Source organism: Pelophylax lessonae (assembly GCF_965119305.1).
Source record: "Pelophylax lessonae genome assembly, chromosome: 9".
NCBI lineage: Eukaryota > Metazoa > Chordata > Amphibia > Anura > Ranidae > Pelophylax > Pelophylax lessonae.
In genome coordinates this window covers 240517044-240647635 of record NC_138776.1, presented here as the reverse complement: position 1 = coordinate 240647635, position 130592 = coordinate 240517044, and the positions used below count along the sequence as shown (strand labels likewise).

General features: G+C 45.1%; 1 protein-coding gene across 1 annotated transcript; it reads right to left on the bottom strand.

Annotated features, from left to right (window-relative positions):
- Positions 1–38934: 38934 nt before the first annotated feature.
- Positions 38935–123903, bottom strand: SSH3 (slingshot protein phosphatase 3). The gene is made up of 15 exons (XM_082266765.1): positions 123817–123903; positions 92048–92085; positions 91652–91817; positions 85004–85122; positions 80394–80465; positions 80242–80307; positions 76919–77107; positions 72712–72793; positions 70565–70693; positions 64908–64954; positions 58003–58149; positions 49673–49873; positions 43098–43557; positions 39030–39867; positions 38935–38985 (listed from the first exon to the last, which is right to left on the bottom strand). The coding sequence occupies exons 1-14, from the start codon at positions 123877–123879 to the stop codon at positions 39616–39618; spliced, it is 2031 nt and encodes a 676-aa protein (XP_082122891.1). The 5' UTR covers positions 123880–123903; the 3' UTR covers positions 38935–38985; positions 39030–39615.
- Positions 123904–130592: the final 6689 nt, after the last annotated feature.

Here is a 130592-nt window from a genome sequence, read left to right as displayed (position 1 = left end):
TCATTTTTGGTGTTTTTTTTTTTTTTTTTTAACGAGTAATGGCGGCGAGCTGTGATTTTTTTTTTTTTTTCTTTTGCGGGACTGCGACATTGCGGCGGACAGATCGGACCCTTGACTGACATTTTTGACACTTTTGGGGGTACCAGTGACATTACTACAGTAATCAGTGCTATAAATATGCACTGTTACTGTAAAATGACACTGGCAGGGAAGGGGTTAATTTTATTGGAGAGGGAGGGGTTAATGTATGCCTGGTGCTTACTAACGTGTGGGGGGGGAGGTGACTGAGTGACACAGGGACAGATCGGATGTTCAGCTATGCTGAACCCTGCAATCTGTCACTCCCTGTCACTTAGGAGATCCGCCCGCTCTGTTTACACAAGCGGGCGGATCTCCAAACTCGATTCCCCGACGATCGGGGAAGAGCAGTGGCGATCGCCGCCGCTCCTCCCCTGGCCCGACTCCCGCTGTGACTGAATACAGCGGGAGCGAGTCTCGCGCGCCGCCCCACAAGGGGAGGAGTCCAGCGACGTAGGTCTACGTCGCTGGATGATAACTAACCGCTTTGCTGCAGTAGAGCTCGAGTGAGCGGTCGGCAAGTGGTTAAACTGGGTTCACGTATCTGCGAATTGGATGCGTTTTACAACGCATCCAATTCGTATAACATATAAGTGTGACTGGCTTTCAATGGAACCGGTTCACACATGTCTGCAGTGCGAATTTGAAAAGGGTCCTGTGCATTTTTGAGTCCAGTCCAGGTGCGAATTCGGGGAAATATTTGCACCTGAATCGCACCTGAACCGGTGAATACAAAGACACAGGACACTGGACTGCGAACCGCAGTCAGACCCTACACTTAAGCAGTCACGTCCACAGTAGAAAATTGTTTTTACGGCCAGTCTGCTGCAGGCAAGGGCCCATGCTCTGTGTGTAGAAGCAGCTGTCTCTCTGCCCACATCTGGCACACCTCCTGCTCCTTCTCCCTGCTGATTGCTGAGCTCTAGCTCTGACTCAGCAGGAGGTGTGTTGGACCTCTTCTTGGAGACCACTGCTTCCACAGGGAGAACATGGGTTCTTTTCTGCAGCATGCTGGCAGATGACAGGCTTTTCTACTCAGACTGTTGCTGCTTTCCAAAGAAAAAAAAGAATGGTAAGACTTTGCACACCTTTTTTGTTTTGATGCATCAGGGATATGTGTAGAAGATTTAAACGAAAAGTTCATTTGGGCTTTGAAAAAGGAGCTTCACTGAAATATGGCCCCTATCTGGCTGGAGTGCTGCGGTGTTTAATATCCTTGCCAGATCTTCATGGCTATCTCTATACCTCTGCATGGTTGTGACAAGCCAGACTGCTTTAGATTTTGCTGGGATGCTGCTCACATGCCTTTCTGAGTTCCTTTATAAACATTCGAAGGTGAAGGACAGATTTTCTGCATTCTTTGCCCTTTAGTGGGATGTAATAAATGCTTACTTTGGCTGGTGACAGCAGAAGCTTGGCTGAAAGTCAGTTAGCCTGTTATAGCAAGTGTGGAAGGAGTTCTTCTCAGTGTGGGTTTGAACCCTGCCCATATAGCAAGTGTGGAAGGAGTTCTCAGTGTGGGTTTGAACCCTGCCCATATAGCAAGTGTGGAAGGAGTTCTCAGTGTGGGTTCGAACCCTGCCCATATAGCAAGTGTGGAAGGAGTTCTCAGTGTGGGTTTGAACCCTGCCCATATAGCAAGTGTGGAAGGAGTTCTCAGTGTGGGTTCGAACCCTGCCCATATAGCAAGTGTGGAAGGAGTTCTTCTCAATGTGGGTTTGAACCCTGCCCATATAGCAAGTGTGGAAGGAGTTCCTCTCAGTGTGGGTTTGAACCCTGCCCATATAGCAAGTGTGGAAGGAGTTCTCAGTGTGGGTTCGAACCCTGCCCATATAGCAAGTGTGGAAGGAGTTCTCAGTGTGGGTTTGAACCCTGCCCATATAGCAAGTGTGGAAGGAGTTCTCAGTGTGGGTTCGAACCCTGCCCATATAGCAAGTGTGGAAGGAGTTCTCAGTGTGGGTTTGAACCCTGCCCATATAGCAAGTGTGGAAGGAGTTCTTCTCAGTGTGGGTTTGAACCCTGCCCATATAGCAAGTGTGGAAGGAGTTCTTCTCCGTGTGGGTTTGAACCCTGCCCATATAGCAAGTGTAGAAGGAGTTCTTCTCAGCGTGGGTTTGAACCCTACCCATTTAGCAAGTGTGGAAGGAGTTCTTCTCAGTGTGGGTTTGAACCCTGCCCATATAGCAAGTGTGGAAGGAGTTCTTCTCAGTGTGGGTTTGAACCCGACCCATATAGCAAGTGTGGAAGGAGTTCTTCTCAGTGTGGGTTTGAACCTTGCCCATATAGCAAGTGTGGAAGGAGTTCTTCTCAGTGTGGGTTTGAACCTTGCCCATATAGCAAGTGTGGAAGGAGTTCTTCTCAGTGTGGGTTTGAACCCGACCCATATAGCAAGTGTGGAAGGAGTTCTTCTCAGTGTGGGTTTGAACCTTGCCCATATAGCAAGTGTGGAAGGAGTTCTTCTCAGTGTGGGTTTGAACCCGACCCATATAGCAAGTGTGGAAGGAGTTCTTCTCAGTGTGGGTTTGAACCCGACCCATATAGCAAGTGTGGAAGGAGTTCTTCTCAGTGTGGTTTTGAACCTTGCCCATATAGCAAGTGTGGAAGGAGTTCTTCTCAGTGTGGGTTTGAACCTTGCCCATATAGCAAGTGTGGAAGGAGTTCTTCTCAGTGTGGGTTTGAACCCTGCCCACTCCACCAAAATAGATGTTTTTTCTTTAAAGTGGGCCTTGCATTAGGAGTTAGGTCTACGTTTTCCTATCAGGGCCCCCTCCATCATACTAAATCGCCACATTAAAGTGGAAAAAAGACTGTATATGCCATCATTCCAGCTTCGGCACTGATGAGAGGGATCAGGGGAACACTGAGTATAGCAAACAACAAACAAACACAGGGACGCACGGGCCTAGTGCATTATCCTTTGATTGGTTTATTTAAAAGAAGAAAGATTAAAAATACTCACAAACAAGTTCTTGGTTAAAAGCATATCACATAAGGAACGCAGTCCTCAGTCGTGTGATCCGAGGGTAAGTTGTCCCTTGAATTCGTAATGGCTAACGCGTTTCGAGGCTTAGCCTCTTCCTCAGAGCCTCACACTGAGTATAGTAAAGCTCTCAAAAAGAAACCCCAGCACAGTGCAGTAGTGTTTTCTCGTGAGATTCGGTATTCTTATTATTCCCAGAATCTCACTTGAAGAATTCTGATGTCTCCCTTGCCAGTGCCGATGTCTGTACGTATATTTGTACGTTTTTTGCCCTTGCAGATTTTTTTTTTTTTTCTTAACACTTTTAATGTGACAATTTAGTCTAGAGGAGGGAACCCTAATGTATTAAGCAAACTTAGCTTTTTAGTGCAAGGTCCGCTTTAAGGTTTTATTAAATCAACCTGTCACTAAAATGGAGAATTCAAACTGAGCTTATGATTAAAACAAAAGGCATGAGCAGAGATCCTGATCTGTGAAAAGCACACTTCAAAACAATAAGTAGATCCAGAGATATTGGCTGCTTTCTATAGCCTGGCCTTCCACCTCCCCTATTGGTTACTGACTGTCCATAACTATTGTGTGTAAAGGAAGTCTTGAGAGGCAGGAAAGGACCAGGCCAAGCTATGCTTTTGATGAAGAGATTTGTTAGAACCTTAACTGTGTCTATACTTTGGGTTTACATGCTAATCATTTTGAATTGTGGTTTTCACTTAAATGTTGCTTGTGCATTTTTTCTGTCTTAGAATCGGTTCACACTAGCGCGACTTGTCAGCCTGACAAGTCGCGCTCCCTCGCGGTCCATTGACCGCTACAGGACCCGTTCTAATAGGAGCGACACAAGTTGCTCCGACTTAGAAAAAGGGTCCTGTACTACTTCGGGGCGACCTCGGAGCGACTTGCATAGAGTTCCATTATGTGAAGTCCCTGCAAGTCGCTCCGAAGTCGTGGTGCATGGGAATGCACAAGTCGCCCCCGAAGTAGTAGTAAGGAGTCGTGTCGCCTCAGTGTGAATCGGCTCTTATGCTCATTTACTGTAACAATTAGGTTTTAGAAGTGAAGTTCATGGTTCTTGAAAGTGCACCTGTTTTGTAGTAAACTGCATACTGTGAAGGCAGATATGGTGGATTGGAAGGCCTTTTTTTCATAGATGTACCCCACAGTATTGCTTTTTCAGTACAAGATGTCCTCAGTCTTTGGGATTAATGACATTCAGCATCATTTAACCTGGATGACTGAGGACATGCTATGCATACTGGGTGTCATTGCCTTGCTCCCTAAGTGGATGTCCCCATAGTGCGCCCTTCATTTATAGTGTATTTGCGGAGAGACCATCGGTGACATCAATGCCACTCTCTGTATCTTAATGGTTTGCCCAAGGCTGGAGAAAATCAGGGGCAAAAAAAGGTTTTGGGGAGTCATGTGATGTGCCTGGAAAAAAAAAAAGGGTACCCAAAGGCTTTGAGTTGGGCTTTAAACCTCGGAAATTGACCACCTGCAACAGGCCTCATCAGAGTTAAGGTGGCACTGTAGCCATTTGTTTGGCTTGTACCTACAAAGTGTAACACTCTAAAATGCACTAAAACTTTGTCATTTTATTTACCCTTTCAGACTGCTTTCATGGTATGTTGTGTGCTGCCAAACAGGTGCACTTCAGAATAAAGCCGTTAGAGGACATACGTCATATGGCAGGCATCCTTGTAAGTTTGAATCTTCAGTATGTATATACATAGACTGCTCTTAGATTTTGTAGATCAGTGCACATTCATTTGTTAAGGCAAGAGGATCTTTTTTAAATGATCCCTTTACTCGCTGATAAAAGAACAATACAGCACTCGGAATTCTGCTAGGCCCAATTGATTTTGAAGGACCCATTAATGTTTTGGGTTTGAGTATTAGGTGCTTGGAGGAGTTCTCTTGAGCAATCAGTCAGATTTTTGCTGTTATTTTTGTAGTCCAGGTTAACGAAAGAAATGAGATACCTTATTAGTTGCTTTAGGCAACCGCTTTTTTTTTTTTTTAACTTCATTTTGGTTTTCAATCAATCCCGTTGTTTTAAGGTGAAAGTCATTTATAACGTGTCTAGAAGTAATGACTTTACCTGATTTAAAGAAATGCTATCTTAGATCTTAGCTGATCAATGGCTTGCATATTAACTGTTTGTAACTCGAACAGCCCATTCACACTGCATGCGACAGAATTTTGTGGGGCGACCTTGGCGCGACTTGCACGGACTTCATATAATTTAAGTCAATGCAAATCGCCTCCTGGTCGCCCCAAAGTAGTACAGGACCCTTTTTCTAAGTCGGAGCGACTTGTGTCGCTCCTATTAGAACGGGTCCTGTACTATTCAATGGCGAGCGACCTTCCGCAACTTGTCAGGCGACCAAGTCGCCTGACAAGTTGCGCTAGTGTGAATGGACCCTGAAAGCCAATAGATAATGGCTTGCATATTGAATACCTGGGACTGTAGATACTATTGTATGAGGGCTATAGAGGCCATGTTTGCAGTTCCTGACATGGCTTATCGGCATGTGTGTGCTGAAAGTGGATGACTAAATCTCTTGCAGATTTGGCCATGCAACTGCATCAGATGTGCTTTGGGGCTCCAGTTCCTGCATTTGAGCAGCTTCAAGCCCACCTAAGCTTTCAATTTTAGATTGCCTGAATACATCCCAGCTTCATTACAACAAAGTCTGTGCAAAGCCTCACAATTTTTCTTTAAATACAGCCACAGCACGTCTGGAAAAGTCCTTTGCCAGCATTCTGTAGAAAATGCCATTCACACTCTGTATGGAAGCAGTGGTCTCTTTACAGAGGTCCAACATGCCCCTTCATGAGGCTCTCCAAACAGCAAAGCTTATGCTGATCGGAGGGCTAGCTCTGACTCAGCAGGTGGGGTGTCAGACCTTAGACCTGAGAAAGCAGGGGTCCCACTTTGCAGCATGCTGACAAGGGACAGACTATTCTACTCCAGTTGTGGCTGCTTTAAAAAAAAACCTTATGGGTCCATTCACACGGCGCACCGTCTGACGAGGTACGTTCTACTCAGCGGGGGATCGATCCCCGCTCTGTGTGCGGAGACGGAGGTGTCAGATCCCTGCTGTCCTCTATGGGAGATCGGATTAGAAGGGACCGCCTGTCCATTCTCATCCGATCCTCCAGACGGATAGAAAATAGGGTTTCCATCCGTCCGGATTTCACGGACAGGATCGGAAGCGGATAGCAGCGGGTGTCAATGGAGATGTCTCCGCTGACATCCGCTACCCCATAGGGATGTATGGAGCATCCAATCGGGTCGGCCTGAAAAACTGACAAGCGGATCAGATCGCCCATGTGAAAGGACCCTAACACAATTCATACCTTTTGATGCACTTGGAATGTGTTTAGACTTTTATACCAAGTGTATAGTTTTCTACTCTTGAATGTTGGCTTCTTTTGAATAAATCTCATCTGTGTAGCCAGCATAGAAATAGTAAAAGGCTTAATTTTGATAAAGCAGACTTGTTTTCTTCCAGACACCGTTATAAATGACTTCTTGCCTGTTCTCTTAAGAAAAAGTGCAAAAAAGCAAAGCCGCATTCAATCAAATTTTAGTTTTCTGTGGTCAATTTTCTGATTGGTTGGTACTGGTTTCTAAACTTTACAAACGGTGATTGCTGTTTGCATTGTTTTATTCGCTAAGCATGTTTGTTAGCAAAAGGTTCAGGTTAGGTTGATTTTGAAGAAAGAAGTGTATATATTTTTATTACCCTCATGTAGCAGAGAACGTAGTCGAACGACAGTCATTTTTTGTATGGTCAATGCTAATGATTTGCTATTACGAAGGGTTGGGGAAAGGTAATATGTTAGCGTTAGGGCAGAAAAGTAGTCAAGGACTTTGTGAAATCATGAGATTGAATGCACCAGCGAGGCCTCTCATGTCGCACCTCCCATTATCCATAGGATGAAAGTTCTCACATTTCCTGTGACTGGCCTGCAGCAGAGGCGCAATATTCACATTGCTAGTCATTTTCTAGGTCTAGGCGCACCGCATCACTGCTTGTTGATTCCTCGTCTGTTTATGTTAGCAGTGCAGATTTGTCTTGCAGAGAGCCAAGTGTGTGCTACCAATGCTGGTAACAGCGGAGGAAACCTGCCAGCGTGCCGAGCAGCACGACCATTTATATGATCACTGACTCGTAATAAAGATCAATGTTGGGGACAATATGTGTGTGTGTTTTTCTTCTTTTTTTTTTTATAAATATACCTTTTATATAGGTAAATATGAAAGGAAGCTTAAAGTAGAACTAAAGGTTTGAATCAAATAAAATAAAGATTTAAAATGTCTTTCCCCTGCCTATATACATGCTGCATAATGTTACTAAAAATAAGGCCCTCCCCTGCTGACAACTGGGGAGTAATGGAACCATGTGGTTACATAACAACTATGGAATTCACCCTGTCTCTGAGCTGGAGCTAGAGCTGTGCGATTGTGTCACCAGTACAGATGAAAAGAAAAAAAATAATTTCGTTTATTGACGGATACAGGTCCTGGTATTCATAACTATTGGGTTACTGCCCCCTACAGGAGTAGGACACTAGGCAGAAAAAAATTCTGGCTACACCCATTGGCAGTCCCAGGGGGTATACTCCCTCTCTCTGCTATAGCCACTTAGTTTTTTTTTTTCTGTCTAGTCAGGAGTAAGGACCTAATTTGGTCCTGGCAAAAATTTTTCCTCCTGGATTTTTCCTGTGAGATCTACAATCAACTGCCGGGATGGGCAATGGGCTGGATAACTAGATCCAGTGGTCACACCAGTCTGGTCAGCTCTGCGCTAGTTTGGCCGTGACATAGTCCCACTGGACGGGGGCTCAGCCTGCCAAATTAAACGTCTTGCAAGGTCGCATACGACCGGGTCTCGGCCTGAGTCGCAGTGTTCCTTCTGGCTGACAGTCCCCCGTTTTGATGGAGGGGGGTTCTGTCTGGAGCGGTTCCCGCCTGGTTCCTGGTATGGTGAGTAGCTATTCCCCCAACCCCCCCAGAGGGTTTTGGGGTGGACGTTGGCCCCTCCTTGGGACGGTCTGACCTCCAGGTTCTCCTCCTTCCTGCAGGCACCCCCCTTGCCGAGTCCCTCATCCTCTTTCCACATAGGATAGAGATATCAAAGGTAACTGTGCTAACCTTAGACAAAATTAATGGGATTGTGTGTATATAGAATTATAAATCAATAAATGCAATATCTCAAGTTAAAAAAATGTGCATATAAATAAATGTGCATATAAAAAGGTATCAAATACATAATATATATTCCAATGAAATCAGTGACAATCAAGTGCTTCAATAAATCAGTCCATATTGGTGCGGACTAGGAGAAAGGTGCAATAGTGCTGTAAAGTCCTCTAGGTGCAAATAATATTGATGTGGTGATAATACGACCCTCCACTTCACCTCAAAGTGCTGGATGGTAAGGTAGCTCACTTACCAGATGGCGTGGATTCCTGTGGCATACGCCACCAAGAATCAATCTGCGCTTGTACACCACTTCGGCTTTGGCTCATAGATGAATAGGATCCTTAGGATGCTGGTGTTGGTCAAAGTAAAAGGAAAAAGAAGCTCCTCATCGTGTAGAAGGTTAACAACTTTTATTGAACTCTTCACACGAACATCAAATAGTATAAAAACTTTGGTGATAAAAAACTTGTCACTCCAAGACACTGCAGATAAAAGTCACAAATCGTGTGCCCAAACGGCAAAAAAGTGCAAAATTGCAATGGCTGAGTCTTCGCTCCAGCCCCCTCTGAGCTACTTTCAGCCTTGCAGCTGCTATTCGGGACGCTGCAATGTGAACAATCGCGCGTGCGCCGTACCCAGAAGTGGGAACTCGGCGTGCGGTTCAGCAGTCTGCTCAGAACGAGGCAACGTGCGTACCAACTTGACGCGTTTCGTCAGAGATATGACGTCTTTGGAAGTGTACGTACGTTGCGTAGGTGAGTTTTTATGGGGAAGACGGAAGCCATATCCGCCTTTCAACCAGCCCTCTGTTTAACAATTTCTTGATCAACCGGAAATGCCTCATGATATCTGTCATCCCAAGCTATTGTAACCTAATAATAGGTTATAACATACCAATTATTTTCCTCTTAACCCTATGTGTATATATAAAAACAGAATTATACACCCTAAGTAAATTTGATTAATTACGCTAGGTTCCGAATATCGCTATTAGGATACCTAGAAGACACCGAAAGTGGGGACCATAATTGTTCTATTGATTATTAAGTGAGAAAAAATGTGATTATCCCCTATATAGTTATCTTAGTGATATAAATAATAATGGTAGGATTTTACCCCCGTGATAAATAAATTATTAAATTAATTTAATTATATTAAATAAATTTGTGCGAATATGTTAATAAATTAAATTAGATGCCTAAATTAATTAGAATATGTGCAAATATATATATATATATATATATTAAGATGTTCCCCTATTCTTATACTTAATTTCCATGTAGTGCGACCTACATACTGTAGGCCGCATGGACAAGTCAGCAAATATGTAACATGGGTACTGAAGCATGTAATCAATTTTTTAATCTGATATTCTTTGGAAGTTTTATGAGATGTAAATGTTACTTGTTTTCTTGTTCTATGTTTGACTGTTTTGCATTTCCCACAAGAATAGAAGCCCTGAAAATCCAAGAAGGAAATCATCTTTTTAGGGGGGTCAGGGATGTTGTGTGCCAATCTGTCTCTTAGATTAGGTACTCACCGATAGACAAATTGTGGCCTTGGCGGTAGTATTATTTTGAGAGTGGTGTCTCTCATTAGTATGTGCCAATGTTTTATTATTTTTTCAAATTGTCTATGGTATTGCGTAATAAATGCAGCATTGGAGTAATTACTATTTTTATTCTTATTTTTTATCTTATCCTCCAATAAGATTTTTCTATCCATATTACCAATAGTATCTCGGAGTGTTACCAATTGGTGTTGGTCATATCCCTTGTCTCCAAACCTTTTTATTAGTATATTTGTTTGTTGGTTGTAATCGGTGTTGTCTTTGCAGTTTCTCCGCATTCTCAACAGTTGTCCCTTGGGGATTCCCTTAATCCACCATGGATGGTGACAACTGTGGGTGGGAATATACCCAATCCGATCTGTTGCTTTAAAAAATGTTTTTGTATAAAATTTTCCATGTTTATAATGAATAGTCAAATCTAAAAAGTTAACCTCTCCTTTATCCTAAATACCAGTAAAATTTATCTTATAATTATTAATATTCATATTATGCATAAAATCTTTTAATGCCTCCTCTGTGCCCGCCCAGACAATAAAAATGTCATCAATATATCTTTTATAAACTAAAAGGTCCTGATTTTCTTTCCCAAAAATGTCCTCCTGCTCCCATTTACTGAGAAAGATATTAGCAACACTAGGGGCGTATTTAGCCTCCATGGCTACGCCCCTGTGTTGCCTATAGTATTGGCCTTTGTGCCAGAAATAATTGCTCCCCATTGCTAGGTCAAGAATTTCACCAATTAAGACTTGTTGCTCATGTTTAATGTCGGTTTTCTCTTTTAAGGCCCACATGACCGCCCTCAGAGCGTCATCTTGGTCTATAATGATGTACAGTGACTCTACGTCAACTGTTGCCATTATTATGTTTGGGGCGCTCTCTACCTCCTCCAAAATATTAATAAACTGTTTGCTGTCCCTGAGGTATGCCGGGTAGGATTGTGCCAATGGTTGCAGGTAGTAGTCTAAATACTCGCCCATTCTCGAGAAGATGGAATTAATTCCGCTTATAATAGGTCTTCCCGGCGGGTCTGTTGGGTTTTTATGCACTTTTGGGACTTGGTATATGATAGGAAGTCTGGGATGGTCAGGGATGAGGTACCTGTATTCCTTTTTATTTAATATACCTCTTTTGTGTGCTTTTTTTAAAAAGTAATTTGCATTTACTTCTATATTTACTGGTGGGGTTACTTTTTAGTTTTTCATATGTGGATATGTCTTGCACCAATCTATTTAATTCCAAAAATCCCCCCACTTTGTCCGCTGGGCGGATAACTATATTTTTAATTTGTTCTATTTTCTTAATACCTTCCCATATATCTCTTATTTCTTCCCTTGGTTTTTGTAATACCCTTAAGGTCTTGAGTGACCATAGATTTAAAAGTTTCCGTAAAATAGATATTAGGGGGTTTCGGATTAAAAGTTGATTTGTTTTTAAAATTACTATGTTGAAATTCTGTAATATTATCGAAGACCAAATTGTTATCTAAAACCGTGTTGTCATCCTTAAGATGGTAGTGTTTTTTTATATTAATTTTCCTTACAAATTTTTGGAGGTCTATAAAGGTTTGGAACTCATTGAACTTTTTGTCAGGGGCATATTTGAGTCCTTGGTCTAGTACCATAAGTTCTTCCTTGGTAAAGGTTTCATTGGTTAAATTGTATATTCCCTGACCTAATGTTCTCGTTTCCTTTTTGAGGCGGCCCCCTCTGCACCCTCTCCGTCTCTTTCCCCTCTTCCATACTCTGGTTGTGGGGGTGGCGGTGGCGGTGGTGGGGGTGGATGATAAGGGTAGGGTTGGTACCAAGGTTTGCCCCTCCCTCCCTTGCCTCGATTGGGTTGGTTCCACCCCCTGTGCCCCCTGGGGTAGTATGGGGGTCCTGGTGGGTGACCATATTCCCTGTTGTGAAAATCTCTTTTGTAGGGCTGATTAGGATAGTTAGGTTGGTAATATTCACCCTGTTCATATTCCCTATGATAAGGGCTATAGTGGCTCGGTCTAGGTGGGTGTCTGGGTGTTATTGTAGAATGGGGGCCTGCTGGAGTATTAGTATTTTTATTTTGTGTGTTAGGCTGCGTAGGTCTCAAAGGGGTTTGATTAGATTGCCCTTCTTGGTGTGGAGGGCAATCCTGAATTTCTCAGGCTGGGGATGAATTTCTAGACGTAATGTCAGGCTCTTCCTGTAATTCCTGCCATTTATAGACTAATTTACTTTGGTAGTCCTTGATGTCCCTCTGATATTTTTTAACTTTTTTATTTTGTGTATCCCTATCTAATTTATCCAAAAATTCTTTCAAATGTTTATATCTTTCTTTATATTCTGTAGATTCCACATAGGGTTCTAATTGACTTTTAATAGTTTAATGTTATCCTTAATGGTTCCAAGTTTTTCTTTCATCTGGATACTATTAGTTCGAGGAGTCTTTTGTCACTATTTTTAAAAATGTTATATAGTTAATTTGAAAACTTGCAGCTTACCTTACCAAACATCATAACCTTGGCACGAGTGGAACTCCCACATATATTCTTTCCACATACGTTGGGGCTGTTTGGGTGGTCTGGTCACTTTCCAGGGGTAAGGGCAGGGCGCTGACTGACGATGGGGCCGGGGGGGGGTGGGGGTGTGCGCCGCCGGCAGCCTGGTGATCGGCTGTGCGGGGGGCTTGAACCTGGCGGGGACTCCTGCCAGGGCCCCACGGCCTGCCTGGATCTGTTCTTGAGGCCTGGTCTCCCAATCCTGGGTCCCTGTATGTCTTGTGGTGCCGCCATTTTTTTATAGCCTGTGTGTTCTATACACGGTGGCCATGATTGTGTAGTCTGGTGGCCATCTTGCTGTGTTCTCGATTGAAAATAGCGGCGGCTATGACAGTGGAACCCTCTGGGTGACAATTTTGGTCGGTGGGAGTCCCTCCTCATCCCCTGGTTTTGACTCCTGGATTATTTTACCTCCTGATCGCTGCACGTGTAGGGCAGCTTATCTTGGTGGCTGCAGGTGCTTGTCTCTGTGGGTGGTGAGTCTGGTGGGGTCCTCTCCCTCTCTGCTGAGGATTGCTTTGAGCCTGGCGACCAGGTGTTGCTGCCAGCGTGGTGGTGGTGTTTATCCCTTAGCAATGTTTTACACTTTTTTGTGGGGTCCCCCTGGTGACTCCTGTAGTCTTTGGAGCACATTTCCCCACCTGATCCCCTCTCTGAGGCTGCGGGGCCCTCTGGGTCCCAACCATCCATCCATGCACTGACAGTGATCCTGGAGTCCCTTGTGTCCTGGGTGGCTTGTGGGCGATGGGCTAGCAAAAAGCGCCCCCTGCCTCATCAGATCCTGAATCTGATTTCGGCCACCACGGCTGTGGGTCACCCTGCTGTGTCTGCAACCATGCGTCTGGAATCCTGATAGGATGATTTCTCCACGTCTGCGACCGCGCACGAATAGGCGCAGGTGGATGCACTGATTTTATCTGTGCGTGAGACCCTGAAAATGGAGGAGGCACAGGTACCCTTTGGCACTCACAAGCCATCCAGAGCAGTAAAGGTGTTTCCTTTCCCTGTCTATTTTGACAGAATTGTCGCTTTACTAGGGGTTACCCCGATGGGGAGTCCCTTCTTAAGTGGACTGTGCCACTGGTGGTGGACCCTCTGGTTTCCAGATTAAACAAGGCAACCGTGATTCCTGTTGAAGAGTCCCCAGCCTTTAAGGATCCGGCTGACTGGAAGGCGGAGGCTGTGGCCCGCCATATGTACACTCTGGCTGGTTCGGCAATGAGGCCAGTATTCACCATTGCCCTAGTGTCGCAAAGTCTGACAGAGTGCACTAAGCTCCTATGCTGGGACCTGGAGGGGGAACAGTTCCCCCCTGCCTTTGCCAAACTGGCGAACTGGCTGGTCCAGGGGCTGCAGTTTCTGTGATGCCTCCTTTGGATTCGGTTCCCCTAATGGCTCACCTCTCTGTTTTGGTGGTGGTCCTTCAGCGTGTCTTTTGGTTCAAGTGCTGGTCTGCAGATCAGACTTTAAAAAAGGCTTTGACTGATCTTCCTTTCCAAGGAGATCGCCTGTTTGGAGCTACCCTGGCTGACATCATTAAAGGTCTTACGGGGGGGGGGGGGGAGAGTATTTTTCTTCTGCAGGCTACTAAGGGCAAGGAACCTCGTCATAGACGTGGGCCCTCCTTCTCAGCTCATAAGAAGTATTTTGGTCCCTCAGGGTTGACTGACAAGGACTCCAAGCCTTTCAGGGCCTCTTCAGGAGGATCCAAATGAACCTGGTCTGGCAAGCCAAGCTTGGGCTTCTCCAGACCTGTGGACAAGGCTCCTTCAGCATGAAGGTGATGAAGGTGCACCCACACCCGTATTGGGGGTGGGGGGGGGTGTCTTTGCTGGTTTTTGGACCCGTGGACTTCCCTTATGCAAGACAATTGGGTCCACAAACCCATTCGGTCCGGCTACAAGATCAAGTTTCGCTCTTGTCCCCCAGCAAGGTTTTTTCCTTCCAACTTGCGCCTATCCCCAGACTGCTTATGGGGCCTGTTTGGGGCGGTACAAGACCTGTTTCTTCAAGGAGTGATTGTCCTGGTTCCGACTTGGGAATGTTTTCAGGGTTTTTACTCAAACCTGTTTCCAGGAAGGAAGGCAAAGTGCGTCCAATCCTGGACCTCAAGGCGCTAAACTGCTTTGTGCGGGTACAGAAGTTCATAATGGAGTCCATTCAAACGGTGATGGCATCCTTGCGTCTGGGATTTCCTCACTAATATCAAGGATGCCTACCGTCACGTTCCATTATGTGCCAGTCACCAGCGTTTTCTCAGCTTTGCTGTAGGAGCATTATCAGTATGTGGTGTTACCCTTTGGTCTCGCCTCTGCTCCTCGGGTCTTCACAAAAGTGTTAGCCCTGGTTCTAGCCTTGCTACGCCAATGGGGGATCGGGGTACTGGGTTACTTGGACGATCTCCTTCTGCGAGCCTAGTCTCCCTCTGCTCTGGTGGACAACCTGAAGATCACAATACAAGCTCTGTGGGTGGCTGGATTCTGAACCTTCAGAAGTCTGCTCTGGTTCCATCCCCAAAGCTGGACTATCTGGGCCTGACTCTGGACTCGGCCTTGACAAATTCCAAAAATTGCAGGCTGCAATTCGCCTCCTGCTGTCTAACAGATGGTTGTTGTCCCCTGGACTTGCATGCAGGTGCTGGGCCTGATAGTGTCTACCTTTGATACGGTTCAGTTTGCACAGTTCCATACGAGGTCCCTGCAAAGGGAGATTCTGACCAAATAAGAGAAGACTCCCCAGTCTCTGGATAATCAGATCCGGGTGGGTCGGGGAATGGGGGAGTCTTTGATATGGTGGCTTTGTTCTCCCGCGCTTTGGCTGGGAAAATCCTTCCTCCCCTTGTAATGGACAGTGGTCACCACGCATGCCAGCCTGTCCCGGCTGGGGTGGCATCCTTTGCAGGCATTCTGCTCAGGGGATCTGGACGCTGGAAGAATCCAGACTACCGATAAATGTCTTGGAACTCTGAGCAATCAGACTGTCTGGATTATTGGATGGATCGTCTTCAGGGTTGCCCAGTGCGCATTCAATCAAACAATGCCGTGGCTTATGTCCATCATCAAGGAGGCACAAGAAGTTTCCTGGCGGCTTTGGAGGTAGCTAGCATTCTAAGGTAGGCAGAACGGTTCATTCCAGCCTGCTCTGCCGTACACATTCCTGGGGAGAGAAAATTGGCAGGCGGATTATCTCAGTCAGCAGGCGCTGGACCAAGGGGCATGGTCAATTCATCCGGAGGGGTTTCATCAGTTTTCTCTGGTGGGGCACCCCCAAGGTGGATCTGTTGGCATCTCAGCTCAACAGAAAGCTGCAGAGGTTTTGTGGCTCAGTCAAGGGATTCTCTGGCAGACTCCACAGAGGCGCTGGTGGCTTTGGGGGGGTCAGTATTGGCAGATTTACGCCTTCCCTCCTCTCAAGCTTCTGCCCAGACTTCTACGTGGGATAGTGGCTGAAGGGGTTTCTGTCATGTTAGTGACTCTGGACTGGCCTCGCTGGGCTTGGTACGCCGATCTGGTGTGGCTGGTCGCCGACGTTCCTTGGAAGCTTCCTCTCAGGATTTTCTGTCCAAAGGACTGATCTTCCATCCTGCTTTACAGTCGCTGGCTTTGATGGCTTGGCTGTTGAACGCTAGGTGCTGAAGGATAGGGGTTTATCTGAGTCAGTGATTCCTACCCTGTTGAAAGCTAGGAAATCTACTTCTAGGAACATCTACCATGGTACACGGAAGACGTACATTGCGTGGTGTGAGTCTCTTTGGGTTCCTCCTCAGTGGCTTAAATCTTGACCTTCCTTTAACAGCACACTGCCTGGTTCGTACCTTTCTTCACAGTGTCCGATATTTTGGTTCCTCCAGTGCGGGCTCCGTTGCCTCCTTGGGATCTTAATTTGGTGCTTTCAGTGCTGAAGAAGCCTCCTTTCGAAAATATTCGGGTGATTCCCCTGCTTACATTGTCTCAGAAGGTGGCCTTTTTAGTGGCTATCACTTCTAAGTGCAGGGTGTTGGAACTGGTGGTGTTATCATGTCATTCACCTTACCTGGTGATTCACAGGGATAAGGTGGTTCTTTGCCCCTGTCTGTTGTTCCTTCCAAAGGTTGTCTTATTTTCATTTGAATGAAGACATTGTGTTGCTCTCTGTGTCCCAGACCTAAACATCCAAAGGAAATTGCCTTGCGTGCCTTGGATGTGGTCTGGGCAATTAGGGTGTACCTGGCAGCTATGGCATCTTTCAGGAAGTCAGACTCTATTTGTGCTCAAAGATGGACCTTGAAAAGGGTTGTCTGCTTCCTCTGCGACCAATTCCAGATGGATCAGATGGTGGTTCAGGCCTATTCCATTGGGGTCGGGTTCTTCCTTTCCCTGTGAAGACGCACTCTCCTCGGGAACTTAGTGCTTCCTGAGCCTTCCATCATCAGGCGTCAATGACGCAGGTTTGCAAGGCGGTCACCTGGTTGTTGGTGCACACTTTTACAAAGTTTTTTAAAATGGATGTGTTGACATCTGTAGATGCTTCCTTTGGCTGTAAGGTTTTGCAAGCTGTTGCATAAGAGGACCTGATCCTCTTTGTGGGTGTATTTTTTATTTTTTTTTCAGGTGGGCTCCGGGTGTTCGGTTGAGCTCCTGTTGCCTGGTTGGCTAATGGTTAGCTTTGTGGAATTTTTTTTATTGTTCCCACCCCACATGTTTAACACTGCTTTGGGACGTCCCAATCGTTATGAAGATCAGGAGCTGTCCATCAATGAACGAAAGAGCAAATGGGATTTTTTACTTACCGTAAAATTCATTTCTCTGATGTTCATTGTCGGACACAGCACCCATCCCTCTGTGGAGTTGTTATTCTCCTGACACTGTTCATTACAAAACTAAGTGGCTATAGCAGAGAGGGTGTATACCCCCTAGGACTGCCCATGGGTGTAGCAAGAATTTTTTTCTGCCTAGTGTCCTACTGCTGTAGGGGGCAGTATAACCTAATGGTTATAAATACTAGGAGCTGTGTCTGTCAATGAACCTCAGAGAAATGGATTTTGCGGTAAGTCAAAAATCCACTTTTTATACACTGATTTCTTACAAACAGCTGCAGCATGTATATAAACAGGGGAGAGGCAACATTTTAAACCATGGTAATTTTAGCGGTTTCTTCTAACCTCGAGAGGAGATATCACCATAATGCTTCAGTTTTATGGAATCCCTCATGAGACCAAGTCCATGGTTCACTTGTCCCTGTGCTGATTTGTAAACAAATTGTGCAGTAAAAGGACATCTTTGTGCTGGTTGCCAGCTGCACCCTGGACAGAAGCCCAATTTGTGGTCTTTCCAAGGGGGGGGATATACAGCACAGTACTGTATCCAAAACTCCTCTTTTCATTCTCATTAAAGTGATTGTAAAGTCTTGTGTTTTTTATTTTTTCAAAACAATAACAAATATGTTATACTTACAAGAGTGGCCCGGATCCTCTTTTTCTCGGGTCCCTCTTGGCTGCTTTTGGCTCCTCACCTGTTGAGTGCCCTCATAGCAAGCAGCTTGCTATGGGGGCACCTTAGCCGAGCTGCAGCTTCGTGTGTTCATTCAGACATGGAGCTACGGTTTGGCCTGCCCCTTTCTCACCTGATTTGCTAACTGGCTTTGATTGACAGCTGTGGGCACCATTGGCGCTGCTGCTGTGTCTCAGCCAATCAGAAGGGAGAGTTCCGGACGGCTGAGGGACTCGTGGACATCGCTTGACAGAGATGGACCTCAGGTAAGTATTAGGGGGTACTGAGGAGGCTGCTACACACAGAAGGTTTTTTTATCCTAATGCATAGAATGCGTTAAGCAAAAAAAAAAAATCCTTCTGACTTCTACAAGATCCAGGAATTGCCTGGAGTTGTAATTGAATAAAACCTCTTCCTCCAACCCTGCCCAGCGGCAGCCTGTACATTGTATGTTGACCCTCTTGAACCTGCAGCATAGCATCCCCTATTCTCAAACAGAGCCTGCTTCCTGGCCGGTATCTCTTCTAGCATTAGGTGAAGCTTTTGCCGTCTTTCAGCCCTTGGCCATTGAAGGACAAGCTACTAAGCAAAGACCTGTCTGCGATGCAGGGGAGACACTAGAGTAAGAGTTGATGTTATATGGCGCCCTCTCCTCTGTGTGAGATAGCTTATCCAGGGGAAGGCAAGATAACCTCCTATAAAGCATTCTCCAATTTGCCCCAATTATATTCTTATTCTCCCTCCCCCTCAAGCCTAAAAAAAGTTTAATTACGCCTCCAGCATTCTTTAAAACCTCTCCCTAGCACAGCAGACCCTCTTCTGTTTAGGTGCAAAATATCTTTGGCATATAGATTGTACAATCACACCACTGTTTTACAATTTAATTGTCAGCATGGGTAGCTGTATACTTTTACTATCATCATTGATCCAATGATATACCCTGTCTGCTAATGATCTTACCTCTATGCTGGCTTCAGTACACAGCAACCCCCGGCTGGCTCACTTCTCACTGATCTCTTTATTATCAAAAAGCATGCATGAGCAACGGAGAACCCCACTATTGGTCAAGTAGTGGAACAGACTTTTATAGTAAACCCCATGTTACTCTGGTCACTTACATTCCACCAAGCATTTACCCCCAGTGGGAAGGGTACCTCTTAGCTCTAGTCCCCACACCTTTTTGAGCATAGGCATGCAGTGTACAGGTGTGTTAAAAATAATAGCAGTGTATTTTCAAGATTCTTAAAAAAAGGAATATTGCGCTTTTCCAAAAAATAGCAGTGTCTGCATTTTTCTTTACAAACTCAAACATTTATTGTGTAAACTAAAAAAAATCTAGAATTTTTAGCTTTCCTGTGAATCGCTGAACTAATATTTAGTTCATAACCACGGTTTCTGAGAAATGCGTCACATCTGTGTTGCATGGAGTAGACTAACTTCTGGCATCTGTGAACAGGTATTTCAGCCCAGGACGATTGCACTACATTCCACAATTCTTCTACATTTCTTGGTTTTACCTCAGAAACCGCTTTTTTTATGTAACCTGCAAGTTTTCTGTTGAATTAGGGCCAGATATTGGACTGGCCACTCTAACGTTAATCTTGTTGGTCTGGAACCAAGATGCTGCCTGCTTACTGGTGTGTTTGGGGTTGTCCTTTTCAAAAAAACATTTCAACGGCATTTCCTCTTTGGCAAAAGGCAACATGACCTCTTCAAGTATTTTGATGCAGTCAAACGGATCCATGATCCCTGGTATGTGTAAACATCCCCATATCATGATTTTTGCGCCACTATGCTATACTGTCTTCACAGTGTACTGTGGCTTGAATTCAGTGTTTTGGTGTTTTTCGGAAGAAAAACTGTGGCCTCTAGACCCTAAAAGAACAATCTTGCTTTCCTTATTCCATCCAGTCAATGTGTTCTTTGGCAAATTGTAACCTCTGTCATTGGGACTTTGCAGGGGGCTTCTTGCCAATAGCTTGGCTTCACATAGGCGTCTTCTAATTGTTACAGTACTCACAGGTACTTTTATACCTTCTTTGTTCACCCTGAGGCTGGTTGTTGGTCTTTGCCATGTTGGCTATTCTTCAATCTATTAAATTGAATTTTTCTGTCCTCTTCCATGACTTTCTGGTTTTGGTTGCCATTTTAATGCATTTGAGATCATTTTAGCTGAGCAGCCTAAAGTTTCTGCACTTCTTTGTTTTCCCTTCTCCAATCAAAGTACTCTGTTCTTCTGATCAATGTCTGGAATGACCCATGTTATTCTGATTTTCAGAGGGAAATGCACTATACCTATACATAGCATGTACAACATTTGCTGCCTTCGTCATTAAATAAGAGCCACCTGTTTGATGCCTGTTTTTTCACAGACTATATGACCTTACTAATTGAACTCCATCCACACTGCTATTATTTTGAACACTTCTCTTTCAATTAATGATTCAATTACACAGAATCAGCAGCATGCGTGTCATCACAGTTGGGTCTGTTGGTTTTCTATTACTCTACTACACATACTAGTAAATTATTTGCCATGTAGAAATATAATTTATACCAAAAACAGTGATTGATCTGGTTAGTGATGTAGCCCCTCCCACTGTTAGGTACAACCTGGCCGTGACCACCATTTACCACTGCATGACATGCTCACTGCAGAACTTGTTTATCTGCTCTATCCCAGGGTCAGGTTTTTCATAATCCTAGTCATGCTCACATTTTGTCAAGCTGTTTGTGTTTCATTGTTAAAGCAGATTACATGTTATCTGTATTATTAATGTTTACACATCATTTACACTTTCTGAATATCAATTCTCATCTAATGGGAGTTTCTATAATATTTCAGGTTCTAATTAAAAAAATGCACTCTGCCAGTAAATTTTAAGTTTTTTTCATTAAAAAGAAAAAAATTTTTGTGGAGTTGGCAACCATGACTAAAAAGACTTTCTTATAACTGCCTCGAAAACCACCCACAATGGTACTGGGGCTGTCTAGAAGATAGTGCATTCAAGATCAACTGAGGTTGTACAAAAATGTGCTACACAAACCTAGGAAACCTAATAACCCAAACTTACTTTGAAGGTTTTTTTTTTTTTTAACAAAAGCTCGTTAGAGTTTATAATCTAGAAGGGAGGGTCAAGTGAAAGAAAAGGCAATAACCGTGGGGGATGGGTTGATGGAGAAAATGGAGGTACATTTATTAGGGGCTGGTAGGATAGGCTTCTTTGAAAAGAAGGGTTTTCAGAGATCGCCTTAAAGCTAATAGATTGGGAGATAATGGCACAGATAAGGGGGCAAGGAGTTCCATAGGATTGGAGAGGCTCTGGAAAAGTCCTGGAGGCGAGCACGGGAGGAGGTGACGAGGGGGCTAGAGAGCAGGAGGTTTGTAGAGGAATGAAGAGAGCGATTAGGTAGGTTATTTTGAGACGAGGCTAGTGATGTAACTGGGGCTAAGCTGTGGATTGTTTTGTAAGATGTTGTAATTATTTTGAATTTAATTCATTGGGTGAGCGGAAGCCAGTGGAGAGCTTGACAGAGAGGAGCAGTGGACACTGAGCGATTGGTAAGGTGGATGAGTCTGGCGGCAGCATTCATGATGGATTGAAGGGGGGATAGCCTGTGTAGAGGTAAGCCAATGAGAAGGGAATTGCAGTAGTTGAGTTGCGAGATGACCAGGGAGTGAACTAGGAGCTTTGTTGTGTCTTTGGTTAGAAAGGGGCGTATTTAGGAGATGTTGCAGAGGCTGAGGAGGTAAGATTTGGACAGCGATTGGATGTGGGGTTTGAAGGAGAGTTCAGAGTCCAGGACAACACCTAAGACCTTGGCATGTGGGGATGGGCTGATAGTAATGCCATCGATATTGACAGGGAAATCAGGGGAAGGGGCATGTGGTGAAGGGAAAATTTATAAGCTCGGTTTTGGATGGATTGAGTTTGAGGAAGTGATGAGACATTTAGACCGATATATCTGATAGTAAATTAGTGATATGTGAGGAGACTGAGGGAGAGAGCTGAGGGGTAGATAGATAGATTTGGGTATCCTTGTATAGAGATGGTATTGGAAGCCGTGGGAGGCTATCAACTGACCCAGAGAGGAGGTGTAGATTGAAAATAGGAGGGGTCCAAGAACAGAGCTTTGGGGGACCTCAACAGAGAAGGGGAGAGGAGGAAGTAGAATTGTATGCAATGCTAAAGGTGCGGTTGGATAAGTAGAATGGTCTCTGTAACTGTACTCTTCTTCACTGGTTATCTAAGGTATGGAGTTTTTTGATGAGGAGGAGGAGGAGGGGATGGTCAACTGTATCAAAGGCAGCAGAAAGGTCCAGAAGTAGGAGTACAGAATAGTGTGCATTGCTTTTGGCTGTTATTAGATGATAGTTTGTTAGTTTTAGCAGAGCAGTTTTGGTGAAGTGTTTGAGGCTGAAATCTAGACTGAAGGGGATCAAGGAGGCTATTCTTGGCAAGGTGGTCGCACAGTTGGTTGTAGACTAGACGTTTGAGGAGTTTGGGTGAAAAGGGGAGCAAGGAAATAGGACGTAGGTTATTTAGATCGGTTGGGTCCAGTGAGGGCTTTTTAAGTATGTGGCTGACTGGTGCATGTTTTAGAGAGTTGGGGAAGATGTCAGAAGAGACGGAGAGATTGAAGAGGTGGGTTAGAGAGCATAGAATAGGGCTAGAAGGTGAATGTAGCATTTGTGAGGGAACAGGATCCAGAGGGCAGGTGGTTAAGTGGATGTTAGCAAGTAGTTTAGCAACCTCATCTGTAGTGGTGGGGTTGAATGAGGAAGTAATGATTGCACCTGTGGGTATGAAGCATAAGGCATTGAAGGTATTTTAACAGCAATGATCTCCTAAAGAATAGTATCAATCTTCTGTTTGAAGTGATAGGCAATCTCCTGGGCAGTGAGTGAGTCAGTGGGAGAGGGTAGTGGAGGACAGAGTAGAGAGTTAAAGGTATTGAAGAGTTGCTGGGGGTGTGATGACAGGCTGTTAATTAGAGCGATAAAATAGGTCTGTTTGGCAGTGTGGAGACTGGAATTGTGTTTTTGGAGGGCAGATTTATATAGGTTGAAATTCTTCTGAGACCGAGTCTTATGTTATAGGCGCTCAAGAGCACGGCTATGCTTTTTCAGACTTACTTCTAGTGTTATCTGTGTGCTAAGGTTGAAGGGGTTGGGGTCTGATTTGGTGTGTTGAGGGGGGCCATTGTGTCCAGGGAGGCCAAGAGTGAAGCGTTGTTAGGGTTGCCACCTCATCCCTTTAAAACAGAACACATATTAATTACACAGGTATTTGCATATGAAGGGACATGCCCCAGTGTACAGGAGAATTTGTGTGTGGATTTAGAAATAGCTGAAGTTGGTGAGTGTAGTAATAAGGTGAGGGTGATATATCCAAGCTGTGGGGGGAAGTAGAGAGAGTTTAAGGATAGAGGACAGGTTTGTTAGAAAAAGTGGTAGAGAGTGCATTTTGGAAGGAGAGAGAGCTGAATGGGCTTAAAACAGGTCACCTGTTTTGTATGTTTTTTATTTCAGCCTTTCCTGTGTTCATTGTCTTTGTGCATTTTGTGAAGTGCAGATTTAGAAGTGCTTCCCACTTAGAGAAATCGCCCCCACTTTGAGAAGAGAGCCCCCTGAAAGACAACGTGCCCCCCTGCACACGTGCTTTCCCCCAAGTGATGGTCTACATTTATACTCTTAGACCTGGGGTTGGGCCTGATTCAATTAGTAATCAGGAATTGAAAAATTTGGGCTGGACAGACACAGCAGTTTCACTTCACAAAGATTTACTGAGAACTGGGATATACCTCTAAAGGTTCAAGGCTACAATGGTTAGAAATTAAAGGTAAGAAAACATAGGAAGGATAGTCTAATGTGGTATGGTTATTTGTTTATCCATCTGTAAACACAGTATAAAAATGCAGGGTAAAGGAGTTTTGGGTTTAAGCAGTCATAGGCCTCTCTCCTCCCCAGACCCCCCCCCCCCCCAAAACCTACCCGCTCCTTTTCAGAGCCCCCCAGACTGATTTGCAATTTACAAAATAACTAGCAAGACCACCACTATAAAAAGTAAGGACACTATGAAGAAAATGTAATAAGCCCAAGGTTGCTAAGGCAAACAAAACCCCCCTTTTGTTTTGTGAGGGTGGAGGACAATCCCAGTATGTTCATGGGAGAGTTGGGTAGACTAAGCTCCATATCATTGCCAGTTGAAGGAAAATAATGCCCATTTTTGATATCAAAAGTAGTAAAACAAAAAAAAAACAACAAACTCTCTTGTGTTGGCATGGTAAAATATGTAGTGTCATTGGTGGGAGGATAATAAGCCCCATATTCCTGATTTCAGTGGGTAGAAAATCAGCCCCATTGTCAATAGTATACAGCTTCAATGATCCTACTCATATCAGTGGGAATAAAACAGCCCCATTAAAAGTATGATTGGTAGGAAAATTAAACACACCTCATATTATTGGTACAAGTGAGAGTCAATAAGCACCATTGTTGATATCAGTGAGAGCAAATTTAGCAAAATCGTGTCGGTGTCATTGGGCCATAAATTATCCCAAATTTGTCAGTGATTGCGATTTAACCCCATCATTGGTGTCAGTGAGATAAAATAAGGCACACATTGTTGGTTTAAATAAAGGAAAATAAGTCCAATTTTCATAGTTTCAATAAAAAAAAAAAAAGAAAGCTCCATCATTGATGTCAGTAGGAGGAAAATGAACCCCATATCACAGGTGTCATATTTACATGTCAGGTTGGAAAAGACAAGTTCATCTAGTTCAAAGAATAGAAAACTTCCATATACAGAATTCGTAATCCACAGTTAATCAAGAGGAAGGCAACCAAAAAAAAACCCCTATGAAATATGGTCCAGTTTGCTCCAGTGAAGGAAAAAAAAATATTCCCTGATCCCCCAAGGAGGCAATTGGATACTCCCTGAACCAACAGTCTCTGGTGTTATCAATAAGTATTGATATCCACGTATTATATTTTGTACATTGAGGAAAACATACAGCTCATTTTTAAAACAAATATACTGAGCTGGTCAGAGCTAGTTCTTGAGGGAGTCTATTCCACATCTCTTACTGTGAAGAGTCTTTCTGTCAAGAGTAAAACTGAATTTTTGTAAAATCTTATCATAAAATCACTTTCTCTGAGTCCTCCAACAGTCCTCTAAGCCATCACTATTGGGTATTGACTTCCGCTCTGCAGGAGTAGCTAGGCATAAGACTTAGTCAAAAGAACAAAGCATTTAGCATAGACACACCCATGGGGGCTGTCCCACTGGTCAATACCCCCTGCAGTGATCCCTCCCAACTCAGTTTGGTAGCATAGCAGTAGGTAATAAGAAAACAACCCCAAAAGAGGAGCAGGGGCTGCAACTGTCGGAGGACTCAGAGAAAGGAATTTTACAGGTAAGATTTTACAAAAATTCTGTTTTCTCTTACATCCTCCAACAGTCGCCACCTCCTCTAAGTCATCACTATTGGGATGTCCCAAAGCAGTGTAGACATGAGGGGTGGGAGACGCAACCGTAGAAAAGGCAACACAGTACCCACATCAGAGAAAGGAACCTTACATGCACAGTAAGAGAACCTTCTGGGCAATAGAAAAGGTTCAACAGGAGCAACAACCCAGGAAAACAAATATCCAGGGGATAAACACCAACAGCCAGGGACCCACAAAAAAACAAGGGTCTCCTATGGCACTGCCACACTGAGAACTTTGCGGCCAAAGGAGGCATCTGCTGATGCCAGAAAATCCACCTTATAGAATTTGGAAAAGGTGTGCACCAATGACCAAGTCGCAGCCTTCCACACCTGGGCCACTGAGGCTCAATGCCAGTAGACCCAGGACGTACTCAAAGATCTGGTAGAGTGCACCTTAACAGAGAAGGGTGGAACCCATTCCTTCAAAGCATAGGCCTGTTTAAAAGTCTGTCTGATCCATTTGGCAATGGTCACTGCTGACGCAGCCATGCCCTTCCGAGGTCCCTCAGGAAAGACAAAGAGGGAATCCAATTTCCAAACAAACAGATTCAGTGGCCGACAGGTAAACCCTGATCACCCAGACATCCAAGGAATGCAATGCAACCTCCTTAGGATGCTTCGGCTTCGCACAGAGCGAAGGCAAAACAATGTCCTCATTAAGGTGGAACTCAGAGACCACCTTAGGGAGAAAAGAGGAATGAGGTCACAAGACCACCTTATCCTTGTGAATCACCAAGGAGAGCGGCAAGACAACACCACCAACTTCAACACCCTGCAAGCCAAAGTGATCAACACTAAAAAAACATCTGGGCGATATCGTTGCCTCTGCTGTCTAAGAAAGTTGTTTTCAAAGGGAGAACGCTGTAACGCGGACAGAACTAAGTTCAAGTCCCATGGAGGTAAAGACTCCCTCCGGTAGGGGCCAAATGTCGCACACCTTGAATAAAGGTGCGAATCAAGGAATGAGACGCCACAGGGCGTTGGAAAGAATAGCCAGTGCAGATACCTGGCCCTTAATCGTGGCCAGCACCAGGCGCTGGTCCACACCAGTCTGGAGAAAAGCCAACACTCTCGACACCGAGTACAAGCGAGGGGAAAACCCCCTGGACTCACACCAGGTGAAATAAGCTTTCCAGGTACAGTAATAGATTTTACCAGAAGAGGTTTTCCTAGCCTTGATTAGAGTAGGAATGACCTCTGGAGAAAGACCCCTGTCTCCCAGGACCTGGATCTCAACAGCCAGGCCGTTAAAGCCAGCGACTGTAAAGCAGGATGGAAGATCGGTCCCTGAGACAGTAGATCTTCCCGCATTGGCAGCCGCCAAGGAGGGGCCACTGCCAGGTGAACAACGTCGGCGTACCAGGACCGGCGCAGCCAGTCCGTTGCTACCAGAATCACCAAGTGCGGTTCCGAGGCTAACCTGCGAAGGAACCTGGACAACAACTGAATCGGAGGAAAGGCATACATCAGGCGATAATGATGCCAAGGGGCCACCAACGCATCTGAGGCGTCTGCCAGAGGATCGCGCGTTCTTGCCACGAACCTTTCCACCTTGTGGTTTAGCCAAGACGCAAACAGATCCACGTCCAGCGATCCCCACTTCACACACAGCATTTGGAAGATCTACAGGTGCAGGTACCATTCCCCCTGGTCCAGGGTCTGGCGGCTCAGATAGTCAGCCTGCCAATTCTCCACACCCGGAATGTGAACTGCTGAAATCGCCAGGACATGAGTCTCGGCCCAACACAGAATGTCGGTCACCTCCCGGGCCGCCCGGGCACTCCTGGTGCCCCCTTGGTGGTTGATGTAAGCCACCGCGGTAGCATTATCCGTCTGTACCCAAACAGGACAGCCCCAAAGTCAGTCCGACCACTGGAAGAGACAGAGTTTGATCGCTCTCAATTCCAAAATGTTGATCGGAAGGGAGGATTCCTCCTCCGACCAAGTGCCCTGGGCAGACAGGTTGCCCAGGACTCCACCCCAGCCCGACAGGCTGGCATCCGTGGTAATCACTGTCCACAGTAACAGACGGAAGGATTTGCATTCTGACACTGCCGAGGACTAGAGCCACCACAGAAGATCCATTCTGGTCTGGCGACTCAAAGAGACACTCAGATCCAAGGACTGAGGTAGTCTGTCGCACCTGGCCAGGATCTCCGCTGGAAGAGACCTTGTGTGAAACTGAGCGAAGGGTATCGTCTCAAAGGCCAATACCATCAACCCTAGGGACCGCATGCAGGTCCTGAGTGACGAGGATGGTTTGTCCCTGAGGGACCTGATCTCGTCCTGTAAGGTCCGGAGCTTGTCCTCCGGCAAGAACACCTTTGCCTGAGCAGAGTCCAGGATCATTCCCAGATAGGGAAGACGAACCGAAGGAGACAAGGACGACTTCTGTACATTGATGGTCCATCCAAAATCCTGGAGCGTCTGTACCGTGGTGGACAGATCGCGCAGTAGGTTCTGGCTGACACTCGATCTTAAGAGGAGATCATCCAGATAACCCAAGACCACAATGCCCTGTGCCCTTAGCAGGCCCAGAACAGGCGCCAGCACTTTGGTAAAGACCCTTGGAGCCGAAGCGAGACCGAAAAGTAACGCCACAAACTGATAGTGGTCCTCCACGATAGCAAACCGAATGTACCTCTGATGACCCTCGAAAATGGGGATGTGTAGGTATGCATCCTTCAGGTCTATAGAGGCCAGGAAATCCCCTGGGCTCAGGGAGGCCACCACCGAGCGGAGAGATTCCATACGGAACTTCCGAACACGCACTAAGCGGTTCAGCGCTTTCAGGTCCAGAATAGGACATACCTTGCCCTCCTTTCTGGGCACAGTGAACAGATTGGAATAAAACCCCCGAAACCTGTCCCGATGAGGCACCAGGATAATCACTCCCTGGGCAAGGAGGTCCTGTACCGCTTGATGCAGGTCCTGCAGGCGCCCTGGGGTCAAATGAAGATTTGAGGGAAAAAATCTGTCCGCCGGCCGGGAAAGGAATTCAATCTTGTACCCTGATCAAATGATTTCCTGAACCCACCTGTCCCAAATTCGGAGCAGCCAAGGTTGGAGGAAACCGCGCAAACGTCCCCCCACCCCAGAAATGGGTGAGGGCATCCCTTCAGGCAGAGACAGATTGACCCGCCGCACCGGCATTGCCAAACTTCTGCTTGCCCGCCCAGGGCTTCTTCTGGCTACCTTGGCCCTTGAAGGGCTTGCCCTTGGTTTGATTCCTAAAGGCACAAAAGGACCCTTGATTGGGTTGAGAGCCAGAACCCCGCTTGCCACAAAAGGACTTGTTCTTCAGGTTCTGGGGCAGCATCGTGCTCTTGCCCCCCGTGACGCCTTTTACTAAGGTATCCAACGCCTCGCCAAAAAGGCGAGAACCTGCATAGAGAAAATCTGCAACTGTCTTCGGTGATGTCTGGTCAGCCGACCAGCTCTTCAGCCAGATCAGTCGACTGTTAAGCACCGCGACAGTCGACAGGTGTGGGGCCAGAGGGGCCTCATTCAAGGCCCCATCCCACAAATACATGACTCCTTGGTGAATTTGATCCACCATAGCCAGCGTGGCAGGTGGGGCAGAATCGGACACGAGGTTGCGTCTAAGCACCTTAGTCCAATCCGCCACCGCCTGAGCCACCAGGACGGACGTGAAAATAGGTTTGAGCAAGGAACCCGCCACCGTGTAGGAATGGCGGGCAAGAGACTCCAACCTCCTGTCCGTGGGATCCCAGAATACCGGGTAATCAAGGTAGCCTTGTTTAAGACAGCCACAGTGTGATCCACCTGTGGAGGCACACACAAGCGCGTGTCCGTAGCCGGCGCAAAGGGATAAAGCAGCTTAAACCGACTAGGAACCGTGAATGGACGTTTTAAAAATTGCGCCACAGTTCATTCACAGTGTAATGAAATTCAGCAGGGCAGGGAAAAACCTGCGCCGACTCGCGGATCCTATGTGTACCAAACAATGACACAATGCCCGGAGGAGTGGGCTCATCCTCCAAATGTAGTGTCTCTTTCACAGAAGAGATCAACTCATCCATAGTTGCACGTTCTTCAGGCGACCCCGGGGGAGAATAATCAACCACCTCAGACCCCAGTGGGTCCAGGGATGAGCGAGACCCTGAAAAGGGCCCGCCCGCCACAGCAGCCACATCACCATCTGAATCAGAGGAGATAGATAATCTAGGCCTTTTCCAAGCAGCTCGTTCAGCTATCAGCACCTCCATTTTGGACACTAAAGATGCCACTAAGGCAGCCAAATCAGGTATAACTGGGGGTACAGCAGGACTGGGGTCCCCCACCAGGGCTGGAGGGAATTTGCTGTCCTGAGATTCCATTGCCCAAGTTACAGTCTGCAGAGCCCCCACAGAGTGTTACCACATCGATCGCCGCTTCAGAGGAAAAGGAAGTGAGGTCATCAGAGGCTGAACTATAAGCTGCAAGACCCAGGGAAAATGGCTGCCCATAGAACTGAATGGGAGGCTTCGGCAAGATGGCCGCCGAACATGTGCTCGGAACGATCTATCTGCCACACACAAGATGGCGCCAAAACAGCATGTAGTTAAGCTCACAGTGAAGCCAGACATGCTTGCCCATACCTAAAATGGCAGACCGCACGGTTTTTACCCGCTTCAGCCACCACACACACAGTCTGCACCCCCAAAACACCACAGTGACACAGGGGAAGGGGCCCCCAAAACCACACAGCACCGCATGTAAAAAGGAGACCCCCGCAGGGATTGCATCAGGGAGCCCCACACAGGCACAGACATGGGGAATACACAGCAACACAGGACTGCCACCCCAGACAGAGGCCCCACACAGAAAGTACTTACCTGTACCAGACGGCGTGGAGTGCCTCTATGAACGGAAAGCCGCTGTCCTCATCTGACAGGGAGTGCCGTTAGCCAAGGACAGGACACTGCAGCACCGCAGATGTCTCCAGGACGAACACACGGCTGAACGCTCAATGGCGGGCTGGAGGTCCCTCTGACCCTCTGCCCTGGAGAACCAGGGCGGCCAGTCCGATTCCCAGGTCCGCAAGAATCCATCTTCATCCGAAGATCCGACTAAAAGCTGACAAAATAAACAGCTAGTAAATCAAAGAAAAAAAGATTAGAAAGGCTGAGACTGTAGCCCCAGCACAGGGAAGCCTAACTACTCCTGACGCTAGGCAAAAACAAACTGAGTTGGGAGTGATCACTGCAGGGGGGTATTGACCAGTGGGACAGCCCCCATGGGTGTGTCTATGCTAAATGCTTTGTTCTTTTGACTAAGTCTTATGCCTAGCTACTCCTGCGGAGCGGAAGTCAATACCCAATAGTGATGATTTAGAGGAGGCAGCCACTGTCGGAGGACGGAAGAGAAATTCCTTTTCCTCCATATGTAAATAATTCCCCCCGGTCCTTTGTGAATAACTCTACACCAAGTTCACTCTATGGACCACTTATGTATTTAATACATGTTGATCATATCCCCCTTAATCTCCTCTTAAGAGAGAATACATTGAGTTCCTCTAAATCTTTCCACATAGCTAAGGTCCTCCATGCCTCTTGTCAGTTTGGTTGCCCTTCTCTGCACCTTCTCCAGTTCCATGATTTCTTTTTTGTGAACTGGTGCCCAAAACTGGACTGCATATTCCAGATGAGGAATTACCAAATGATTTGTACAGGAGCAGAATGATGTCTATCTTGCTGCAGTCCAATTTATTTATTTTGCCAGCTTTAGAAACTTCAGCTTGGCACTGCGCGCTATTAAGTCTATGATCTACCTGAAAACCCAGGTCCTTCTCGCATTGAGATACATTAATCACAAAATACACTATATCACAAAATACACTATATTACAAAAAGTATTGGGAAGCCTGCCTTTACACGCACATTAACTTTAATGGCATTCTAGTCTAAATCTGTAGAGTTAAATATTGAGTTGGCCCTTTGGAGCAATAACAGCTTCAACTCTTAGTTGAAGGTTGTTCACAAGGTTTAGGAGTGTGTCTATGGGAATGTTTGACCATTCTCCAGAAGCGCATTTGTGAGGTCAGGCACTGATGTGGCCGAAAAGGCCTGGCTCCCAGTCTCCACATAAATTTATCCCAAAGGTGTTCAAACAGGTTGAGGTCAGGACTCTGTGCAGGTCAGTCAAGTTCCTCCACCCCAAACTCAATCATCCATGTCTTTATGGACCTTGTTTGTGAATTGGTGCGCAATCATGTTGGAACAGGAAGAGGCCATCCCCAGCACAACATTGTCCAAAATGTCTTGGTATGCTGAAGCCTTAAGAGTTTCCTTCACTGGAGCTAAGGTACCAAGCCTGACGCCTGAAAAACAACCCTATACCACAATCCCCCCCCCCCCCTCCACCAAATTATTTGGACCAGTGCGCAAAGCAAGGTCCAGAAAAAATTAGAGCAGAGACTGTGAGCCAGCCCTTCTTGTCCATTATCAGTGTCTGACCTCACAAATGTACTTCTGGAAGAATGGTCAAACATTCCCATAGAAACACTCCTAAATCTTGTGGCCAACCTTCTCAGAAGAGTTAAAACTGTTATAGCTGCAAAGGGTGTTCCAACTCAATATTGAACCCTACGGACTAAGACTGGGATGCAATTAAAGTTCATGTGTGCGTAAAGGCAGGCGTCCCAATACTTTTGGGACGGTGTAAGTGTTAACGGGAGGAAAATATTATTAATACTATTTTGGGATAGTGTAAGTGTTAACGGGAGGAAAAGCTTTCACACTTTTGGTGTCAGATTAAACCTGGTCAATGGTGTCCGTGGGAGGAAATTAACCACCATATTGTTGAAGTAAGAATCAGCACTACGGTTTAGTGATTAAAGCAGATCTTTACAGAGATCATACCTGCGTTAACAAAAGAAAAAAATGAATACTTGCCTTCCTCCTGTCTCAGCCCAGCCAAAATCCAAGCGTAATCTTCCACCAAAGTCTGCTGGGAACCTGACATATCGGGCAACGGTAGTCTCCCCTTGATCCCCCACAGAAGTCTCTGGTTCTTCCAACTGACCTCCATGTCAATACAGGACAACATAGTGATGTCAGGATCAGCAATGGGAGCCAGTGACCACTATTGGGGACAAGGAAACGTCACTCCTGGAAATGTCAGGTTTCCCAGTGGACTTCAGTTGGTGGCATGAGCAGCAGGAAACAGGTTTACTCTTCTTGTACAGATAGACCTGGTATATATGGAAGAATAAAAAATAATAATATATATATTTATATTTATTTTTGTTAATTTATATTTACTTTTTTTTTTTTTTCTTTTTTTGACAGGAATGCTTTGATGTTATGGCAGGTAGGGCTAAAAAACTACCCTTCATAATGACCAAAACAGTTAAGTTAAAAAAAGTATGCGTTTTGCAATTGTTTTGATTAACAAAATGGATTTTCCCAGTGGACTTCAGTTGGCGGCATGAGCAGCAGGAAACATGTTTACTCTTCTTTTACAGATAGACCTTATATATAATATATATATATATATATATATATATATATATATATATATATATATATATATATATATATAATTAAAAATAATTATTTATAAATAAAAAGAATTTTTTATATATATATATATATATATATATATATATATATATATATATATATATATATATATATATCTCAATAAAAAGAATTATATTTATATATATATATATATTAAAAAAATCATATATATGTATGTGTATGTATGAATAAAAAAAACAAATATATATATATATATATATATATATATATATATATATATATATATATATATATATATATATATATATATATAAATAATAAAAAAATATATATATATTTACATTTTTTTTTTTTTTGGGATAGGAATGCTTTAAACACTTAAGCCCCGGAGGATTTTACCCCCTTCCTGACCAGGGCTTTTTTTTGCGATTTTTTTAATGCGTGACTTTAACGGACAATTGTGCGGTCGTGCGAGGCTGTACCTAAACTAATTTGACGTCCTTTTTTTCCCCACAAAAAGAGCTTTCTTTTGGTGGTATTTGATCACCTGTGCGATTTTTTGATCATGCGCTATTAACTATTAGCTAAAAAAAAGAGCATAAATTTTGCAAAAATAACAATATTTTTCACATTTTTTTATATGAAATTCCCCCAAAAAAATGTAAAAATCAAAATTTAACATTTTCGGCCAATTTGTTTTATGCTACATATGTTTGGTAAAAAAAAAAAAACAAAAAAGCAAAAAGCGTATTTTGATTGGTTTGCGCAAAAGTTATCGCGTTTACCAAAGGGAAAGATTTTTTTCATTTTTGGTGTTTTTTTTTTTAACGAGTAATGACGGCTATCTGCGATTTTTTTTTGCGGGACTGCAACATTGCGGCGGACAGATCGGACCCCTGACTGACATTTTTGGGGTTACCAGTGACATTACTGCAGTAATTAGTGCTATACATATGCACTGTTACTGCAAAAATGACACTGGGAGGGAAGGGGGTAACTGTATTGGAGAGGGAGGGGTTAAGTGTGTCCTAGGGGCGTGTTTCTAACTGTGATGGGACATGGCTACTAGTGTAAAAACAGAGATCAATGGTCCTACATAGTAGAACCGTCTGATCTCCATTTTTACACAGGGGAGAATGACACGCGGCTTTGTTTACATTAGCCGCCTGCCTTTCTCCCTTCCCGGCGAACGATCGCGAGTGACCGGCGGACATCGGGTCCGCTGGTCACACGCGCTGACTTGTTAGGAAATGAGCCGGGGTGGGCGCGCGCTCGCCCGCTATTGGCTCACAAGCCAGTGACAGATTAGTGACGTACCGGTACGTCACTTTGCCTGGCCGGGGCTGACCGCCGCAGTATATGTACTTGAGGCGGTCGGCAAGTGGTCAATGTTATGGCAGGTAGGGCTAAAAAAAAAACAACTACCCTTCAAAATTACCAAAACATTTTTACAGTTAAAAATTATGTGTTTTGTAATTGTTTTGATTAACAAAAAAAAAAAAAATTAATTTGTAGCACTTCCATGTTTTAGACAAGGCACATTGATGTTCGAGATAAAATTATTATATTTGCAGTCCACAAAGAAAACATTAACATTTGCACAATATAACATTTCTAGCAGCACAATTTAAAAAATACATTTAAAAATGCACTGTACAATTTGCGTGTAAAAAAATGTCTCCAAAATTAACAGTAGGACAAAAGGTTCAGAACATAAACAAATGTTACGCAGTATCCTAAACTGATCTGTATTCTGTGCGAGTTGTAACAGGCTTGTCTAGCAAAGGCAATGCAACGTGTAAAGTGCAGTGCATAGCAACCAATCATATCTAAGCTTACTGGAGCCACATCAAAGAGGCATTCTTACTGGTTGCTTCGGGCATTTTGCGCTTCATATGTAATCATTTGCGCTTGACGACCACATTGCTTAAGCCTGATAGTTTACTCTCAAACATCTCATAAAGCGTTGTTTTTTTTGGCTGTAAAACAATTCCCTGAAGAACGACAATGCATAGATCTGAAATCCTCAACCCCTGCACACCAAATGAATTGTAAATAAAGCCTCGTATACACGTTCGTCCGTTTTTTGTTGCATGCTAGTCTCATTTTGAAAGTGAAGAGGTGACTTTCATAGGAAAATTCTCATATGACAGAATTCAACTTCAGAAGTGATGTTGAATTGTTTTGTATGTATTCTTTCATTTCCGAGCATGCCTAGTCTTGCTCTTACGATTTTTTTTGGACAAAAAAAGGTACTAATTAAACGAAAATCGGACGTTGTGTTGACGTACCATAAAAATTTTATAGCCTGCACATCCAGTTTTTGTCGTCTGAAAATCCGTAATCGGCTGTCGAAAGCACCATACTAACAATCCGAAAATCAGCAGATCGTTCGCCGGATGAAATTTCCCTTTCCGATTTTCTTATGGTGTGTACGGGCCTTTAGTCTTGCTCTTAAGATTTTTTTCAGGCAAAAACTGTAATAATTAAACGAAAATCATATGTGGTGTTCACGTGCGATAAAATTTTTTATAACCTGCACATTCAGTTTTTGGCATCCAAAAATTCGTAAATCGGCTGTCGAAAGCACCATACTAACAATCCGAAAATCAGCAGATCGTTTGGACGAAATTTTACTTTAGACTTTCTTACCGTGTGTACGGGCCATAAGACTGGAGCTGGAACTCCTTTAACTTCTCCTGGTCTCCAACTGCAGGCAACCGTAGCTGTACTGCCAATCATTGTATGGAAACCCAAAAACTAAAACTGCACTACATTGCAGTTTACCACTCCGGAGATGTGGTGGCTGTATTCAATTCCTTTTTCTCTTTTGTTGGTAGTGGACAGGGGAGGACTGGGCAAGGGGGGCAATTGCCCCCCGGTCCACTCTGATGCCCCATAAAAAGGCTGCACTGCTTCTGCCACAGACATGCCTAAAGAATTCCTGGTGAAGAGAAGCAAAAAGCCACCACCGCTGACCTACTGAGTGCGGGATAAAGACAAGGACAGAGTGCAGCCCTCCCCCCAGCATGGATGGGGTAAGCCAGTGATGGAGAACCTTGGCACCCCAGATGTTTTGGAACTACATTTCCCATGATGCTCATACACTCTGCAGTGTAGTTGAGCATCATGGGAAACGTAGTTCCAAAACATCTGGGGTGCCAAGTTTCGCCATCACTGGTGTAAGCTGTGTCTGAGCAGAGGCTGGTGTCATAACCCACTGGAGACTCTCCTCCTCTGACCAGCCCCGACCGAGCTGTCCCAGCTCCCCCCAACTGCCCCTGCTCGCAAGGTCGGGAAACCAAATTTGGCCGGTGAGTAGAGAGTACCTGGAGCGGAGCTTCAGCCTGGAATGGGGGTCAGGAGGAGGCCAGAAAGAGAGTGGGAGGGGAGCCGAGTCTTTGCACCATGGGCCTCTGGTTTGTACTTGAAAGTTGCCAGTCAGCCCCTGGGGGTGGCCAATATGTCCTCTCCTCACCGCCTATTTTAAATTTCAAAAGCCAGCACCGCAACTGCCTGCATTGCTTGCAGCTGCAGCATGGCCCCTTTCATCGGAATACGTTTCGTGTTCAATCGCTCTCCAAACAGGATAGTGGGAGTTTAATTTTGTTCCGCAGCTGTAAAGCAGCCCAACTCATTTCCAGTAGAAAGCGGACAATTGGCTTTAATGTAAACACATTCAAGGCTGATATAGCAGCCAGGAGTCTGTTTACGGGTCCTTGCCATAGACATAAGGCTTACGTTGGTGGCAGCAAGGTGGTTAATATATTAAATGTATTTTTTTAATGCAAACATGGTAAGTACCTGAATTTGACTTAAAATTAGCATCTTGTTGTAGAAGGGGGAGAAGAGAGTAACAGAGAGAAAACCAGGAGGGAGGAAATATCTTTAACCCGTGCCAACATCCAATATCAGTGATGGCAAACCTTGGCACCCCAGATGTTTTGGAACTACATTTCCCATGATGCTCATGCACTCTGCAGTGGAGTTAAGCATCATGGGAAACGTAGTTCCAAAACATCCGGGGTGCCAAGGTTCGCCATCACTGCCATAAATCATATAAATAAAAAAACATCCTACTTATGGGGGACCCTTCTAGACATCACTTTGCTGCCTTCGAAGGTGGCGGCTTTCCCCGAAGAGACCAATATTGCATAAAATGTTTTTATCATATAAGGCTGACCAAAACTTCAAACGTTATGCTTCCTAGTGTTATTGGATAAGAGATTGATTTATGCCAATGTGATAGATTTTAAATAAACTGGGTGTAACATCTCTAGTATGCATTATACAGATATCCGCTCTATCCCCAGTTTACTGAAACGCGTTGAATCATCCATAAGATTAATGTCATATACAAGAATTTGTTAAAAATGAAAAAGCAAAAATATATTATATTGCAGCTTACCAATTTTTAGAAGAAAGCAAGCCCGAAAAAGAAAAGAAATGCAGCCATCACATCTATTGTTATCTGGTGATCCAGCCAGTAAGTCTGTTTTTCAAAAGAACAAGCTCTCCTGCAGAATGCATCAATTTACAGGAATGAGACATCCATTTTACACTGGCAGAGGACAGAGGGGAATATAATGATCGGTTTTTATTTATGTGAAACCTTTATCCCAAAAGAAAATAAAAATACTGCTTGCTTTGTTTGTAACTGGTTTTAAAGTATGAGCTGGAGGTTCGCTTCAGTTTGTTAGTGTGTCTCAATCTGCTAGTACTAACACTCCCCTCCTTTCAGACTGACAATGCTGCTGTCCCAAAGGTGCCCCCTGTGCTCATTCATCCAGTGTGGGACCACTCTAATAATACACCCCTGTGCTCATTCATCCAGTGTGGGACCACTCTAATAATACACCCCTGTGCTCATTCATCTAGTGTGGGGACCACTCTAATAATACCCCCCCTGTGCTCATTCATCCAGTGTGGGGACCACTCTAATAATACCCCCCCCTGTGCTCATTCATCCAGTGTGGGGACCACTCTAATAATACCCCCCCTGTGCTCATTCATCCAGTGTGGGACCACTCTAATAATACCCCCCCTGTGCTCATTCATCCAGTGTGGGGACCACTCTAATAATACCCCCCCCTGTGCTCATTCATCCAGTGTGGGGACCACTCTAATAATACCCCCCCCCCCTGTGCTCATTCATCCAGTGTGGGGACCACTCTAATAATACCCCCCTGTGCTCATTCATCCAGTGTGGGACCACTCTAATAATACACCCCTGTGCTCATTCATCCAGTGTGGGGACCACTCTAATAATACCCCCCCTGTGCTCATTCATCCAGTGTGGGGACCACTCTAATAATACCCCCCTGTGCTCATACATCCAGTGTGGGACCACTCTAATAATACCCCCCTGTGCTCATTCATCCAGTGTGGGACCACTCTAATAATACCCCCCTGTGCTCATTCATCCAGTGTGGGACCACTCTAATAATACACCCCTGTGCTCATTCATCCAGTGTGGGGACCACTCTAATAATACACCCCTGTGCTCATTCATCCAGTGTGGGACCACTCTAATAATACAGGTGGTGTGGTACTGGCCAGATCATCAGGTGAAAACAGAGGGGGGAAAAGCCTAAAAAAAAAAAAAAGAAAACAAATGCACCGTTTACATCTAAGGATTGGTAAGCTGCAATATATTTCAGGTTTTGGGTTTAATACTGCTTTAATGTCATGTGGAATATAGAGTGTTGATATATACAGCCTGAGGATCAAGTAACTTTTTGTCAGCCTTTATATATTTTCTAATCTAATTCGACAGATGATGTATAATAAAATCCGATGAGCTTATGATGCAATCTATTTTTGGGTGGTCTGAGCCTCAAAAAAACCCTCCACTATGTAGAATGTTTTTGTATTAAACCCTTTGATGCCAGTTGCATATATGTGGCCGCTCGTCGGGTGGTGCCTTAGCGCCGAGCGGTCCTGTTAAAAACAGCCCGAGGATACTGGAAAGCTCTCGATGCATACTAGCAATCAGGAGCTTGTGGTGATCATGTGACCACCAATCACGGTGGTCACATGATCTGAATGCTCACCTCCCAGCTTTTAGAACTCTTAAACGGCCGGGAGGTGGTCAATGTAAAGAGGTTAACAGAGAGATAAGCTCGTCAGACTGTTGCTTCTCCTTTATCTGTCCAACCACAGGCTGGGGGACGACTTCTTGATCTGTCCAACCACAGTCTGGGGGACAGACAAGATCTACAAATGGTACTGAACTTCGGCAGGAAAAAGCGAGGTCTCCTGCCCTTGCAGGCAGGGCTGTGTAAATGTCAAGACTGAACAGAAAAAAAAACAAATCCTATCAGCAACCAACCCGATTTGGACTGTCCCTATCCTACTCCAATACGGGAGGCTGAAATCTTGAATCTGTTCGCTGCAGGTAGCTTCTACTCTTCAAATATGAAAAGTAATGCAAATATCATCATGGGTATGATGTGTGCCAGTGTGTTTGAAAGACAGTAACATTGGCCATTATGCAAGTGGCCTCTGATGCTGCGCCAGCCATGCTGTTGAAGATATTTGGTCCTCAAAGACTCAACTGACTCCATTTTATTTCTTAAAATGAATATTATGACAAACATATTTTAAAAATAACCAAATAAAAAACGTGAATACCATCCCTGAGTCTTTTCTTTCAAAGCTTCCGCTGTCTACCTTATGTGGTAATGGCAATGGAAAAATAATTTTTCTTTACAAAAATATAAAAATATGCTCCCCCAGGTCAAATACTGCCTGCATTCCCTTGGCCAAAAACACACGTGGAAGCCTTGAAGGTCTATGATTCCTCTGGCGTCTCTCCAACATTGCTCTGTCGCATGATCCGAGATTTGCGGGCTTGTTCTACTTCCTGCAGACGCTTAGATACAAGTCCTGCTCCTTCAAGCACGGCCACCGATTCGGACTTTGATGAAAGGCCCGCTCGCGTGTTCTCTACTGGGTGCTGAGTCTGAAGTTTCTTTTTGCGTCTTGCTCTTCTACGGGATGCTGAGGATTGAGAGCGCGGGGACGAGGAGGGAGAAACAAACACCTAAAAAATAAACAAAGGAGAATTTACGACTATGAAATCCCTTGTGTGGCAGCAGAGTCAGAATAGACTTAAATTTACCAGAAAGGTAGGAATGGAATTCTAAAACTGAATTTTGATTTTTATTGATTAAAGCCGGATACAAACATTGGCTGACTTGGTCGGTCTGTGTGTACTCATCTCCTCTTCTCTGACGTCTTTCGAACAATCATGCTGAAAAGCTAGCATTCGACCAGCACTTGCAGCCAATAGCTGTAGTGCTGATCTGTGTATTCTGAAAGGGTGGTGAGTCAGAATACAAAAATGCAGCTGGGGAGATCTCTGCATCCACATTACTTGTGTGGATGCGGGTATTTTTTATTTTTTTTCCCTGTTTACTCCACTAATTATAAAGTTGGAGGAAGCAGGGGAGGACTGGGCCAGGGGGCAGGGGGGAAATTGCCCCCTGGCCCGCTCTGATGCCCTGTAAAAAGGCTGCACAGCTTCTGCCACAGAAATGCCAAAAGGATTCCTGGTGAAGAGAAGTAAAAAGTCCCCGCTGCTGACCTACTGAGTGCGGCATGGATGGTGTAAACTGTGTCTGAGCAGAAGCCGGTTCTATGCCCCACTTGAGACTCTCCCCCGGCCAGCCCGAACCAAGCTGTCCCAGCTCCCCCCAACCGCCCCCCTGCTGGCCAGGTTGAGAACCCGGATTCGGCTGGTGGGTAGAGAGTACCTGGAGCAGAGATTCAGCCTGGAATGGGGGTCAGAAGGAGGCCAGGAAGAGGGAGAGTGGAAAGGGGGGTCTGAGTTGCTACACCATGGGCCTATGGACTGTACTTGCTCCCTGGGCCAAAGGTTGCCAGTCATCCCCTGGGAGGAAGCGCTTTACTAGAGTTAGGGCTCTTTCACACTGGGCGGATCCGTTTAACCAAATCTGCTTGCTCGGCGGGGATCAACCCGCTGATCCCCGCTGAGCAGGCAGATGGCAGGTCTGTCTCCGCTCACTGTGCTGAGATGGACCTATTAGAGTCCTGCTCTCTTCTATGGGGAGATCGGATAAAAACGGACCACCTGTCCATTTTCATCTGATCCTCCAAAACAGATGGAAAATAGGGTCACCATCCGTCTGGATTTGGCGGACAGGATCGGATGAGATAGCGGCGGGTGTTAGCAGACATGTCACCGCTGACATCCGCCACTCCATAGGGGTGAAGGGTTCGATCAGGTCCACCTGAAAAACTGGAAAATTTGTACACTAGCTGAAAATGTTAAATTATTGCCTGCATAAAAAAAAAAAAAACAGCAGGATGGAGTTAACATACTCTACTGTGTAACACCCACTGGTGATAGCAGGTATTAAAATTCGATGCGACTTTGACGTTTTGTGACTTTAGCTTTGGCCAATTATATCAAAACAGAGTGCGACACATAATATGGAACTTACAAAACCCTCTAAAAGTTACAGCCAAAGCCGCAAACACTTCCTTGCAAGTTTTTGAGATTTTAAAATTGCAGTCTATGGCACTCGCGGCAAAGAAGATGCAAAAAAAGAAGAGCAAGAACTATTTTTTTTTTTGTAGCAGCAATTAAGATGGAAACAATTGAAATTAACGGTTTTGACTTGTCATAGGGCTGTGTCCACATTGCAGCAAGTCGCATGAGAAGTTGCACTAGTGAGAGCCAGGGCTTCAAAAGCATGCAAAAAGCCAAGCAGTGTTTAGACAAAGGCAGGCAGTGGGATTACTGTAAAGCATTAGTAAATGCAAAAACGAAATATATTGAATGTTACCAATCATATGTTGTGGTTACATTAGTTTTTTTTTTTCCTTTATTTTTACTTTATGATCGGCCAGTAGCCCACCTCCTGTATTAGGATGACTACATTCACTCCTCCAATGCATTTGTGGAGGAGCAACATAGCCAGCCTTGGACAGCAGTGCTGCCAATCATTTAGGAAGGTCCACAAAGACATGGATCAACAAGGGCGGAGGAACTTGACTGGCCTGCACAGAGTCCTGACCTCAACCAGATAGAACACCTTTGGGATGAATTGGATGAGAAGGCCTGGTTCACATTCTCTGCTCTAACATAAAAGCCTGACCTCGCAAATGCACTAAGAATGGTCAAACATTCCCGTAGACACAATTCTAAACCTTGTGGACAGCCTTCCCAGAAGAGTTGAAGCTGTTATAGCAGCAAAGGGTGGGCCAACGCAATATTGAATCCTAAAGACTAAGACTGGGATGCGTGTGTAAAGGCAGGAGTCCCAATACTTTTGACAAAAATACTTTTGACAAAAAAAAAAAAGTATGTGTTAAGCAGTGGTGCCAGTCACAAGAACCCAACCTTGCTCTGTCGCACTGCACTATCCAATGGCCACACCAATGGCTGATCACGTCACTCCTTAAAAAAACTAAAAAAAATAAATAAACACTTTCAATTTTTATGCAATCAGGCAGGCCCTTGCGCCACATAGTTGAAGGTAAATCTAAAGGAAATTGTATAAGACAATTGTATAATGTATGGCCAGCTTAACAGTCCTCAGCCCATAGACACACCCTCTGATGAAATTGGCCATAATTGGAAGATAAAGTCTAATCATGGTGAAACAGGACAAAAAGGTGTGGCTGTGGGGTGGGGCTATAAGACAACAGGAATAAGGCCCCTTTCACACAAGCGGACCGTTCAGATCTCCCTTCGTTTTTCAGGCGGATCTGAACGGATGCCCCATGCATCTCTATGGGGCATCGGATGTCAGCGGAGACATGTCTGCTGACATCCGATCCATCAAATCCGGACGGATGGAAACTCTATTTTCCATCCGTCTGGCGGATCAGATGAGAATGGACAGGCGGTCCGTTCTCATCCGATTCCCCCATGGAGAACAGTGGGGACCTGACAGCTCTGTCTCCGTACACAGCGCGGAGACAGAGCTGCCATCCTCCTGCTCAGCGGGGGATCGGTGGATCGATCCACCGCTGAGAAAAAACGGAGTCCGCCGACTCTTCCAGAGCTGGTTACAGTTTTGAGATAATTTCTTCATCTGGCAGATTGTTATGAAAAGCCAATCACAAAGCAGGAAGTACAGAGCTTTGAATAATAGCTCAATGGACAGTGTGGCCAAAGGAAAACCTGAACCGGTTTCAAAAGGCAACTATGAATTTTAAAGCTAAAAGGATAAAGAGAAAAAACAATGTTACACGATATTACTAATAAAAGGCAAAGTCATTTTTGGTTATTCTTCCACTAACCTCATCCATTGACGTACTCTCCTCGTGCATTGCAGTACATTTTGTATTGTTCCTTGTGAAGGATTCTGCCAATTCGCCATCTTGCTCATCCAGGTAGAGCATATTTGTGCTCTCGTCTTGATCCATTGAAGTATCGTTTCTCTCCAGCAAGCTATCACCCAGGGATGACAGACTATGCAGTTGGTTTGATAGGTTATCCTCCTCTTCAGGCACAGAGTCAAAGCCTTCCAGTTGGCTACTGCCCCTGTCGGAGGCAAAATTCTCTCTTTCTACTGGCTTGCCTTTCAACTCAGGGGTGGAGTCAGTAACCTCCATCTCACTGATAGACCTCATAAGAAAACGCAGGTTCATCTTTTGTTTAGGGGCAGAGGGTAGTGTAGTCAGAGAATCCGGGGGGCTGGGGTACCTCGAAATGGCAGGTGCGGAGCTGGGGTCCCACAAATAACTGTGCCGCTGCTTACTGTATTCAGTGCCCAGGAAATGTAAAAAAAGAAGGGATAGAAAAAAAAAAGTAATTATGTACAGCAAAAAAAAGCATAAAATGTGAAATATTGTAAGAAATGCCTAAGAGTCGGTTCACACTGAGGCGACACGACTCTGCACGACTTCGGGGGCGACTTGTGCATTACCATGCACCACGACTTTGGAGCGACTTGCATGGACTTCACATAATGAAAGTCTATGCAAGTCGCTCCGAGGTCGCCCCAAAGTAGTACAGGACCCTTTTTCTAAGTCGGAGTGACTTGTGTCGCTCCTATTAGAACGGGTCCTGTAGCGCAGTGGTCCTCAACCCTGGTCCTCAGGGCCCACTAACAGGCCAGGTTTGCAAGATAACTGAAATACATCCCAGGTGATATAATTTGCTACTCAGTGATTGCAGTATTCTAGTCTGCATCTCCCCAAGGTAATACTTAAAATCTGGCCTGTTAGTGGGCCCTGAGGACCGGAGTTGGGGACCACTGCTGTAGCGGTCAATGGACCACGAGGGAGCGCGACTTGTCAGGCTGACAAGTCGTCTGACAAGTCGCGGCAGTGTGGACCGGCTCTTAAAGTTAAAGACCAAAACCCAAAAACAAAAATGTAATATATTGTGGATTACAAGTCAGATGTGGTGGTTGCCTTCGCTTTTCAGGCTTCCTTCCATTATTTTCACTTAGTGATTCTGCCAGTAGCCCTTCCTGCTCTAGGGTGATAAAGCTCACAAACCATACTGAATCATTGGAGGAACCGGGACAAGGTTGTCAGCCTTGGACAATAAGTGTTATTTGGACTACAGACCACCTCACCATCGCTTCTTATCCATAAAACATGGGGCAGGTTCTGTAGTCCACAGGAATAGCTTAGAACAATGCAGCTGATAAGCGTGCAGCATAAGGCAGTTAACTGCACACAAGAGATCAGATGAAATTTAAAAAGGTACCCCCAATGATGTCATATCTGACGAAACACATAGGGAGGAGCTGGAGGTTGTATGCATTTACTGCTGCTCGAAAATCTGGGAGATGTAGTCTGAGGATTAAAAAGGTATTTTGTTCACTTACATAAAGAATAAAAAAAAAACACTGGTGTATTAAAACAGAAAAAAAAAAGATTATTAACATTAGAATTTAAAACTAAATAATAAAATGTGCATTTTTTCCCCAGTTTGAAAAGTATTATTTTAAAACAACTACTTTGACTATGGATATTAGGTACAAAGTCTACTCACTGAGTTATCCTGTATACCATGATTAAAAGCAAAAATTAAACTTGGGGAATCAAAGGGAAAAAAGGGAAAAAAAGTGAGAAGCTAAGAGGTGGGGGGTTTGGAAAGGAGGAAAATAGGGAGTTGGTGGAACAACATTCTTTTTTATTTTATAAAAATAAGGGAACAATGAGGATATTGCTCACAACATTGTACAATTCTGGATGCATTAAAGTACATTTAAAGACAAAAATAGATCATTTTCTTAAAGTCCATTTGGGGTCCAGAGAATTATTAGGTAATATAACAGGTTTATAGTGCAGCCTACAGGAAGAAACCGGGTTGCTCATTGAAGCACTGAATCAAACCAAATATTTGCAACAAAGCACAAACCCAAAAAGAGTACTGTAAAAAAAAAAAAAAAAAGTAAATGAGAAAAGAAAGTATAAAGTAGGAGTAGTAGGATTGGCTGTAGATAAAGTATACTCAATTTTTACAAAAGCATTTGAGACAGTTCTCCACACGGCTAATGTGGAAGGTAAAAGTCTACAGGTTTGGAAAATTCAGTTTGTAAATGAATAGAAAACTGGCTAATAGACCGAATTCACAGAGTAGTGGTTAATGATTCATAGTGAAGGCCTCTGATGAGGTCTGCTGATGACAAAACACGTTAGGCGGGACCTGATGTATGACACAAGCACTCTACTAGCCTCCATTTTGATTGAACTGTTTGGATGCTCATTTTTACTTTGGTGTTTGTAAGTACATTTTAAAAAAGTATTTTCCACTATTCCTTGCATACCTCACTATGGGAGATTTTTTTTTTTTATCATCTCGGTGAGCCTTATGTGATTGAGGAGTTTATGTTCAATCGTGCAGCTGCTCGTTTGAACCTACAAGATCAGCTTATCGATGGTTCGCTCTACCGGATGTTCAGTGCTGAGTCGTGGATACTTCTATGTCACACGCTCATATGACCGCTCTATAGCTTGAGGGTCCAACCTTTCTGGTCAGGAGGCTGGCTGGAAACACAGTGGTAGTGTGGGCATTTCTCATTGCCCTGAACCTGGTGTGGAGGGCTTTCATATTTCCTTCCCATATTCATTATATGAACTTTATTAGTTATCTTAAACATCCATCATATGAGATTTGAATGTCATTTTAGATTTCTGATTCATACTGTAATTTTTAGTTAATGATTTATACTCTGAATGGTCTAAGGCTATTAGTAGTGTACCATTGGTGTATTGGGACCCCCTTCTTTTTTTTTTTTTTTTAAATATTCTTGTTTTATGTCCTGCCTGGGACCATTACTTTTTAACCTATTTATAAATTATACAGATTTGGGGATTAGAAGTACTACTTCTGTGTTTTTTTAGACAAGCTATGTAATGGAATCCTTACAGGATGTCTCCAACTTACAACCAACCTCAATACACTGTTGAATTAAGCAACTATGTGGCAAATGAGGTTTAAGGTTGATAAAAAAGGTAAAATTATGCACTTGGCGGCTAAAAAGATGCATTCATCATACGTACTAGGAGGAGCACTACTTGGTAGAGAAGGATCTGGGTGTTCTGTTATTGACTTATTAAAAGCATGCAATGCCAAGTTGCAATTTCATTATCTGGAATATGCAGGTTTGGGCACCAGTTTACCCAAATATTGGGGACATTTTAAAAAGTGAGTGCAGAGAAGGGCAACCAAAAATAATAGGAGGCATGGATGACCTTGTTTTTTTCACATTGCACACACGATCAGCAGATGATAGGTGCAATGCCAGGCTGCTGCAGACTCTCAGTAAGCATTCTCCCTGTATCTCCTTGTATGGGCAGCGTAGAAAGGCAACCGCGGGTCACTGTTTGGGTTAGCAATCTAGGCTTGATTTTTGCTGAGGCAGGCATGCTGATTGCACGCCTGTGGGCTGGGTTCATAAGCTTCCCAGGGTTAAAGCTCAGGGCTCCCAGTTGGAGATGGCTCCACCCGGCAGACAGGAGGTCTGGCCGAGGAGTCAGGAGGACACTACCCTACAGACACGGGGTCTGTGTATGGGAGTCAAGAGGGCTCCCACCTACTCTAAGAGAGAGAGGTTGCAGGTGGCAGTTTGAGTGTACATGTCTGCAGGTGGCAGAGGAAGTCCGCAACAGCACAGCGTGAAGCTGATCCCAAGAAAAGCTATAAGGAAGCTTGACCAAAGGGTAATTGTGTTGGTCTGAGCAGCAGCCCTAAGGCCTAGGTGTGAGACCTGAAGCAGCTGTGTTACAAGTAAGCCAGGAGGCTAAACTATCAAATTACCGTTATGGTGAAACCCCCTGCGAGGGAAAATTCTGTTGTTTAACTTTCTGTTCCTTTAAATAAAAGTGGGATGCCACTGCAGACTGGAATGGCACGATTTCTTGAAATCGCATGCACCATTTGAGTTTAATCACCCTGGATCTTTACAGCAGGCAGCTACTGAATGGCAGGAGGAATCAATTAACTACAAGAGCGCTCACCAGCACCCTCATAGTAGCCGGCAACCGCAATGGCTGACGTAACTTGTAGTCTAATTAATTCACAGAAAACTGTTAATGAATAACGCGGCTGTGTGGGGGGAGCCCCACATGACTGCGCAGCTATCAAGTTGTGCCAGCGGGTGTAGGGAGAAGATCCCCCACCTGCTGTTACAAAGCAGGGAGCGCTGCTACAGCAAGTAAAACAAATCTAAAAAATGGTTTCAAATATATCAGTAGTAAAAACGTTATGAATGAACAAATACACTACCATTCAAAATTTTGGGGTCACCCAGACAATTTCATGTTTTCCATGAAAACACACTTTTATTCATCAAAGGAGTTGCAAAATGAATAGAAAATATATAGTCAAGACATTGACCAGGTTAGAAATAAGGATTTTTACTTGAAATAATAATTTTGTCCTTCAAACTTTGCTTTCATCAAAGTATTCTCCATTTTGCAGCAATTACAGCCTTGCAGACCTTTGGCATTCTAGCTGTCAATTTGTTGAGGTAATCTGAAGAAATTTCACCCCACGCTTCCTGAAGCAACTCCCACCTGGAGCTACTCCCACCTCCAGGTCACGGCGCAAAAGCCTAGCCCATTCAGTCAGCATCTGCGATACCAGGGCAATTGAGATATTGGCCTGAGTGCCGATCCAGCCAGGGTGTACACAATGCAGGCCACAGCCTCCGCCTTCATGTCAGCTGGGTCCTTAAAGGCCGGGGACTCTTTAACCGGAACCATGGTTGTCTTGTTTAATCTGGAAACCGGAGGGTCCACCACTGGTGCAACAGTCCACTTCTTAAGAAGGGACTCCTCAAAGGGGTATCGCCTAGCAAATCGCTTAGGGACCCCAAGGGGACGCTTTGGTCGTCCCTACTCTTTAGTGACAACTCTGTCAAAATAGGAGGGGAAAGGGAACACCTTTTCCGCTCTGGATGGTTTGTGAGTGCCAAAGAGAACCTGGGCCTCCATCTTTAAGGTCTCATGCACAGCTACAATAAATGCGTCCACCAGCGCCTTTTCGTACACTGTTGCAGAAGAGGAATCCTCCTCACGATCTGAGGATTCAGGGCGCGTGGTCGCAGACCCAGCAGGGTGACCCATGTCCGCGGTGGCAGAATCAGATTCAGGATCTGATGAGACAGATAAGGCAGGGGAAAACGGGGGTGCTTTTTGCCAGCCCGTCTCCCAAAAATCACCTCCACCCAGGACACGATGGACTCCAGGACTGCCATCAGTGCATCGATGGTTGGATGGGACCCGGGAGGGCCCTGCAGTCTCAGAGAGAGGAACAAGTGGGGAGATGTGCTCCAAATACTCCACGAGTCACCAGTGGGACCCCCACAAAAAAGTGTAAAACACTGCTAAGGGACACCCCCACCGCTCCAGCAGCACCTCTCGGTCACCAGTAACAGAGCACCTAATCGATCTTCAGCAGAGGGAGACGACCCCACCAGACTCACCACCCAGCAGAAACCAGGCACCACAGCCACCAGGAGAATCTGCACGTGCGGCAATCAGGAAATGAAAGGAGCCAAGCAGTCAGCAGCAGGGGAGGAAGAGGGGCTCCCACCGCCGAAATCGCCGCCCAGAGGGCTCCACTGTCATGGCTGCTGCTTTTTTCAGGGGCAAACCACCGCAAAATTGCCGCCGGACTACACAAACATGGCCGCCGTGCATTGAGCACACAGGCTACAAGAAAATGGCCCCACGAGGCTTCCAGGAGAGATACCTAGGCCTCAGAAAACGGCACAGGCAGGAATGGGCGGCCCTGACAGGGGCCTCCACCAAATACAGTCCCCCCACCGGCAGCACAGCACCCTGTCCCCACCCCAGGCGGTGGACCAGGCCAACCCACAGCGTCAGTGAAGGAGGGGGGGCGATATGGCCCACAGGGACCACAAGACCAAGGACGAGGGTTCCTAATGGGAAGGAGGGGAACCCAGAGGTCCGACGGTCCCATGGAGGGGCCCACATCTACCCCAAAACCCTCCGTGGGGAGAGGGGAGGGGACAGCTACTCACCATACCCGGAACCAGGCGGGCACCGCTCCAGACAGAACCCCTCCCATTGAAATGGGGGGCTGTCGGCCAGGAGGAACGCTGCGACTCGGGTGGAGGCCCGGTCGTATGCGACCTTGCGAGGCGTTTAACTCGCAGGCCAGCCCTCGTCCGGTGGGGCTATGTCCTTAATCCTGACTAGGCAGGAAAAAAACTGAGTACCTATAGCAGAGAGAGGGAGTATACTCCCTGGGACTGCCCATAGGCGTAGCCAGAATTTTTTCTGCCTAGTATCCTACTCCTGTAGGGGGCAGTATGGTTAAGAAGATCAGGAAATGTGTTTGTCAATGAACGAAAGAGAAATTATATTACACCTAAACAGCTATTCACCTTGCACCCAAGATGCCCTGATATGTCTGCAGCTGTCGCAGGAATCCAGCATTCGGTTGGACGATGCTCCTCCTCTCTTTGACATGTTTCAAAGCTTGTTCCAGTGTCCATTCATACTCCTTCATGGCATAAGCAATCACTGTGGAGGCCGAGCGGGACACCCCCATCTTGCAGTGTACAAGGACGCAGGTGTTCTGGCGTCTGTGGAGGAGAAAGAAGAAAGGGGTGATGTGTAATGTGACTTCAGAGAGAAGGTTCTGCTACATACAACCATTTCCTTTATGGCATTATTCAAGAAGGTGGAAAAACCCTGTACAAATTCTATTATATATTGTACTATTGTGTAGAAGGTTTCCCAGAGCTTACATATTTCCATAGTCAGAATGACCTGCTGGTGAATCTGAGAATGCAGTGTATCCTTCCCATGACTGCAATGTTCTACAACAACCAATAAAATATGATACTTTTTCAGGGTTAGGCACGCTTTAAAGAAAGGTCTCAAGGAGTTCTGGTCTTTATAAAACTCCTATATTTGGAAAAGGAAGCCATCCAACATGATTCAGGGTCAGACCCCTTCTTCAGGGCTTAGAGACTGGATACAATAAATAGCAAACTGGAAATATTAGGGATTCAGTTTGGGACAGTTAACATATAAAATCCCATCAACCATGGAGTGGGAATGAAGGGCAATGGACAAAGTTTGTTGGGGGGGCCTTGCTTAACCAACATGGAGTGAAGACAATTTTTGGAAAGTATGTCGTTTATTTTTACTGGACCCTAAAATTCTCTCTTTTTTAGGTAAAAAATTAATACAACACATGCATCTTTTATACTCCCATTTTATCTACATATAGTTTGGTTTCCACAACATTTCTAAGCCTAATTGATACAATCCTCCTATAGTGATTAAGATGTGTAAGTGGGGCTTAACATAAAAAAAAAAAAAAAAATCATCTTTAATTCTATATTTTTTAGAGCAGTTTGTGTTAACACTGGAATGGGACTTGGTATCGGGCTCATAAAGGGTCATTCTGCTAAAACTGAATAGTTCAGCTATGCCTGGACACTGGCAAGGTGATTCTCCCATTTCTCTAGGACTTTTTCAGTATTATGTGTATACCAGAGCTCCTAACTTCACCCACCCAGGACTGGATTTCCATCACCGAAGCCAAAGGACACACAACCTCAAACACCCGAAGCAAAACCCTTCTGCAAGGATCACGTGTAAAGAACAATTTCTTATTTTATTGGTCCTATCTTAGCTTAGTATATTATGGACATGCAAAGTCTATTCTGTCAAAGACTTATTCTTTTCATTATGACCAAGAACCATAAAGACTTCAGGTGCCGCTTCAAACAGTCTTCCTGTGATACTCAAGTGACTCCCATTGAGAAGGTGCTGGTGGTAACAGAGCCCGTCCCATCTCTGTTTACACAAATGGAAAGAGGGAGGCTGGAATGCCGCACACCCAGATGTAAAGAAGAGTAAGGCTCCGTTCACACTTGAGCGATCCGGATCGCGAGCGGAATCGAGCGACAAAAATTGCAACCGCAAACGCTCCTGGATCTGTGCCAAGATTTAGTACATGTCATCTAAAGTCCCAACCCTTTCCTCTTTATAATTAATTAGGGATGGAGGCACATGGCATGTATGAACTTGCGCCTCATTCAAATTCCCACATTCCCCCCTTCTATAGATTTAGTACAGGAGCCGCTTTGAAGAGCGGAGGGAGGCATATTTAAATGAATGGTACCACTCCAAAAAACACTCCATTAAAAAAAATAAAAACGAGCTGCAGCAGCTTACGCTGTAGATCATTTAGGTGTGAATGGAGCCCTAAAAGCGGGTTCATCCCGACCCATTCCACATCATGCCCACAACCCATTTTGCATCATAGGAACTAGGCCCCGTAGGTGGGGCGACATGCATGGGGGGGGGGGGGGGGTGATCTTGGAGGAATCAGGCTGAAACCACTTTTACTCTTTACTAGTGTGGCGTTCCATCCTTTCTCTTTTCAGCATTCATTGCACATCCTAAGAGCTGTGCAGTATACATTCCTCGCTTCGGAAGCCAGTTATCGAGAACTGCTGTATATACTCAAGTACAAGCCGAGTTTTTCAGCATGTTTTTTCATGCTGAAAAAGCCCCCCTCGGCTTATACTCGAGTCACGGTCTCACTTACCTTTTCACAGGTCAGTGCGCATGCGCCGCCACCACTGAGGAAAGCCTGTACACGTTCGGCTATTCCCGGCGCCATTGTTAAATGTAAGGCGGAAAGGTAAGTGAGATTCCTCCGCAACACTGCAGGTTAAGGTAAGTGAGACTCCTGTACCTTGCCCGCAGCACTGCATCTCCTGTACCATCAGTGCCCTATATGTGCCATGCCTGTACCATCTCCTGTGCCATGCCCACAGTCCTGCATCTCCTGCACCATGCCCGCAGCCCCTGTTTTGGGTCTCGTGGTGGTCCAGTTGGGTCAAGTAGCTGCTGCATTTCCCACCCTAGACTTATACTCGAGTCAATAAGTTTCCCAAGTTTATTGTGGTAAAATTAGGTGCCTCGGCTTATATTTGGATCAGCTTATACTCGAGTATATATGGTATGTGTGTGTGTGAACAGGAGTTGCGCCATCCATGGCTGCCCATCGGGTGAAGAGAAGTGACCGGGGACCCAGAAAAAGAGGTGAAGATGGCAGAGGGTGAAGTGGCAACTGCAAGCCTGAATCTGTCAGTGCTGGAAAAGGACACTTTTGTATGCAAGTGCGCCATATAGTGAGCTAATTTTACTCAGAATATTTTAGTTCCATTTTAAATGATTTAAGTCATCAATAGTTGCTCTCAACTGAATCAGTCTTTCATCAAATTGGTTATTTTTATTGTGCTGTGTATATCAACTAGAGATGGGCTCAGGTGTGTTCGGGATCCTAGTCTCAACCCACCTGCCCGATCCCATCAGGAAGCTGACATTAAACACCGCTAATTACAGAAGTTTCCTGATCTGTGAAGCTGCGGACTGGGAAATGTCTGACTGCTTGTGATTAGTGGTGTGCAGTGTCGGCTTCCTGGTGGGATCGGGCAGGTGGGTTGGCACAAGGATCCCGAACATGCCTGAGCCCATCTCTAATAGCTACTTTCAATACTTGCTGATTAAATACTGCTATCACCCCTTGCACAAACAGCTGAAACATTAAATCAGACTTACAGTGGAATATGGTAATGAGTAATGAAGCATGGAAGGAAGACCTATTGGTTTACCCTTGGATAATATATAGAGAAACCAATCTATCTAAAATATAGTTGTTTCCCGCTTGTTAGATTCCTTCAGCACAAGAACTCCAGAGTCTTTGAGCAAAAATGACATCATGATAACCTTATTGTTCCTTATGGATTCAATACAAGTTCCTAACATATTAAGCTTTGGCCAAAACATAGCACTGATCTCTTCTTCGTCCTGAATGGATGCTTGCTACACGACTTTACAGATGCTAAGCTCACTATAGCTAGGGCTTGGAAATGCCCCATCCTCTGTTTCGAGGCAGTAAAGAACCAAGTGAACAATATAATTTTTTAAAGAAAAATTTACAGCTATACTAACGGACTCATGACAAGTTTCTTCGAGTTCGGCTACCCTGAGCAACATATGTCAACCCATCAAGATTTGACAATCTTTTTGTACCCATTTGATGTAACTAGCACTATAAGCCCCCGGGACCTCCACCCTCAATCTCTTTTCCCACTTTCCTCCATCTTCTCCCCATCCCTCTTCTTATCTTACCTCTCTCTCTCCCTAATCTCACTACCCCATTTCTGAACTTTCCCTTTACCATGGCAGTTTTCAGTCCATTCCACCATTGCTGCTTAGGCACTTTTGGTTATTCCACATTACCAGCTGAGCCTACACATGTGACCTCTACTCCACAGTGGTCACAATCTTCCTCACCCCTTTCACTGTAAACCTATCAAAATCCTTGATGTTGACGTATTGTTACTTATACGTACCTTATTATGACATTCAATAGTCTTTTTGTTTGGAATTTGCCTTAATTATATTAGCAGTCTACTGTACGTATTTTGTACATCCCCAACTATATAAGCTCATTATCCCTGTTTATTGTGAAAGCTGCCAATATATTCCCTTGTAAAAAAATATGGCACAGATGAGAATTAAGAGGTTGGAAAGTGCTGAAAAGTGGTATACCTGTGCTGAAACCGCAATCAGCTCAATAGGAAAAAAAAATGCATAGCTCCATTATCCACGTATCAATAAATGAGGATTATACCCAATTTCAAAATAGGTCAATGCTGTCTGATCAAGAGCAAGATTATTTTTATCATAATTTTTCATACCGGTTAGGCCTCATGCACACAGGATGCTATTTTAACTCTCCTAGAAGCCAGCAGCATTTTTGCAGAAAAAAAGAAACACCTGATGCTTGTAAAAGTGTATAAAGCTTAGCAAAAATTTTTAGGAGCTTTTACAGGCATCACGCTCTTGGGCGTTAATTTATCTCATTGGCCAGAATAAATAATTTATTCTGGCCATTGAAATGATGCTCAAGCACCAAACGTTTAGGCGCCTTTAGCAGCTTTTAGTAGCGTGAAGCGTTTTTTCTGCCTTAACCACTTAAGCCCCGGAAGATTTTACCCCCTTCCTGACCGGGGCCTATTTTGCAATTCGGCACTGCGTGATTTTAACGGACAATTGCGCGGTCGTGCGACGCTGTACCTAAATGAAATTGACGTCCTTTTTTTCCCACAAACAGAGCTTTCTTTTGGTGGTATTTGATCACCTGTGCAATGTTTTGATCATGCGCTATAAACAAAAAAAAGAGCGTCAATTTTGCAAAAATAACAATATTTTTCACAATTTTTTATATGAAATTCCCCCCCAAAAAAATGTAAAAATCAAAATTTTTTTAACATTTTAGGCCAATTTGTTTTCTGCTACATATGTTTGGTTTAAAAAAAAAATCGCAAAAAGCGTATTTTGATTGGTTTGCGCAAAAGTTATTGCGTTTACTAACTAAGGGAAAGATTTTTGTCATTTTTATTGTTTTTTTTTTTTAACGAGTAATGGCGGCGATCTGCAATTGTTTGTTTGCGCTACTGCGACATTGCGGCGGACAGATCGGACCCTTGACTGACATTTTTGACACTTTTGGGGTTACCAGTGACATTACTACAGTAATCAGTGCTATACATATGCACTGTTACTGTAAAAATGACACTGGGAGGGAAGGGGTTAACTTTATTGGAGAGGGAGGGGTTAAGTGTGTCCCTAGGGGCGTGATTCTTACTGTGATTGGATGTGGCTTTGTGTGTAACACCACAGATCAACGGTTCTACATAGCAGGACCGAGTGATCTGTGCTTTTACACAGGGGAGAATGACAGGCGGCTTTGTTTACATTAGCCGCCTGCCTTTCTCCCTCTCTACCCGACGATCGTGAGTGACCGGCGGACATTGGGTCCGCCGGTCACACGCGCCGGCTTCTTCTGGTACGAGCAGGGGCGGGAGCGCGCCTCTGGCGGCGCGCGTTCGCCCCCTATTCGCTCCCAGGCTAGTGACATACCGGTACGTCACTTTGCCTGGGAGGGGCTGACCGCCGCCGTATATAGTCGGGCGGCGGTCGGCAAGTGGTTAACTCTGCTGCTCCTGGACACACTGGCAGTGGGGTTTTTTTCCTGCCACTAAACACTGCTAAAAGTATGTACACATAGGCTAACATGGAGGGATGTTTAGAGGCAGGAAAAAAAGGTGTACAAAATGGCAGTTAAACTAACAAATACATACACACTGGTAAGCCATAGCATGATGACCACCACTGACAGGTAAAGTGAGAAGGAATAATTATCTCCTTACAATGGCACCAGAAAGTGGGTGGGATATTTTAGGAAGCAAGTGAATGTTGTCACTGAAGTTGAGGTGTTGAAAACAAAAAAATGGGCAAGTTTAGGATGATAATGACTCTGACAGGGGCAAAAATGTTAATGGCTAGACAACTGGGTCAAAGCAACTCCAAAACTGCAGCTCTTGTGAAAAGTTCCCAGTCTGCAGTGGTCAGGACCGAAAAGCGGTCCAAGGAAGGAGAACTGGTGAACTGCCGACAGGATCATGAGTGATTAAGGCTCATTGATGCATGTAGGGAGCGGAGACTGGCCTGTGTAGTCTAATGCAATAGAAGAGCTTCTGTAGCTAGAATTGCTGCAAAGTTAATGCTGGTTCTGATAGAAAGGCGACAGAACACAATGCATCGCAGTTTGTTTCGTATGGGGTTGCGAAGCCACAAACCGGTCAGTGTGTCCATGCTGATCCGTGTACACAGCCAAAAGTGCCTACAATGGGCATGTGAGCATCAGAACTGGATCACGTAGCATTATGGGAAGGTGGCCTGCACTGATGAATCACGTTTTCTTTGACATCTTGCAGATGACCAGTTCCATGCATTGCTTACCTGGGGAAGAGATGGCATCAAGATGCACTATAGAAGAAGGCAAGCGGGTAGAGGCAGTGTGATGCTTTGTCTAGTGGAGTTCATGCCTCAACGGGTCAGGGCTGTTTTGGCAGCTAAAGGGGGACTTTTTGAATATGAGGTGGCTGGTCATAATGTTATTGTGGGTAGTCATAATGTTATGGATGAATGGTGTAAAAGATTATTCATCCTCTACTACTTCTAGACGAAGAAAGTGTGACGTTTGCTACATGACAGTAGTTGGCTATAGTTTTAGGGACATGGGATATGCAAATGTATAGAGTGAAAGAATACATAAAAGAAACAAACCTGACCAAACAAGTGTAGGGAGTAGTGAGTGTAAAAACAAAAAATGAAAAACAGATGTTTGATTGAAATCTAGTAACTCACGAAAGAAGACAGAAAAAAAAAAAAACACACACACAAAAAGGACCACAGAACACATTCTCAACATAAAAACGGAATCAAAAGCATGCAGCAAAGCGAGGTGGAGAACAAACCCTGTGGAGTATTGGGGAAGGCAGCAGACTAGAGAAGATCCCAGGATAAGTAGAAGTCAAACCAGGAAAGCAGGCAGAAAACAGATGTACTTCTACCAATAACCTCCTTTGTGGGAAGCGAGACAGCCATTCAAGCTAGAAAAATGATGGGAATGTCAAGTCAGAAATGAGAAGGTGCAAAATAAAAGTGACTAAAGGTTAATGTGTAACTTCATCATTGACTGTTCTCAGGTAATCGCGTCCTACCATGTTAACCTTCGAGAGAAGCCGGAAAATGTTGAGTTAAAGCCCAACTCTGCACTCCTACCCCCCCCCCCCCCCATCCCAATCACCCCTCTCTCCCATGAAGGACCCCCAAGCTAAATATTATGCTATTTGTTCTACTCACCTATTCCGAAGTCTTAAGACTGGTCATGTGAGGCTGTGGAGTCCCCCATTGATACAAAAAGAGGATGATGTTAGCAGCCACTCTCTGCACCATTACACACAGCTTGCCTACATATTGCTATCTGGCCTGTCCCGGACTGTAAATCTGGTGTTGATACGTCTTGCCTGCATGTTTCTAACTGGCCTGTCCTTGACTGCAAATCTGCTGTTGATACGTCTTGCCTGCAAATTGCTAACCGGCCTGTCCCCCGACTGCAAATCTGCTGTTGATACTTCTTGCCTGCATGTTGCTGACCCAGCTTGTTTCCTGGCTCTGACTCAGTTGGTGATCTGCATTATCCTAAAGCCTCGTACACACGCAACGATTATCGGCCGACCGATCGTCTGTCTTTTGTCCAGAGTTGTGTTTTGTTGGTTGGAATGTGCCTAGACTGCACACGAATTTTCTCGGCCAACAAAATTCTACTTCAGAAGGGATGTCATGTGTTGGTTTGCTTTTTTCTTCTCTGAGCATGCCCAGTCTTGCTCATCAGATTTTTCCCTGTCGAAATCTGTACTGACTGCACGAAAATCGGCCGTTATGTTGACGGCCAACAAAAATTTTATAGTTTGCACACCAGATTTTTTTCGGCCAAAAATCGGAGTTGGTTGTCGGAAGCATCATACTAACAAGCTGAAAATCGTCAGATCAGACATTGGACGAAAATTCCCTGCCAATTTTCGACGCGTGTGTACGGGGCTTTATACTTAAGCCTGCTTGACAACATCGTTCCCAAGCTTTAGTGACTGACATGTCAGCTGCTGATCACAACTATTCTTAACGTCAGCAGCATCAGGGGGGGGATAGTTCTGCTATAAGTTCATAGTCACTGACCTGGTCAGCAGCAAGGGGTTCTGTGCCACCCTATTTCTTACGCCTGTGGCAGAAAAAGGGTTAAAAGTAACTTTGCTTGCGTAAACATTCGACTTACTTGGCAGCGGAAATAAAGTTGTGGGTCTCTTTCCAGTATGGTAGAAGGTTGGTACTCTCTTCATCTAAAACTCTAATATTCAGATATTTAAAAGTCTCAGGAAAGAAGTTGTCAATTTCTCGGGTGACGTTAAGTATTTGAGTAACCCTGGGGAAAAAAAAGAAAAAAAAAAATATTAAAGTATTTGTAAAACTGCAACAATGAAGTGCTTGTATTTGCTCTCTTTAAGCTTATTAAAGTGTTCTATTGCAAAAAAAATGGAAAACTTTGATCCTGCCAAAAATCCTCTGCACTCTGCAGTCCCATCTCAAAGCAGACACATTCTTGGAGTAAACGTGAGATTCACAGAGCGTTGTGATCAAACGGAATAATAGACCCCTGTTTGGGGATAATTTCTACATGCCTCCCCATCTTTGGATGCATAGCTTGGGATCTTGACTGCTTTGGCTGTACCTCCTCTTGATGGTCCTCATTATCTACATTTTTCACCACTCACGCTCCTCCATTTGTATTGTCCCGGGCTTTATAAGGCCATACAAATTTTCTACCTTCCCCCATGTCCGCCTGGGGGGGGGGTTTGCCTGGAGACATCCACTGTCTGTTCACCTAACCTTGCATGTGTTGCTGAGTAACTGTTATATATACCCTCCTGAGGAAGCAGGTTTGCCCTGTGAAACCTGTAGAGCAGGGGTATTGAATTAAAATTCACAAAGGTCCAATCAGTAAAATATTCTTCCAGCAGAGGTCCGAATCGCATGTTTGTGCAATGATCGCCATGTATCCTCACAACCAATCACCTGCTTGTTAACTTGGGTAGCCCCCGCCCTCTGTCCATAGCTGTCCTGCCTCCAGCCGTTAGCTCTGTCAGAATGGCCGTGGTGATGGCTGTGGGCAGAAGGACTCTAAAGGGTGGGACTGCAGGGGTCCGGATGAGACATTAACAGGGTCCGGACCCGGACCGCGGTCCACCATTTAGTGATGCCTGCTGTAGAGGAATATCAGTACTCAACTTTGGTGGAAAATGTTGTCAACTATGGTTTCGCCTAATAGCATTACACATTATTGTGGTTTGGAAAAAACCTCTTTCCTTTTTCTTTCCCCTTCCTCGGTTTGGGGATAAATTATTTTATTATATAGGTTTGTTGTGATGACCTGTACTGATGATGAACATATTGCTCAATTGTCCTCTTTTTTTATAAAAAAAAATATCAGTCTATTTGTTCCTTATGTTTATAGGTATATTTTTTGGTCTACTGTACCCTGAAAAGTCCCACCCCAAACCTTGGAAGATTTGGCTGGTTGTCAGCATCTCTTCTTTTTTTCTGTGACTATATGGGATGTGGGTACTAATAACTCTAATATCCCTGGGCTCTGTCCCATATTTTTGCCCGACTCAAACAATGTTATCAGGACGTTTGTTAGGACTACAGAACACCTCACCGTGTTATAAAGAAGATTGGGGGAGTTCTGTAGTCCTGTCCTTGGGTAACAATGCTGTCATCCTAGGACAAGAAGCGTGTTAGGGAAAAACCATAGAAAATAAAATAAATGCAGCCACCACATCCAAGTAACCCTAATATATTACATTATTGTTTGTTTTGGGTTTAGATAACTTAAAGTGGAGTTCCACCCATTTTCGTAACTTTAGATGTATGTAATCCCCTTTAAAACGACTTTTACCAATGGAAACTTTTTTTTTTTTTTGCTAGTAAATACCTTAATTTCTGCTTTATTCCTCCTCTACTCACTTCCGGGTCCGATCGGCGATTCGCAGTGTGTGCTGGGATGTATTCCATTCCAGAAATCTTGCAGTATTACCCAGGAGCTGAGCTGACCTGCCCCGCCTCCGCCCCCTCTCAGTGAGTTGTACTGTATGCATTGTGTTCAGGACATGCTCTGCCCCGCCTCCTCTCAGTGAGTTGTACTGTATTACATTGTATTCAGGCTGTTCTCTGCCCCGCCTCCTCTCAGTGAGGATATAATGCTTTCAGTCCTCGCTCACTGAGAGGAGGCGGGGCGGAGGCAGGGCAGAGAACAGCCTGAATACAATGTATACAGTACAACTCACTGAGAGGAGGCGGGGCAGAGAACAGCCTGAATACAATGTATACAGTACAACTCACTGAGAGGAGGCGGGGCAGAGGCGGGGCAGAGCACGTCCTGAATACAATGCATACAGTACAACTCACTGAGAGGAGGCGGGGCGGAGGCGGGGCAGGTCAGCTAAGCTCCTGGGCAATACTGCGAGATTTCTGGAATGGAATACATCCCAGCACACACTGCGAATCGCCGAATGACGTCATCGCCGATCGGACCCGGAAGTGAGGAGAGGAGGAATAAAGCAGAAATTAAGGTATTTACTAGCAAAAAAAAGTTTCCATTGGTAAAAGTAGTTTTAAAGGGGATTACATACATCTATGTAATCCAACCTATTAAAAATGGGTGGAACTCCGCTTTAAGCCATGGTACATTATCACACTTCTTCAGTAACGCAAAGCAAACAATGATGAAGTGCAAAGAAGAGATGTATGTGGTTCTGCATCTGTAGCCCAACAGCATGCATCTGAAAAGCACTGATATCCTGGCTGGATGAGAATGTGCTCATGACTTTACTTCTATCATTTATGCTTTCACTTCTGTCACCAAGAGATTCAGGAGACTGTCTCATTACAAGAGACTTATTACATTACTGCGGTGTGTCAGGTGTGATTTAGAGTCTGGAACGCCTAGTACATTTAAACCCAAAATCTACTTTTCAGTATGGTCGACATCATATCCTGCTGCATACAGATTTCTTAAAGATGAATTCCAGGTTTGGTATATTTATACATTGCTACATTGATCCAGTTTGGGCCATTGTAACTATGTATATACCATACCTGGCCGATGCCCCTGGAAGCTGGGAACCACTGAAGAAGCACCGCTACTCAAGTGATCTTCACTTGCTTCCAGGTCCCATGATGAGCAGCTCGCCTGCTGCCTTCTGAAGATAAGAGGTCTTCAGCACAGGTGCCATTCATAGAATGGTTTGCATTTACTGAATGAATGCAAACGTTCTCTGATTGGACGAAGTGGATGTCACTGCCCCGCCTGTCCAAACAGATAAACAATTTGCATTCATTCACTAAATGCAAAGCGTTCTCTGAATGGTGCACGTGCTAAACGGTTGACCTCCTGTGTTCAGAGAGCATCAGGCCAGCCACTCCGCATTGGACCCGGAAGCAAATTGAGATCACTGGATAAAAAGAGGGCCAATGCGCTACCAATGAAGTATAAGACGTGTGATAAAATAAGAGTCATAATCACCCTTGAGAAAGTCACGTGTGGACAGTGACGCAACGCGTCGGGAGGAGCCGGGTGATGTCACTTCCGGTCTATGGCCGTGACCAGAAGCATCGGAATCGCCGCTATCGCGGTTACTCGTTTATCCTAACTTTACTGTAAGTTTACTGGTTGTCCCCATTTATGTCCTTGATATGAGAAGGGGTCCCAAGAAAATTCCATTAGTCCTGGGAAGAGAAGTGGTACGATTAACTAACCGGTCCATACATATGAGTGGGGGATTGACCAGTGATCCATTCCAATCCCTGCAGAGAGGAATACCCAGAGCAAAGCCTGCTTTGTATAAAACGCTCTTTTGAGTGTATGTGGAGGTGAGCGGCCATTGCACCCATTGTTGGATAACGGTTATTGGGATCCACTTCACATGGTGACACATCCTGTGGGAAATTGAAGATTCACCGTTTATGCTTCTGAAGCACCTTTTTAAATTCATTGATTACTTTGCACTTGGACACTTTTTTGCTATGAACGTTGATCACTAGTGCAATATATTTATTGATTTATAAATTTTCTGCACTTTGCACATGGACACCTTTTATTTTGTGAACGTTTTTTTTATCATCAGTGCAACATATTACAATAGGTTATGTGTATGTATGTATGTATGTATGTATGTATGTATGTATGTATGTATGTGTATATATATAAAATATATTTATATTTTTTTTTTGGATTGCACAGAAGTGTTGATTTTTGTAGCACACTTATTGATCAAGCACACTATTTGGGTTATTTGCATGTTTGCACATGGTCACTTTGATATGTGATTTAATATATTTTTGTGCCAACTTATTGTTGATACATGATTATTGAAAACATTTATTAGTTTTTACTTTATCACTAAGGAGTTTGCCATACACTTGAACACACAGGAACTACCTTGTCCATCTCATTGACAGTGAGCTTGCACTCACTGAGAATGTAGCGCCGATTTCCTTATTTCCTTTACAAATTGAGATTACTGGAGTGTCTATTTCAGTGATTTACGGCTTCCAGAGGCATTGGAATAGTACTGTGTATATACCGTATAGTTACATTGGTCTGAGCTGGACCAATGTAACTATGTAAAAATATACTATACCTGGAATTTCTCACTAATCAAATTATTTTTAGTAAATCTTGCAAAGTTCCTTATCTGGATCCTGCCAGTGACAGCACTTCCTGCTTTAGGCGGACGCCTCCAAGCTACGGTGATTAACATCAGAATTGTCAGCCTGCTGTGCACAGTCCTTTAGTTGGCTCTCGGTCTGTGTATGCACCCTGCAGGCCTGATAGACAACCCAACAGCAAACTGTAGGAGTGTACATGGCAAGCTGTTAATTGAAGTCTATTTTTCAGAATGTAAAGGGTTAACACACTTTAGATCAGCCTTTCTCAACTATTTTTACTTCAGAAGAACCCTTAAAATTTTTCAGACCCTGTCGAACCCTAGCTAAAATAAAATATTTAGGGTCAGAGTGAAGAATGTATTTTACATTGGTGGTCAGTGGGAAGAATGCTCACCTTACAGTAGCGATCAGAATGACTTCCTTACAGACAGCTATAAAAATCACTGGGGTCGTGCTTTTGGACTGGAATCAATGATTCAAAATTCAAAGCAAACACAGTCTTGGTCACATATCACCCTGTTCTTGGTCCTTTAGGTTAGTGGTCTCCAAACTGCGGCCCTTTGCTTGTCTTTATTCAACCCTTAGGATCTATTCCTCCCTCTGACACCAACAATGGGGCACTATTCCTCCCAATGACACCAACAATGGGGCACTATTCTTCATAACTAACACCAAGGATGGGGCACTATTCCTCCCAATGACACCGACAATGGGACACTATTCCTCCCAATGACACCAACAATGGGGCACTATTCCTCCCAATGACACCGACAATGGGACACTATTCCTCCCTCTGACACCAACAATAGGGCACTATTCCTCCCAATGACACCAATGATTGGGCACTATTCTTCATAACTAACACCAAGGATGGGGCACTATTCCTCCCAATGACACCAACGATTGGGCACTATTCTTCTCACTGACACCAAGGATGGGGCACTATTCTTCCCACTGACACCAATGATGGGGCACTATTCTTCCCACTGACACCAACGATTGGGCACTATTCTTCTCACTGACACCAAGGATGGGGCACTATTCCTCTCACTGACACGAAGGATGGGACACTATTCATCTCACTGACACCAAGGATGGGGCACTATTCCTCCCACTGACACCAAGGATGGGGCACTATTCCTCCCACTGACACAAATGATGGGGCACCATTTCTCCCACTGATATCAACAATGAGGCACTATTCCTCCCAACGACACCAATGATTGGGCACTATTCCTCTCACTGACACCAAGGATGGGGCACTATTCTTCCCACGGACACCAATGATGGGGCACTATTCCTCCCAATGACACCAAGGATGGGGCACTATTCTTCCCACTGACACCAATGATGGGGCACTATTCTTCCCACTGACACCAATGATGGGGCACTATTCTTCCCACTGACACCAATGATGGGGCACTATTCTTCCCACTGACACCAATGATGGGGCACTATTCTTCCCACTGCCACCAATGATGGGGCACTATTCCTCACACTGACACCAATGATGGGGCACTATTCCTCACACTGACACCAATGATGGGGCACTATTCCTCTCACTGACACCAATGATGGGGCACTATTCCTCTCACTGACGCCAATGATGGGGCACTATTCCTCTCACGGACGCCAATGATGGGGCACTATTCCTCTCACTGACGCCAATGATGGGGCACTATTCCTCTCACTGACACCAATGATGGGGCACTATTCTTCCCACTACTACCAAAGATGCATTGTTTACTCCTACTGATGCCAGGACAATTTCTACTCATAAATGGCCAAGGTCTGCGCCCCCCCCCCCCCCAAAGTCTGACAGTAAACTGGCTCTTTCTTTAGAAAGTTTGGAGACCCCTGCTTTAGATTGTAAGCGCTCATGAGCAACCCCTCCTAGCCCTCTAGTCTTTAATGTCACTGTAACTATACTGTCTGTAGTTTTAATATATAATTATAACAGCAGCAATGGATTCATTTAATAAATGCAAAGCGTTCTCTGAATGGTACACTTGCTAAACGGTCGAAATCCTGTGTTCAGAGAGCATCAGGTCAGCCGCTCCGCATTGGACCCGGAAGTGAGATCACTGGAGTCTATTTCAGTGATTTACCGCTTCCAGAGGCATTGGACTAGTACTGTGTATATACCGTATACCGCTCAGCATTGGACCCAGAAGCAAATTGAGATCAACTATAAACTATACTGTCTGTAATTTTAATATGTAACATTTAAAGAAAAAAGTATTTATGACCAGAAACCCAGGGGGTTGGGGCCTACAGACTCTGGCACATCTATGATGCCATTTCATAGGTTCTGGGTAGTCTGTCTACAAGTCAGCAGCCAGTACAGAGCACTTATTTTATGTTTCAATGACAGCCCTGTGTAAAAAAGCCTAGCACATTATATATAGTATAGGAGGCTGAAGATTTCCAGTTAAACAAGCAGCCAGGTCTTACTTATTCTTCTGAAGTTCATCCAGATTTGAAGCATTCCATTCTGAACCCTGAAATAAACCAAAAAGACAACATGAGCTTTAGAACTGTCTTTATCAACTATAGCCACCAACAGAACAAAGTTTCCAGGTAAAATAATTTGTGTGATTCTATGTCAAGCCAAACATCTGATAAGAAACCCTGTCTGGTTTTTACTGCCAATGTTGATTTTTCCTCCATTTCTGTCCAGACGAGGAAGTTGGGGAAAATCTGCAACGGGGACACGTGCTGCAATAAAAAAAACTGTTCTGGGTTCCAGCCAGCTTTCCCCTAACTCTACTAGAGAATAAGATTTTAAAATTAAAACCATGGTCACAGCATAGACTTTGATAACATCAGCATTGTAACAACAATACAAATAATCGTTATTGTCAATCCAATAGAAGCTTGAATTGGCCATAGACGGATCGAAATTCGGCCAGTTCACCATCCTCAATATCTTCTTCAAAGAGGTTAGGGGATTCAAGGTCATACTGCTGTATAGATTCAAGGCACTACTGGACTCTGGAGACAGAATGTTTTAGAAGGGAAGATAGTTTTCCAAAGATATCAGATATAGCTGCAGCGAAATCTGCCTTAGTTGGGTTATCGGTTTTGTGGCTTAGAGGGAGCTAGAAATAGGCCGGTCATAGATTGAAATTCCAATCAAAAAAAGGGGAACCAAGAGGTACTGGGACTTTGACATGAGCTTAAACAAGGTAGCAAGAGGGTAAAAAACATTTGAAGAACCCACTGGCTCAGGTTAGGCTGCTCATAACAGGCAAGGCTACCCTACTGTAGGTACTCCAACAGGTTACCAGGAAAAGACCTGCATATATGGAAGGAGCGCTAGACCAAAAGATAAAAGTCCAAATTAATTTATTGACATTGTGTTAAAAGACAGACAGACAGCCAACAGGTTTCGGGGGCCAAAGGAACTTTCCCTTCATCAGGGCTTCAGTTAAATCTGAGAACCTTAAAGCGGTTGTATCCCGCTTTTTGACACTTTTACCTACAGGTAAGCCTATAATAAGGCTTACCTGTAGGTACAAATAATATTTCCTAAACCGGCACGGTTTAGGAGATATTTACAGTGCATGCAGCCGCTCGCGCGAGCGGCGCATGCGCTCTGAAGGTCCGGGGGGACCTTCAATTAAGTTGCCGGGAGCTTGCCGGAAAAATCACTCCCGCGCGCATGCGCGGGAGTGACGTCATCGCGGCTCCGGCCAATCAGCGCGCTGGAGCCGTCTCTTCCGGCCAATCAGCGCGCCGGAGCCGCCGAACCCGGAAGAGACGACGAGGGATCATGGCAGCGCCCGCATCGATGTCCGGGGGTCCGTGTCGGGGCTTCGTTTTAAGGTAAGTTACACATAATGGGCTAGTATGCGATGCATACTAGCTCATTATGCCTTTGACTTGCAGGTTTTTTTTTTTTATTTTTTTTTTTTATAGGGTTTACAACCGCTTTAAGTGGACTCAAAGTAACACTTTCTTGTTTGAATCTGTGCAGCAAAGCGGATTGCTAGATTAGGATTCCTGGCCAGCAGTATCTGTATCAGCAGTCAAAACAAAAAAGTTCAAACAGGAAAGCCTTACTTTGAGTCCACACACGGTTCTAAATTTTAACTGAAGACCTGATGAAGGGGAAGTTCCCCCGAAACATGTTGGCTGTCTTAACACAATATCAATAAATGACTTTTGACTCTTACCTTTTGGTCTGGCAGACCTTTCATATATGCATGTCTTTTCATAGATCAGGATTCGGCCGGTTCAGCAGGCTGGATGTACTGAAGTCAAACAATCAACTTCAGTGTAATTAGGCCCTTTATTCTCAGATCCTCAGCACCTTGACTCCACCAAATGAGGTAATCTCCTGTGGCGTACTCACAAAGTGAATGCTGAATGAGGGAGTATTGTCATATTTGGGAAAGAAGCCATGATTACCCAGGGGTTGACCAATGTCATATGGCTGTGTCTCCAGAACAGCAGGCAGCTGAAGACCAGGAGACATGCTTCTTGCATTCTCGCAAAGTGCATCAGCTATAAGGAATAGTGCAAGTAGGTCACCAATAAGCAGCAAGGCTGTTTCGGAAAAATCCAACAATTTTATAGAGATAAATAGACATTAAAATAGAGATAGACATTAAAATGATACTGCCACCCTAGTAGAGACATTTACTTAGGGGGATAACATAAGTGAAGAGAATGTTGCACATAAAAAGAAAGACTCGTCACAAATACAGGGAAACCCTGTCTTTCCTTATCCACACTTCAGGTTCCCAAAGGGGATCAAACCTCACCCGTCATGGTGGGCATACCCCCAAAGGGGTCTTCGGGGGCTGGGTACCATAAAAATGGACCTGGACCTGTATAGCACCCAGCAGCTAACTACATGCCATGGTGAGTGCCAAATACAGGATCCAGTGCCCAAAGCAGACATTCCAGGCTGGCTTACTAGAATCAACACCTGAATGAAGGGTTGATGGAAAAGGGCTTCGGCAAGTGAATGACACCAAGAATCAACCTGGTATTACAACACAGGGCAGATGATCCCAGAAGGGGAAACTGGGCCTGGCTATTAGCAGCATTAGTAACAAAGTGCAAAGGAGAACTGGAAGAGAAACCATTTTCCAGAACAAGGTCCAAAGAAGACCTGTGGGCCCCCCAAAGAGGTACTATCGGTAGAGAATTTGGCATAGATGCTTCCTTGTGCAATAAAAGAAGAAACCCTCAAGTGAAAGGCTCTCACTGTTCAATATAAAAACAACAGATTTAGACATCTGAAAATCGTCTCCTAACCTTTGTTGCAGGGTGAAAACGCACAGCATTTTTGCATACTGCATAGTACCAGCACTACCCACTGTCTTTTGGTAAACTTCTACTTCCAAATCTCTCAACTAGGAGGGCCCTTTGAGCTATCAAAGGAAAATTGTATATTAAATAGACCAGAAGGGAGAAAGAAGAGAAGTTGATAAGGTTTACATATACTTCAAGGGCAGGTGTAAATGGCCGACAGAGCAACAGCTGCATCAAAATGTGTCCATCATAGCTGAAGCAGTCCCCACTGCTTAGAAGGTGCATTGAATCCAATGAGCAGCAGTCCCACTGTGTGAACAGTTGTTTTGGCTAGTGTAGTACAAAGCATCTCAGTTAGGCCCCTTTCACACGGACAAAATGATCGGGTCTGCCTGTTAGTTTTTCAGGCGGAACCGGTCGGTCCATCCTTTGCGCTCTATGGAGCGGTGGATGTCAACGAACGTTTGTTTACGCCGCCAATATCCGATCCAATCCTGTTCACTAAAAACAGACGGACGGATGGCGTTGCCCATCCGTCTGGCGGATTAGATGACAGTCGGATGGAAATGGACAGGTGGTCTGTTTCCATCCAACAGCTCAGACGACACAGACCTGTCATCTGCCTGCTCAGCAAAGATCAGTGGAGAGATCCCCTGATGAGCAAGTGGATCTACTGGCGGACTCCGCCAGTGTGAAAGGGGCCTAGGATTCTCTGCACTGTGCTCAGAAGAACTTCCAATCACAACCCAATTTAACACTGTGTTGTCTACATCTACAGTAAAAAGGAGCTGACATTAAAGTTTACATCTATTTTTCAGTATGTTTATCATCATAAGGGTTGATTTACTAAAACTGGAGTGTCCAAAATCCGGTGCAGCTGTACATGGTAGCCAATCAGCTTCTAACTTCAGCTTGTTCAATTAAGCTTTGACAAAAATGCCTGGAAGCTGATTGGTTTCTATGCGGAGCTGCACCAGATTTTGCACTCTCTAGTTTAAGTAAATGAACCCCATGCCTCACTCAATACAGTTTTCTTAAGCAATTTAGACATTTTTTTAATTGGTTTCAAAATCTCTTACCTGGAGATACTGCTAGTAAGGCCCCTTTCACACGGGCTTTCCAATCCGGTCCGCCTGTCAGTTTTTCAGGCTGACCTGATCGGATGCTCCACGCAGCCCTATGAAGCAGCGGATGTCAGCGGAGACATCTCCGCTGACACCCGCTGCTATCCGATCCGATCCTGCCTGTGAAATCCGGATGGATGAAAACGGACAGGCGGTCTGTTCTCATCCGATATCCCATAGAGCAGAGCGGGGCTCCGACAGCTCAGTCTCTGCCTATGCCACTAAACACCTCTCTAGGAAAAGTTACCAAAAGTCCACAGGGAAAACAAAAACCGGTGCGTCAACCTCCTCGGTCCCCTGAAGCACTCACTGTTCCTCCTGTTCACCTCCACATTACTGTCTCTTGTAATGTGGGGATCAGCAGGAAGTACTAGGGGGCGCTGTGGGGGACTAGGGAATATGACAATCCAGATGTGTTGGCTTCCTGGCAACCAATGGTTTGATATGGACTCTGGTTGCTAATAGAGTGATTCATTGGAGACACCTGGATACAGGGCCCTGACCACTTTGGGATAGTTAGCATTACTGACTATATATGCAATGACGTCTTAATGACAAAACGCATTGGGAGGAGCTAGCCTTGAGTCACGTCGTCACGCCTGGAGGTTGGCCATCTTGTTGGTTGGAAACAAGGAGTTTTTATCGTTTTGACATGTGCATTTTATCTCTCATTTGGTGGGTGCCACTTTATTGATCTTAATAAATCTGCTAAGAATATACTACACTGAGTCTCTCTCCTTGATCCTATCTTCATATATGAGGTATATTGTGGACACACGGGAGAGATTCTAACACAAGACCGCTCCGGGATTATAAGGCTGAGTGATCCTTTCAAATCACCCACTGCGCAGTCTGATCATTGTAGGAGCGATGGTCCACACATTAGGGTAAGAGTCAGTGTGTGGTGAAGGTGGAAAATGGGGCTCACTACTGCATGGCCTTTCTACCCGGGTGGAAGATCTTGTCTTAAATTACTATTGGATCTTTTTTTTTTCTTTTTTTGGACTTTATTTTTTCAGCACTGCATGTGTGTATTTATAATATATGCAGAATAATACCTATATCTGCTACTTTCTATATGTTCAAGAATTCCAGTCCCATATCCTGATCCTATATATATATTATAACTGTTAATGCAGATCTGGATGTGGTGGGCTATTCTCATGGGCTGGTAGGCGCTATCCCCATCTGGAGACCCATGTCAACTTTTTCTTTTATTTTTTTGATGCCTGTAAGTGCTACCTATTCTCACTAAAGTTAAAAGTTACATATTATACATCCCTGAATGATCCTGAAGAAGCGGAAATTCCACAAAACGCGTCGCTCAGACAAAGCTCTCACTGAATACATACCTCTGTGCTCTCATGATATGTACTCAATACTGTATGGTGGTATTCGCATTGTTGTATGCTATTAGATATATTTTATCTGTATAAACCTAATAAAGAACCTTTTTAATCTATAGGCATTGTGTGATGTGTTCTCAAAGGCATATGTAAAGTCCCACCCCTTTAACCTGTGCTCTTTCTCTCTTCCAATGTATTGTTTTACAGGGCTTTCCTGGAACATTTTAGTATAGAAGCAAGGTAGCCTTAAAAGGGAAGTACTTTGTGTTAGCCAGAACAACCAATCATTTCCCATCTGTCATTTTTACAGCCTAAATGATAGACGGATTGTGATTTTTTTTGTATGGTGCAAAAGAACGATCAAATCAGACTATACCAAGTACAAGTAGGAGAAGATTTCTGAGGGACGGTCCATTTGTGCCAAGATTATAATCATCTCGTTATCAATGAACTCGGTGTACTCCTGCAGGTTGCAATTAGTGTGCTGCTCCAGAGCATTCCGGACCTAAAACAGAGGATACAGTCACTTTATTATAGGAATATCTAGAATAAGAAAAACCTAAAAATGGTTGTTCTATAATACTTTTATATCAATAAAAACAATGGTAAGGTTATTCTTGTGGTTAATTTCCTCATAAAAAACCTGCACGGAGAAAAAAAATCACAGGTGCCTACTGCTGAAAATGCTTGTTGTCTGAGCTAAAATACTTCTTCCACTGTCAGAGACAGTATGCACAGAGAAACAGGTGCAGAGTTAGAAATCACTACAACGTGCAGAAAAACAATCTTGCGGTAAAACGTTTTTATATACACTGTGTGCACAATTATTAGGCAAGTGAGTAATTTGACCAAATCATAATTTTTATGCAAATATTGTCCAACTTCAAGCTGTATAAACTCGAATGCTTATTGGATTTAAGCATATCAGGTGATGTGTATTAGTGTAATGAGGGAAGGTGTGGCCTAAGGAGCTTAACACCCTATATCAAGGTGTGTATAATTATTAGGCAGCTCCTTATTCTCAGGCAAAATGGCTGGCCAAAAAAAAAGAAAGAAATTAACTGACTCTGAAAAGTAAAAAATTGTAAAAAGTCTTTCAGAGGGATGCAAAAGGAGAAATTAAATGGGGACTGAGGTTATAGGATAGATTGGATTTCTAAGTCCTCATTGAGGCCTCCTGGTGACATACTATCGAGGGTATATATCCATTAGGTCTCCCTCTCGCAGAGACCTTTAAAAGGTTCTGACAATATATATTTTTTTTTTTACTGGAGCTAAAATACAGCCTATTAATTGTAATGTGCCTATGCACACAAGCGCCGCGCATTCTTCATTATATATATATATATATATATATATATATATATATATATATATATATATATATATATAAAAATTGAAAAAATTTTGAAAGAAAAAAAAAAAAAAAAAAGAAGAAGGATATATTGGATTTCTGTCCTCATTGAGGCCTCCTGGTGACATACTATCGAGGGTATATATCCATTAGGTCTCCCTCTCGCAGAGACCTTTAAAAGGTTCTGACAATATATATATATTTTTTTACTGGAGCTAAAATACAGCCTATTAATTGTAATGTGCCTATGCACACAAGCGCCGCGCATTCTTCATTATATATATATATATAAAAATTGAAAAATTTTTGAAAAAAAAGGATAGATTGGATTTCTGTCCTCATTGAGGCCTCCTGGTGACATACTATAGAGGGTATATATCCAGTAGGTCTCCCCCTCGCAGAGACCTTTAAAAGGTTCTGGCAATTTTTTTTTTTACTGGAGCTAAAAGACTGCCTATCAATTGCAATGTGCCTATGCACACATGGCCGTGCATTCTTCAGTTAAAAAAAAATATATATATATATTATATATATATAAATAATTGAAAAAAATCTTCTTTTTTGGTCAGTAATTTATGCCTCATGCGTGCAAATGTGCACAAATGCCCATTTACATATTGTGCAGAACAACAACGCGAGAATACAATTTTGTGCATTTGAGCGAGAATGCGCCCGTGCAAAATTGCGTAAATGCATATACGTGAAAATGTGCGCAAATACGTGCAAGTACATACTGTGCAAGAGGCTTAACAGATGAAAGCAAGTGAGATGGGTAAATGTTCCTTTTTCATTTAGTTGCATAATAATTCTGCACACTAATATTTGTGCACACATGGATATTCTCCTAAGAAAGCCAAAACCTCACCTTTTACTTTCTACATTTTTCAGGTATGAGGTTTATTAACAATTAGGATATACCGAGAGTAATCTAGTTGTTCAATAATGAAATAAATATTCAAAAATGCAACTTGCCTAATAATTGTGCACTCAGTGTAAAAGTGTCCATTTGTCAGCTTATAATAAAAAATACAACATGGTATTAATTAAAACAATGTAACAAATAAAAGCCATTTACGGATTTAAAAACTTAAAGTAAAGGTTATTTAGGTATGCAAAATAGGCATGAAGTTTTTTTAGAAGTGTTAATGTGCCTTCATTTGTCCACTCACCTGCTTAGAAGTTATATTCTCAAGGTCGCTTTCCCGCAAGATGTCTCGCAGCTTTTTTCGGATGATCTTCTCAGTGACCTCTCTGTAATTATGAGACAAATATATATCTGGGACCACATATACTTAAAAAAACCAAACAAACATACATACATACATACATGCAGTGTTTCCATTAAACTTGACAGAAATCCAGTGAGCTCTGCCTTCTGTGGTTACAACTTCAGCCACTGACATCAACCCTGGGGGTTATAATTGTGGCCACTGACATCAATCCTGGGGGTTATAATTGTGGCCACTGACACTCATGCTGGGGGTTATACCTTCAGCCACAGACACCAATCCTGGGGGTTATAATTGTGGCCACTGACATCAATCCTGAAGGTTATATTTGTGGCCACTGACCCCCATGCTGGGGGTTACAACTTCAGCCACTGACATCAATCCTGGGGGTTATAATTGTGGCCACTGACATCAATGTTGTAGGTTACAAATGTGGCTACTGACATCAATGCTGTAGGTTACAAATGTGGCTACTGACATCAATGCTGTAGGTTACAAATGTGGCCACTTACATCAATGCTGTAGGTTACAATTGTGGCCACTTACATCAATGCTGTAGGTTACAATTGTGGCCACTTACATCAATGCTGGAGGTTATAAATGTGGTCACTGACTTCAATCTTGGAGTTTACAATTGTGGCCACTGACCTCAATCTTGGAGTTTACAATTGTGGCCACTTACATCAATGCTGGAGGTTATAAATGTGGCCACTGACCTCAATCTTGGAAGTTATAATTGTGGCCACTGACACCTATGCTGGGGATTATAACTGCAGCCACTGAAACCAATGCTGGGGGTTATTATTGTGGCAATTGACACCAATGCTAGGTGTTAGAACTGTGGCCACATACACCAGTGCTGGGGATTATAATTGCAGCAATGGATACCAAATCTGAGGGGTTATAACTGCAGCCACTGACACCAATGCTGGAGTTTATTATCAGAGCCACTGACACCAATGCTGAGGGTTTTAATTAGGGCCACTGATAACAATAATAGGGTTTATTGTGTTCCTGCTTTCTCCTCAATGTATGTTGCAGTATACTCAAAAAAGGCAGCAAGACCAACATTTTGGGTGTTGATTCTGAATGGGCTGCCAAGCTTAACCACTTGCCGACCGCCGCAAGTACATATACTGCGGGGGTCAGCCCCTCACAGGCAAAGTGACATATGGGTATGTCACTAGCCTGTGAGGCTCTGGGGAGCGAGCGCGCGCCGTCGGATGCGCGCTCCCGCTCCTGCTCGGTCACGGACCCCCCCCCGCGAGTGTGACTGTCGGACCCGATGTCCGCCGGGCACTTGCGATCGTCCGTTAGAGCGGGAGAAAGGCAGGCGGCTAATGTAAACAAAGCCATCTGTCATTCTCCCCTGTGTAGGAATAGTGATCATACGGTTCTACTATGTAAGACCGTTGATCACTGTTCCTACACCTCAAGCCACAGCCAATCACAGTTAGAAGCACGCCCCTAGGGACACACTTAACCCCTCCCTCTCAAAAAAAAGTTAACCCCTTCACTTCCAGTGTCATTTTACAGTAACAGTGCATATGTATAGCACTGATTACTGTAGTAATGTCACTGGTAACCCCAAAGTGTCAAAAATGTCAGTCAAGGGTCCGATCTGTCTGCCGCAATGTCGCAGTCCCGCAAAAAAAAAAAAAAAAGTCGCAGATCGCCGCCATTACGCGTTAAAAAAAAAAAAAAAAAAAAAAAATCTTTCCCTTAGTAAACGCAATAACTTTTTGCGCAAACCAATCAAAATACACTTTTTGCGATTTTTTTTTTTACCAAACATATGTAGCATAAAACAAATTGGCCTAAAATGTTAAAAAATTTTGATTTTTACATTTTTTGGGGGAAATTTCATATAAAAAAATGTGAAAAACATTGTTATTTTTGCAAAATTTACGCTTTTTTTTTTGTTTATAGCGCATGATCAAAAAAAAATCGCACAGGTGATCAAATACCACCAAAAGAAAGCTCTGTTTGTGGGAAAAAAAGGACGTCAAATTCGTTTAGGTACAGCGTCGCACGACCGCACAATTGTCCGTTAAAATCACGCAGTGCCGAATCGCAAAATAGGCCCTGGTCAGGAAGGGGGTAAAATCTTCCGGGGCTTAAGTGGTTAATGCAGTGCACCTCGATGCACAAAAATGCGTTGTTATTGTGCGGCCCTACAAATGGATTTTTCTAGGCCTGTAGATTTTACCTTACACAATAGCCATGTGTGGGTAACGGTGTCAAATGCTTTTGCAAAGTCCAAGTATACTACGTCCACAGCCACTCCTTTGTCTAAGTTTCTGCTTACTTCCTCATGAAAAAAAAAAAAAAATCTGATTTGTTTGACAACTGCAGTCTTTCGTGAATCCATGCTGTCGACTGCTTTAAAAATTCCTTTTTCAGGCAAAAACTCTTCTATGGGGTCTTTAATCAAACGTTGGTATTCGGGGCTTCTGCACTAGGAGAGAAGTTAGGGACTGACACTGATGCAGAGTTTAGTGCTTGAACTCTGATCCCCCTAGCTTAGATAAGATCTGGTGGAACTAGGCAACTAGGTAATCTGGTCACGTGATTGGCTACCTTGGGAGCCCAGAGCTGTTCTTCATGATAAACAAGAAAGTAATTGTTTATTTTATTTATTTATTTTTTTACTATATTCTTCTAGGGCCTCATGCACACGGGACGGTTTTTACAGCTGCTGTCTTTGGCGACAGACGTTTTTTTATACAGCCAGTAAACTCCCCAGCATGTTATCCTATGTGGCCATGCACACATAGGCTATCAGCAGTTTTTGGCAGGGGCGTTTTCTGGCTGTAATAAAACCCCAGAACTAGTAGGTTTTGAGAGCAGTTTTTCAGCTGGAAAAATGCTCCAATTCCGATAAAAGCTTAAAAATGCCAGAAAACGTGGCTATTCGGCCTTTATCAACTTTTTGTGAGCCATAAGCTCTTGTGGGAATATAGTCTTGTTTAACCGGTTGCCGCATAAATACTGCGGCAGTGTGGCTCTCCCAGGCAAACCGACGTAGGGTTACGTCGGTTGCTTGGAGGCAGCTAGAGGGCGAGCGTGCGCCGCCGGCGGCACGCTCCCGCCCCCACTCGTCAGCGGGGCAGCCGATGCAGCGGGCAGGCGGCTCCGATTGCCGCCTGACACCCGTGATCTCTCCTCGCTGAGAGAGAAGAATGGTCAGCTGTTGTAAACACAGCTGACCATTCTTCTCCCTGGAATGATCACAGAGCGCCTGTGATCCTTCTATATAGGATCACATGTCTTTATGGCCATTTCAGAAGCCACGCCCCCTCACAGTTAGAGTTACTCCCCTAGGCTCACATTTAAACCCTTGATCACTCACAATGTTAACCCCTTCCCTGCCAGTGTCATTATTACAGTACCAGTGCATATTTTTAGCACTGATTACTGTAGTAATGTCACTGGTCCCCCCAAAAGTGTCAAAAATGTCAGTTAGGGGTCCGATCTGTCCGCCGCAATGTCGCAGTCCCACTACAAATCGCAGATCGCCGCCATTACTAGTAAAAAAAAATAAAAATGACAAATCTTTCCTGTAGTTAGTAGACGCGATAACTTTTGCGCAAAGCAATAAAAATACGCTTATTGCGATTTTTTTTTTTATACCAAAAATATGTAGCAGAAAATAAATTGGCCTGAAATGTTAAACTTTGATTTAAATTTTTTTTTTTTTTTTTTTAGAATGTTATATAGCAGAATGTGAAAAATATATATATATATATATTTTTTTTTCAGAATTGTCGCTCTTTTTTTGTTTATAGCGTAAAAAATAACAAAATCGCAGAGGTGATCAAATACCACCAAAAGAAAGCTCTGTTTGTGGGAAAAAAAGGACATAAATTTTATTTGTGTACAGCGTCGCACGATGGCGCAATTGTCCGTTAAAGTAACGCAGTGCCGAAATTGCAAAATTTGGCCTGGTCTTTAAGGGGGAAAATCTTCCGGTCCAGAAGTGGTTAAAAAAAACAAACAAACCTAAAAAAAAAGCTGAAAAACTCCTACAGCTTTCCACTGACGTTTTGATAACAACCAGTGTGCATGAGGCCTATAGTGCAGGGTCGTTCACTGGGTTTACTTAAAACAGTTCCCTAATGCTATGATTTTGCTCATTTTCTCTGACCTTTCTTGTGTGGTAGCATCTCTGCGCATAGACGTTAAGTCTGCTGTGGCCATCCAAGCGTGAATACAATCCTGGGGTGAATGACGGTGGTCCCGGTAATATGCCAGCCCAGAATGGACACTATTGCCTGGAATATAATTATAGGACTCTGCAGCTTCGCAGGCTTTGTGAAGTGTTTGAAGAAGGGACCTGCAATCAAAACACATCAAAGCAAATGACTACAACATAAAGTGTTAGTTATACTAAACATGTCATACCTACGGTATCTGCTCTGTTCAATGGTTTTGCAAAGAGCAGCCCTGATCCTCCTCATCTCTGGTCCCCAACCAGCAATCCTGCCCCCATAGCAAGCTGTGTGGCCTTGGCTCGCTCCCAAGTCCCCCTTTGTGTGTCCATTGACACACAGAGCGCAGCTTGGCCCTGCCCCACCTCACTGATATTGATTGACAGCAGCAGGAGCCAGTGGCTCACACTGCTGTCTCTGAGCCAATGAGTAGGGAGAGAGCCTAGAGAGCATGCTCTGGTGCAATTCACTGGGTCGAGATCAGGCTCAGGTAATTAAAAAGGGGGGGGGGGGGGCTGCATGCAGGTTTTTTTTTTTTTTTTTTTTTTAATTAACCGTAATGCAGAGAATGTATTTGCCTTTAGTTGTACTTTAAAGGTAATAAAAAAATCCTTCTGTCTTTAGAATCACTTTAACAATGAACTTCTATTATAGTTTTTTTTTTCTTTATTTTCTTTAAATCTAAATGATAAAGGTTTTTTTGTAAATTAATAAAAGCTGACCATTGTAGGCACTCCTGCCAGTGTTAAAGCTGTAGTAAACAACACTTTGACACTTGTACCTACAGGCAAACTTATAAGGCTTACGTGTAGGTACAAGGAGTATCTCCTAAGTAAAACGTGCATGATTTAGGAGATATTCACTGTGTCTGCAGCTGGTGACGTCACCGGCAAGGGACGGCATACTCGTGCCATCCCTTCAAAGCTCTGCGCCACAGGAGTGATGTCAGCAATGTGCACGAGAGCAGCTCTCTTCCTCCTCAATGGCTCAGCCATTAGCTCCCACTGCTGTCAATCACGAGTGCCCCAATAGCAAGCCACTCAGCAAGGGGCAGGGGATGAGCCGAGAGTGCTGCCGGCGTACCTGAGGAGGAGGATAAGGGCTGCTCTGTTCAAAACCATTGCACAAAGCAGGTAAGTATATAAAAGAAAATTACCTGTAGTATCACTAACTGAACTTCTAGCTTAAAGTAGCAATGTACTTTCCAGGTGCATCAAAAACAAAAATATGCAGTCTTACAAATTTGTTTTCTTAAAGCAGCCACAACCTGCGTAGAAAAGCCTGTCCCATGCCGGCATGCTGCAGTGAAAAGTACTTGCTCATTGTGTAGAAAAGGTGGTCTTTTTTTGCTGAGGTCCGACACATCCCCTAGTGAGTCAAAGCTAGAGCCCTCCAATAGCAGGAAGCTTAGGTTTTCCTTATTGGAGAACTTTAGCTCAGCAGGGGTGTGTCGGAGCTCTGCAGTCAGATCGCACAGAGCCGTCTGCGGCACACTGGCAGGGGACAGGCTTCTCTGCTCGGGCTGTGGCTGCTTTCTAAAGAAACCAGCTGTAAGACTTACACTTCCTTTTGTTTTACCCTCCTTAGCGGTATTACCAAGTGTGGCTCGTGGTTAATTTTCAGTACCAAAAGCGGTAACCCCGAGCCACACTCGGGAATACCCCAAAATCTTACTCACCTTCCCTGCGATCCCTCGCCGTCCTCACACTCTCTCCCCACTGTGTGCTCGGCAGATGCCGGCGCCGGTCTTCCGGTTCCCTTCCCTGCGAGCGTTGCGATGCAGGGGGGTGGAACCGGCGGCAATTTCAAAAATGTAAATAAACCAAATGTCATGATACAAAGCTTTGATCCTAACGGATTACACTGTATCATCCCATTTCACCACAGGATTTCACCTGGTGACTTTTCCAGTGCCCTGCCTGTGCTTTTCTAGATCTTTGTGCCTGGAAAATAGAGAACGACCATGGCGTCCAAAAAGCGTTCCTTTTGCACAAAAGCGATTTTAGACTAACTGGAAAACAGCGACAGCGAAACGGAGTTACTTGAAGAACTGAGCGATATCGATTCGTGGGAAAATTCGTCATCAGGTACGGAAAGTGACGACAGCGACGATTCTGGTGTCTCTTTCTGGCACATAGCTTGTGGAATTTGGAAAGTATATCAAATGATTCTTCAGAATTTCCAACGGAGCGATGTGCCAGAAAGAGACATCAGAATCGTTGCTGTTGTCACTTTCCGTACCTGATGACAAATTTTCCCACGAATCGCTATCGCTCAGTTCTTCAGCGACAGCGAAACTGAGTCACTTGAAGAACTGAGCGATAGCGATTCGTGGGAAAATTCGTTATCAGGTATGGAAAGTGACAACAGCGACGATTCTGATGTCTCTTTCTGGCACATCGCTCTGTTGGAAATTCTGAAGAATCATTTGATATATTTCCCAAATTCCACAAGCTATGTGCCAGAAAGACACATCAGAATTGTCGCGGTCGTCACTTTCCATACCTGATGACGAATTTTCCCACCAATCGCTATTGCTCAGTTCTTCAAGTAACTCAGTTTTGCTGTCGCTGTTTTCCAGTTCGTCTAAAAGCGCTTTTGCGCAAAAAGAATGCTTTTTGGACGCCATGGTCGCTCTCCATTTTCCAGGCACAAAGAACTGGAAAAGCACAGGCAGGGCACTGGAAAAGTCACCAGGTGAAATGGGATGATACAAAGCTGTGATCCTAACGGATTACACTGCATCATGTCATTTGTGGTGTATTTACATTTTTGAATTTGCCGCCGGTTCCACCCCCCTGCGTCGCAACGCTCGCAGGGAAGGGAACCGGAAGACAGGTGCGGGCATCGGCTGAGCACACAGTGGGAGGATGGCGGGGGAGGAGGGTGGAGGGGGGGGGAGGACGGCAGGGGAAGACGGGGGGGAATCACAGAGGAAATGGAGTTTTAAAATCTAAAACAGATTTCCGTGCAAAACAATGTACCGCTTTTAGCACAGAAATCCTGACATAATCAGACCTCCAAGGAGGTTAATTTCTATACGTTTTTATTGGAGTTTTCACATAAACATATCAAAAATCTTAGTGCATAGGCTTGATCACACCTTTTGTTTAAAATAGGATTTAAATTCTATTGACAGAGCTACCGTAGCCACAGATTGCACTGTGACATAACACGTGTTGGAACAGGTAATCTACTGGACTACTATATTGGAAGAATAGCAAAAAATATTCAATAAGCAGACTAATTTTTAACTTACCACATTGTTTGAACAGATATAGGCTTAAACGATCGGACATCCAACCCAATTGTAACGCTGAATCCACTAAAGAAACATTAGAAGTGATTAGATATCCATCCATAGCCAAACGTTACCAACTGACAGATTTATTATATAGCAACAGAACTTACCCATCTCCATCTATGAAGACCTGTGTATTACTCCATATTGGCAGAACATTGCCTATAGTGCAGCCGCTGGACCTAGGACAGTGAAGAGGGTTGGTTAGTTATCATTCGTTAAAAAGGACACCATTATGTTTTGTAAAAAAAAAATAAATAAAAAAAATGTAACCTTCACAGAACATAAAGCACATCTGCAAGCCCATTTTAGTAAAAAGTTATATGTATTTATTACTTGTACAAAAATAAAAAATAAATAAATAAAAAAAATAAAAAAACTGGGCTCGATAGATAATAGCAAAGGTGAATGAAATAATATAGTGGCTAGCACAGGTCAATAGATATACCTAGATACAATAAAAACTAAAAAAGGTGCAGCGCTCACAAATAAAATTGAAAATGAAAAAAATCCATATAAATTCATAAACCGTGAATGGTACATAATCAAAGTACAAAACGATCAAATTTATACCATAACAAGTCCATATAAATTGCGCAAACAATGGTGTTTACAAGTGACAAAAAGAAGTCCAAAAAGATGTGAAAAAAATGGCTTCTGAGATGACCATAGAGACATGCGATCCTATATAGCAGGATCACATGATCTCTATGATCATCCCAGGGAGAAGGACGGTTGGCTGGGTTTACAGCAGCCGACCGTCCTCTCTCAGCGGGGAACGATCGTGGGCATCAGGCAGCAATCGGAGCCGCCTGACCCGTGCATCAGCTTCCCCGCTGCCGACTGGGAGCGGGAGCGCGCCAGCAGCGGCGCGCGCTCGCCCCCTAGCTGCAGGCGCGCGACCGACGTAGACCTCAGTTTGCGCAGGAGAGCCACCCTGCCGCAGTAAAAAGGCGGCGGGTGGTTGGCAACAGGTTAATTGAAACTCCTGGCTTGTAGCGGCCTGGATTTCCCCATTGCACTGCAATGAGTAAACAGATGTACAGGGTGTTTCTGAATAAAAATTCTCACTGAGTGAAGTTTATGAATTGTTCGGGCTTATTTAAACCAGAAACTCTGCATTTGTTTTGCAGAGTCTTATCTTTTGTTGCTCTGGAGAAAAAAGCGATTTTACTATGACCTTTGGGTACTGAATTTGAATGGGAGGCTCTGCCTCATTATATAAATTTAGCTGGTGTCCTGATGAGAAAAGCTGCAGGGTCTGCATCGCTTTGGAAATATTTAACCCCTGAGGAGTAGCTCACCGAAACAGAAATTCCTATTGAAGAGGGAGGCTAAAATTTGACTTGTATCTTAGTGCAGACTGGGCCCATCTCACAAGTAGGAAAAGACATTTCTCGGAACATTCTACGCGCACCAACTGTGTACAGAACATCTCCAGGTTGCCGTATTGCATTGAATTTCATAGAAAAGGAAAAGGTACATTTTTAATAAAACTGAAATTACAACATGGTTTGTGTAACAATCGTATGTTATATTTATTTTTTTTTTTTTATTTGTATTTTTTCCCCACTAAATTGCCTTTAAATTAAAGCGTTCTGAGCGGCTCATGAGCTGCTGGACCGGTTTCAGAAGCCCCCCACCCACCGGTGTTTCTTAGGCTTACCGTTTCCACTGGTTCGCCCGAAAAAGGTTCCGACAGTACCACCAACTGGTCACACAGGCAATCAAAGAGAAGATCCGCTTTGATCGCCTCTATGGCCTTGAAGGACCAGAGCAACGTCATGACGTCACTTCCAGTCCAGGTTGGAAGTAAAAAAAAATAAAAATATTGTAATAATAATTAAAAAACTTTTTATATTAATCTTTTGCTTTTAAAAGGAGAGATTTGAGGTCTTATAAACCCCAGATCTCTCCAAAAAGAGGACCTGCTATCCTTCTTTCTATTACAAAGGGATGTTTAAAAGCAGAGTGACAGCCGTTTTGGGTTTATTAAAAGTCAGCAGCTACAAAAAGTGTAGCTCCTGACTTAAATTTTAATAACACACACTCACCTGTCCTACAATCCAGTGCCCGAAGCCTCGCTTCTCTCCCTCTCCCCGGCATCACTAGTGTGGGCACCCGGCTGTGACAGCTCGCGGCCTCACAACTTGCAAGTCGCGCTGCGCGTCCAGACCATTCAATCTTCTGGGACCTGTGATGTGTCCAAGAAGATTGCAGGGAGGGAGGGGAGAGAGGAGAACTTAGGCTTAAGCCGCCTAGGCGGCCCGAGCGAAAGTGGGAGCGGGTACCTGTCAAGACTAGGTACCTGCTCGCTCCCCCCCCCCCCAAAAAAAATGACATGCCAAATGTGGCATGTCAGGGGGCCAGGAGTCCCTAAAGTGGAAGTTTAGCTTTAAAACTCCGCTTTATATTCCTTGGAATAGGAATAAAAGTGATAAAAAAAAAAAAAAGAAAATTAAAAAAGGGACAGTGTAAAAAAAAAAAAACGCGCACACACACACACACACACACACACACACACACACACACACACACACACACACACACACACACACACACACACACACACACAACACCTTTTTAAAGTGGCCCCATCCCTCTGCTCTCGCACGCAAAGGCAAGTCGTGCATGCATATTTAAACCACATTCACACCACACATGAGGTGTTGCCGCGAAGGTTAGAGCAGTGGTCCTCAACTCCAGTCCTGAGGGCCCACTAACAGGCCAGATTTTAAGTATTACCTTGGGGAGATGCAGACTAGAGTACTGCAATCACTGAGCAGCAAATGATATCACCTGGGATGTATTTCAGTTATCTTGCAAACCTGGCCTGTTAGTGGGCCCTGAGGACCAGGGTTGAGGACCGCTGGGTTAGAGCAAGAGAAATAATTCTAGCACTTGGCCTCCTGCACAGCTCTAAACAGGTAGATTTTTTAGGTCCCGTAGTTTGTCGCCATTCCACGAGCATGCACAATATTAAAGCGTGACATGTTGGGTATCTAATTACTCGGTATAACATAATCTTTCACATTTTACAAAAATTAGGGTAAAAATTTTTTTTTTTATTCATTAAAGTATTTTTTCCCCCAAAAAATGGTGTTTGCAAAACCACTGTGCAAATACTATGGGACATAAAAAACTGCAACTATCGCGATTTTATTCCCTAGGGCAGTTTTGGCGAACCTTGGCACCCCAGAAGTTTTGGAACTACATTTCCCATGATGCTCTCATGATGCTCATACACTCTGCAGTGTAGTTGATGCTCTCATACTCTGCAGTGTAGTTGATGCTCTCATGATGCTCATACACTCTGCAATGTAGTTTAGAATCATTGGGAGATGTAGTTCCAAAACATCTAGGGTGCCAAGGTTCACCATCACTGCCCTAGGGAGGGTCACTGCTTAAAAAAAAAAAAAAAAAAAATTATATATATATATATATATATATATATATATATATATATATATATATATATATATAAAATATTTGAGGTTTATAAGTAATTTTCTACCAAAATATATAGGGAATTAAACTTGTAAAGAAAAAGTGCCAGAAAAAGCCTGGTCTTAAAGCGGAGCTCCACCCAAAAAGGGAAGCTCTGCTTGTTTGCTTCCTCTTCCCTCCGCTGCCACATTTAGCACCTTACCTCAAATATATCTATTGGCCTTATGTTTTCACCTCATTTAAAGTCCCAGGGCGAAATCTTATTTTGCTGTACTTATCTATGGGGATGGAAATGTATCACTGGTCGCATTAGACCATTTTTTAAATCTTTTTTAAAGGAAAACATAGTACGCTTATCCTTTTTGCCTGGTTAGCAGTTCCGCCTAGCAGCACTGAGGTCGCTGGTTTGAATCCCAACCACGGCACTACCTGCACAGAGTTTTCATTATCTCCCTGTGCCTGCATGGGTTTCCTCCGGGCACTCTGGTTTCTTCCCACACTCCAAAGACATGCCGGGAGGTTAAAGAGGTTGTACACCGAGATTTTTTTTTTTCCTCTTCTTTAAATCCTGAAAGAAAAACCCATAATGAGCTAGTATGCATCGCATACTAGCTCATTATGAAATACTTACCTTAGAACGAGCCCCCGCCGTGCCGTCCGCTTACCTGTATGACGGGCGACATGTATAGTCGCCCGTCTTCCGGGATCGCGGCATCCGGCCATCTGATTGGCCGGAGCCGCGGTGACGTCACTCCCGCGCACGCGCGCGGGAGCCGACGGTCACGGCACGGGGCTCTGAAGGAACGGCACGATCTGCCGTTCCTTCAGAGCGCATGCGCCAGTGACGTCACTGGCTGCATTAAAGGTAAATATCTCCTAAACGGTGCATGTTTAGGAGATATTTACAGTACCTATAGGTAAGCCTTAATATAGGCTTACCTATAGGTACAACTTCCTGAGGAGGGTTTACTTCCTCTTTAATTGGTCCTACTATGTGTATATTTGAGTGTGCGTTAAAGAGCTTAGATTGTAAACTCCTTGAGGGCAAGGACTGATATCAATGTATAATAAACATGTCAAGTGCTATGTAAATTGACAATGCTATACAAGTACCTGTAATAAATCATAGGAAGTCAGGCCCCAGTAACGAAGTGAGGCTAAATCAGAGAGGAGCACAGAAAACATTTTGTTCTGAGTTTTTTGCTTCTCATATAACTGCAATGTCTCCTAATAAAGTGTATTTATCACCAAAGGATCACCAAAAATGTCTTACCCATCGTGTGGAAAGTCAACACCCAGCAGAATGGTCAGTTCCTCATTGGTTCTTCCCACAGAGGAAACCACCAACAGATATCTGGTTAGACAGGACCGGACAGGCTCCAGGCGGATAGCCTGAGGTGGAAAGATAACAAGTTAGCTTGTACTTTAAATTGTCATTGCTTTTCATCAACAAAACTTTTTTTCACTTGCAATGTGCCTTTGAACTTTACGAGGCCAATTCAAGTATTCCAGACATAATAGATTCTAAAACAATCTCTTCGCTAAAATCATAGTCCTTTCCTACATTGGGAGTGCCTGCTTTGGCCTAGCTCCTCTACCCCTCCCTTCACCTTCCACAATCAACTTTTTTAAAAGTAGCTCCTGGGGTAGGAATACCATAAATCATCATATAAAGTAAAAGCTCTGAGTCTGCGGACATCACATGCAAGATGGTAGCACCCAGCGGCATTCTCAGGGCTTTTGGATGTATACACGGGGGGGGGGGGGATTTTACAGGTAAATAATAAAATACATTGAATGCACATATGATTACATAGTTACATCGTACATAGTTACATAGTAGTTGAGGTTGAATAAAGACAACAGTCCATCCAGTTCAACCTGTGTAGGTGTGTGTGGCCGTAATCATCTCTCATAGCCCTGAATGTTCTGATCCTTGAGATGTACGTCTAAGAGTCTTTTGAAAGCCACCATACTTCCCGCAGAAACCACCTCTTGTGGTAGAGAATTCCACAATCTTGTAGCCCTAACAGTAAAGAACCCCCCATGTTGCCTGAGGTTAAAACGCTTCTCCTCTAATCGCATTGTATGCCCTCGAGTCCTCATGCAATCCCTCCGATTGAATAGCTGTTTTTCTATGCCGAGATCACCATTGAGATATTTATAAATTGCTATCATGTCCCCTCTCAGGCGTCTTCTCCAGGGAGAATAAATTAAGCGATTGCAGCCGCTCTTCATAATTAAAGTCCTCCAATCCCCTAATTAGTTTAGTTGCCCTTCTCTGGACTCTCTCCAGCTCCAACACATCCTTCCTGAGGACTGGTGACCAGAACTGGACAGAATACTCCAGATGTGGTCGGACCAGAGTTTTATAAAGTGGAAGGATTATAGTCTTATCTCTGGAATACATCCCTTTCTTTATGCATGCTAATATTCTGCTGGCTTTGGCAGCTGCCGCTTGACATTGCATGCTATTGCCTAGTCTATCATCAACCAAGACTCCCAGATCCTTCTCCATTTTTGATTCCCCCAAGGGTTCCCCCACTAACGTGTATTGTGCTTTTAGGGTTTTAGTCCCCAAGTGCATAACCTTACACTTCTCCACATTAAACCTCATTTGCCATGTCGTTGCCCACTCTGTAATTTTGTCCAGGTCATTCTGTAGGATATCTGCTTCATGCTGTGCAGTTATTGCCCTGCCCAATTTTGTGTCATCTGCAAAAACTGATAACGAACTCCTGATCCCGTCCTCAATGCTATTTATGAATAAATTGAACAAGGTTGGTCCCAGGACTGAGCCTTGGGGGACCCCGCTTACCACCTCAGACCATATCATAATATTATGGGAACATTTTTGTTTAAATAAATGAACTGGTGATAGGTTCTCTTTAAAGCACGGGCCTACAAACTTTCCTTTTTCAATAGGTTTATTGAATTTTTTCACAAAAAAAGAGCTAAGACCATAATAGGCACATCATGATTGTTCAAACATACACTATATAACCAAAAGTACTGGGACGCCTGCCTGTACAGAAGGGATAGACCCATTATTGGTAGCCGATATGCACTTTCCCCGATATATCGGTATCCGTCCTGGGACTGGCTGATATTTTTGTGACGTCATTCTGCCTTCTTAGGCTGCCTACCTCGCCTGGAGTCGGGACTAGTCTCGCGGGAGTGTATCACAGCCATACACCCACCCACAGTAGCCCAGGGTCAGCAAGCCACCCACAGGCCCTGTACCAGCCAGCCAGCCACCCACAGCCCCTGTGCCAGCCACCCAAAACCACAGGGTGCCAGCCACCCACAGACAAGGTGCCAGACAGCCAGCCACCAACAGCAGGGTGCCAGACAGCCAGACAAGGTGCCAGACAGCCAGCCACAGGCACTGTACCAGCCAGCCACCTACCACAGGGTGCCAGCCAGCCAGCCCTGTACCAACCAGCCACCCACAGCCCCTGTGCTAGCCAGCCACCTACCACAGGGTGCCAGCCAGCCAGCCACCCACCACAGGGTGCCAGCCAGCCACCCACCACAGGGTGCCAGCCACCCACCACAGGGTGCCAGCCAGCCAGCCATTGAGCATTAAACAAAAATTAACATGTTCAGAACCTGATGTGTGTCAAAAATTGTCTTTATTTTTCAAAACTTTAATTGTACAAAATATCGGCCCATAACGGCCGATACCGATACGTTGTGACCAAAATATCGTTATCGGCCCTGAAAAAAAACATATTGGTCTATCCCTACTTTACAGGCACATGAACTTTAATGGTATCCCAGTCCATGGGGTTCAATATGGAGTTGGAACACCCTTTGCAGCTTTAACAGCTTCAACTCTTCTGGGAAGGCTGTCCACAAGGTTTAGGAGTGTGTCTATAGGAATTGACCATTATTCCAAAAGCAAATTTGTGAGGTCAGGCTCTGATGTGGACAAGGCCTGGCTCGCAGTCTCCGCTCGAATTCCTCCCAAAGGTGCTCTCTTGGGTTGAGGTCAGGACTTTGTGCAGGCCAGTCAAGTTCCTCCACCCCAAACTCGCTCATCCATGTCTTTATGGACTTTGCTTTGTGCACTGGTGCGCAGTCATGTTGGAACAGGATGGGGCCATCCACCAAACTGTTCCTAAAAACTTGGGAGCATTAAATGGTCCAAAATGTCTTTGTATGCCGAGGCCTTAAGAGTTCCCTTCACTGGAACTAAGGGGCCAAGCCCAACCCCTGAAAAAGAACCCCCACACCACCAAATGATTTGGACCAGTTTGGAAAACTAACACAGCATTTCATAAAAATAACATTATACCAACAGTCACACATGGTGGTGGTAGTTTGATGGTCTGAGGCTGCTTTGCAGCTTCAGGATCTGCCCAACTTGCCACAATTGATGGAACCATTAATTCTGCACTCTACCAGAAAATCCTGAAGGAGAACGTCCGACTGTCAGTTTGTGACCTCAAACTCAAGTGCACTTGGGTTGTGCAGCAGGACAATGATCCGAAACACACCAGCAAGTCCACCTCTGAAGGTTTTGGAGTGGCTTAGTCAAAGTCCGGACTTAAATCTGATTAGGATGCTGTAACATGACCTTAAAAAGGCAGTTCATGCTCGAAAACCCTCCAATGTGGCCGAATTAAAACGATTCTGCACAGAAGAGTGGGACAAAAGTGCTCCACAGCAATGTAAGACTTGAGTTATCGCAAATGCTTGATTGCAGTTGTTGCTGCCAAGAGTGGAACAACCAGTTATTACGTTTAGGGGGAAATTACTTATTCACATAGGGCCAGGCAGATTTGGACAGCTTTTTTCCCCTTAACCACTTTAAGACCGGAAGGATTTGCCCCCTTAATGACCAGGCCCTATTTTGCGATTCGGCACTGCGTTACTTTAACGGAAAATTGCGCGGTCGTGCGACGCTGTACCCAAACAAAATTTACGTCCTTTTTTCCCACAAATAGAGCTTCATTTGGTGGTATTTGATCACCTATGCGATTTTTATTTTTTTGCGCTATAAACAAAAAAAGCGACAATTTTGAAAAAAAAAAAAAACAATATTTTTCACATTCTGCTATATGACAGTCTCAAGAAAAAAACAAAAAAAAAAAAAATCAAAATTTAACATTTTAGGCCAAATTTGTTTTCTGCTACATTTTTTTGTTAAAAAAAAAAAAAAATAAATAAATATCAATAAGCGTATTTTAATTGGTTTGCGCAAAGGTTATCGCGTCTACTAACTACGGGAAAAATTTATGTCATTTTTATTGTTTTTTTTACTAGTAATGGCGGCGATCTGTGATTTTTTGCGGGACTGCGACATTGCGGCGCACAGATCGGACCCCCTGCCTGACATTTTTGACACTTTTGGGGGTACCAGTGACATTACTACAGTAATCAGTGCTAAAAACATGCAGGGTTACTGTAATAATGACACTGGCAGGGAAGGGGTTAACAGTATAGGTGATCAAGGGGTTAAATGTGACCCTAGGGGAGTGATTCTAATTGTGGAGGGGGGCGTGGCTTCTGAGATGATCATAGAGACCTGTGATCCTCTATAGAAGGCTCACATGATCGCTATGATCATCCCAGGGAGAAAAACGGTCGGCTGTGTTTACAAGAGCAGACCGTCCTCCTCTGTCAGCGGGGAACGATCGCGGGTGTCAGTCGGAAATCAGAGCCGCCTCCCCACTGCATTGGCTTCCCCGCTGATGAGCGGGGGCGGGAGCGCGCCGCCCGCGGCGCATGCTCGCCCCCTAGCCTCTTGAGAGTGAGCGAAATAGACCTACGTCGCTTTGCCAAGGAACGCCTGCCTGCCGCAGTAAATCTGGGGTAGGTGGTCGTTAAGTGGTTAATAAAAGAAATCATTATTTGAAAACTGCATTTTGTACTCAGGTTATCTTTGTATAATTTTAAAAATTGGTTTGATGATCTGAATCATTTAAGTGTGACAAAAAATAAAAAAAATCAGGAAGGGGCAAATACTTTTTCACAGCACTGTAGGTCAAAACATGGGTAAAGAACAGCACCCATGTTGAATATAGTGGAGGAAAACGGCATATAAATTGCGGCTATTCCCCAATTAAAGGGAACGAATCCCAAGCATAAATTAGCAAGTGGCCAATAAGGAGCAGGAAACATTGGAGACCCTCTCTAAATGGTGTTTTTTTGGTTTCCTAACTTTCCAAGCATATGGTCAGTTTACGGCCCCTCAAGCTTTAGGGGGGGCCGCACTGTGGCCAGTGGGAGTAGAAAATGCGCCAGTATTTTCACTGCTGCCTATGTGTGCCTTCATTAGATAAATGTCCTCTCATTTTTTCCCTTCTTTAGGAGGATAGCCATCCAATGAGAACAGGACAAAAAAAAAAAAAAAAACACACATTAAGCAAAGTATGAGTATTTTTCAGGGAACACTAATGATACATGCCTGTGACGGACAGGGATATCGGATCCCTGTCCTTCTCACTAACTCGTGACAAAGGAACAGCAAATCTCACATCCCGCTGTCACTTATGTAACAATGCCACTCTGCACAAAGGTTTTCCAGCTTGCGGGACCACAATCTAGGTGCCAGCAGCCTGAGAGCGATTGTCACTGGGCTAATTAAGCAATAAACCCTTTACCTGCACTCACAAAATGTAAAAAAAAAAAAAAAAAAAAAAAGCATGTCATCAGTCCTTTTGCACTGGCCGGCCTCAGGAAGCAGAGGGTCAGGAAGAAGCTATTCTGCACCTGTGTCTCCCACTGTAGATGGATTAAAGTCTGGCTATGTGGTGGCAAAAGAGGCTCCGCAGGATGGGCGGGGGGGCAGGCGAAAGGGATCCACAAGCTGGGATCGTAACCGCGCTGGAATGCAAGCCAGCCCAGGGACCGGAACTGAAAGAACGTCGGGACGTCACAAAGTGGGTGGCAACATGTTTTGAAGTCAGGCAAATCCCCCTCCTCTTTTTCCCTTCTCTTAGGCTTCACAAAGGAGTGTATTCACTCCCGAAACATGTTACCACCCACTTGGTGACGTCCTGAAGTCCTTCCAGTTCCGGTCCCAGCGCGGGCTTGTGTTCCAGCATTGTTACAATCCCAGCTTTGCCTGCCCATCATGCGGAGCCCCTTTTGCCACCACACAGTCAATCTTCAATCTATCTATAGCTGGAAAAACACAATAGCTCCATCCTGACCCTCTGACTCCTGAGGCCGGCCAGTGCAAAAGGACATGCTTGTTTTTCTTTCACCTCTGTCAGTGAAACTTAACTCACCATTTTCCTTTTTACTCATGAATTCTAATAAATAGATACACTTGAATGGTGGCGCCTTCTTTTTTTCTAGTGGGAAGAATGCTCCTTACACTTTGGTGGTCATTGGGAAGAATTACCCCCCTTAGAGATAGATTAAAAAAAAAAATCAGTGGGAACTTATCATTGTTGCTCATTGATCAAGAACCCATTGCATCCTCTGGAGCAGTGGTTCTCAACTCCAGTCCTCAGGACCCACCAACAGGCCAGATTTTAAGTATTTAAAGTATTACCTTGGGGAGAAGCAGACAACAATACCGCAATCACTGAGCAGCAAATTATATCACCTGTGATGCATTTCAGTTATCTTGCAAATCTGGCCTGTTAGTGGGTCCTGAGGATCACAGTTGAGAACCACTGCTCTGGAGGAACCCTAGGGTTCCATAGAACCCTAGCTGAGAAACCTTGGTCTATCCATGCAGTATGAAGGAACGGTGCCAATTTCTTCTTGGGTTTGGGTATCCCAGGTGTTACATTTAGTAAACCCATCCATGGCGAAGGTTCCTATTAGGCTGGACAGGAACTTAAATATTCTTCCCCAGACAAGGTCAAGGACTAAGCAACTTCACCAAATATGGTAGTAAAAACCTTGTTCATGACACCCTTTGAAATAATCTGGAAAACAGGAAGGGAAACCTTCTCACCAATTTTAAAGTGTCCTCCTCCCGAAGAAGTCTCAGCATGGCCTGTAAGTGAAGCTGCTGCTCACTAGGGCCTGCAGTCTGTGAGGGTTCTGGTTCTTTAACCTCTTGTGGCTCATCCTCATCTTGGAGTAGCAGGGCAGCTCCTTTAACCATGACAAAGCTCTGCCTGTGTGATGGAAATTGCATTTATTGAGGCAGAGGTGGTGAAACAGTAAGAGATAAAGGCTGGAAAAAAAAATTCAAAGCTGTGATAAATTTCTAGTAGAAAGGGCTGTAAAAAAAAAAAAAAAAAAAAAAAAAAAAAGGGGGGGGGGGGAGAAGAAGGAAGGAGGAGGATCCCCCATTATAAAAAAAAGGAAAGCCAAGAACAAGAAATAAAACGGGAACTTTGCTCACCGTCTCTGCATTCGCTTTCTCCGATTTTTCGCATCTTCCTATAAAATAAAATTTAAAAACAGACATCGTTAGTCATTCTCTTAAATCACATTTTACCAAAACATCAAAACATCTGTGGCAACAACTTGTAAAAGGTAAAATAAACTGGATGTGCAAGATGATCTCCCATCAACTGCCATTTGTAATAGCTTCCTGGGTCTATGATCAACTGCCACTTTTTCCGTCATAGGATCTCTCATCAACAATTGCCATGCAGAATTAAATATTTAATGAACTGACACTTGGTTATGAGACATCAGTCCTCAACTGCTGTTCAAACTTCCATTTGTAAAAGGACAAGCAATCTCTTCTCCCCATTAACTTCCATGTATAAGAACCATATATGCAGAGTTGTATAAAGTACTCGAAACCCATACTTGAGTAAAAGTACAAGTGCTCGATCAAAAAGTGACTTGAGTAGAAGTACTAAAGTATTCAACATTTTTTGTACTTAAGTATTGCAAGTAGTTTTTTTTTAAAATTTTGCTACTCAAGTACTGAAAGTAAAAGTACAAGTACTGTGTTATGTAGCTATTAACGAAAGAAGTCAAAAGTTTGAACATCATCTTGTTTTTTATTATTTCAAATGCAGCTTTTATTTATACATACAGTAGCATTTATTTTCGTATGTGCTGATAATACACATGTTTTGAGCTTCATGAAACCTGCCATCTACTGTTCTGGCAGTGGTAATTTTTATAATTGTAACGAGTAACTATGCAGCACAAAAAAAATAGAGTAGAAGTATTGAAATCATCGAAAAAATGTAGTGAAGTAAAAGTGGAAGTAGGAGAAAAAAGTTCTACTCTAGGAAAGTACAGATACCGCCTTTCGGTACTTAAGTACAGTAGTGAAGTAGTTCTTAGTTACTATACATCTCTGCATATATGTATAATGGAACCACCTTTGAACAGCTATTTTCAATACGTTTCTGGGTCTCCCATCAGCTGTTGTAAAATAAATTGGGGATCTTTCATCATCAGCTGTCACAAGATAAGAGAAACCTCATGAACAGTCACCTATAATAGGACGATCGTGCTCTCATCATTGCAACTTGCATTAGACTACAGCAGTGGTCTCTAAACTGCGGCTTGGGTGCCGGATGTGGCCCTTTGCTTGCCTTTATCTGGCCCTTAAGGCACTACTCCATCCTCTAGTCTAATATCAATGATGGAGCACCATTCCTCCCACTGACACCAGTGGTGGGGCACTGTTTCTCTCACAGACAGCAATGATGGACTACTATACCTCCCACTGATACCAACAATGGGGCACTATTATTCTCACATATACCAACTACAAAGCACATTTCCACCCAGTAAAGCCAATAATAGGGCATGGTTTACCCCCACTGATGCCTGGGCATTTTCTAATCCCACTGGCCACAGTCTGGCCCTTCTAAAGTCTAAAGAACAGTAAATGGGACCTTTGGAGACCCCTGGACTACAAGATTTTTCATCATTGGCCATTTTTACCAGGTGGATCTTGCACAGGCAACTATCACATGAAATGGGATCCCACTTTAATAGTCACTCATACCAGGAAATAAGTGCTCTCCAACTGCCACACACAAGGTTAGAACAGTGGTCCTCAACCCTGGCCAACAGGGCCCACTAACAGGCCGGTATTACCTTGGGGAGATGCAGACTAGAGTACTGCAATCACTGAGCAGCAAATGATATCACCTGGGATGTATTTCAGTTATCTTGAAAATCTGGCCTGTTAGTGGGCCCTGTAGGCCAGGGTTGAGGACCACTGGGTTAGAGGATCTTCTCAAGCGCAATGGTCGCATATAATAGTGTGTTCCAATATCGGTCAGGTGTAAGACACGGCGACCGCTCATTAGCAGCTATTTGAATTAGGCTACAAATTCCCTCATCAACAGCCAACTTTATCAGATAATGGGATCGCTTACTATCTATTAGCATATGTAAGGGGGTCTTTCATCAGCTGGTGATGTATGAGGTCATAACAACTCATCAACTGCTTTTTACTTGCTGGTCACAGTAGTACAGGCAGGGATGTTGTGCAGTGTTGTATGTATATTACTTAACAGAAATGGGATTTTTAACAAGTTTCCTCCTGCACCCAACATTCAGTAACATCTGTCGTCATGTATTAAATCCAGCCAAACAGAGAAATGATTTACAAGCCCTTGTAGACACCTTCGATAACGTCATCTTTGACGAAACGCGTCAGTTCACGGCTTGCTGACGTCACCCTCATTAGCGTCCAGGAAGTACGGGCGAGCTAAGCCGGCGGCTGCTATTCCTCTCCCTTGCAGTTTTTTCTTCTCTGCATTGTAAGTGTGATTCTTTTTTAATTCAAATAAATTGTGGTATTTTATGCTATTGGCGCCCCCTCTTTTATTCCATGATCGGATTGTCCACTGTATCCTGAGCCTCCTATTGCTGCCACATGGGTCTTCCATTCCTGTATATCCCAGCCATTGTTATTCGCCTACCTTTTATCATCATCTGGTAAGGTTATTTAGGACTTATGGTGATACAGCTTCAGCATGCTTGGGATCCTTGCATTTCTTTATGGGCGTTTTTGATAGAGCTATCTGGTAAGCTGCATTCCTATCGGTGGAGGTGTCTGTCCACATCATTTCACAATATTATTCAGCTTATTTTCTGCTTTTGGTAAGAAGTACCTTATCGGCTTGGTTGGTGGTGGTTTCTCATTTTTTCCCCTTATTTTTCACATCATTAATTCAATTTTATTGGCACTTTTACTCCCACTGGATTCTTTGGTGACTCACATCCCCATAAAGTGCTATTTTTTCTTTTATTATCCTATATTTGTATTTTGGTTTTACGCTATGCGTTCTCACTTCAATTCCACATATAACCATACCATTGAAGGGGATCGGTCTGGACTGTGAGATCTATCGTGTATAGCCCTTGCCGAATCTCTGGAATCTGTGTTCTCATTTGGCACGTTTTTATCGGTTTCTGGTAAGCCTTCCATCCATACGGATATTCTACAAGTTACCTTTACAATATCTGGCCTCTATGGACTTTATGGACTATTCAATTATTATCTGACAATTTTATTATTGTCTGATCACCTTTAGGCTCCGTTCACATGTTAGCGTATGGATCGCGGGCAGAACCGCCGCGATTCCGCCCGCGATCCGGAGATTATTGCAAATCGCGGGATGCCTGTGCGTTGCCCGTTGATTTGCAATAGCCCCCCAAACGCTGAGCGATGTTGCCGCGATTTCCGCCTGCCGAATCGCGGTAACATCGCGCATAAAAAAAAATCGCGGGACGCAATACGCTTCAAAGAAGCTCTTGTACTTTTTTGGGCGTAATGCGTCCCGCGATTTTTGTTTGCGCGATGTTACCGCGATTCGGCAGGCGGAAATCGCGGCAACATCGCTCAGCGTTTGGGGGGCTATTGCAAATCAACGGGCAACGCACAGGCGTCCCGCGATTTGCAATAATCTCTGCATCGCGGGCGGAATCGCAGCGGTTCTGCCCGCGATCCATACGCTAACATGTGAACGGAGCCTTAGCACGACTTGCTATTATTATTATTTGTCTTTGGGGTGTTAGTCACACTTGAAGTCGCTGCTTTTATACATTTTTTGTTGGATTAGCGCAGTTGTTTCTTTTAATTTTACCTTGTAGACTGCACTTTCAAAAATAGCCAGGAGGACACAGCAGCGCTCATCTGAGTGTAGCATGATAACTAAAGTTAATCATTTAATGGAATTAAAAAATGGCAACTCACAAGTAGTAAAATGTATAAAGGCATGTCACATTGGATGGCCTCTCTGTACTATCCCAATCCTGATAGCTGCTGGAGGCTCGTCCACTCTGGTGGTTTCCAGCTGACGAGGACACTACTCTCGGATTCAATTTGAGACCTGGAAACCACCAGAGAGGATGAGCCTCAACTAGCACCCAAACCCACCAGCTACCGGGATCGTACAGAGAGGCCAACCCATGTGACATGCCTTTATACATTTTACTTCTTGTGAGTTGCCATTTTTTTAATTGCATTAAAATGATGAACTTTCCTAATCATACTACACTCAGATGAGTGCTGCCGTGTCTCCCTGATTTATTGTTCACAGAGCCACTTCCTCCCTATCAGCTGGCTGCAAATACTGGAGGGTAGAATCAGCAAAAACATTCTAACATTTGGTTTCCCCATATACTGTTTAATCCTTATTGTTTTATGGTTCACTTTTTTTTTTTTTTTTTATGTCCATTTCTTTTTTTTTTTATGCATGATTAATTCAGTCTTATGATTATTGTTTTAAACATTTTTATATGTGGGGTTCCTTTTTTGCCCATTGCCCCCATATTTTGATCTGAGGGTTTTTTTTTTTTTTGGGTGTTAAATAATCTGTAACCCCTAGCTTTTTTTCTGCCCACCCCATTTTCCCATCGCTTCCCAAGAGCCACTGCACACTAGGGATCGACCAATATCGTTTTTTCATTGCCAATACCGATATTTTGGACATCGCGTATCGACCGATATTTTCGTACATTTAAAAAGAAAAAAATGTTTTAATTTTTTTTACTTGACAGGTACTCTTGTGGAGGGATCTGGGGGGGGTCTAAAAGACCCCAAATCCCCCCTCCTTTGCACTTCAAAGCATTCAAAACACCAAGTTTGGCTGTTTTGTATGCTGTCATTTTCTGAGGTGGTCATGACATCACTTCCGGGTTTTTGCATGGAGACCCGATCAGAGCTGAATGCGGCTTTGATCGGGTCTTCGGCGGCCCTGCAGGCTGGTAGCCCGGGTCTTCCAGTGTTAGGGGAGACCCTGTCGAGCAGCGGAAGGTGGCGGGGGGGGGGGGGAGGCTGGGACACGTCCCCTCCCACTCCTTGTAATGACAGCCAAGCTGCTTCTCAGCCGCATCGGTTGTCATTACAAGACAGCGACCGTCCGCTATGGACGCCGGTACCAGGGTGATGCCTCTAGCTGCAGGCATCACTCCGGTACAAGCACTTTCCGAAATATCGGTAATGGTGGCCGATTCTGATATATCCGGGAAAGTGCATGTCGGCCTTCGATATATCTGCTTTGCCAATAATCGGTCGATCCCTACTGCACACCCCTTTAACTTTCAAAAACAAGGCTACTTCCAGATTTCTGCTTGTAAGTTTCCCTTTAAATTATGTAATGGACAAGGTCCCGGCACAACATGGCACTCTACCAGCTGTAGCAGGACAGTCACACAAAGTCAATTTGGCTTACATCATTTCCTAGAATCCTTTCTTTTAGATTTAGGAGAAGCAGTTTAATTAAATAAAAGACAATGTTTGAAAACTCGCTATGGACGCCGGTACCAGGGTGATGCCTCTAGCTGCAGGCATCACTCCGGTACAAGCACTTTCCGAAATATCGGTAATGGCGGCCGATTCTGATATATCCGGGAAAGTGCATGTCGGCCCTCGATATATCTGCTTTGCCAATAATCGGTCGATCCCTACTGCACACCCCTTTAACTTTTAAAAACAAGGCTACTTCCAGATTTATGCCTGTAAGTTTCCCTTTAAATGATGTAATGGACAAGGTCTCGGCACAACATGGCACCGTACCAGCTGTAGCAGGACAGTCACACAAAGTCAATTTGGCTTACATCATTTCCTAGAATCCTTTCTTTTATATTTAGGAGAAGCAGTTTAATTAAATAAAAGACAATGTTTGAAAACTCATTTGAACTTCCAGTTTTATTACTGTAATTCCATCAGGCTGTATAAACAGTAAAGTCGCTGTTTCTTTTATGTACTGTGTGCTGCAATTATTGGTAAAATTTCCATGTCAGGAGCATTCTGGAGTTCTGGACCACTACTGAAGACCAAACAATAGTGAGGATCTCCAGTGGTCCAACACCCCCTGCACAGGTCTCCATTATGCATTGATCAAGCAAAGATGATAGGTCAGATTGCAGATGGAAAATCTGCTCATGTGTCTATTCTTGACAACCCCACAAAAACTGTGTACAGCTCTTGTAAAGAATGGGGAAAACTGCACTGTGATTTTCTTCCCGGTTCAGATTAGGTTAGGTGTGCCTAGCCGGGGAGGAGTAGTGATCATATACAGGAGCTAAAAGATGAAGTCCAGGTAGGGAAATCTTTTCCATTGCTCATGGCTGTGGTAATGCTTGGCAATCACAACATGTCCTCAGTCTTCTGGCTTAAGTAACACTGGGCGTCTTTCAACCTGGAGGGCTGAAGACATCTTTTGGATAAAAAGTGGAATTGCTGGTGACATCTCTGGATTAAAAGGTGCATTGCACCCTGAGCTATGTTTTATTTTTTAATGAAGAGCGTCTGCAATCGCTCGATTTATTCTCCCTGGAGAAGAGACGCCTGAGGGGGGACATGATAGCAATTTATAAATATCTCAATGGGGATCTCAGCTTAGAAAAAAAGCTGTTCAGTCGAAGGGATTGCATGAGGACAAGAGGGCATACAATGCGATTAGAGGAGAAGCGTTTTAACCTCAGGCAGCGTGGGGGGTTCTTTACTGTTAGGGCTACAAGATTGTGGAATTCTCTACCACAAGAGGTGGTTTCTGCTGGAAGTATGGTGGCTTTCAAAAGACTCTTAGACGTACATCTCAAGGATCAGGACATTCAGGGCTATGTGAGATGTTTACAGCCACACACACCTACACAGGTTGAACTGGATGGACTATTGTCTTTATTCAACCTCACCTTCTATGCAACTCTGTTACGACACTTATATCTACAGGTTAGCCTATAAGGCTTACCTGTGGGTACTGTGATATCTCCTAAACTTGCACAGTTTAGGAGATATTCAGAGTGCATGCAGATGATGACGTCAATGGCACATGCGCTCTGAAAGGTCCAGCTTACCGTGCCGGACCTTCAGAGCCAGTGCTCTGAACGCATGCACGGGAGGAACATCATCGTGGCTCCTGCCACTCACAGCGCCGGAGCCCACGAACCCAGAAGAAACACAGAGACAGAGGTCAGCAGTCTCAGCGGTGAGCAGGCGCTGCTAAAAGGGCTTTGCTCCAAGGCAAGTATTTCATAATGAGCTAGCATGCGATGCATACTAGCTCATTATGCTGTTGTCTTACATTTTTTTTTCTTACGGAATTTACAACACATAGTTTAAACCTCATTTGCCACATAGTTTTAATGTTGATAAATGTAAAGTTATGCATCATACATACTATTGGGGCTAGAACTGGGGGAATCCATAGCGGAGAAGGATCTGTGTGTTCTGGTAGATCCTAAGCTTAATATAAGCATGCAATGCCAAGCTGCTGTTTCCAAAGCAAGCAAAGTCCTTTCTTGTATTAACAGAGGCATGGTCTCCAGAGAGAGAGATATTTTTCCCCTGTACAAACATTAGTAAGACCTCATCTGGAATATGCAGTTCAGTTTTGGGCACCAGTTCTCAAAAAGGATAGCAGGGAAATGGAGAAAGTGCAGAGAAGGGCAACCAAACTGATAAGAGGCATGGAGGAGCTCCGCTATGAGGAAAGATTAGAGGAACTGAATTTATTTTCTCTTAAGAAGGAGATTAAGGGGGAGATGATCAAAATGTATAAATACATAAGGGGTTCATATAGTGAACTTGGTGTTGAGTTATTCACTTTAAGGTCATCGCAGAGGACAAGGGGGCACTCTTTATGTCTAGAGGAAAAGAGATTTAGTCTGTAAATAAGGAAAGATTTCTTGACAGTAAGAACTCTGAAAATGTGGAATAGACTCCCTCCAGAGGTGGTTCTGGCCAGCTCACTAGATTGCTTTAACAAAAAGCCTGGATTCTGTCCTAGGTGTAAATAGTATAAAGGGATACTAATATTTATAGGTAAAGTTGATCCAGGGAATATCCGATTGCCTCTCATGGGATCAGGAAGGATTTTTTCCCCTGCTGTAGCAAATTAGATCATGCTTTGCTGTGGTTTTTCACCTTCCACTGGATTATGTATATTGATTGTATGGTTGGGTTTTCTTTACTGTTTTTTTATTGGTTGAGCCAGATGGACTTGTGTCTTTTTTCAACCTAACTATGTAACCCCTTTAAACAAGCTAGGGGAAATTTTTTAAAAAGTAAAATTAGACTACTGATTGGCCTTAGTGCCGATTCACACTACCACGACTTGTCAGGCGACTTGGCCGCCTGACAAGTAGGGCTCCATGCTGTGCAATGGAACTGTTCTAATCAGAGCGACTCAAGTTGAGCGACTTGCATTGACTTCTATTATGAGAAGTCGTTTGCAAGCCACGATGAAGTCGCGCTGCACGGGCGACTTCAAAGTCGCCCAAAGTCGGGGCGACTGAGTCGCGGTAGTGTGAACCTACTCTTAAAGTGATTGTAAAGTCTCGTTTTTTTCCCCCTTGAAAATAACAATCATGTTATAATTATCTGCTCTGTGCATTTGTTTTTGCACCTGGCAGCCTGGATCCTCCTTTTCTCTGGTCTCTTGACTAAGATCCTGGCCCCTCCCTCCTGCTGAGTGCCCCAACCGCAAGCAGCTTGCTATGGGGACACCCAAGCCGAGCCGCAGCTCCCTGTGTCCATTTGGAAACTAAGCCATGTGTAGGCCCCGTCCCCTCTCCCTCCTCATTGGCTAACTGACTTTGATTGAAGCAGCGGGATCCAGTGGTGCTGCTGTGTCTCAGGCAATCAGGAGGGAGAGTCCCGGATGGCCATGACACACGTGCACATCGCTGGACCTGAGTGGGGGCTCAGGTAAGTATTAGGGGGGCTGCTGCATACAGAAGGCTTTTTATCATAGTGCATAGAATGCATGAAGATAAAAAACCCCTTTAAGATGGCAAACACTTTCATCATTACCCTCTCAGATCGCTTTAAAATGACCCAGTCCACATGTTGTACTAGATTGTAGAATAGTTGGTGGAGTAGTATATAGACACTTTTACAATTATCTGAAATTTACAAAGAAATCCCTATTGCATGTCTAAAAATAAAATGTCTGTGTTGCCCCTATAAATAACTTAGGATTTTTCTAAATCCAAAAGGACAACACAATTTTGACTTCACACACCCAGTAGAGCTGACATTGTACTTTGTTCTGTGGAGTTTGCCTTAGAAGCTACTATGTGCTCTCCATTTGTGGACAAAACCTTCACACGGTTGACAAATGATGCAATTTGCTTCCCCAGAATGTCTGTGGTTTGTAGTCAAAATATCTTTCACTTTTTCTTTCCTTTTTTGTAATTAAGCTTTCTTCCCTTTTTGTGCAAAGGTATAACCTTTAACATAAATTGCAATGATCATGTGATACACAATAATGCTCGTTAAAACGTAAAATAAAATTTTATAAAAAGGTTATGGTATATATTTATAGGACGGATTATACTGTATAAATGTGTAATCAATTCAGGGTTTAGAACTGAAGATATTTTAAAATTTTACAGAAACTACGCCTGGTGTTGGGGATATTTTAGCTTCTTAGTACCAACTGAGCATTGTTTAAACGCCACGGCCTACCTAAATAGTGTTGGTGACCATTTCCATCCCTTTAGAACTTCAGCGTACCCGTCTTCTGATGGCTCAGCCTACCCGTCTTCTGATGGCTCAGCGAACCCGTCTTCTGATGGCTCAGCGAACCCGTCTTCTGATGGCTCAGCGAACCCGTCTTCTGATGGCTCAGCGAACCCGTCTTCTGATGGCTCAGCGAACCCGTCTTCTGATGGCTCAGCGAACCCGTCTTCTGATGGCTCAGCGAACCCGTCTTCTGATGGCTCAGCGAACCCGTCTTCTGATGGCTCAGCGAACCCGTCTTCTGATGGCTCAGCGAACCCGTCTTCTGATGGCTCAGCGAACCCGTCTTCTGATGGCTCAGCGAACCCGTCTTCTGATGGCTCAAGAACCCGTCTTCTGATGGCTCAACTAACCCGTCTTCTGATGGCTCAACTAACCCGTCTTCTGATGGCTCAACTAACCCGTCTTCTGATGGCTCAACTAACCCGTCTTCTGATGGCTCAACTAACCCGTCTTCTGATGGCTCAACTAACCCGTCTTCTGATGGCTCAGCGTACCCGTCTTCTGATGGCTCAGCGAACCCGTCTTCTGATGGCTCAGCGAACCCGTCTTCTGATGGCTCAGCGAACCCGTCTTCTGATGGCTCAGCGAACCCGTCTTCTGATGGCTCAGCGAACCCGTCTTCTGATGGCTCAAGAACCCGTCTTCTGATGGCTCAACTAACCCGTCTTCTGATGGCTCAACTAACCCGTCTTCTGATGGCTCAACTAACCCGTCTTCTGATGGCTCAACTAACCCGTCTTCTGATGGCTCAACTAACCCGTCTTCTGATGGCTCAGCGTACCCGTCTTCTGATGGCTCAGCGAACCCGTCTTCTGATGGCTCAGCGAACCCATCTTCTGATGGCTCAGCGAACCCATCTTCTGATGGCTCAGCGAACCCATCTTCTGATGGCTCAGCGAACCCATCTTCTGATGGCTCAGCGAACCCATCTTCTGATGGCTCAGCGTACCCATCTTCTGATGGCTCAGCGTACCCATCTTCTGATGGCTCAGCGTACCCATCTTCTGATGGCTCAGCGTACCCATCTTCTGATGGCTCAGCGTACCCATCTTCTGATGGCTCAGCGTACCCATCTTCTGATGGCTCAGCGAACCCATCTTCTGATGGCTCAGCGTACCCATCTTCTGATGGCTCAGCGTACCCATCTTCTGATGGCTCAGCGAACCCATCTTCTGATGGCTCAGCGAACCCATCTTCTGATGGCTCAGCGAACCCATCTTCTGATGGCTCAGCGAACCCATCGTCTGATGGCTCAGCGAACCCATCTTCTGATGGCTCAGCGAACCCATCTTCTGATGGCTAAGCGAACCCATCTTCTGATGGCACAGCGAACCCATCTTCTGATGGCACAGCGTACCCATCTTCTGATGGCACAGCGTACTCATCTTCTGATGGCACAGCGTACCCATCTTCTGATGGCACAGCGTACCCATCTTCTGATGGCTCAGCGAACCCATCTTCTGATGGCACAGCGTACCCATCTTCTGATGGCTCAGCATACCCATCTTCTGATGGCTCCTTCCAGCAGGATAATGCACCACGTCACAAGGCTCAAATCATCTCGCCACTGGTTTCTTCGACATGACAATGAGGTCACTGTACACCAATGGCCTCCACAGTCACCAGATCTCATCCAATAGAGCACCTTTGGAATGTGGTAAAACAGGAGATTTGCATCATGGATATGGAGCCAACAAATCTGCAGCAACTGCACGATGCCATCAAGTACATATGGACCAAAATCTCTAAAAAGAATATTTCCAACACCTAAGCCACAAAAAATTAAGGCAGTTCTGAAGGGAAAAGGGGGTCCAACCCAGTACTAGCAAGGTGCACCTAAAAGAGTGGCTGGTGAATGTATATACAGTACATACATCTGTCCCCATCAAGTCAATCTTTTAACTGATAGCGCATGGCAGGCGCTACAGATGCAGTGTTGGGTGGGTGAAGCCTGATAAGGAATTCAGGGACCCTCCAGGTATTTGAATCCAGCAAGGGGGGCCTAGACAGGGCCCTCCCCCCCAGGACATTTTACCACATAAAAATGTTAAACTGAGCCGCCGCGGCGCGCTCCCTCCCCCCCTCCAGTCACAGCACCACCTTACACCCCACACCAGGGATAGCACAGCCACCCAAGGGTGGTAACACAGGGGAATCCCGCTAGCTAGGAGGGGGTACCATTAGGGTAGGAAGGACACATGGGGGGGGGCCTACCAACACGGGGAGGGGCCAACGTCCACTTGAAATTTCACAGAGGAGAGGGGGGACACTACTCACCACACCTTGGAACCGGGCGGGCACCACTCCGGCACATCACCCCCCCATCTTGGAATGGGGGGTGCTGTAGGTCAGAGGAACACTGCCACTCAGGCCACAGCCAGGTTGTGAGTGCCCTCGCAAGAAGTTTAACTCACCGGCCAGCCCCCGTCCAGTGGGGATATGTCGTGGCTGACCTAGCTCAGAGCTGCAGTCTGCACGCGCTCGCTGGCCAGACTGGGGAGACTGTAAGGATCTAGGATATCCAGTGCGTCACCCAGTCCGGCAGTTGATTGTAGTTCTCACTGGAACAGACTTGATTGTAGAAGGAAAAGAACAAGAAAAAAAAAAAGCTCAGTTTAAAAAAGGGAAAAAAAGATGCTAGGAGCAAAGTTCCCAGAAGGGAGCTAGGTCCTTACACCTGACTAGGCAGAAAAAAAAATTGAAGTCCTATAGCAGGAAGTGGGAGTATATTCCCTAGGACTGCCCTATAGGCGTAGTCGATTTTTTTCCACCTAGTGTCCTACTCCTGTAGGGGGCAGCATAACCCTAAGGTCAAGAAGATATTGAGCTGGGTCCGGCAATGAATAAAAGAGAACTCTTGCTTTGTTTTAATTTATGATCAAATACCACCAAAAGGAAGCTCTATTTGTGGGACAAAAAAGGCATCAATTCGTAGTCATATGACCGCACAATTGTCAAAAGGAACGCAGTGCCGTATCGCAAAAATGGCCTGGTCATGAAGGGGGTAAAACCTTCCGGGGCTGAAGAGACTGTACCCAAAAAAAGATGTAGGTCTTTTTTTTCCCCCCACAAATAGAGCTTTCTTTTGGTGGTTATTTTATCACCTCTGTGGCTTTCATTTCTTGCGCTCGAAACGAAAAAAGACAGACAATTTAGAAAAAAAAAAGAAAATGTAAAAAATCTAATTTCTTCATCAATTTAGGCCAATATGTATTCTGCTACATGTTTTTGGTTAAAAAAAAATCCCAATAAGCGTATATCGTTTGATTTGCGCAAAAGATATAGTGTCTACAAACTATGGGATAGATTTATAGATTTTTTTTACTAGTAATGGCGGCGATCAGCTATTTTTAGTGGGACTGTGACAAAGCTGACACTAAATGAAACTTTTTGGGGACCAGTAACACTAATACAGTGAACAGTGCTAAAAAAAAAAAAAAAAATGCACTGTCACTGTACGAATGACAATGGCAGGGAAAGTCTAACATCAGGGGCGATCAAAGGGTTAAACGTGTTCCCTGGGATTGCTTACTAAGTGCTGGTTCACACTGCCGCTACCACTAAAGTAGCGTCGCTTCCAGCGCGACTTTGACGCGATTTTGACGCGATTTTGGCGCGACTTTGACGCGATTTTGGCGCGACTTAGCGCGACTTTGACGCGACCTAATCGCGAGGCAACTTTTTATTTGGCCAATCACAATCTGATGTCTTGTGACCTAATTTCCTTTTCCTGTGTTTTTTTTTTTACATATTTCCTTTTTCCCATGTGTGCAGTGTTGTGTGTCTCACATAGCTTTGTTTGTCTGTCCAGAAACGTAAAAAAAAAAAAAGAGCTTTTTTCCTATAATTTTTAAGAAGCACATGCCTCCAAAGACACCCAAAAAATGCCCGTAAAATGTCTGCAAGAAAAAAAGCCAGCCGCAGAGAAGCCATATTACAGAAAATATAGTAAAAATGCTGTTTTTTTAGGGGTTCTGGACATGCTACAGAGCTGAAAGTTGACAGGTACACTTTTTAGACACCCAGACACTAAATCCCAAAAATGACATGCCTGCCTAAAAAAATGCCCGCTAAATGCCTGCAAGAAAAAAAGCCAGCCGCAGAGAAGCCGTATCCCTGAAAATATAGTAAAAATGATGTTTTTTAGGGGTTCTGGACATGCTACAGAGCTGAAACTTGACAGGGACACTTTTTTGACCCCCCAGACACTAAATCCAGAAAATGACATGCCTGCCTAAAAAAATGCCCGCTAAATGCCTGCAAGAAAAAAAGCCAGCTGCAGAGAAGCCGTATTCCTGAAAATATAGTAAAAATGCTGTTTTTTAGGGGTTCTGGACATGCTACAGAGCTGAAAATTGACAGGTACACTTTTTAGACCCCCCAGACACTAAATCCAGAAAATGACATGCCTGCCTAAAAAAATGCCCGCTAAATGCCTGCAAGAAAAAAAGCCAGCCGCAGAGAAGCCGTATCCCTGAAAATATAGTAAAAATGATGTTTTTTAGGGGTTCTGGACATGCTACAGAGCTGAAACTTGACAGGGACACTTTTTAGACCCCCCAGAAACGAAATCCCAAAAATGACATGCCTGCTTAAAAAAATGCCCGCTAAATGCCTGCAAGAAAAAAAGACAGCTGGTAAGACACTACAAAAAATTAAAAGAAAAATGATTTTTTTTTAGGGGTTCTGGACATGCTACAGAGCTGAAACTTGACAGGGACACTTTGTAGACCCCCCAGAAACGAAATCCAAAAAATGACATGCCTGCCTAAAAAAATGCCCGCTAAATGCCTGCAAGAAAAAAAGCCAGCTGCAGAGAAGCCGTATCCCTGAAAATATAGTAAAAATGCTGTTTTTTAGGGGTTCTGGACATGCTACAGAGCTGAAAATTGACAGGTACACTTTTTAGACCCCCCAGAAACGAAATCCCAAAAATGACATGCCTGCTTAAAAAAATGCCCGCTAAATGCCTGCAAGAAAAAAAGACAGCTGGTAAGACACTACAAAAAATTAAAAGAAAAATGATTTTTTTTAGGGGTTCTGGACATGCTACAGAGCTGAAACTTGACAGGGACACTTTGTAGACCCCCCAGAAACGAAATCCAAAAAATGACATGCCTGCCTAAAAAAATGACCGCTGATGAATGCCTGCAAGTATAAAAGACAGCTGGTAAAGACACTACAAAAAATTAAAAGAAAAATGATTTTTTTTAGGGGTTCTGGACATGCTACAGAGCTGAAACTTGATAGGGACACTTTTTAGACCCCCCAGAAACGAAATCCAAAAAATGACATGCCTGCCTAAAAAAATGACCGCTAATGCCTGCAAGAAAATTATGCTCTTTTCTTGTTCACTGCCATTTTTTAGCAAAGTCGGATGACAAGTCGGATTACAGGTCGCTTCAATTAAGATAAGGAGGCGACTCCCATTGAAGTATATGGGACAGGTCGGATCACTGGTCGCCTGAAAGTAGTACAGGACCCTTTTCTGAAGTCGGAGCGACCTTAATAGCGGCAATTAAGACGGCACTCATTCATTTACATTGGTTTGGTCATGTCAAGCGACCTGGGGCGACCTGGGGCGACACAAGTCGCCTCGTGAGTCGCCCTAGTGTGAATGGGGGCTAACTGTGTGGGGGTGCTTTGACTGCGGGAAGACAGAGATCAGGTTTCCTGCTTCGTAGAAACACGGGATCTCCATCTTCCCCTCTGACAGAATGGCAATCTGCCTTGTTTACATAGGCAGACCGCCGTTCTGCCTCTCTCAGTAACAGTCGCCTGGTGCTGGCAAACATCAGGCGCACCGGACCCACTGATTGGCTCCTGCGGTGTCCAATAACAGCGGGAGTGGGTCGCAGGCGGCACGCGTGCACGCCCCGGACCCAGAGATCGAAATGACATATAGGTACGTAATTTGGCGCTGAAGGGCCGCCCTGCCACAGTACATGTACGTGGGGCGGTCCAGAAGTAGTTCAAGCGGTTGTATCCCCTGTGAAAAAAAGAAAACCTGCAGGACAATGGCATGGCATACTAGCACATTATGAAATACTTACCTAAGAACGAAGCCCCCACACGGTCGCCAGGACACCGCTGAGGGAGCTGACATTCCTCGGCGTTCCCTGTGTGTCTCTTCCGGGGTCGGCAGGTCCGGCTCGGAGTGGCCGGAGCCACGATGATGTCACTCCGTGCATGCGCGTGGGAGTTCACTTTCCGGCAAGGAGCTCTGAAGGTCCAGCAAGATACGCCGGACCTTCAGAGCACATGCGCCGCTGGTGTCAGCGGCTGCATGCAGGATGAATATCTCCTAAACCGTGCAGGTTTAGGAGATACTAATTTTACCTACAGGTAAGCCTTATTATAGGCTTACCTGTAGGCAAAAATTAAAAAGCGGAAAAAATTTAAAAAAGCAGAGTATACTACCACTTTAAAAGAAGTATGGCCAAAGCTTTTTTGCTCATACTTCTTGCAGAGGAGTGAACATAGTTTCATATTTTTGCTCTGCCTCCCAGCATGATGCCGAGAGTAGTGCCAGCTGTGCCTGCCCTCTCCTCAGCTCGGGCAGATCAGAGAGTGGAGACTGATAGTCACGGCTCTCCGCTCCCAGCAGACCAAGAAATGAGTGATTAGAGATCATGCGATTGCTCAGTTCTCGGGCTTAGAGCCGGCATGGGACAGGTGCAATATCACACCAATGCTGCACCATAGATGCGAGTAAAGGCTCATATACACTACAGGTTCTAAACTGGGAGTTTAGGAGCTTTTGGCATTTTTTTTTTTTTGCCAACGCTCCTAAACGCAACTCCATAAAAGCCTATGTGTCTAGGCTTTTAAAACAAAACAGGATATCCGCGCTCAGTCTCACAGAAAAATATAACAAATAGGCTGCCGGCACCAATGGATAAGATTGATCCAAAAAAGAGAACAGAAATAGGGTGCAGCGCCAAAACAAATGATGGTCAGTCAATTGTCAAATAATCACAATGCAGATGGTAATGATCCCAATTAGCACATTCCATAAGGGGAAAGGAAAGTCCCATGCCCAAGAAAAGGGCGATGACTACAGGAGACACTCCACCATAGTGCTCTAGAAGAATGAGCCTCTTACCGGAAATGTTTGACCCTCAAATTAAAGAGTGGTAAAATCTGGCATATATACTCCTTATATCAGCAGCAAATAGTGGTCAGCCAGGTTCCCCTTTTCTCCTGATACCAGAGGGATCTTAAGCCTCAAATGAATGTGCAAAACCATGATCTGCTTCAAAAAAAGTTCTGGAGCTTCTCAGGGGTAGGGGTTCACATAGGCTCTTACAAGAGTTTAGAAGCTGCTGTGGTTAGAGGTTCAACCTTCCTCAACCCTCCGCTCCTGTGATTTTCCTGTGGCAGGCGGTCAATCTAGTCTGTGTGTACATGAGCCCCAACGGGGTTTGTTTTTGTACAAACCCCAAACTTCTCCTTTAATTTGTATGTGAACCTTAAGAGCCGGTTCACACTATTACGACTTGCCAGGCGACTTGGTCAGCCTGGCAAGTCGCGCACCATCGGGTCCATTGAGTAGTACAGGACCGGTTCTAATAGGAGCGACACAAGTCAGTTTATGAAGTCCGTGCAAGTCGCGCCGAAGTCGCGGTGCACGCGACTTCACAGGTCGCCCCCTAAGTCGGAGCGACCTAATGTGAACGGGAGCTAATGCCTCGTGTACACTGCTGCTGTTAAACTCACATTTTTGTGAGTTTGGACGTTATTTTTGTGGTCAGAAGAACTGCTCTTGAACGCGATTTTAGGGCGTTCAGACAACAGCCCATTAAGGCAATGGGGGTGTTTAGCGCTAAAGGATGTAAGGACAATAATTATTCCAACAGAAAATAATAAATGATAATAAAAATGATAAATAAGATGGGATGCACGGGGGGATTAGTAGTCCATATGCATTCACAGGGGATAGGGTCATAAAAGGACTGTGGAGGAGTCCATCTTTAGGGTCCAGAACAGATCCAGGGGTGGATGGTTGCTTCTCAGGGCCGGCTCTCAGAAGAGTGAAGTCAACTCTGCATGGATATGTATAAGGAAAGAAAGGAGAGCGCCTCTGAGTGCAATGAAGATTTAATGCAGAAAAAAATAAGACATAGTAACTCACATAAAAGTGACAAGTGTAGCGTGTCTCTGGGACGTCAGTGGATCCGTGGTGATGAGGCGGTGATCCGCAGGGCCCAGGGAACAGACAAGCGAGCCGGCTTGCTGTTTACTTCCGGGTGGGCAGGAGGTGGAGACCGCGAGGCGGAGGCTGGTAGCGTCTGACGTCAGATCCAAGACAAGACAAGGGCTGAAGGACTTCAGACAACAGCCCATAAACCCCCCTGCTGATTAACTGCTAAAAACGTGCATGGACACATAGGATAACATAGATAATGAATTGTGATGATATTCCCCGTCACCGATATCTTTATCGTGCAAAAGTCTATGCTCTTCCTTTAGTGAAGTTTAAGTGAACAAATCCTTGTAACACCGTGGAAAATGTGCTCCCCCCTTCAGTTGGGTTCTCACCTTTAATAATGCGACCTTGCAATTAAGCTTGGTCAAATTGCGCCTTTTAGCCTCTGCTGGGCCCGGGGATTTTTATCCAATGTGCCCCCAATGGTAGCTCCTTATCTCCACTCCTCTCAATGGTATCCCGATATCACATAAAAAGAAAAACTCAATAGTGCTTATACCCGTAATCTTTATTTAACCACTTAAGCCCCGGAGGATTTGGCTGCTAAAAGACCAGGGGGTATTTTGCGATTCGGCACTGCGTGACTTTAACGGACAATTGCGCGGTCGTGCGACGCTGTACCTAAACGAATTTGACGTCCTTTTTTTCCCACAAACAGAGCTTTCTTTTGGTGGTATTTGATCACCTGTGCGATTTTTTGATCATGCGCTATAAACAAAAAAAGAGCGTCAATTTTGCAAAAATAACAATATTTTTCACATTTTTTTATATGAAATTCCCCCCAAAAAAAAATGTAAAAATCAAAATTTTTTAACATTTTCGGCCAATTTGTTTTATGCTACAAATGTTTGGTAAAAAAAAATTGCAAAAAGCGTATTTTGATTGGTTTGCGCAAAAGTTATCGCGTTTACTAACAAAGGGAAAGATTTTTGTAATTTTTGTTGTTTTTTTTTTTTTTTTAAACGTGTAATGGCGGTGATCTGCAATTTTTTTTGCGGTACTGCGACATTGCGGCGGACAGATCGGACCCTTGACTGACATTTTTGACACTTTTGGGGTTACCAGTGACATTACTACAGTAATCAGTGCTATACATATGCACTGTTACTGTAAAAATACACTGGCAGTGAAGGGGTTAACTTTATTTGAGGGAGGGGCTGTGTGTGTCCCTAGGGGCGTGATTCTAACTGTGATTGGCTGTGGCTTGAGCTGTAGAAACAGTGATCAACGGTCCTACATAGTAGAACCGTGTGATCACAGTTTCTACACAGGGGAGAATGACAGGCGGCTTGTTTACACTAGCCGCCTGACTTTCTCCCTCTCCCCCGACGATCGCTGAGTCACACGCGTGGGGGGGTCCGTGACCACGCAGGAGCGCGCCGCCGGCGGCGCGCGCTCGCTCCCCAGAGCCTCACAGGCTAGTGACGTACCCCTACGTCACTCTGCCTGTGAGGGGCTGACCGCCGCAGTATATCTACTCGCGGCGGTCGGCAAGTGGTTAAAATCAAAATACAGGGTACTCGCAGAATACTAGTGCTTCCAGCGCACCAGTCTTTTCATAAAAGTCCTCTGTAGTGGTCTCATCTATGTGTGCAAACTGTTAGCTCACACTCCTGGTTGCTGGTGCTGCCTAGCATCCGAGTGCCGTCACTGTCCTGGCCCCTCCCCTACGCGTGTCGACACAGGGTCACATGTCTTCATCAGGGAAAACTTTTTTTATACTGCACAAATGTGGATTATAGATTTTTTATTAAATTTGTATTACATGTGCTGCCAGTATTAGGTTTATTTAGTGTTATTGAGATATTAAGAGATTGGCAATATTACTTTTTGAAATCATTTCATGTTCTTTGGAGCGCAGCCCTATTATTGATTGATAAGGAAATGAACGAGGCCACCAAATTGAAGGACTGGGAAGTTGCTAAAAATTAAATTTCTGTCCTTGGTTTTAGACACACTTGATTATTTTTACACTCACAATGCAGGAAGGTAATGGTCTGACATGATGATGCCCTGCAATTTCACCACCAGATGTTTATACTGTATGCTACACGCAGTAATAACTTCTCCTTTCCAAACTGACCACATCTAGAAATGCAAATTAACAATGTAAACAAAAAACTCAATTATGTAATACAGTACACAAAAGTCAAGCACACAGAAAAGTGCACAGGGTATATCATATGGTCTAATTTATAGGGGGAAAGAACCCTAACCCCCCCCCCCCAGGGCACAAGACTCCTGACGGGGACTGAGTACTCATGGTCCACCAAGCAGACCCCATTCTTCAGAGTTCAGAGGACCTCAGCAAGATGGGCTCTCCTGAAGGGAGACCGAATGGGAAGAGGGAAACCTGACTATAAGGCCACATGCCCTCCCCTCAAGACTTTCAGGGTAAAGTCCAAAGACCTAGACCCTGCTAATCGGGAGTAAGTGCTACAAGGAGTACTAAGTGCAAAAATTAGTGCCTAGGAGTGCCAAAGTGCAAAATAGCTGGCCTCCCAGTCCGTATAAAAATTTCTCTGGTCTCAACCAAAAGGCCCAGCCCAGGAGGCAGGTGTGGGGGAAAAAAAAAAAAAGCATGCAAAAGTGCCATACTAAAAACAATGAGTTACCCCAAAATTGATTTTCTGGCACCCCTGGACTACTACTCTATGGGCACAAGCACCGCAGGCTCTTCTCAGTGCCCAGTACTGTCCTTTTACTACAAGATATCCTCAGTCTTTAAGGCTGACCCTGGGCTGACTCAACCAGAAGGGCATACTGTGAGAGCAGACTGTCATGGACCCACCCCTGCACCCAAAGTATAATGGTGTGAGGAGTGGAGCTAATGTCATCACATCATCACCACTCTGCATGGCGGACTGCCCACCGCCGGGGAGGAAGCAAAGTGTAGGAAGACCCCGAGAGCCATAAGGACCAGGAAAAAGTATTTAGGCAGGAGCTGCAGAGGATTGTAGGTGTGGCAAAACTGCGCTAGTAGGAGGGGCTTCTAACGTAGCCTACTCACTGTGTACACTGCAACAATTGCAACAGTACTTGTACCCAAAAGGTATTTTGTCATTACGGTTCTTAGGAAGAGTCTAAAGCCTACACACGCAACGATTATCGGCCGACCGATGGTCCGTCTTTTGTCCAGAGTGGCGTTTTGTTGGTTGGAATGTGCCTAGACTGCACACGAATTTTCTCGCCCGACAAAATTCTACTTCAGAAGTGATGTCATGTGTTGGTTTGTTTTCTTTGTGTTCTTTCTTCACTGAGCATGCCCAGACTTGCTCATCAGATTTTTCCCTGTCGAAATCTGTACTGACTGCAGGAAAATCGGCCGTGTTTTGACGGACAAAAATTTTATAGCCTGCACACCACATTTTTTTCGGCCGAAAAGTCGGAGTCCGTTGTCGGAAGCATCATGCTAACAAGCCGAAAATCGGCAGATCGGTCGTCAGACGAAAATTCCCTGCCGATTTTCGACGCATGTGTACGAGGCTTAACATAGTCATATAACGTTTAGAAAAATCATTTGTGGATTTGAAACACTTCCATTACATATCCGTTTCTGCACGCAGCCTATCTACCTACTACTAAGCAACCAGCAATTGTTGTACAATATAGGATAAGGAATGCAGTGGTCAGGAATATGAAATACACAGCATAATGTATATAGATCAGGGGTTCTCAGAGGTCAGGAATGCGCAACACACAGAGCGCCAGGGGTCAGGAGTGTAGAACCATAACAGGCGGTCAGGGCAGCCATTAGAAAATGTGGGGCCCCTTACAAAGCTTTAGACCTGGGTCCCCCAGGCATGGCCCCCAATATTCCCCAGGGCCCACCCATTGGCCATCACAGCACAGGCCCACATCCTGCAAGATTGTCAATTTACTATTGTGACTGGTCTAACAGCTTCTCACCAGACCAGTCTACAGTGAGCACTGAGCAGTCCTGCAGGCTACATGCAGCTAACCTGCAACTGGCGTGTTCCCCAAACCAGCATCCGGTCTGCAGGTAGAGGCAGAGTGCATATGAGATCTAACTAAGTGAGCTGCAACGGCTCACTCCATGGTCACCCTGCTTTAGCAATTGCTAGGTACTACAGCAGCAGCAACTCAGTCTTGTTGGTTGGGGCCAGCATAGGGAAGGGTTAACACCCCTGTAACATTTGTTTGCTATCTGGGCCCCTGTTCAGAAGATTTCACCTCACTTTCTGTCCTTGTGACAACTGGATTGTGACAATTTTGACTTTTTGTGGAAACAAGGATTGGTGAGAAAGCTTCATTGGAGACACCTTTTTCCTATGATAACTCTTACAGGGGTGAATTTCCCTTCCTACATGTAGATTTCCTCTCACTTCCTGTTGTCTCCCTCTGTAAATAGGAGTCATCTGTAAGTCGGACGTAACCCGGGGACCGCCTGTACAGATCTTCCTCCAGTAAACATACCCCCGCAAAATATAGATCCCCACCACTCAAGTAAAGATCTCCGCCTTGGTACCACTCCTTCCCAGTACAAACTACATATCCCCCCACCACCAATTAGTACAGCTACCCCAAAATACTGATTTCCCCCTTTAGTACAGCACCTGTAACAGTAAGGATCCCCTCCCTAAATACAGCAACCCTCCCCAAGATCTCCCCCTTAGTACCCCCCCCCCCCCCCAAGTACAGCTCACCCCCAAGTGAAGATCTCTCCTCTTGGTACAGTTCACCTCCCAGTAAAGATATTCCCCCTTTAGGGCAGCAAAACCCCCACCCCGTATGCATTTCCGCCTTAGTACATTTACCCCCAAGTAAATATCTCCCCTCTTAATACAGCTCACCTCTGAATCAAGATTTCTCCTCCTTAGTATAGCGACCCCCTCCCCAAAGTAAAGTTCCCCCCCCCTTAGTACAGCTGCCCCCTAATAAAGTTCCCCCCTTTTTAGTTCAGACCTTCCCCCCCTTAGTACATCTACTCCCCAATACAGATTACCGCCTTACACAACTTCCCAGTAGAGATCCCCCCCCCCCAGTACAGATCCCCCCACTTTGTTAGTACAGTTCTCCCCAGTACAGATATACCCCCATTAGAGTTCTCCCTCACCTTAATACAAATGTCCCCCTTTATGAAACACATTCAGCAGGCTCCCTCGCTCTGAACTGCAGTTGCCTGGGTTTAGACCTGACGGGCACATAGGAGACGGCTGCAGTGTTTTAGATATGCAACGTCTGTCAGCGTTTGCCGCTGTACCATGCATGCCCCTGCTGTACCATGTATGCCCCTGCTGCACCATGCATGCCCCTGCTGTACCATGCATGCCCCTGCTGCACCATGCATGCCCCTGCTGCACCATGCATGCCCCTGCTGCACCATGCATGCCCCTGCTGCACCATGCATGCCCCTGCTATACCATGGATGCCCCTGCTGCACCATGGATGCCCCTGCTGTACCATGCATGCCCCTGCTGCACCATGCATGCCCCTGCTGCACCATGCATGCCCCTGCTGTACCATGCATGCCCCTGCTGTACCATGCATGCCCCTGCTGCACCATGAGAGAGGGCAGCACTGACGGGTCTTTATTACAGGAAGCTTCTGCATAGAGGAAAAGGGTCACATTGGGTAACTACACAGATCTGGAAAAATACACAAAGCACACCAAGATTCATGCAAGAATACAAAAACGTCATATATTGCAGATTAAGGATTAAAATAATTGGTAATCTGCAATACAATATATTTTTGTTCTTGGGTTTCGATCTGCTAGATGGTGTGCTATAATGATGTAATCCACGAGTTTGTGTGACACAACGTGTGCACTGCAATGCTAAGGTGTGGAAAGGCCTAAAGCAAACATCAGTTCCAGTAGAAGGATGTTAGATCTTAATGGGAATGCTGACTGTTACTCTAAGCAATCCTTAACAGGCAAGACAAATAAAGTCTCCTGCGCTTGAGTGCTGTGTAAAAAAGGACAGCTGTTTACATGGCTTCTAGGATCTTGCCGCTACAGAGCCCAGCATTCCTCCTTACCAGGGCCTACTGTACTACAACTAGGGGCACTATAGAGCCCAGCATTCCTCCTTACCAGGGCCTACTGTACTACAACTAGGGGCACTATAGAGCCCAGCATTCCTCCTTACCAGGGCCTACTGTACTACAACTAGGGGCACTATAGAGCCCAGCATTCCTCCTTACCAGGGCCTACTGTACTACAACTAGGGGCACTACAGAGCCCAGCATTCCTCCTTACCAGGGCCTACTGTACTACAACTAGGGGCACTACAGAGACAGAGCCCAGCATTCCTCCTTACCAGGGCCTACTGTACTACAACTAGGGGCACTACAGAGCCCAGCATTCCTCCTTACCAGGGCCTACTGTACTACAACTAGGGGCACTATAGAGCCCAGCATTCCTCCTTACCAGGGCCTACTGTACTACAACTAGGGGCACTACAGAGCCCAGCATTCCTCCTTACCAGGGCCTACTGTACTACAACTAGGGGCACTACAGAGCCCAGCATTCCTCCTTACCAGGGCCTACTGTACTACAACTAGGGGCACTACAGAGACCAGTATTCCTCCTTACCAGGGCCTACTGTACTACAACTAGGGGCACTACAGAGCCCAGCATTCCTCCTTACCAGGGCCTACTGTACTACAACTAGGGGCACTACAGAGCCCAGCATTCCTCCTTACCAGGGCCTGTTATACTACAACTAGGGGGACTACAGAGTATTATTGGTAACTGGTTGCCAGATGTTACTGCACATCACTGCTCACTGATTGGTTGCTAGAGCTTACTGCGCATCATTATCGCTCTCCCATTGGTTGCTAGAGGTTACTGCACAACATTATTGGTAACTGGTTGCCAGATGTTACTGCACATCACTGTTCACTGCTTGGTTGCTAAAGGTTACTGCACATCATTAATGCAAAGAAGTCCTCTTGCTAGATTAAAAGTGTTGTCTTGCATTGCATTTGCAGCAGAATTTGGGCAGAAAAGATGGGGGTTAATAAAGCCGAGCAGGATTATATTCAAAAACAGTACTGTCAGTGATCATAGCAAGCAGAGAGGCAGAGAGCAGTGATCATTTAGTGGCTAAAGAAGTGAAAGTTCAACACAGCAGGGCAAATGAGCTAATTCCGATTGTTAATCACACAACATACCATCTGCCCGCTCATCCATGCCGACCAGTGTTACAGGCAGTGCTTGTAATGCTGTTAAAAAACAGAGAGGAGAGAAGCGTGCTAACAGATAAGCGGTTCAAACAGACATAACTCTCACCGCCTACCGGCTTTCCTTATCCATGCTGCCTTAGGATTGTCACTGTCTCCTCTCTGCGATCCTCTTTCACTCCTCGGACCCCGGCCACTGCTCATTAGTGTGTCTCTCCATTGTGCCAGTTCTGCTTTCAGGCAAGTACACCACTTGTTAGTGCTTCCCTTTCCCTTCAGCTGCATGTGACAGGGAGCGATTTTGAGGATGAGTGTGTATTCCGGGGGCCAGAGAGAGCACTGATAGCTCCGCTATCCTCTCCTCTCCCGCGCCGCGAGGAGGAGCTCCGTGTTCCACAAGCCCGGCCGCCGCCAACAACTCATTAAGCGCCGCCATGTCACTTCTGTCCCCGCCCCCGGAACTGACGTCATTAGGTAATCGATTTTTCAATCACCCTGAATCGATGCAGAATCACGAAGGATCGATTCAGCGATTATATTCAGCAGGCCTACTTTACAGACACATGAACTTTAATGGCATCCCAGTCTTAGTCTTCGGGGTTCAATATTGAGTTGGCCCACCCTTTGCTGCTATAAAAGCTTGAACTCTTCTGGGAAGGCTGTCCACAAGGTTTAGAATTGTGTTTACGGGAATGTTTGACCATTCTTCAAGAAGCGCATTTATGAGGTCCAACACTGAAGTTGGACGAGAGGGTCTGGCTCACAGTCCCCACTCTAAAGCCCCGTACACACGTAGCGATTGTCGGCCAAACGATCGGCCGTCTTTTGTCCGGTGCTGTCCTGTCGGTTGAAAAGTGCTAAAGACTGCACACGAATTTTGTCGGCCAACAACAGCCGACTGCAGAAGTGATGTCATGTGATGGTTAACTTTCCGTGTGTTTTTTATTCTCTGAGCATGCCCAGTCTTGCTCATCTGCTGTTTGTCGGCCGAAATCTGTACTGACTGAGGAACAATCGGCCGTTCTGGTGTTGGCCAACAAAAATTTTAAAGCCTGCACACCAGATTCTGTTTGGCCGAAAAGTCGCAGTCGGTTGTCGGAAGCATCATACTAACAAGCCGACAATCGGCCGTTGGCCGAATATTTACGGCCGACAATCGCTACGTGTGTACGGGCCTTAATTCATCAGAAATGTGTTCTATTGAGTTAAGGTCAGGACTCTGTGGAGGCCAGTCAATTTCCTCCACCCCAAACTCGCTCATCTGTGTCTTTATGGACCTTGCTCATGTTGGAACAGGAAAGGCCATCCCCAAACTGTTCCCACAAAATTGGGAGCATGACATTGTCCAAAATGTCTTGGTATGCTGATGCCTTAAGAGTTTCCTTCACTGGAACTAAGGGGCCAAGCCCAACCCCTGGAAAAAAAAAACCCACACCATAATCCCTCCTCCACCAAATTATTTGGAACAATGCACAAAGCAAGGTTCATAAAAGACATGGATGAGCGAGTTTGGGGTGAAGGAGTCCTGACCTCAACCGGATAGAACACCTTTGGGATGAATTGGAGTGGAGACTGCGAGCCAGGCCTTCTCGTTCAACATCAGTGCCTGACCTCACAAATGAGCTTCTGGAAGAATGGTCAAACATTCCCATAGACACACTCCTAAACCTTTTGTACAGTCTTCCCAGAAGGGTTGAAGCTGTTAAAGCTGCAAAGGGTGGGCCAACTCAATATTGAACCCTACGGACTAAGACTGGGATGCAATACAGTATAGCATCAAGTCAATTAAACTCCTGGGATATTGATCTGGTCAGTTAAGTAGCAGAGGGGGTTGTTAATCACGTTCAGCTGCTTTGGTGTTAAGCTGCTTTGGTGTTAATAAAATTAAACAGGGGCATTAGATGGGCAACAATCGGACGACCTCCAAGACAGAATGGTAGAGGCCACTGAAATGTTTTTTCCTACTCCTCTATCTTTTCTGACTGTTTTTCACTAGTTTTGCCTTTGGCTAGGGTCAGTGTCACTACTGATAGCATGAGGCGATACCTGGACCCTATAGAGGTAGCACAGGCAGTCCAACTCCTCCAGATGGCACATCAATAAGTGCCATTGACAGAAGGTTTGCTGTGTCTCCCAGCACAGTCTCAAGAGCATGGAGGAGATTCCAGGAGACAGGCAGTTACTCTAGAGGCACTTTTCCACTGCAAGTACCGGCTCGGCTCTACTCGGCCCTGCTTGGCCTGGTTTGCTTTTCCACTGCTGGTACCGCATGGTACTGTGTTGGAACAGTTCAGTACGGTATGGTATGGTTTGCTTTTCCACTAAAGTAGTACTAAAGTTAAGTGGGTGGGATAACAACGGGTGGGTGGGATTCTCTGACCAATCAGTGGCTAGTAGTGACTGCATGCAAAGGATTGTGGGATATGGTACCAGTTATGGTACCTGTTGGAACCACAATCGAGGTGGTACTGTTTTTGAGAGCCGTACCGTTCGGTTCCATGCAGCAGAAAAGCGCCGCCGTACCGTACCGAACCGTTCCTACACCGTACCATGCGGTACCAGCAATGGAAAAGCACAAAAGCGAGCCGAATGGTTCGGTTCCATGCAGTGGAAAAGCACCATAGGAGAGCTGGACAGGGCCGTAGAAAGTCCTTAACCCATCAGCAGGTTCGGTATCTGCTCCTTTGTGCAAGAAGGAACAGGATTGAGCACTGCCAGAGCCCTACACAGTGACCTCCAGCAGGCCACTGGTGTGAATGTCTCTGACCAATCAGAAACAGACTTCAGGAGGGTGGCCTGAGGGCCCAACGTCCTCTAGTGGGCCCTGTGCTCACTGTCCAGCACCGTGGAGCTTGATTGGCATTTGCCATTGAACACTATAATTGGCAGGTCCGCCACGGTGCCCTGTGCTTTTCACAGATAAGAGCAGGTTCACCCTGAGTACATGACAGCCATGAAATGGTCTGGAGAAGCCGTGGAGAACATTATGTTGCCTGTAACATTGTTCAGCCTGACCAGTTTAGTGGTGGGTCAGTGATGGTCTGGGGATGCATATCCATGGAGGGACGCACAGACCTCTACAGGCCAGACAATGGCACCCTGACTGCCATTAGGCATTGGAATAAAATCCTTGGACCCATTGTCAGACCCTGTGCTGGCGCAATGGGTACTGGGTTTCTCCTGGTGCACGACAATGCCCGGTCCCATGTGGAGAAAGTATGCAGAAAGTTCCTGGAGGATGAAGAAATTGATACCATTGAATGGCCCCCAACCTCACCTGACCCAAGCCCGATAGAACATCTCTGGGACATTATGTTTCAGCCCATCCGATGCCGCCAGGTTGCAGCTCAGTCTGCTCAGAAGCTCAGTGATGCCCTGGTCCAGATCTGGGAGGAAATACCCCAGGACACCTGGGGTATCTCATTAGGACCATGCCCCGACACTGTCAGGCATACATACAAGCACGTGAGGGCCGTACAAACTACTGAGTACCATTTTGAGTTGCTGCAATGAAATTTCAGCAAAATGGACTAGCCTGCTGCATCATTTTTTCACTTTGATTTCAGCCCTCTGTAGGATGATAATTTTTATTTCCATCAAACGACGTGACATCCTTTCCTTCCTAACACAATACCCAGTCCATACCAGTATAGATATCCACCATGATATTTTTTCCTATTGATATCTGATGTGTTTTCAAAGTGTTCCTTTCATTTTTTGAGCAGTGTATACTATATATATATATATATATATATATATATATATATATATATATATATATATATATATATATATATATATATATATTCAGTGGTGCACTGAAATTTCGGCCACCAAAATTTTCGGCCGAAAATGGGCTTATTCCATTTCGGACGAAAATGGGTTAAAAATGCCGATACTAAAGATACCCGCCGCGGGCGCAGCGCAGGTTTCAAAAGACGCGCCTCTGGCCTGCGGCCCGCCTCCCGGTGATGTCACTACTACTACGATGTGCATGAATGAACAGACCCGGCGGGCGGGCGGGCGAGCGGCTGCTAATAGCTGTAACTATGTGAGCGATTCACTTCCCTATCAGGTGGGTATCTCCGCTGACAGGGAAGTGAAGCGCTCACTTAATTATAGCTATTAGTGGCCGCTCGCCCGCCCGTCGGGTCTGTTAGTTCATTCATGCACATCATAGTAGTAGTAGTGACATCAACGGGAGGCGGGCCGCCGGCCAGAGGTGCGTCTTTTGAAACCTGCGCTGCACCTGCGGAGGACATCTTTAGTATCGGCATTTTTAACCCATTTTCGGCCGAAAATTTCATTGGCCGAAATTTCGGTGCACCACTAAAAAGTGGGTCTTTTGAAAGGAAGAACACAGGAAAGCAGAGAGTAAGGAGACTGCATCATTGGGATGGGGAGGGACGCTGAGACGGGGGGACGCTGAGGTGAGTTTACCAATGGTATTAGAATTATGCAGCATGAGGGGGTTAATGTATTGCCACTGCTGATCACTGATGCATTAGTGACCGACCAGTGGCAATACATTAACCCCTTTGTGCTGCATTAGTGCAACCAGTGTTAATTAACACTGATACTGGTTGCACTAATGCAGCACAAAGGGGTTACTTAACTGCCACTGTTCGGTCACTAATGCAGCGTATTGGTGGTGATAGAGGAGAGCGTATTAGTAGTGATAGAGGGGAGCGTATTGGTGGTGATAGAGGGGAGCGTATTGGTAGTGATAGGGGGGAGCGTATTGGTAGTGATAGGGGGGAGCGTATTAGTAGTGATAGAGGGGAGCGTATTGGTAGTGATAGAGGGGAGCGTATTGGTAGTGATAGAGGGGAGCATATTAGTAGCGATAGGGGGGAGCGTATTGGTAGCGATAGAGGGGAGCGTATTAGTAGCGATAGAGGGGAGCGTATTATTAGTGATAGGGGGGAGCGTATTATTAGTGATAGGGGAGAGCGTATTAGTAGTGATAGGGGGGAGCGTATTGGTAGCGATAGAGGGGAGCGTATTGGTAGCGATAGAGGGGAGCGTATTGGTAGCGATAGAGGGGAGCGTATTAGTAGTGACAGAGGGGAGCGTATTGGTAGTGATAGAGGGGAGCGTATTAGTAGTGACAGAGGGGAGCGTATTGGTAGTGATAGAGGGGAGCGTGTATATTAGTAGTGAATAGTGATAGAGGTAAAGGTAAGTGTGTATACTAATAGTGATAGAGGTGAGTGTGTATATTAATAGTGAATAGTGAGAGATTAGTAGTGATGGAGGTAAAAGTGTGTATATTAGTAGTGACAGAGGTGAGTGTATTAGTGGTGAATAGTGATAGAGGTGAGTGTATTAGTGGTGAATAGTGATAGAGGCGAGTGTATTAGTGGTGAATAGTGATAGAGGTGAGTGTATTAGTGGTGAATAGTGATAGAGGTGAGTGTATTAGTGGTGAATAGTGATAGAGGTGAGTGTATTAGTGGTGAATAGTGATAGAGGTGAGTGTATTAGTGGTGAATAGTGATAGAGGCAGTGGTGCGATTCAGCGGGTTCACACCGGGTTCCATAGAACCGGTTACTAAATTTCTGCAAGTTCGCAGAACCGGCCGTTCCCTCTAAGCTGTGCGCCTGCGCGGACGCGCAGTACAATTGAAGGTCCCGCACAGCCGGAGACGTGGCGGCCAGGGAGCAGAGCAGTGCGCCCCGAGCCCGCCCATTCTCTGACAATAGCGAATGAAAATTCGTTTTTGTCACACGGATCCTCCTCCTGGCCAATCAGGGAGCGGGTCCTCCCGCTTCCTGATTTGCCGAAAGGCAAATCCTGTGTCATTGGCCGAGGAGGCGGGAGGACTGAGGAGACGCGGGGAGCCGGGGACTGAAGAGAAGCTGCCGTGACCGTCCGTGAGGTAAGTACACGGGTCTCGCGGGGGGAACGCTGGCACTCTGCAATCATTGGGGGCAATGCTGTGGGCACTGTGCATTGAAAGGGGGGCACGCTGGTCACTGTGCATTGAAAGGGGGGGCACGCTGGTCACTCTGCATTGAAAGGGGGGGCACGCTGGTCACTGTGCATTGAAAAGGGGGCACGCTGGTCTCTCTCCATTGAAAGGGGGGCACGCTGGTCTCTCTGCATTGAAAGGGGGGCACGCTGGTCTCTCTCCATTGAAAGGGGGGCACGCTGGTCTCTCTGCATTGAAAGGGGGGCACGCTGGTCTCTCTCCATTGAAAGGGGGGCACGCTGGTCTCTCTGCATTGAAAGGGGGGCACGCTGGTCTCTCTCCATTGAAAGGGGGGCACGCTGGTCTCTCTACATTGAAAGGGGGGCACGCTGGTCTCTCTGCATTGAAAGGGGGGCACGCTGGTCTCTCTCCATTGAAAGGGGGGCACGCTGGTCTCTCTGCATTGAAAGGGGGGCACGCTGGTCTCTCTCCATTGAAAGGGGGGCACGCTGGTCTCTCTACATTGAAAGGGGGCACGCTGGTCTCTCTGCATTGAAAGGGGGCACGCTGGTCTCTCTCCATTGAAAGGGGGGCACGCTGGTCTCTCTGCATTGAAAGTCGGAACTGGTTACTAAAATTTTTGAATCCCACTATTGGGAGTGTGTATATTAATAGTGAATAGTTAGAGATTAGTAGTGACAGAGGTGGCCTGGTGATCTGTGCTCCATACACACACACAGAGCATTGCAGATCCTTATCACCATTATACAGAGACTCCAGCAGTGCAGAGGAGATCGCCCAGCTCCTATACATTCCTATATACAGTATAGTGATCCCATCCCCTATACCCCCCATTACTGCACTCCTATGGAGAGAGGAGGAAGGAGCCCCCAGACATGCATACACAAGCCCCGCCCCTTTACCTGAACCCCAGTTACCTGCAATGGAGTGGGCTCCGCCCCCCCGTCCACGGAGGACAGCTGGACGGTGACCAGAGCCATGTCCGCCGGTCAGTCGGGCCGCTGAGAGAAGACTTCCCGGAGCTCCCCGCAGTCTCTGTGTGTCTCAGTCAATCAGGAAGACAGAAGAGGAGGACAGCCCATTGAAGGAGGAGCGGGAGGGGTCGGAGAGGTATGTGAGGGGGAAGAGAGGAGAAAGTGACATGGCCCTACAAGGAGGGAAGAGCCGGGGGGGAGGAGGAGTGAGGGAGGGGTCATAGAACATTTCTCACCACTCAGTCCTGACTGAGGAGGGGATGAGGAAGGACCGCATAGCTCTGTGTGTGAGGAGAAGTTGAGGTGATTGTAGGGAGAAGTCACATGACAGGTCTGGGGTTCTGATTGGTCACAATACCTCTGGGGTTCTGATTGGTCCCAATAACTCTGGGGTTCTGATTGGTCACAATAACTCTGGGGTTCTGATTGGCCACAATATCTCTGGGGTTCTGATTGGTCGCAATATCTCTGGGGTTCTGATTGGTCACAATATCTCTGGGTTTTCTGATTGGTCACAATATCTCTGGGGTTCTGATTGGTCACAATATCTCTGGGGTTCTGATTGGTCACAATATCTCTGGGGTTCTGATTGGTCACAATATCTCTGGGGTTCTGATTGGTCGCAATATCTCTGGGCCCCCATTCACACCTTTCGCAGATTCTTTCGCGCTTCTTCTTGGCCTGTTTTCTCTTTCCTTCATTGACGGACGCAGCTCCTGATCTTCCTAACCATTGGGTTATACTGCCCCCCCTACAGGAGTAGGACAACTGCCGGACTGGGCGACGGGCTGGAAAATCTAGATCCAGTTGGTCGGCGGCGACATAGCCCCCACCCGACGGGGGCTGGCCTAGGAGTTAAACGCCCTTTGCAAGGTCACATATGACCGGGTCTCGGCCCAAGTCGCAGCGTTCCTCCTGGCCAACAATCAGAGGCGTTCTGTCTGAAGCAATGCCCACCTGGTTCCTCGTATGATAAGTAGCTATCCCCTCACTCCCCCTTGAGGGTTGGGGGTGGATGTTGGCCCCTCCATGGGACGGTTGGACCCCTGGGTTCACCTCCTTCTCACCTCCTTCTCGTTAGGCACCCCCCTCATTGGTCTGGTGGTCCCTGTGGGGCGTCTCGCCCCCATCCACACCCCCTTCACTGACGGTAGGGCTGTAGGGTGGGGTGCTGTGCTGACGATTGGGTCGGTGGGGCGACCAGACGATTAGCTGTGGGGGGGGGTTGTACCTGGTGGGGGCTCCTAGCAGTGCCCCCCCCCCCCCTCCTGCCTGTGCTGTTTTTTGAGGCCTAGGAATCCCTCCTGGGAGCCTAGTGGTGCCGCCATTTTCTTGTAGCCTGTGTGCTTAATGCATGTTTCTGTAGGTGGCCATTTCTCGGTAGTTTGCCATTGAAAAGAGCAGTGGCCATGACAATGGAGCCCTTTGGGCGGTGATTTCGGCGGTGAAGGGCACCGATTTCGGCGGTGGGAGCCCCTCTTCCTCCCCTTGTGCTGACTCCTGGATCTTTTCATTTCCTGATCGCCTACTTGCAATTGCAGATTCTCCTGGTAGCTGCAGGTTCTGTGGGTTGGTGAGTCTGGTGGGGTCCTCTCTACTGAGGATCGACTGGTGATCTGTGGCAACCAGGTGGGCTACCAGAGCGGTGGGGGTTGTCCCTCAGCAGTTTTTTACACTTTTTGTGGGGTCCCCCGGTGACTCATGGAGACTTTGGAGCACATCTCCCCACCTGATCCCCTCTCTGAGGCTGCGGGGCCCTCCGGGTCTCATCCATCCATCCATCCATCGACGTCGGGCCTGGAGTCCTTGGTGTCCCAGGTGGAGGTGGCTTTTGGGTGACGGGCTGGCAAACAGCCTCATCTGATCCTGAAATTGATGTGGCCAACGCGGACGTGGGTCACTCTGCTGGGTCTGCGACCACACGCCCCGATTCCTCCACTTCTGCGTATGAAAAGGCGCTGGGACTCACCGATTGTAGCTGTGCATGAGACCTTAAAGATGAAGGCTGAAGCTGCAGCGGAGATGCAGGTTCCCTTTGGCATTCACAAGCCATCCAGAGCGGAAAAGGGGTTCCCTTTCCCCTTCTATTTTGACAGAATTGTCCCTAAATAGTGGGAACAATCAAAGCGTCCCCTTGGGGTCCCTAAGCGATTTTGCTAGGCGATACCCCTATGAGGAGTCCCTTCTTAAGAAGTGAAATGTTCCACCGGTGGTGGACCCTCTGGTTTCCAGATTGAACAAGGCAACCATGATTCCGGTTGAAGAGTCCCCGGCCTTTAAGGACCCCGGCTGACAGGAAGGCATAGGCTGTTGCCCGCAATATGTACACCCTGGCTGGTTCTGCACTGAGGCCGATATTTACCATCGCCCTGGTGTCGCAGACTCTGACCGAATGGGCTAGGCTTTTGTGCCATGACCTGGAGAGGGAGTTGCCCCCCTCTGCCTTTGCTGAGCTGATCCAAGGGCTGCAGTTGATCTGTGATTTCTCTTTGGATGAGGCCCCCCTAGTGGCTCGGCTCTGTTTCAGCAGTGGTCCTTCGACCTGTCTTCTGGCTCAAATGCTGGTCTGCGGACCAGACTTCTAAAAAGGTCTTGACTGTTCTTCCCTTTCAAGGAGATTGTCTATTGGGTGCTACCCTGGATGACATCATTAAAGGTCTCACAAGGGGAAGAGTACCTTTCTTCCGCAGGCTACTAAGGGCAAGGACCCTCGTCATAGGCGTGGGCCCTCCTTGGCTCCTAAGCAGTTTTTTTGTCCCTCAGGCTTAACTGGCAAGAAATCGGAGCCCTTCGGGAGGATCCAAGCAAAATTGGTTTGGCAAGTCAAGAGCGGGCTTCTCCAGACCTGCATACAAGCTCATTCAGCATAAAAGTGTGCCCTCACCCTTTTCTGGGGTGGGGGGACGTCTTCGCTGGTTCCTGGACCTGTGGACTCCCCTGGTACAAGCCAAGTGGGTCCACAAAGTAATTTGGTCCGGCTACAAGATTGAGTTTCGTTCTTACCCTCTGGTAAGGTTCTTTCTTCCAACACGTGACTGTATCCAGTCCGAATACAGGCTCTTTTTGGGGCAGTGCAAGACCTTTTACTTTAAATGGCGATGGTCCCGGTCCCGGCTTTGGTTTCGACTTCAGAATTTTTTCAGGGGATTTACTCAAACCTGTTTACAGTTCCCAGGAAGGAAGGTAAGGTGCGTCCAATTCTGGACCTCAAGGCGCTGAAATGCTTTTCTTGCCTACATCGACATTAAGGACTCTTACCTTCACAATCCAATATGTGTCGGTCTCCAGAGCTTCCTCCGCTTTGCCATAGGAGAGAAGCATTATCAGTTTGTGGCGTTACCCTTTGGTCTCGCCTCTGCTCCTCGGGTCGTCACAAAAGTGTTGGTGCTAGCCTTGTTACGCCAATGGGGGATCGCAGGACTGGGCTGCTTGAACGACCTTCTTCTGCGAGTGGAGTCTCTTACTGCACTAGTGGAAAACCTGGAAATCGCCATATAAGCTTGAGGGTGTTTGGTTGGATTACGAATTTTCAGAAGTCTGCTCTGGTTTCCTCCACAAAGCTGGACTATCTGGTTCTGACTCTGGACTCTGCCTTAGCCTGAGTGCTCCTTCCTCTAGACAAACTCCAGGCTGTAATTCCGTCTCCTGTTGTCCAGCAGATGGTAATCCCTCCGGACTTGAATGCGGGTGCTGGGCCTAATGGTGTCTACCTTCGAGGTGGTTCTGTTTGCATAGTTTCAATTGAGGTCCCTGCAAGGGAGATTCTGTCCAAATGGGACAAGAATTCGCAGTCTCTGGACAATCACATCCGGCTGAGCCAGGGAATGAAAGTGTCCCTGATATAGTGGCTTTGTTCTTCGGCTTGGCAAATCCTTCCTTCTCTTGTATTGTACAGTGGTCATCACAGATGCCTGCCTGTCTGGCTGGGGAGGCATCCTCAGCAAAATTCTGCTCAGGGTGTCTGGACACTGGAAGAGTACTGATCTATGACTACTGATCAATGTCTTTGTACTCCGAGCGATCAGACTGTGCCTGGAACATTGAACGGATCGTCTTCAGGGATGTCCAGTGCGCATTCAATCGGACAGTGCCACGGCCCTGGCTTATGTCAATCACCAGGGGGGCACAAGAAGGGATTCCGGTCATCTTAGTGGCTCTGGACTGGCCTTGCCAGGCTTGGTACGCCAATCTAGTGCGGCTGGTCGCCAACCTTCCTTGGAAGCTTTCTCCTAGGGTGGATCCTCTGTCCCAAAAAAACAATCTTCCATCCTGCTTTACAGTCGCTGGCTTTGAGGGCTTGGCTGTTGAACGCCAGGTACTGATGGATAGAGGTTTGTCTGAGTCTGTGATTCCAACGCTGTTAAAAGCTAGGAAATCTGCTTCTAGAAAGATCTACCATCATACGTGGAAGATGTACATTGCGTGGTGTGAGTCTCTGGGGGTTCATTCTCGCTCTTTTTTCGGTGGCTCGGATCTAAACCTTCCTTCAACGAGGGGTTGAGCAGAGACTGGCTTTGAGTACTATCAAGGGTCAGGTGTCGGCCTTAGCGGTCTTCTTTCAACAGCCCTTGGCCACTTACTCCTTGGTGCGTGCTTTTCTTCAGGGAGTTAGGCACTTGATCCCTCCAGTGCGGTCTCTGTTGCCGCCTTGGGACCTCAATTTGGTGCTCTCAGTCCTCCAGAAGCCTCCTTTTTTGAATCTTTGGGAGATTCCCCTGCTTACGCTGTCCCAGAAGGTGGCCTTTTTGGGGGGCTTTCACCTCTGTACGCAGGGTGTCAGAATTGGCAGTGTTACCGTCGTTCACCTTACTTGGTGGTTCACAGTGATAAGGTTGTGCTTCGCCCCTGTCCGTCGTTCCTTCTGCAGGTTGTCTCTGATTTTTATTTGAATGAAGACATCGTGTTGCCTTCCCTGTGTCCCAGGTGAAAACATGCCAAGGAAATTGCTTTGCGTGCCTTGGATGTGGTCTGGGCAGGGTGTACCTGGCAGCTACGGAGTCTTTTAAGAAATCAGACTCACTATTCGGTTTCAATATTTTTATTAAAAAGTTTTCACAAAAGCAGGAAACATAACAATGTGGAAAATTGGACAACACAAAATTAACACATTTCTCAGTGCTCATCAGACTCACTATTTGTGCTTATGGATGGGCCTCAGAAATGGTTGTCCGCTTCCTCTGCGACCATTTCGCACCCATGAAGTCGTCTAACCACATCAGAGCGAAGGTTTTCGGGGGGGGGGGGGGGGGCTTTGTTTATAGATGAGGGATGTGACAATTCCTTTGATTAATTTTAGGAAGGGGGTGGGGCTTTCAGTGGATTTGGTGTAGATAATATATGCATTATAAATAGCCAAATGAATTAAATAAATTGCGACTTTCTTGTACCAGAAACGGGACCTCCTTGTTTCTAAGTAGGGCTGAAACATTTGGTTATTAAAATCCACCCCCATGTAAAGACTATATTCTTGGACGCGCGTTGGCTTTTGAATGGGACCTCGTCTTCTTTGAACCTCAACTGTGGTGTCATCATGGATGGTGGACATCAAAAATGCATTCCTACTATCCTTCCACCTCAAGGCCAGCACTTTGTTGCTCCTCAAAGCTGCTTTTTCCCCCCTTCCCATTTTTTTTATTGACCAAAGATTGTGGGAAGCCCTTCCTGTTCTTTCTGGTGGTTCCGCAGGCCAGGGTTTTTGCAAGGTATAGGTGTTTGAAAAGGGGCAGGCTGGTATAGTAGTTATCCAGGTATATATGATAACCTTTGTTCAGCAATGGGTGTGCCAGGTCCCATACAATTTTTCTGGTTGTGCCCATGTAGGCAGGGCACTCAGCGGGCTGGAGCTAGGGATCTCTTCCTTCATATATATTCTAACACATAGTATGTACATTCCAAAAAATACACTCCAAAATACTTTTTTTTTTTTTTTTTTTTTTTTACCCTTTCCTCAATAGCATTTTTTACCTGTGTTTTTAGTAGTGCAGTGGTCTACAGAGGAGAGCATTGGTCCTGGCAGCAGACACTCAATAATGTACCGGTCACCAGCTCTTCATAAACATACTGCCTCTTGGTACAGCTAATTATTCCCATAGTACAAGTAGCAGGCATAGGTGTGGTCAGTTCATGGGGCAAGCAGAGGAAGTCAGTAGCAGACTTAGGGCCTTGGTCAGGTAGGACCTGGGCATAGGGGTAGAGGCTTCTCCCACCCAAATCTCTTTGAAGTCTCTGGACTCCAGACACTAATCCGGAAATGACCAAACCTGGAGAAAACCAAAAAAAATGTGTTTTCTCCATCCGGAAAAACAATTCTGGAGCCCCTCACATATGAGAGACCCCTGTGTACTACAGTAGCAGGGCAACAATTTGTATTTGATAAAACAGGCCGGGGTTAGTTTACATGGAAGCAGTCCAAGCGGTAGGCAGAAGCATAGTCGATAAAACAGGCCAGGATCAGTTCACATGGAAGCAGTCCAAACGGTAGGCAGAGGCATAGTCGAAAAACACTCCAGGGTCAGGCAGTGGCATGGTTATTTGAGGAAGCATGAAAAATGATCAGCACAGATGATGAAAATGGGAAAATGGTTAAAAATATGGGCTAATAATTTAGGGATGTGGGATAAAGTCCCAGGCATTCTCCAATGCAAAGGCTGGGTTGGAAGGGACACTGGGAACAATGGTAGCTGGTATCTCTTCAAAATCCTCTTTTGCTGCATAGGCAA

What these genes read in the sequence shown, in the direction of transcription:
- SSH3 (XM_082266765.1), bottom strand. Translation starts at nt 123,879, where the DNA reads ATGGCTCTGGTCACCGTCCAGCTGTCCTCCGTGGACGGGGGGGCGGAG. An exon ending in AGAAAGCGAATGCAGAGACG is followed by an intron (nt 91,818 to 92,047) that starts GTGAGCAAAGTT and finishes TCCATCACACAG; the next exon opens with GCAGAGCTTTGTCATGGTTA. An exon ending in ATATCTGTTCAAACAATGTG is followed by an intron (nt 77,108 to 80,241) that starts GTAAGTTAAAAA and finishes TTTTGATTGCAG; the next exon opens with GTCCCTTCTTCAAACACTTC.